Genomic DNA, 131,128 nt, shown 5'->3' with positions numbered 1-131,128 from the left:
GTTACAGACTCCACTAACCCAGAAATAGTACCTTGGGTTAAGAACTTTGCTTCAGGATGAGAACAGAAATCGCATGGTGGCGGCTCAGCGGCAGCGGGAGGCCCTGTTAGCTAAAGTGGTACCGCAGGTTAAAAACTGTTTCAGGTTAAGAACAGACCTCCAGAACGAATTAAGTTCTTAACCTGAGTTACCACTGTAACTGGATTTGGGCCAATATGTACTGTAGACTCAGTACATATATTTTAAGGACACACTGGTAATCACTCCAGTGATTTCTTTTGTTTGAGATGCTGACGTAAATGATATGTTGTTTTTTTAGTTGCAATTGGTGCTTGGAAGAGTTTCAACTACTGATCTTCAGCTTTCCAAATGTAATTACATTTAATTGCTGCCTTCTAAACATTCTTTCACCCTTCACTTTTAGGAGGGAAAAATCCCAAGCGCTAGTCTCTGAATTTTTCTCTTTACTTATTTTATTCTTTGCCAAATAGTTGCTTTCTGGCAAGTAAATCTTCCACATGCCCTGCACCTGTTAACACTACCCCTGTGCCCACCTCCTCTTGCCAAAGAATTAAACATAATTGTTTCTGGTTGGGAAGAGGGGCCTTTATTCTTCACTCTGCCCTTTAGGCGAGGACAAAATGTTGTGAGGAAGCGTTGTTCTTTACTTCCAGCTTTGTCCGGAAGACATACACCAGGAGGAAAGGGAACCTCTGAGAGAATAGGCTCTTAAGAGAAAGGCTGGCATTCTTGATTCCTTCCCCAAGTCTGAGAAAGGCAATGAAATCTACTAGTTAGAGTGGGGGGGGGGGAGTTTGGAAATGCCCATTTCACAGAAGAAAAATCGGCAATCCTCATAATGACGCCCCCTCCAGACAAAAGGTAGAACACCTGCACACACCTGTAAACAAATAAAACACAAAAGCAGGCGACGGTCTGCAAAGACCCGGCAACTTCCAACAAACCAAATCCCAAGAAAAAATAAAACCATTGAGAACTGGGAGCGGCAGGGAGCTGGGAGCAGCAAGGGTGTTGTTTGAGAGTGCTGTGGTGCCCACGGGCACCATGTTGGGAACTGCAGAGTTAGCCTGATTCTCCTGTGTTTTGTCACTGGTTCCAGAACAGGGAACCGAGAGCCAACTGGGTTAGAGAGGGCAGCGCTGTGAGCCTGTCAATGCCTCACTTTCTCTCAGAGGGGTAGAAATTAGCTTTTCAATATGCTGGGTAAGGTAGGTGGGCAGCCCTTGCGAACAGCAGGAGAGCTTAGAGCGCCTGAAACACGCCTTCGCAGATTCTTGAGCAATCAAGCTGTTTTCAAGATGTTGATGTGAAAACCCTGAGAAGAAACAGAATGGACATCTGCTTCCTGTTCCCCAGGGATGAGAGACATCCCTCGATTAAGAGTTATCTCATTCACCAGTTTGTGCCTCTTTCACTTGCTTGTAATAAAGACTTATGGGCACACCTGGGTGTACATCTTTTATTTACTGAACTTCAGGATTGCCGTCTCTGCACCGTTTGAGTCTTGGGGCTCTCCTATTCCATAAACTTTGGGTCTGTTCTCTACTGTTATATACAGTGCAAGGTTTCTCTGGAGTTATCCGCCCTCTCTCAGACAGGTATTTCCATGAATTCGTAATGGGTAGCCCTCCAGATTTTGTGGACTACAGCTCCTCACATTCCTGACCATTAGCCACGCAGCTTGTGGCTGATGGGAGTTGGAGTTCAACATCTGGAGGGCACCAAGTTGGCTACCCTTATATGAACATGCAAAAAGGGTTTTCTTCGCAGGGGCTGATATGCCTTTCCATGCTTCGTTGTTCTTAATTATATGCAATTAGATTTTAATAATCGGCCAAGATGTACGCATGCACACCCTTCAGCTAGGCTGCAGCTACAAAAGCAATACTGATGAAGGGACTGATGAAGTCTGATGAAGGGACGTCCTAAGGAAAAGCCGGACATTCCAGGATAAAATCAGAAACTGGGACTGCTTCTGTGAATCCTGGACTGTCCCCACATACCTAAAAGCCCACCTTCTTGGTGGTTCTGCCACCCTCAGAAGCTCAGTCTGGTGGGCCTGGAGAGGGCCTTCTCTGTGGCAGCCCCTGATTTGTGGAACTCCCTCCCCACAGAGGTGCAGCCATCTGGCAACTTCTTTATACAGTTTGGGGCAAATGCTGAAGATACATTTCTTTACCCTGGCCTTTGATACATGAGGCGTACATTTTCAGGTCCCACCCTATGTTTTGTGGTTGTATTTTTAAATAATAAATCTTTAAAGGTAAAGGGACCCCTGACCATTAGGTCCAGTCGTGGCCGACTCTGGGGTTGTGGCGCTCATCTCGCTTTATTGGCATGACTAAGCCGCTTCTGTTGAACCAGAGCAGCGCACGGAAACGCCGTTTATCTTCCCGCCGGAGCGGTACCTATTTATCTACTTGCACTTTGACGTGCTTTCAAACTGCTAGAGCAGGGACCAAGCAACGGGAGCTCACCCTGTCGCAGGGATTCGAACTGCTGACCTTCTGATCGGCAAGTCCTAGGCTCTGTGGTTTAACCCACAGCGCTGTTAATGTTGTGTTTTAACCTCCCGAGGGACCTGAGGATGAAGGGTGGGTAAGAAATTAAAATTATAATTAATAGCAGTAGTCATAACAATCACAGTAAACTAAACAGATGTAACAAGAATAAAATGGTCAAATTAAAATATGATTAGAACACACAGACCAACAATAGCAGATTAGCGCCAATATCATCACCCAACTCCAGGAGGTTAATAATAATCATCTTAAGAAATTTATTACTTATACCCCGCCCATCTGGGTTGCCCCAATCACTCTGGGCAGGCTTCCAACAGAATATAAAAACACAATGAAACACCAGACATTAAAAGCTTCCCAAATCTTGGGGGCAAGTGCAATAAAGACCCTGCTTTGTGCACGTGACGTCTTCACATGGAACAGGGTGAAGGGATGTTCAAAGGAAATCTGTGGATTTTGTCTTTTGGTCTGGGGAATCCCGGCTGTCATCGCTTTCCTTAAATCAACCTGCCTGACTACAGTGAGCAAGCAAGGCTGCCTACCGGCTAATTAAACAATTAAACGCACTCAAGGAGCGCTTGTGTTGGTCTGATTGCTTGATTAAAAAATAATTTCTTCATTAGCCTGGGGAAACACCGTGCTAATTCCAAGAAGAACCACAAACTGCTTCCACACCCTTAGGAGACTCTCTCCCTCTCTCTCTTTGGTGGTGGGCAGCTTTCAACCTCTTGCCCTTTCCCAAAATACGGCTACCACCTCCCACCCTCCCAAATTCCCCACGGCAGCCAGAAATCCAACAGGAGCAGCTTTCTCCAGCCAGATGGAAAAGAAGGACCACAAATTAAATATCTCGCCCCAGGAGGTATTAAAGCTTTGTAAACGAGTCCTTTGCATCTGTAAAAAGAAGAAGAGAGAAATATGCACAACCCACAGACTTAACACATAGAATAAGAGAACAAGAAGAACATACGTTCAAAGAAGATTGGATAAGGTTTATTGAATGTATGGGAAATAATTGTCTATAGCTGAAAACGTTGGCAGCATTAATAGATAAATTCAACAGTGTAAATCAGTTTTGATGGATGCAATGATGGAATATTGAAGGGTATAGTTTTTGTAAATTACGCAGGGATTTATGATAATTAACCATGGAAAGAGAAGAAGGGAAGTCATTGATGTCTTAAGGAAAATGAGTATCTTAAATTGTAAATCAGAAAACTTAGTAAAATTTATATACAAAAAAGAGGAAGGGGGTCGGGGCATTTTGGCTCCCGGTGCTTATTGCTCTGGACCGCTTTGCAGAGGAGCGCCGAGATGATCTGGGAATCCTAGTTCCCCAAATCCACTGCGCTCCTTGGAAATCGAAAGCGCCCACGAGGGCGCAATGCGCCTTCCCGGAGCTGCAGCCAAGCGATTCCTCCCTGAGCCTGCTCCGTCCCAGAAAGCAAGCCAGGAGCCCCGGCCCCGGCCAGCTGCCTCTTCAAATTGAAATGGTTAACCACCATAGAGAAAGCCTCCTCTTTCTCCTTTCCATTCCCTGCCTGCAAGCGGCGGAAGAGGGGGACCGTGCAGAGGAGGGAACTTCCTCTGACTCGCTCCCTCCCAGTCACCCTGAGCCCTGGTGGCTGGTGAGCGGAGACAGGGTTACTGCAGTGCACAGGGAGCTCGGGGCGGGGGGCTCCCCTGGCCTTATGGGGAGGGGGGGTCCCCGTGGGGGGCAAGATCTCCCCAGAGCTGCAGACCTCTGAGGCAGCGGCAGCTGCGATGGTGAGTTTTAGGGCGTCTTGCAAGAGCTGGGAAATGGGTGCATTTCTGTTTTTTGATTTTTTATTTTGCAAACAAAAGAGACGGGCTTTGGCGTTGGCGGTTGTGTGGACAGGCCAAATGCAGGGATTTTGTTTTTTTTTTTGCAAAGGATCAAAACATAAGTCATTATTTAGTGGGCTGGCACCGGGAGATCGGCAGCGTTGTACTTCAGATCACTTCGATCTCCTTGTCGTAGCCTGGGGAGGGGAGTTAGCGACGCGATCCGAGCCCTTGGGTTCCAGCGCGGTTTACTCCAAAGTACGCGTGCATAGGATTGCAGCCTAAAGAGGGATTTTCGTATTTGCTCGGCAAGGCACATTTAAGCAGATGAAGAAGCGTTCCTGATCTGCGTTGTTGATTCTACCCATGAGAACAAGGGGAAGTGCTATTTATTCTGCATTAAGCTTTGTGAAATACAGCGGGTGATGAGTGTTTGTGTGTGTGTGTGTCTTCTGAAGCAGTTGTGGACAGAGAACCACAGTGGGGGTTGCTAAAACCTGGGTTGTCTCATGCCAAAAAAAGGGACAACCTTTTCTGCTCCTTAGCTGTGAATCATCATCTATTAACCCCCTAACTCTGTATAGACCACTGATCCTCCTTGTACAATTCTTCTGTTGCTTTCCCCAACAAATAATAATAATAATAATGATAGTTATAATTATTTATATCCTGCCATTTCCCCTGGCAGGGACTCTGCGTGGGCTACAGATAAAATAAGAACAGCTAAAAACATACGGAAAAAAACATGGAAAACAATTAAACATTAGTATAATTAAAACTCTCTTTCTCTCTAAGATATTTTAAATGCATACAGACAGTTGCAACAAAAACAGCATGGCACCGGCCCACTTATTAAAAGCAGTTGGTTCCCAAACACTTGTTGGAGCAAGAAAGTCTTCACCTGCTGACAGAAGGACAAGGAGGAAGCCAGTCTAACTTCTCTAGGAAGAGAGTTCCAAAGTCTGGAAGCAGCCACCAAGAAGGCCCTGCTGCCTTTGAGCGTGACAGAACCGAGAGATGGGTCTCCCCTGAAGATCTCAGAACTCGGCCAGGTTTGTGTGGACAGTAGTTTTCATTAACAAGTTTTGCATTAACGTAAGATCAGCAGTAAAAACGCATTTCAGAGTATATACAGGGATAGCCCATGTGGTCCGCCAGAATTAGTTCAGCAATGTCCAGAGGGCCACAGGTTCCTTGTTTGTTTGTTTTTTAATTAAAAAAATATGAAAGGGAGCTCTTTGGACATTTGCGAAGCCCATCGCACAACTCTTTAGCTGAGATAAACCTGTGCAGCACAATCCTAAACTTTGTTTACGCAGAAGGAAGTGCCACCATGTCCAAGGGGACTTATTCCTGAGTAAGGGGCGAGATCTGCCAGAACGAGCGGTTAAGATGCAGCTGATCTCTGGCTCAGCCAGCTGCCCACTGCTCAGTGGCAAAGCGAGTGTTCTGCATGCAGGCATGGTCCCAGGCTCAATGGCTGGCATTGCCAGTTGCAAGACATCTTGTGTGTGGGGATGGGGAATCTAGCAGGGCTGGGCAAGACCTTGGCTTGGGGCCCTGCAGAACTGCCTGGGCCAGAATAAACCATGCGCTCCACTTGTGCTAATGAACTAAGAGTCTGACTCAAAAAGAATTGCATCTCTGTGAGGGGGAATGGGGGTCCCCTCTCAATTCTCAGCACCCTTAACAAATGACAGTTCCCAGGATTCGGGGTGTGGGCGTGGGGACTGTTTAAAGTGGTATAAAGGTAAAGGGACCCCTGCCCATTAGGTCCAATCGTGACCGACTGGGGTTGTGGCGCTCATCTCGCTTTATTGGCCGAGGGAGCCGGCGTACAGCTTCCAGGTTATGTGGCCAGCATGACTAAGCCGCTTCTGTTGAACCATACCAGCGCACAGAAACGCTGTTTACCTTCCTGCCAGAGCGGTACCTATTTATCTCCTTGCACTTTGACGTGCTTTCAAACTGCTAGGTTGGCAGGAGCAGGGACCGCACAACGGGAGCTCACCCTGTCACGGGGATTCGAACCGCTGACCTTCTGATCGGCAAGTCCTAGGCTCTGTGGTTTAACCCACAGTGGTATAGCAGTGCTTTAAATGTACTGTGCGGATGTGGCCTTCACCTTCAGTGTTAAAGTGTCTGTTTGTACGTACTTCATACTTGCAAACCATTTGGAATCTGCCCACTTCCCTGCTTTAAATTGATAATTATTATTTTCTCTTTTCCCCACTTCCCCCCCTTTGCGAATTGTGGCAAGTCCCCATCACGAGGGCAGCGTAAATTAAGAGCACATGGCGCTAAGGAACCAGGGAGTGAGGACTTTGTATCTGGACTTGGCCCTCTCTCAAGTGGGCGTTTGCTGCCAGTTCCCAGCTGCCAAGGCTGAGTTTCCTAGTAGCCTCTAGAGACAAAGGCAGAAACAGGACCTGTCCCTCGCACGTGTGTCTTTACTAAGGTGCTAGAGCTGTTTGGGTCCTTGGTGGCTTCCCTGTTTTGCACAGACCCTCTGCTGTGCTGGGTCCCTTCGCTTGTCGGCGTCTTTGTGATAAGGGCTTGAAACTGGGGCAACAAATCTCAAAGAAATTGTCCCAAGTAAAAACAGCAATATCTGCTTGGCTGTGCCGTTGTTCCTGGGTTAGACTGATGGGGCAAAGAATCACATGAGTGTTAGGTTAGCTGTCCATGTTTGCTTTACATTCTGGATAGATATCTATATTTATAAATATAAAAACAAGCTTTTTGCATTCTGCTGTGCTATAGTGGAACCAACTGGAGGTGTGAATGCTATATTGTGTGCATTGCTGTTTTGTATATTTTTGAACCACCCTGAGTGAGCCATTGCCACAGCTGCGACTCTCCCGCTTTTTGGTTAGCAACTGGAGAGCCAGGAATCTCTTGGACCTAGGAATGTTCAGTCCATGGTGCCCCCTCTCTATGGGCTGGGCTGGCAGAGAACAGGATGCTGGGTAGTGGGTGTCACCTATGGAGCTAATGTTCCCCAGTCTCTTTCTTTTTTGGGCGATGCATGTAGCTTTTTGTTTTTAAAGACGTGCCCGTAGATGCCAAAATCATGCCACTAGCTATGCTGGCAACATGTTACCTGCAGGATCAGTCTTGAGAGGATTTCTGGTGGGAGTGTGCAATTACGTTGTGTTTTTGGGGAGAGTGCAGCTACGTCCTGCTTATGGGGAGAGTGCAATTATGTCCTGCTTATGGGGAGAGTGCAATTACGTCCTGTTTATGGGGAGAGTGCAACTACGTCCTGCTTATGGGCATAGCTCATCATGGCTACCAGCCCTTAATAACCTTCTTGGTGAATTTGTCTAATCCCCTTTAAAAGCCATCTCAAGTTGGCCATCAATGCTTCCTGCAGGAGCGAGTTCCAAACACTCTTGTTTGCTTGCAGCTCTCTGTGATCAGGGGATGATTGGCACCAAGGAGCGAGCTGCCTTTCACTGGTATTGATCTCCTATTACGTAGAGGAACCGCCGAATTCCCCAGCACACGGCCTGAATGCGACTGATATGGCTTAGTGCTGTTGACCCTGATAGAAAGGAGATTTCTCAACATCTCGGGTAAGGCGCATGGACTTAGCCTGTTGTTTTTCACTCTTGGGTCTGCAGGTCCCCTAGAAAATGCTCCTGCCGCAGCATCCCACATGGATGGAACAAAGGAGGCAAGCGATCCTGACGGACCTGGAACTTTGGAGGAAGGGGAGACCCTGAGAATCACCCATGCAGGTGGGAAAGATGAAAGTGGAATGGCTTGTCTTGAAAAGAGGGGATATAAGGTCCATACCACCATCCCTCTCATGCCATTCATCTGGGATTGGAGGGCTCAAGACCCACCTCTCTCTCCCATCCATATCCATTGCAACACATATTTCCCCCTCTCCTTCCAAAGGTTTAGATTTCCCCAGCCACACCCCACTTTTCTTCCCAGGTTGTTTCTTGAATTCTAGGATTTCGCTCTTATGAAATCTTCCATTCCTCAAAAGTCAACAAATTGTGACTTCCTACAACTCCCACTTCCATCAGGCTCTCTAACCTCACCTATAGATCAAGGATGGGGAGTCTGTAGCCCTCCAGATTTTGTTGGACTCCAAATGCCATCAGCCCCGGCCAGCAGGGCCAATGGTCAGGGATGGCGGGGGTTGTAGAATCTGCGTTCTGTGTTCATTTAAGAGCAACAGCATTTAGATACCGCTCATGATTCAAGAACGTTTCAAGTCCTTTACAACCAAAAGACATATTAATTAAAGGCAACGTATTAAATGGCGACGAATAACTTGATGAATTAAACAGCAACATCCATCATTAACTCAAGTGCATGAAGCACTGACGGGATCCAAAAGACCAGCCAGTTGTTGAGTTTGTGTGTGTCTAGGAAACTGCATAGGGACGTGGGTGGTGCTGTGGGTTAAACCACAGAGCCTAGGACTTGCCCATCAGAAGGTCGGCAGTTCGAATCCCCGCGACGGGGTGAGCTCCCATTGCTCTGGCCCTGCTCCTGCCAACCTAGCAGTTTGAAAGCATGTCAAAGTGAAAGTAGATCAATAGGTACCGCTCTGGCGGGAAGGTAAACGGCGTTTCCGTGCATTGCTCTGGTTCACCAGAAGTGGCTTAGTCATGCTGGCCACATGACCCGGAAGCTGTACGCCGGCTCCCTCGGCCAATAAAGAGAGATGAGTGCCGCAACCCCAGAGTCGGCCATGACTGGACCTAATGTTCAGGGGTCCCTTTACCTTTACCTAGGAAGCTGCATGGGGGCAGCAAGTCTGTGTGGGAGGTATTAATTAGCATGCAACAAGTAGAAGATAAAACAAAAGCTTCCCGATTTAATAACTTGTCTGGTCTGGGGAGGAAAATACTCTTCCTAGCTTCCAAATGGGTGATTAGTTAAACCAGGGGTCTGCAACCTGCGGCTCCGGAGCCGCATGTGGCTCTTTTACACCTTTGCCGCAGCTCCGGGGCAGATACTAGCGAGGGGAGGAGGCGCATTGTGCGCCCCGACACTCCCCACTGTGGCGGGCGCTGTACTGGCTGTGACGTTGCATGGGGCGGTGCGTGCGTTAGTCACACACCGTCCCGACGTCACCTTCCCAGTTTTGCAGCTCCCAGGTTTTTTTTTCTTCAGAAACGGGTCCAAGTGGCTCTTTTTGTCTTAAAGGTTGCAGACCCCTGAGTTAAACACTCGAGCTGATCCAGAACCAAGTCCATGGGGTCTCCCCAAAACAGAACGGTACTGGGAAACAAGCTCAGTTCCAGGGTGGCTAGAAATGGGAAAGATGGGCTTACAAGGACGTGGGTGGCACTGTGGTCTAAGCCACTGAGGCTTACCGATCAGAAGGTCGGTGGTTCAAATCCCCATGACGGAGTGAGCTCCCGTTGCTCTGTCCCAGCTCCTGCCAACCTAGCAGTTCGAAAGCACATCAAAGTGCAAGTAGATAAATAGGTACCGCTGCAGTGGGAAGGTAAACGGCATTTCCATGCACTCTGGTTTCCATCACAGGGTCCCGTTGTGCCAGAAGTGGTTTAGTCCTGCTGGCCACATGACCTGGAAAGCTGTCTGTGGACAAACGCAAGCTCCCTCGGCCTGAAAGCAAGATGAGCTCTACAACCCCCTTAGTCACCTTTGATTGGACTTACCCGTCCAGGGGCCCTTTAGCTTTACCTTTTTTACCTTTACCTTTAGATGGGCCTGTACTCTGAGGCTGTTTTGTATGTTGAAGGGAATCCTGTGTGGATGGCGTCCCAAACCTTTGCATAGCTGAGCTCTGGCAGATTAAAGTTTCTGCCTGTTTCAGGTTATTTGAGACCTCCCCATTTCTGATTCCTTTTTCCTTCTTTGCCTCTTTGCCAGGCGATGCTGCGAAGATGGAACCCTTGAAGGAGGTGGAGGAGGAGGAGGAAGAAGAAGAAGAGGGCATTTTATGTATGGAGCCCGGACGCCGCATCGGGGATGACGACTCGCTGGCTGCGGCCCCTCCGCAACGCGGGAAGGGGGAGCGCCCGTACCCCTGCGGCGAGTGCGGGAAAGCGTTCAGCCAGTGGTCGAAGCTGGTGCGCCACCGGCGCATCCACACGGGCGAGCGCCCCAACACGTGCGCCGACTGCGGCAAGTCCTTCACCCAGAGCTCCCACCTGGTGCAGCACCGGCGGACACACACGGGCGAGAAGCCCTACGTCTGCGGCGACTGCGGCAAGGCCTTTTCCTGGAGCTCCAACCTGGCCCAGCACCAGCGGACCCACACCGGGGAGAAGCCCTACGTGTGCCGAGAGTGCGGCAAGGCCTTCTCCCAGAGCACCAACCTCATCAAACACCAGCGCAGCCACACGGGGGAGAAGCCCTACCGCTGCCCGGAGTGCCCGAAAAGCTTCTACCGCTCCTCGGACCTCATCCAACACCAGATCACGCACACGGGCGAACGCCCCTTCAAGTGCGACGAGTGTGGCAAGGGCTTCACCCAGAGTGCCAACCTGGTCAAGCACCGCAAGATCCACGCCGGGGAGAAGCCCTTCCGCTGCAATGACTGCGGCAAGACTTTCATCCAGAGCTCGGAGCTCATCCAGCACCAGCGGACGCACTCGGGCGAGAAGCCTTACCAGTGCCAGGAGTGCGGCAAGCGCTTCGGCCACGGCGCCACCCTGGTCAAGCACCAGCGCCTGCACATGGGGGTGGAGCCGTACCGCTGCGCCGACTGTGGCAAGACCTTTGGGCTCAGCTCGGCGCTGGAGCGGCACCGGCGCTGCCACAGCGAGAGCCGCCCCTACGCCTGCGGGGAGTGCGGGCAGAGCTTCTCGCTGGCCTCCAACCTCACGCTGCATTCGCGCATCCACCGGGGGGAGAAGCCCTACCGCTGCGCCGACTGCGGCAAGTGCTTTGGCATGAGCTCCACCCTCATCCGCCACCAGCGCATCCACACGGGCGAGAAGCCCTACGCCTGCCCTGACTGTGGCAAGGCCTTCGTCCGCAGCTCTCACCTCACGCAGCACCGGCGGACGCACACGGGCGAGCGGCCCTACCACTGCGAGGAGTGCGGGCGGCGCTTCTCCCAGAGCTCCAACCTCATCACCCACCAGCGCATCCACATGGAGGAGCGGCCCCACGTCTGCCACGGCTGCGGGCGGCGCTTCGCCCAGGAAGAGGAGCTGCAGTGCCACCAGCAGCAGCAGGACGGGAAATGCAGCAGCAAAGGAGGTGCCAGAGAGCCAGAGGGCCTGGGGGAAACCTGTGGGGAAAGCCATGCACCGGCATCGCACCCGGAGAGCGGTGCCACTTGCGCCATGTGCGGGCCAGAGTGCAAAGATGCAGCCGGACTCATGCAGCACCAGAAAGGCCACGTCCCCCTCGTCTGCAACATATGCGGGGAGAGCTTCCAAGATGGTGCCAAGTTAGCGCAGCACCAGGAAAGCCACACGTCTTACATCTGTACCGAATGTGGGAGGAGCTTCGGGGACTCCGCTGCCTTAGCCTGCCATCAGGAGAACCATGAATCTTGGATATGTGGCATCTGCGGGCAGAACTGCAAGGACCGCTTGGCCCTGGTGCAGCACCAAGAAGCACACTCGCTGCACATCTGCGGGGCGTGCGGAGAGAGCTTTGTCGACAGCCAGGCACTCGAGGAGCACGAGGAGAGCGGGAGGTGCAAGGAGGACTCCGAGTTCCTGCTTGGCCCAGGATCCCCGAAGACGCCGGTGCGTGGGGATTCCAGGGAGAGCTTTGCTGTCGGGACGGCTCTCGTGCCGCGTAAGGAGGGGGAAGCGTCGTGGGGCTGTCTGGAGCGTGGGGAAGGCTGCAAGGATAGTTCGGCCTTGGAGTACCACCAGCAGAGCCACCGGCAGAGGCCTCACACCTGCTCCAAGTGTGGACAGGCCTTTGCCGATGGCGCAGCCCTCTCCCGCCATCAAATGACCCACATGGAAGCGGATTTGTACAAATGTCCCCAGTGCGAGCAGAGCTTTGAGGGCCTTTTGGCCCTCACTCGGCACCGGGGGGAACACGTCTGCGAGAAGTGTCTGGAGTGTGGCCAGGCCTTTGAGGACCGTGAAGGCCTCTTGCTCCACCAGAAGAGCTTGGGGGACGAAATGCACGGACGTCTTGAATCCAGAGAACCTCCTCGGGCCGACTCAGATCTTGTAACTCAACTGAGCGATCCCATGGAGGAGCCTGCTGACACAGGTTTTACCACAGCCCAGAAAATATTCTCTGGTGACCAGCCCTCCAACGAAAAAGTGGTGTCCAGCCGCCATGAGAGTGTCCCACTGAACGAACAGCCCTTTAGCGACCCCTTGAGGCCTACTTTGCACCAGAGAATCCACCCAAAAGCTCAGACTCTGGACGGTGTCACACCTGAGAGCATCCCTGAAGAAGGGCTGGGCCTCCAGGACAGCTCAGCTCTCGCCTCACAAACCCCACCCGAAGAAGAGGCTGGTCTGGGCCCCCTGGGTGACAGCTCCCTTAAAGTCAGCTTGGTTGCCGCTCCGCTGCAGAAGAGAGCTTCTCCCGCCGACAGGCCTCCTCCGGTCTCCACCGAAATGGCTGCCCTCATCCGCCGCCCGAGCACCAAGCCCTACAAGTGCCATGACTGCGAGCAGAGCTTTGCGGACGCCGGCGGCTTGTCGTGCCACCAGGCCGGCCACACGAAGGGGCGGCTGCTGAAGTGTCCCGAGTGTGGGAAGGGCTTCCCGGAGAGGCTGGCTCTGATCCGGCACCAGATGGAACACACGGTGCAGAAAGGCAGGGTCGCGCGGCAGCTGCCGCCGCCGAGAAACAATCGCAGCAAGGAGAGGGACCCCGGGAGCCCCCTGGAATTCGGGGAGAGCTTCACGGAGATCTCGGCTGTCCTTTTGCAGAGGGAAAACCACGTCTCTGAAAGGGGCGCATCGCTGCGGCCGAAGGATCGTGGTGGGGACGGGAAGCAGAGTTTAGGCGACCCTTTGCAGACCACGGAGCCCTACTTCCACCTTGATTTGGGGAAAGCCTCGGGTGCCGGGGGAGTGCTGGGCCAGCGCCATGGGCAGCAGGAGAAGGGCAGATACTTTGGGCACTCTGAGCCTGGGAAGATCTCCCGGAACAGCTCGATATTGCTGCAGCACCTCCAGAGCCACACGGCAGAGCAGCCCTGAAGCGCTGGGGGATTGTCTTGGTGGGATTTGGTCAGTACCAGGCAGGTGTGACCTGCGATGCTCTGTCTTCTGTCGATGGTCAAAGCTGAGGGTGGGGTGTACATAGGGGTAAACTGGGGCAACTCAGTCTGCCCAGGGTTGGAGACATGCCCTCGATGGAGAGAAGATACTACGGACATTATTATTATTATTAGGGTGGGGGTCTGTGCAGATGCGCAGAATCGAAACGGGAGGTGCTGCAGCAAACAATGCAAGTTGGGGAAACCCTCGAGGTTCTTTACCAGCAAAATACACAGTGGCTCTTCCTTTTCAGGTATTTTTCCCTTCGTTCCTCCCTGGTTTTCCCTCTGAATCAGATGAGCTCAAGTCTCTTTGAAGGGTAGCTAAGCTTGTGGTCCTCCGGATGTTGCTGGACTACAGCTCCCATCATTCCTGACCATGCCTGCTGGGGCTGATGGGAATTGAAGTCCTAGCAACACCTTGATAGCTTCAGCTTAGTCCCCCCCCCTTTAAAACATGGAAATAGCCAGGAGCTGACAGCAGGTGGCCTTGTACAAAAAGTGGAACGGTTTCTCTCTCTCTCTGTGTTTCTGTATCTGGTGGGAGGGCTAGTTTCCAAAGTCCATCTTTCTCCCCCTGCAATTTTTTATTTTTGGTATTTCCTATAAGAGCTATTCCAATGCAGACAGATTTTGTGAAATAAAGTGAGATAGGAGGGTTTTTTTTTTAATCACCTGAAAATACAACATACTGGAATGGCTCATTGGGGTACGTTCTGTATCTCCTCCTGCTTGCCACATGTGGTCGGTTCTCTGTTCTGACCACACTTAGCAGGATGCTGAGGGTGGTTTTAGGTCTTTGAATGTGAGTTTGCTTCCTCCTTCCATGACATGCTTGCTTCCCGGTACACAGCATCAAGTAAACCAAGATATTTCACTGTCAGCCTGTCTCCTCCTGCCCACCAGCTTTTCTCCAACCTCACATTTCCACTGTTCCATCCCGTCTGCTTTCAGGTGAAAACACTGATGATCAGAAATGGATTTTTGTGTACATGTATCTCTGACTTCTACTGGGTGTATTTCTTTTTCTGTGGGTAGAGGGGGTTCCTAGTTAGATTTAAAAACATAAAAATACCCCCCATCCCTGTACATTTTAGGTTTGCTTAGTCATTCAGTGCCAACGTCTACCTCACCAATCCACGTTGAGGTCTTTGCTCATAGAAAGTGCTGTAGAGTTGATAAAGTAATAATCCTCAAAGACAAACACAATCTGTGGAACTCCCTGACACAGGAAATATATGGCAGCAGACTCTTAATTTCCCCCATCTAGACGAAAACACATTTTCTGAATCTCTGAATGCTGTTCTTTTCTTACCTGTTTGCAATCCTATAATAATTAATAGTAATAATTTATTATTTATACCCCACCCATCTGTCTGGGTTTCTAGACTTCCTTTACACAGGAACAGGGCCCATTTAATTCAGTGGGGCTGACTTCTGAGTAGGAATGTGCTGTTAGGTTTTTCCTAATACATTTCAAGCAAGCAAGCAAGCAAACAAACAGATCTCCCTTATCCTAGCACAGCTTTGATTTTAAACTTCTTCCCCAGTGCTGGCATCTACCTCACCCATTGAAGTGAGCTGAGGCGCGATCCTTGACAAAGCAGAAAAAGTGGCTGCTTGCGTCAGGTGGAACTCCTGGCCACATGATACCCATAGTAAGATGGAGAGCTTAGTAGCATGGACAAGGAGACCAGCCATGACATGGGTAGATTCCAGCACAGTGTACAAGACCCACCTTGGAAAATGTAGAGCAAGGGTGGGGAAGCTTTGGTTATCCAGATGTTGTTGGGACTACGATTCCCATGGACTATTGGCCATTCATACTGCGGCTGATGGGAGACGTAGTTCAGCAATATCTGGAGGACCAGAGGTTCCCCACCGCTGCTACATAGAACTAGCCAGTTTACACATTCATTGTGACTGAAGCTCCTCTAAACCGCCCACAGCAATAGTTCACAGTGTTGTCCTCGTCCTCCAACCCACAATGTACTTCAGCTGAACCTACGCAGGCTCCTGGCCTGTTCACTCTACGGTTAAATGGGGCTACTCTAGATCAGCAGGGGTGCAATCCTGATGCATCCTTTGCTGCTTCGTTCTTGCTATTTTCTGAACTTCCAATGAAGACGGGCGCCATTTGAACTGTTGTTTGTACGTGTGGGCTGCTTCTTGTTGTAGCCCTGCAGAGATCTCCTGCAATGGGCGTGCCATGTGGCTGCACCAGGGACCTGCACGATTGTACAGGCAGGCTTAGTAGCTGCCGAAGGTGGACCGGTTCCAAAGGCATCTCTGAAGCAGCATGCAAACCTTGGTTTCTCGTGCAGAGCCCAGATGCAGAACAGAAGACTGTGTGTCCCAGAATCCTTTGTGCCCTGCGCAGGCTGGTCAAATGTACCTTTGGCTGCCCCTGGTTTGGATGAGAGACCACCGGAAGCTTTCTGCATCTCCTGAGCGGGATATAATTGAGTGTTAATTCAATCAATGCTTTTCCTTGTGTTTCCCTCCACCCTTTCCTTTGGCCTCATCATCTTCCTTTCCTCCCCAGCCTTATTTGCTGGGGCTGTCCTGTTTGTTTCCAGCAGCACAATCCTAGGCCTGTCTACTCAGAAGTAAGCCCCGCTTTGTTCAGTGGGGGGTTTACTCCTAAGTAAGTGTGTGCTGGATTGTAGCCTTAAGCACTCATCTTTTGTAACTCAGGGCGAACATCTCATCTCCCCGCCCCCCACCGAAAATGTCTCCTGTAGCATCCAAATGATAACTCTCTAGGAATCTCTCCATATATTTATGTCTGCGACTGTTAGTTTTGAAGGGGTTGTGGTAGCAAAGATTCCTTACCTCTTCCCTGACCTGTCCAAGGATGGTTCCCCCCCCCTTGATGGATTCAATTCTGTGGTTTGTCACTGAATTTTCTCTGTAATTCTAGGAATGTATCAACCCTGAGACTAATACAAACTCAAAATTGGTTTATTCAGATTGTTTTTGTGTTGGCGTAATTATTACTTCCTCCGGTTTTGCATATAAAAGTGAAGGGGGCACAGATTAAAAACAAACATACCAGGGCTGCTGTTTTTGTTGTTGATTAACTGATATATTTGGGGCTGCCGTTTTTAGCTGATTAATTGACATAAAGCTATTTTGAAAGGCAAAAGAGCTGCCCTCTGTTCTGATTTTAAAATAGCAGCATAGTCAGCAGCCACGCCACCTTTCTGTGATCACACACACCAGTCATGCATATTTCGCATAAACGGAAAAATGCCAATGTGCATGTGTACAGCTCTTCCATGCAAGGGCAAATCCTGGCCTAATCCTGATTCTACACAAACAGGGACCCTTCTTACGTGTGCCAAACATGTGGCAGGGGGTTGCACTGTTAAGAGTGTTTGACTAGGACCTGGGAGAGCAGGGTTCAGATTCCCCATTTCAGTCATGTAGCTCGCTGGGTGACCTTGGTTCAGTCACCATCTCTTAGCCTAACCTACCTCACAGGGTTGTTGTGAGGGTGAAATCAGGAGGAGGACCATGTACACCACCTTGAGATCATAGGAAGAAAAAAGTGGTATATAAATGCCATAATTAAAAATTAATCGTTGCCGGGTACACGGGTTACAGGTGGTGGGGAATTGGCTCACAAAGTTCTGCAGCACCCATGTCTTCTTTAATTGCAAGGGGGCCCCCATGAAAGATGGAACGCCTCTTCCAAGATGAAACCTTCTGCAATGAATGTGCATCTCTTTATTAAAAGAGAAAAAAGCTATTTTTCCTCTCCCATGCAAATAGATGTATGCTGGTTTACAGCCCAGGCCTATGCATGTTTACTCAGAAGCAAGAGTCACTATGTTCAATGAGGCATATTCCTAGGTCTGCTTTCAAAGGTTTGTAACTATAACCAATTAATCTGCTCACAGGCCAGTTCCATGCATTCCAAAATCTTTACTAGGCCCAACAAAAATGTGAAATTGTGCACAAGCTTTTCAGTTCCACAGAGCTGTTCATCAGGCTGGAACAGGGGAGGGAACAGAGCTGGACCAAACCTGATATCAAATTATGGCAGCAAAGAAAGATCCTTTGCAACCCCAACTTTATCCCCCCCTTTTATTGTATTGCCATACAAACGCTAAATGTCAATGCAAATATCATACAATGCAACACACAGAATCATAGAATTGCAGAGTTGGAAGGGACCCTGAGGGTCATTTAGTCCAACAGCCTGTAACGCAGGAATCTCAACTAATTAATACATAGAAAATCATAGAATTGTAGAGTTGGAACTGAAGTATATGTGAGTTCAAGCTGCTCCTTCGCTTGGCAGGCACGTGCAACATGGCTGGTCTTCCCACATGCCTGGCACTGGGCATTGCGGAAATGGCATGATGGCTGTTCATGCAGGCCCCCGCAACTGGCGCAAGGCACCCCTGCACCTCTCTGTTGGCCAAAATGCTTGGACGAGCCAGTGCGCAGTCTCGGGGCCTCCTCGTCTTCCTCGCTGTCAAGAATCTTTGAGTGCACAGCCTCGGCCTTCTGGGCCAAGAGTGGGCTGTGTCCTTGGCGAACCCCTCTCCCCATCTTGTTGGCTGTCTCTGCCATGAGGAGGAGCAACCTGGAAGGTCAGGTCCTTCATGGCTAAAAGGCGCCGCTGTAGCTCCTTGTCCCTCAGGCCACACACAAGACGGTCATGGAGCATTAGGTGCAGATCACTGAAGTTGTAGTGGTAGGTGGCCTGCCGCAAGGCCACAACAAAGGCCCCTATGGATTCACACGGGGCCCGGGCCCGTCTGTAGAAGGCATGCCGGCAGGCGATCTCCGACAGCTGAGGAGCGAAGTGTGTCCTCAGCTTCTCCATTATTGCGTCAAATGGAGTCTTGGTCAGCTGGGCTGGGGCTAACAGACCCTGGGTGATCTCGAACGTGGCAGGTCCACACACACTGAGCAGTGTGGCCTGCTTCAGTTCAGGGTCGGCCACTTGGTTGGCTGGGAGGAAAAACTCGATTCGTGTGGTGTAGTAGTCCCATTTCCTTGGGACTGTCCCATTTTGATGTGGCTCTGGGTGGCCATGAGGTCTGCTCTGTGTGCGCGGCCTTGCGGCTGCGGTTGGCCAGTGATTCCTGGTGGATGAGGCGACAAGTCTTCGGCGGTGATTCAGCTGAGGTGACAGATCCCCGGCAGTTCGGCGGTGATTCAGCTTAAAGGCTTTATGGAGATCTCAGGAACAGACTGGGGAAAACAGGGAATAATAATAATAATAATGTTTAGTCGTTTAGTCGTGTCTGACTCTTCGTGACCCCCTGGACCAGAGCATGCCAGGCACTCCTGTCTTCCACTGCCTCCCGCAGTTTGGTCAAACTCATGCTGGTAGCTTTGAGAACACTGTCCAACCAAATAACAACAACAACAATAATGTATTACTTATACCCCAGGCCTCCCCAGCCACTCTGGGCAGCTCCCAACAGAATATTTAAAACACGATAAAACATCAAACATTAAAAACTTCCCTAAACAGGGCTGCCTTCAGGTGTCTGAAAAGGCTCTGATTTATATACACTTCAGCCAGTAGGCTTGGCTGCCTTGCACCATGCAGAGAATAGCAAGGCGGTTCAGGATGCTCAAGCTCAGAGCAGGAGGTGCTCAGGGATGTACAGGACAGGAATATTCCTGTGTTTTCTCCATACAAACCTGTTACAATCTAGGTTCTGTAGCACCCTGCTTGTGGTTAACACTTAGCTGGAATGAAATATTCAACGCAGCAACAGAGAAATTAAAATAATAATTTATTTGTCAGACAAATAAATGAGAGGCACAGTGGTTACCAAGCTCTGGCCTGGCCTCCTGCCATTATGGCCAGCACTTATATTTCCTTAATCCACCCCCCTTTGCTCCTCCTGTGGCTGCCTGGTTGAAATTTCTATTGGTTGTTTGCTATAACCAATCTTAAAAGATACACCCATATTCTCCTGTCCTTGTATGGAACACAAAGAGCTATATATTGTTACATCTATAAATGACAAATAAGTATTAATATATCTTACATGTGTCTCAACAAGGAATCTTAATTACCAGCTCACCTCTTGCCTTCCTTGCCCTCCAAAACAGATGGTTAATAATTTTAAATTTTTATCTTGAACAGATGTCAGAGACCTTGGGTTCATATTCTCATGCATCATCAATGAAATATCTCCTTTTGGAGGTCTTTAAACAAAGGCCCGACAGCCATCCGTCATGAGCGCCCGATTGGCGTCTCGTTTCTGGCAGGGGGCTAGGCTGGCTGACTTAATTTCAGGATAAATCTAGCATTTCTTAAATCCTTTGCATAATTACATTTAAGCCAGCATATTTAAACTTCCTCAAAGTAAAAAGGAAGGAACAGTTTACAGCCTCAAAATAAAAGAGGAAAAAAGCCTTTTCCCCTGTTTACACTTCCCCCCCTTCTCCAGCCAGTCGCTTTGTTTTCCATGTGCTCTTGGCCTTTTGACCTTAGGCTCAAGTTTAATGGAGGCACATGGTTTTATTTTACTATTTACCAAACTCTTAATCATGTAGGGTCTGTGTCAGCCTGTAATTCCAGCTTTTACGACTTTGAGAATTGTTTTCTGCTATAAATTGAAAGGGGGGGGGGCTTGTCTAGGAGGAAAACATTGCCAAGGCTCTCTGAACAGCTGGTCTGCCTGGCATGAAACTTTTGAAAGTCTAAGCCCATTTACCTGATCAAGATATAAGCCAATATATGCCTTGATTAAAAATGCAGTCTATATTCAGATGCCACAATCCCCCCTTTCAAGCTCAAGGACCTTGCTACCAAGCGTCCTTGATAGCTTGATCTTCCTGAGTTAAAGCTCTGTATAGGGCCATGATATGAGGTAGAGTTTCATTCGAAATCATCTTGCTAATTGTACTTCTAAAACATGAGATGATACATGGCATCATACATAAAACCATTACTACTACCGTCAAGAAAAACAAGCAAGACAATAGTATCCCTTTGAGTCCTGTGACATTGGGTAACCATCCCATATCCCATCCTTCCCATGTTTGTACTGGGACATGTGCTATATTCTCCATCTTTGTGGCCAACACACGGATTGCCTCACCATTATCAGAAATGTTAAAGCAACAGGCATTCCCTGTCAAGTTCAAGACTCCACACAGGCCTCCCTGCCTGGCAAGTACATAATCCATTCCCATTTTCAGCTGCAAAATGGGGCTCTACTTTCATCCAACTGTTGTGCAATAAGTCTCAAACTCTGGGCCGTTGCATTGGTTACAAGTTCCACTACTGCTTGCAATCGAATTATTCTGTTTAGATTATAAATAGGATCCCGTGCCCCTTGTATGAGCTCACCAGGATTCCAGGAGGCAGGATCATAATAGGCTATAATGCGCTCTGGTGGCCAATCATCAGTATCGCTCCAACTTTGGGTACTTCCTCCTGCTATATGAGAAATATACTAGTGGGCAAAATCCACATTGGTGGTAATACCCATCCCAGGAAACAAGTCCCACTTCATTTGGAAGGGAGTTTCTTGTATGCCCATTCTCCACATATCCACCACAACCATCGGGTCTGAGGGTTTTGGTATGTGGAGTGCATAAGGCGAAATATCAAAAGAGGTAGAGAGTTCACAGTGCGGTATGTTAGATTGCCTTTTTCTGTCACAGTTATGTTCCATACCACTTTCCATGCATGAATAAAAGGAGGTGCACAGGGCAAGGTATTCCGAGTTCGATAGGTAGTATCGTGTGCCCAGGTATTCTTAATATAATCCCAAGTATAGTGACAATGAGAAGAGCCTATCATGGTAGAATCAGCTGCATCTGATGATTTATGTACACAGAATTCCCCTTGTACAGGTATAACTCGTAATGGTTTAGTTGAGTTCCATCCGGGGAAATTCTGTATTTCTATTTGGTGTGGTATTTCGCTTACCATACCAATGGCATCTAATGGTATCGGTAATAAGGGCATACCTCCCTCTGAATCATCTGGCCCAAGAGAGCAAACAAGGCAATTGGTCCTATTTGCAACACTGGCTACCATTTCAGCTAAACCTACCCACATATTGTGGTCATAGCGGAATCCATATTTAGCAAATTTGGTCAGATTCAAGGACCCTTCCCCTTCCCAAGGGATCAGGATTAATAATAAAATCATGTTGATGTCTAGCATATGCATTCCTTCCACAAAAGATTACCTTATTGTGATAGCATAAATATTAGTCCCAATATAATTCCCCCAGTGACAGGAATGGGGAACCACCAAGACCAAAACATATATCCCAAGGATCCCCAATGTGTAATATCCCTGATAATTGTTCCACAAGGGGGCAGTCAATCAATTGTATAAGAGAATCTTCCCTCTCACAGTCGCTGGTTCAGACGCTCCTCAAGCTTCAGGCGTGCGCAGGTCAGCCAGCTTCCAGGTTTGTGGCTGCAGCAGGCCGGTCGTCTAATGTTGCCCGTGACCTAGCCCGTTCCCCGTAGGGCTAGATACAGGGGTTTTTGGAGAGAGTCAGTTTTAAAGGATTAGAGGGGTCACCTTTGCACGTCCAACTGCCTTCGGACTTCTTCAAACGGGAGTGATGAATCCAGGGGGTCACCTCAGCTACCTTCACCGCTGTTGGAGTAGAGAGCAAGACGGTGTAAGGTCCACGCCACTTAGGTGCAAGTGGATCACGTTTCCACTCTTTCACCCATATGCTATGCCAGCCTGGAGCTGATGAATCGGCTTGGCAATGCTGCACGGCGTGCGCTCGAGGGCCCACCTGTTAAGATAAAAAAAACAAACAAACACGGGAGAGAGACAAAAACACGGGAGAGAGATTGCACTTATCCCTGTGTCACATGGTCTCCTATTTGTTTGAGGTCAGTTGGAATATCCTGAACAAAGGAGGGCGGCCTCCCATACAGGAGCTCAAAAGGTGACAACTTAAGTCTTTTTGTGGGTGTGCACCGAACACGAAACAGTGTTATGGGTAACACGTCTACCCTCCTGAGACTTTAGACATATTAGTGGGCTTCTGGCATGCCCTGCAGATACCTTGCACAAGCGTCTGGCGATAGGTGGTAAGCCTGGCCAGGTGAATTGCATTGTTTGGATCCCAATTAGGATCTTCCAAGGGAAAGTTTTCCTGGAGATGACGGTCAATATTATAAATATTTCCCACTCTGGCCTGCTCACGCAAATATATCTGTGCCTTTTCAATTATGTCTCTCCTTTCCTCAGTGGTGAAGAGAGTATTCAGGAGCTGGCGACAACCTGTCCAAGTAGGACTATTAGTATTTACTATTGAAGTCACCAAGTCCATCATAGCCTGAGGTTCTTCTGTGAAAGATGGGGTGTTTTCCAATTCATCAGATCCGTAGTTGTGAATGGAATATACTGGAGGATCGAAGTTCGAGGTGGCCGTGGTCCGGGTTGCCCGTTAACCAGCACAGGCTCCTCAAGTGCATCAAATACTCTTCTAAGAGTGGCTATTACGTGACCTTTTTCTTCGCTTTGCTCTAGGGGCCTCAAATCATAGGGGATGATATTTGTACCAAGGCGTTCTTTTAGCAGCTTTATACGCCTGGCTGTATTGCTTGCTGACCGATAAAGGTCTCCCTGTAACTTCTGTAATAATTCTCTAGGACTTAGATGTACAGGGGTTTGGGGTAGGCAATCAGTTGTTCCACTAAAGGAGACTGTAGATGGAGTTCCACTGGGACTCACAGGTGGAATAACCACTTCTGCTTGGGCTTCATTATAGGACTCCAATGCCTCCTGAAGATATTTATCATAATCTATCAAGGAATCAAGTTCTGTGACTCCAGCCCCATTATTCATTCCACTTTCTTGCCTTGGGGTTACAACTGGTGGAGGGTTTGAATTAGGCTCCCTTCGATGTGGAGCATAGGGTGGAAGCACCTCTTCCTCTGGTCCCTCAAAAATGGGTTTGAGTTTATTTGGCAAGATTCCTTTCCTAGCTTTGGCTTTTACAGCCAATAATTTGCATCGTTGAACTTTGCATTCCCTTATCCATGGAGGATTTTTATTTAATGTGCTCAGCCAAGAATCTATATATGAAAATTGTTCTGGGCACCCTCCAGTTTCTTTGGCGATGTTAGACCAAAGTTTGCTTACTAAATTTATATCAAAGGTTCCTTGAGATGGCCATTCAGTATTTTCTTTTGGCCACTCTAGTTCACATAACGTTCTCAAGCGTTCTGGCGTCATTTTGACTCCATATGCCCCTGAGAAGGCTTTCTTAAAATTATTTAACATACATTCAAAAGGTGTATTTCCCCCCTTTGAACCCCCAACTCCCATTGTATGGCCCTGTGAAGTATCCACTCAGTCACTCACACACACACCTTACTGGGAAACGAAGTAGTACTCACTCCACACTTAGGTCAGCTACACATTGTACTTTCTCACACATGCAATGCGCCAGATACTTCACCACACACTACCTCCCATTCTTCCCTTTTCCCCCACCAGACCACCATCTGATATACCCAGCCACCTAGCGTACTCAGTTCCCCTTTACTGAGACGCAGAAGTTTGATCAGGACTTCTCTTCCTCCCAATTAATTGGAGGGCCAAACCCCTTAGTGCACTTACCCTTAGCTGGTTCCCTGTTTATTTCTCTGGTCCCCCCGGTCCGTCGCCGTCAGTGGGCAGGGTATCAGACAGACGAGACTGCTGCGTTCCCCTGGAAAAAAATTTTCCAGTGCGCGCTGGGTAGGCACAGTTGTCCTCTCTCTTGTACCCCGTCCAGTGAGGCGAAGGGGCTGCGTTCCAGCAGACCACTTATCCGAGTCGCAGGCACCATAAAATGTAGCACCCTGCTTGTGGTTAACACTTAGCTGGAATGAAATATTCAACGCAGCAACAGAGAAATTAAAATAATAATTTATTTGTCAGACAAATAAATGAGAGGCACAGTGGTTACCAAGCTCTGGCCTGGCCTCCTGCCATTATGGCCAGCACTTATATTTCCTTAATCCACCCCCCTTTGCTCCTCCTGTGGCTGCCTGGTTGAAATTTCTATTGGTTGTTTGCTATAACCAATCTTAAAAGATACACCCATATTCTCCTGTCCTTGTATGGAACACAAAGAGCTATATATTGTTACATCTATAAATGACAAATAAGTATTAATATATCTTACATGTGTCTCAACAAGGAATCTTAATTACCAGCTCACCTCTTGCCTTCCTTGCCCTCCAAAACAGATGGTTAATAATTTTAAATTTTTATCTTGAACAGATGTCAGAGACCTTGGGTTCATATTCTCATGCATCATCAATGAAATATCTCCTTTTGGAGGTCTTTAAACAAAGGCCCGACAGCCATCCGTCATGAGCGCCCGATTGGCGTCTCGTTTCTGGCAGGGGGCTAGGCTGGCTGACTTAATTTCAGGATAAATCTAGCATTTCTTAAATCCTTTGCATAATTACATTTAAGCCAGCATATTTAAACTTCCTCAAAGTAAAAAGGAAGGAACAGTTTACAGCCTCAAAATAAAAGAGGAAAAAAGCCTTTTCCCCTGTTTACACTTCCCCCCCTTCTCCAGCCAGTCGCTTTGTTTTCCATGTGCTCTTGGCCTTTTGACCTTAGGCTCAAGTTTAATGGAGGCACATGGTTTTATTTTACTATTTACCAAACTCTTAATCATGTAGGGTCTGTGTCAGCCTGTAATTCCAGCTTTTACGACTTTGAGAATTGTTTTCTGCTATAAATTGAAAGGGGGGGGGGCCTTGTCTAGGAGGAAAACATTGCCAAGGCTCTCTGAACAGCTGGTCTGCCTGGCATGAAACTTTTGAAAGTCTAAGCCCATTTACCTGATCAAGATATAAGCCAATATATGCCTTGATTAAAAATGCAGTCTATATTCAGATGCCACAGTTCCGCAATACAAAGCTGTGAAGGCATGAAGCCACAGGAAACCTAGGATACCTGGTGCTCTGCAAGGGACCATGCTGCGACTTCCAGCCTACTGATTCCCCAGCAAGGGATTCCGGGAATTGTAATTTTGTGAGAAGTCTGCAGCCAAACCATTGGTCAGTGCTGTCTATTCTGATGGGCTGTAACTCTTCAGGGTTGCAGCGCTGCTGCATAAAGGAAGCAAGCAGCTATGGTGGGTTTTGGTTTTTTTAAAATAAAAAATAAAAGGTTTCAGAAATCTTCATTATTTCAGTCTCATCTTTTGCAATGGCTAAAAAGGACTTCCTGCTGCATAGGAAAATTAAAATTAAAAAATGCAATTAATTGGAACCCATTCTTACAAATACTGTAATAGGTTAAGATCTGGTGAAGTACAATAACAACTTATAGTTTGGGGTCCCCCCCTCCCCTCCTTATTTTCCCTTCTACACTGGTGCTGTTTCTCTTTTTCTTTTTCTCTCTTTTATTTACATCTCACCATGTTTAGTGCCCATATAATTATGTACTTTTTGAACATTCAATAATAAATTTATTTTTAATAAATGTAACGAATGATAAAATAGCTTGTTTCTTTAAGGGGGAAGGTTAAAAAGGAAACTACAACTCCCAGAATGCTCTTTTTACCATTTCGTTTCCCAGGCTCCCTTGCAAAGGAAACGGACTCCACAGAAGAAGCTGGCTATTTCCATCTCGGTTTGGGTGCTGATGGTTTTGGATCTCTTACTTTGAAAAAAATAAAAATAAAAAACCACTTCTCCGCCACTTTCCCTTTTCTTTTTCGCTGCATTTATTCCGAAAGATTGGATGGATTTGAAACCGAGTTGGGTAAGTGCTATCGTGGGAATTCGTGAACGGCGAAGATTTTAGCGAAAGGTTAATTTGGTTTTTTTCCCATTAAAAAAAATAACGGGTCTGTGTTGTTTATATGAATCACAATCCCGTTATGGTTAATGAGTCTTTTATTTTATCCATACGACCTTAATTGCAAATAAAATAAGGCATGGGTAGCAAAATACCTCGGGGAGGAGTTAAATCGTTCTGGAAGCTCGCCTCCAAAATGGTTTTCACCATATTTGGGGAGGTTTTTCCAAATGTTGGATTTCGGATTGGTTTAATGCAAAAAATAATAATAATGCCAGAATTACTTTGGGTCTGTGGTTTAGGGAGTCCGTTGTGTATGAGTGTTTTGCTGTTTCGTTATAGATGGTCTCTTGTGTGCTATGGATTTCCATTTTTGGGTGACAAGGCTTTTGACGTGTGCATTCCATCTATTGAGTACACTTCCTTTTTTGCATTCCTTTTTTAAAAAAATGAACTTTATTAAACAATAAGATATCTTAAAATACACACAAAACGAGCATAACAGTACAAACATTCTAATGCTATGGAAGGACGCAAGCTAGGCTGCCCCAAGCTGCATTCATCTGTACAAGCTAACTTGAGAACAAAGGGAGGCGTTGGGCCACATCCCCAACATACCTTTCAAGCCCAGATATACCAATTTAAGTAGTCATGGCTTTCCCCCAAAGACTCCTGGGAGCTGTAGTTTGTTAAGGTGCTGAAAGTTGATAGGAGGCCTCTGTTCCCCTCCCAAAGCTGCAATTTCCAGAGCTCCAGCGGAGACTGGATTGATTGTTAAACTGCCCTGGGTGGGAATTGTAGCTCAGCCGCGGGTATAGGGATCTCCAGATAACGCTCAGCTTCGCTAACTATCTACAGCTCCCAGAATGTCAATTCAGTAGTTGCTGTTGGGATTGGAGAAAGGGAGGTAGCCATTGCTAAACTGAATGGGCTTGTTTAGACGTAGGATACCTCTGAATAATAATAATGATGATAATGATGGTGATGATAATGATAATAATAATAATAATAATTCATTTATACCCCGCCCATCTGGCTGGGTTTCCCTAGCCACTCTGGGCAGCTCCCAACAGAATAAAAAAAACACACAATAAAAAATCAAACATTAAAAACTTCCCTAAACAAGGCTGCCTTCAGATGTCTTCTAAAAGTCAGATAGTTGTTTATTTCCTTGACATCTGATGGGAGGGCATTCCACAGGATGGGCGCCACTACCGAGAAGGCCCTCTGCCTGGTTCCCTGTAACCTCACCTCTGAATATGAGTTGCCGGGAGGCAAATGGTGGTGTGTTTGTGTTTGTGCGTTTGCATGTGTCATTGCCCATGTCTTGCTTCTGGGCTTCCCAGTAAGATCTTGTCCAGTGTGGGGAACTGGGTGCAAGACTACGCGCGTGCTTTGTTTGATCCTGCAAGGTTCTTTGCAAGGTCTTTGTGTGTGAGATTGAGAGAGTTCTTGCCTATTAGCAGGATAATGTGAGGAGCTGTGCATGTTGGAAGTCTGTGAGGAAACAGCGCCACTGATTCTTTCCCCCCCGCAACTCCTGACTTTGATTGCTATTGCTTATTGAAGTCACAACAACAACAGCAACTCAGAACAGGGGAAATATCAGCAGGTTTGGAGAAACACCACCCCCAAGTTTGTAAAAGTACATTAAAAAGAAGCCTAAGGTGTGGGAAATAGCTCAGTGTGCTAAATGGCCACAGAATGGCGGCTGAGATTCCAGCTCTATGATTCAATAAGAGAGGGAGAAAAACAAGTGAGGGGAAACGGAATGGAGCATAGCAAATGATGGCTTGGCTGGCTTGACTCACACACTGGAAAAGTGTTCTCCTAAACTGCAACATTTTGTTGTGGCTCCCACTGGTAATGTTACATTTTGCCCTGTTTCCCCCAAGCAAAGACAGCTGTACAGCACTTAACAGTGCAATCCTATACTTGGAAGTGAACCTTACTGATTTTATAGTTGGTCTTACTCTCAGTTAAGTGAGTATAGCAGTTTTAATTTCCTTTGCACAAGAGAAGAGAGTACTGGAGGTTTACGGTGTCTTACCTTTTGGGTGTCTGTTTTGCTTAAGGTTATGCAAACAGTGCATTTTGCAAGCAGGTTCATTAAAACAGGCACCACAGCCTCTGATCTCAGGTTCTCGAATAAAGAAAGTTTTCCTTCACCTTCAGTCAACACACAGTTCTTCCTCTGCCCACACTCAAACTGCAAAACCCCCCACATTTTTCTGCCTGCCCCTCCGAATGCTGGTGGGTGCTGCATTCCAAAGGCTGGCACCACGGAGGATAATAGATCCAGGCCGTTTGTCAAGTGCTTGATCACCCATCAAGCTCACTGGACAGAACCACAGTAATAGGTGTATTTGTACTCAAAGGTAGCTAAGCTTGTTGCAGAAAGGAGAGCCCTGCTAGATCAGAGCAGTGGTCCATCAAATCAGTTACAGTGGTGCCCCACAAGACGAATGCCTCGCAAGACGGAAAACTCGCTAGACGAAAGAGTTTTCCGTTTTGGAGGTGCTTCGCAAAACGAATTTCCTATGGGCTTGCTTCGCAAGACGACAATGTCTTGCGAGTTCCTGCTGGTTTTTTTCCCTCCCCCCCTTTTTCTAAGCCGCTTATCAGCTGATCCGATCAGCAGATAAGCCGCTAAAAGCCGCTAATAGCGCTAATCCGCTAATCCTTCAATGAGCTTGCTTCGCAAGACGAAAAAACCGCTAGACGAAGAGAATCACAGAACGGATTCTTTTCGTCTTGCGAGGCACCACTGTATCCTGTTTTTGGTGATGGTCAGATAGATGATTCCCAGAAAACCAACAAGCTGAGTGTGAGGGCATCAAACCTCAGCCTCTGATCTGGAAGCCCTTCCCCAAATTCCTGATGAGTGAGGACTCTGTACTTACCCTGTTGTGAGGGAATTTCATAGTGCAACTGCTTAGGAAGACTTTAATGTATTTTAGTACAGTGGTACCTCGGGTTACAAACTTAATTCGTTCCGGAGGTCCGTTCTTAACCTGAAACTATTCTTAACCTGAGGTACCACTTTAGCTAATGGGGCTTCCCCCTGCTACCGTGCCGCCGTCGTGCGATTTCTGTTCTCATCCTGAAACAAAGTTCTTAACCCGAGGTACTATTTCTGGGGTAGCGGAGTCTGTAACCTGAAGCGTATGTAACCTGAGGTACCACTGTATTCCTAAGCTGTGCTCATCTCTCTCTCCTCCCCCCCCTCAGCCTCCCTCCAGGACGAATTGGGATTGTAACTGAGGATGAGGAGAACCATCCCCAGCAAGAAATGGATCGCCGTCAGCAGAGGTTTCAGGGATCACGCTCTCTGTCCCCAGAAGAATCTTGCTTTTCGAGAGTGTCCTCCAAGGAGGAGCTCCGGGAGAGGAACAGCCAAGCCAAGTGGGAGAACCTGCCGTGGCTGGAAGGCAGCTTGGACGATCGTGGAGACCGTGATCAGGAGGAAGCCTCTGAGAGCAGCTCCGTGGTCTTCGTGGAGGAGCAAGGAGATGTTGGGTGTGTGTCTGACTTAGAGGATGTCGAGGAGCCCTCTGCCCAGGTTGAGGAAGTCATAGGGGAGATTGGGGAAGACACAGAGGTGTTTGTTTATCCAAAGGGGTCTCTGCCGGGCGATGAGTTTGCTGCAGAAGAATCTGAGCAAATAGCTTACCACAGAGAAAGTCGTGAAGAAGCCCAACTGCTCCTGTGTCCAGAGGCAGCTCTGGGAAGGGAGGATTCTGAGGAGGAAACTGGGACCGTTGGTTATGAGGGTGCATCCTCTCTTGGGGTTGAATCTGAGATGACCCTTGAAGCTGAGGGATCCAATGGGGAGGAGTCCGAAGAGATCCCTTGCTGGGGAGCAGCTCACCTGGGGGGAGTGGACCTTGCGGGGCAATCGGAGGCCGCCGTTTACCAGGAGGGTTCTCTGGCCAGGGAGGGATCCAGTGGCGAGGAGCAGGAAGAAATCCACTCTCAGCAGGGCTCTCTTTCTGGGAACGGCTCCGACGAGGAGGCGTTCAGCGGCTGGGCTGTCCCAGTGCAGGCGCTGGTAGCCGAGCAGCGGCCTTCCAAGCCTCGCCACATCTGCAGCGAGTGCGGCCGCAGCTTGGCCAGCCACTCTGCGCTCGTCCGCCACTGCCTTATCCACACCGGAGAGCTCCCGTACGCTTGCACAGAGTGCGGGCGGCGCTTCCGGCAGTCCTCGGCCCTCGTCCGCCACCTCCGGGCCCACCGGGGCGAGCGCCCGTACGTCTGCGGCGAGTGCGGCAAGGCCTTCGGAGTCCGCTCGGCCCTCGTCCGCCACCAGCGGGCCCTGCACACGAGCGAGAGGCCCTACGTGTGCGGGGAGTGCGGCAAGGCCTACGCCGACCTCTCCGTCCTGACCAAGCACCAGCTGATCCACGTCAACGGGCGGCCGTTTTCCTGCCCCGACTGCGGCCAGGCATTTGGGCATCGTACCACCTTGAACCAGCACCGGCGCATCCACACCGAGGAGCGGCCGTACCGCTGCGCCGAGTGCGGCCAGACCTTCCGGCAGAACTCTGCCCTGGCCAACCACCGCCAGGTCCACTCAGGGCAGCGTCCCTTCTCCTGCCAGTACTGCGGCAAAGCCTTCGCCGGCCGGCCCACCCTCGTCCAGCACCTCCGGACGCACACGGGGGAGAAGCCATACAGCTGCCCCGACTGCGGCCGCCAGTTCAGCACCAGCTCCAACCTCCTGCAGCACCGCAGGAACCACCTGGGCGAGCGCCCTTTCGCCTGCTCGCTGTGCGGCCGCCGTTTTGCCCGCCGGCCCGACCTGGCCCGCCACTATGTCACCCACGCCGAAGGCAGCGTGCGGCCCCACCGCTGCGGGGAGTGCGGGAAGCGCTTTGTGGACCTGGCTGACCTGGAGCAGCACGGTGCCACGCACCGCGGCGAACGGCCCTATGTCTGCAGCTTCTGCGGCAAGTCCTTCGCCGAGGCTGCCACACTGGCCCGGCACCGCCGATCGCACCTCCCCACGGCTCAGCAGGCCTACAAGTGCGAGGTGTGCGGGCAGACCTTTGGGCAGAGCTCCGACCTGCTGGCCCACGGGCGGGTGCACAGCGGCGAGCGACCCTACGCCTGCGGGGACTGCGGCAAGGCCTTCGGCCGCAGCTCCAACCTGTCGCGCCACCGGCGGGTGCACACCCACGAGCGCCCCTACGTCTGCGGCGACTGCGGGAAGAGCTACACCCAAAGCACGCACCTCATGGAGCACCAGAGGCTGCACACGGGCGAGAGGCCCTACGAGTGTGTGGACTGCGGGCGCTGCTTCGGCAAGAAGGGGCACTTGGACTCTCACCGGCGGGTGCATCGCCTGTTGCCCGGGTCTCCCAGAGGGGCTGATGGGGTGCAAGCTGATTCGGGGAGCCCGGAGGGCGTATGAAGGAATCCTGCAGGGGTGGAAAGTTGTGGGTGGGACAAGGAGTCAGAGCAAGGTGAATATCTGAGAATGGTTTATTATTCCTTAGATTTCTGTACCGCCTTTCACCTGGAGGTCATAGTTCAGTTGGTAGAGCATAAGACTCTTAATCCCAGGGTTGCGGGTTTGAGCCTTGTTTCCTGTATTGCCGGGGTTTGGATTCAGTGACACTCCCTCCTGCCCTGGTTTCCTTCCATGATTCTATGATCACAGGGCGGTTTGCAATATAAAAACACAAGAATACGAACAATAAAAAACAAACGAAGACAATAACCCCCTCACACACTGTTATTAGCCCCGCCTGAATGCCGCAGCGATCTCCTAAGGATAAAGAGCACGTGCAGAATTCCTGGAGGGGCTCCCCAAAGTGTGTGGCTGCATCACCACAACCAGCTCCTGTGTGTTTCTGGCCAGAGGCAGGCAGCTGTGAACCCTCTGTACCTTTCGGGTTAGTGATTTCGTGGGGTGGGGAAGAGTGCTTTTCAATTGCCTGATGTTAAACGTATGCTCGGTAGAGGGCGTGTTGGTCATAAAAGGTTGGGTAAAGGCTAGAATAGGGGTCAGCAAACTTTTTCAGCAGGGGGCCGGTCCACTGTCCCTCAGACCTTGTGGGGGGCTGGACTATATATATATTTTTTTTTGGGGGGGGGAAATGAACGAATTCCTATGCCCCACAAATAACCCACAGATGCATTTTAAATAAAAGCACACATTCTACTCATGTAAAAACACCAAGCAGGCCCCATAAATAACCCAGAGATGCATTTTAAAGAAAAGGACACATTCTACTCATGTAAAAACAGGCTGATTCCTGAACCGTCCGTGGGCCGGATTTAGAAGGCGATTGGGCTGGATCCGACCCCCGGGCCTTAGTTTTCCCCAACATGGCACCTTCTAGGCGTTTTGGACTACAATTCCAGTCATCCTCTGCTGTTGCCCCTGCTGGCTGTTGCTGATGGGAATTGTAGTCCCAAAACATCTGGAGGGTACCAGGGCACTTTGGGTAAAGCTGGGCTACAATGCAGGGGTTAAGGGGTGTATCCTGTCCGACTCAGAGAAGGCCCAGTGAGGTTAATGGACACTACTAACTTAAGAGTCAGTAATTTCAGTGGGTCTTCACCGTGTAGGACCAGCCTTGGTCTAAATACCCAGCACAAAAGATCTTGCCCATATCCTCCTTCCAGGTTTGGGATTTGCACACAGAAGTATTGGGCTTGTGGGCCCTAACTGCTATTGAATTCCACTACAAGGCAACCCTGCTGGGTTCAGTTCCTCTCTCCTTCCTTTCAGACATCTTCAGCTCCATTTTACCCTTTCGAACTGTAGAGAAAAACCAAAATTTCTGTCTTCCGCCACTGCCTTTTGAAATGTTTTAAGTATTATCCTCCTACCTTTGTGTCAGAATGCCAGGGACCCCCTTAGAGATCGGAATCCAAGGAGGTTAACTCTGGAAAAATGAAGTTTAGAATTGGACTGTGTGTAATGTCCTCAAGAACCCCTTCTCTACCTCGCACCCCTCGAGCTGATAACGCTTTTGCTTTGGTTCTGCAGATAACATCAAATAATCTCCTTGTTTATGTATTCAGTAAGAGGTTGAGAATGTCTGTGCAAACCCGTGTGAGAGTTATTTCTTTCTTGTTTGAAGAAAGCAGCTAAAAATATATTTGAAAAACATGAATCCTGTGTTTGGCTCTGCAATTGTGTCATGAGCCTTTAGGGCGGAGTTTTTCAACTTTTTTGAGTCCATGGCTCCCTTGACTCACTGCATTCTTTCTTTTTTTTCAAATTGATTTTCCAAAATTTTTAAACAAACAAACAAACAAACAAACAAACAAACATCTTAACTGTACTTAATCCAGTCTTCATAACATTGTTAGGTGACTTCCTCTAATCCCTCTGGCTGAGTTTCAGTATATATCTTTGTAACAGTTTCTCAAAACCAAATTTCTCATCAAATTAACTTAATCACTTAACATCGTTCTTTCTTTTTATTTAACTTTAAACATTTATTCTCAAACATCACATATTTAAATCCTAAGCCTATCTGATATTTGCAAATTTTTCCATTTAAGTTATCTTAACATATTTAACTAAATAGTCTTTAAATTTCATCCATTCCTTCTGGTACTCCTCCTCCTTCTGGTCGCGGACTCTTCCAGTCAGGTTGGCTAGCTCCAAAAAGTCTTATTATTTTCATCTGCCATTCCTCCACTGTTGGGACTTCTTGTGTTTTCCAGTTCTTAGCTAACAAAATTCTAGCTGCAGTTGTGGCATACAAAAACAATCGACCCACTGCATTCTTTCTGCGGCACCTCTGTGGGGCTCAGGAGCCGAGTTATGTCACCCCTTGCCGGCAGAGCTGGCAGCCTCGCACCCCTTTTCAAACACCCTTCCTTGTGGCGTGTTCCCTCAGCCTCCCCTCTCCTTGGGAGTCCTCTGGGCAGTCGTAGCTGCCGTCCCTGGCCTCTGAGCTGCCCCCCTTGCCCCAAGGAGAGGTGCCTCCTCAAACTGCCCCACAGGGGCATGTGAGGCAACCCCTGGCCAACCCCAGAGGTACCATTTGCCTGGGGAGCTTGTAGCCAGGGCTGCTGCATCAAACAGCCGCACAAGCCTTTGGTAGGCAGAGACATGAGAGGGCATCAGGAGGGAGGAAAGGAAAGAGGGATAGAGGCCAGTGTTGCTTGTGGCACCCCAATCATCATTCAAGGCACCCCATGGTGCCACAGCACACTGGTTGGAAACCACTGCTTTAGGGAATTAAGCAGCAACAACAAAAGCTGTTCCAAAGCTTCAGTGGGGCAAGAACGGTAGATTTTCTTGACTGTGGTAAATTAATAAATTCTAGGCTTCCTGTGAGCTCAAAGCTTCCACTTGAGGAGGATGACGTTGCTTCCATTTTTCCAGTCGGCATTTGTTGGGAGTGGCTAATTCTACTGAGTTGGGTCATTCAGTCACTCTCACTGCAGAGGCGCAATCAGTAATGCAGGCCTTCTCCAGACTATTGCGTTTAAAGCAGCAAACTGCTCTAAAGTCCTGGCTTTCCCCCAAAGTGTCCTGGGAACTGTCATTTAAGAGTGCTGTAGGTTGGTAGGAGACTCTCTGTTGCCCTCGCAGAGTTATAATTCGCAGAGCGGTTTCACAGTCCATCCCTCATCCCAGGGGAGGTGACATCTTGTGTCGCCTGAAAGACTGGTACGATTCATAGATAGGCTTTCATGGGTTCAAGGCCACTTCACCCTATGCCTGAAGGGAAATCTTAAATTGGTAGATACTGTAAGAGAGAAAACGGTAAGGTGGGAGTTGAAAATATGGTCAGTGATAATCAGTTTACATGCATATTTAAAAAACCCCCACACCTATAACCTTGAGATGATTTGTTGAGATTATAGTCACACCTGGCAGTGAGGCAGGGAACCATTAGGAAGAAACAGCCACGGATAGCACAGCTATTCTGTCATTGGAACCAGGCATAGGGCCTTCTTGGTAGTGGCGCCCCACCCTGTGGAATGCCCTCCCACCAGATGTCAAAGAAATAAACAACTATCTGACTTTTAGAGGACATCTGAAGGTAGCCCTGTTTAGGGAAGCTTTTAGTATTTGATGAATTATTGTATTTTAATATTCTGTTGGGAGCCACCCAGAGTGGCTGGGGAAACCCAGTCAGATGGCCGGGGTATTATTATTATTATTATTAAACACGTAGGCAGTTCAGTTGGGGAAGCAGAATGGCAAGATTTGCTGCCTCGCAGACCTCTGCACCGGGGCTTTCCCTGCCCTGCTGCCCCGAGTGGATCCGCATAGTCCCTGGAAAAGCTGCCAACACCTGCCGGACAGGCAGAAGTCCAACCGGTGAAGTTTTCCCCCATTACTGCACCGCCAATGGACTTAGGAGCGGCTTTTCTTCCCCACGCAGAAAACAAAGGTCCTCGTGTCGCTCCCAAAATCCGCAGCAAATAGAGCGACGCCTTTTCTGATTCCTGCCAATGCAGCTGCTTCCAGGTGCGAGGAGAGCTTTGGCTCCGCCCCCGCTATTTGGTTCCCCCAATCTCTCACCTCTCAGTGGTTCCATCTCTCTGCCGCTCTGCGATTGGCTCAATGGAGCGAGCGAGGCGGGATTTTCCTTTTTTTCTTTTTTTTGGGACGAGCCGCCGCTTAGATCTTCGCCGGCTGAGGCCACGCCCTCCCACGTTCTGATTGGCCAAGGCGGGTTCGGAGTGGTGACATCCGGGCACCCTGGGGGAGGCGAGGTAAGAAGGAGGTGTCGGCGGCCAGGGCGAGGGAGTGGCGGACCGGAGAGGGAACCGCCCAAGTCCGCCGGAGGGCTGCTGCGCCTCCCCTTGCATTCTGGCAGGTGAGCGAGCACCTTTCATTGCCCCCCTCCCTTCTTTCCGCCCCCCCTCCATTAAGAAGCACGGCGAAGGCGTTCAGGGTTCAGCCTTTCCAGAGCAAGATCCCTTCCTGCCTTTACAATGCTTCTTTCTCCCCATCAGAAGTATAAATAATAAAATTACTACTATTGTTATTCTCCTCCTCCTTTCTTCCGCTCGATACGCCTCCTCTTTCCCCTTTCCGCCCCCCGAGGACCAAAAGCCTCGAAATGCACGCCCCCCCCAACTCAGATCTCCCCTTCTCTCCGCCCTCCCCTCCACCCACTGCATGGCGGAAGACAGCCCCTCCTTTTCTATTCCGTAATATTCCCTATTCTTCCTTACTGACATCTCCAACCCCAACTTCTGCTCGCTTCTGATGGATCCTTATCGCAGCTGGTTTGCAGGGAGATATGGAGGGGCAGCCCCTTTCTCTTCCTCTCTATCCCATAATAGCCTCCATTCCCATTTACTTTCCGGTGTGTGTGGGGGTTGTGATGGGCTAAGATGCTCTCCTTGGCATCTTTCCCTTTCCCCCATTCGCAGCATTCCACCACATGTCGGGTGGGGGAATAATGTCTTTGCTCTGACCATCCCATAATGTCCCCCTTCCTCGCTTATCCCACACCCGGCTGGCATTTCCCCCCAACCTGCCCCCCTAATCGTTTTTCTCTGTCCCATGAAATTAAAAAGAATGGCAGCTGCCATTGTTTGTTTGCCTTCCACACATTATTCCCTGCTGTCTGTCTTTCAAATCACTGTACTGTTGTCTTGTCTTAATATATTTTGCCTAGGTGACAGCTATAGCAATTAAAGTCAACTTGCCCGGGGGTGGGGGAAATAAACCACATTGGGTAGCTGATATCTCTAACCTTGGCACATGACAATATATTTGAAATCTAGTTCTTTCTGTTCATCAAGGACCCTGAGTTGGAAAAATATAAAACGGTTAAATGCTGATTAAAACGTTTGGAACACATAACGTGAGCAGCATATTTTAAAAAACAAAGCCTCTCAGTATCACTAACACGCTCTGTCTGGGACTGTTTTTTAGGCTGGTCTGGAAGCTGTAACTGATATAAAATGCAGCCACTTGGCTACTTACTGGGAAATATTATTACTGTACATATTATATCACGCTTAAAGCAGTTATACTGGCTGCCCCCAAGCTACTGGGTCATGTTGGATATTTTGGTATGGACCTAGAAAGCCCTAAATATCTTGGGACCAGGATACCTTTCTCCCTGTTTTCCTACACCAGGAGTGAGGAACTGGATTAATCCCTGCACAACCTTGATGAGTGAGTGGAGGTACCCCCTGCCAAACTTCAAAGGGGTTGTGCTAATATCCGATTGTTGTGTCCTTACCTGCTGCACACCTGAAATTACTTACAATGTCAAGTGTGTGATAGGAGGGTGTGGGTGGGGTGGGGATGGCCTTGGGACCAAATTGTGACCCATTCCGGGCCTAATTAGGCTTGTGGGCTGGAGCTTCCCTACCTCTGCCCCACATGATCATTATGATCAACTGATGAGTCCCTCCTGGTTGCATCACTGCCATGGAAGTGCAGTAAACAGTCATAGCAGAAGGACTTTTCCTGTTGTGATTCCTGCGCTGTGGGACTACCATTCCCTTGACAAACGCACACATTAGTCATCTTCAGGTGTCTTTTTAAAAACGCAGATCTGTTTCTGTCTATCAAATTTATTTAGCGAAGTGATATCGTTCCCATCTTCCTGAATGACCTCAGGACTGCCAATGTCTGCTTTAAATGTTTTTAATGTCTGCGGCCTTTGCTGGTACCTTACCATTTTAACTGTGCCCTAGTCTTACAGTTTTACACACACACACGAACACCCCCCTGCCCCGTATTATAATGTTTTTGTACCCATTTGGACATTGCTGTACATGGCCTCCAGAATTGATGAGGCAGGCTGTATAGCAGTATTTCTTAATAAACAAATGTTAATCAGTAAATACTTTCACTGTGTGTCAAAAGCTGTGCAATGAAGGAGCTAAATGAGATTCTTTCTGGAAACTGCATGCCAACACCTCGAAGCCGCCCAGAGTGGGCAACCCAGTCAAATGGGGGGGCACAATTGTTGTTGTTGTTGTTGTTATTATTATTATTATTATTATTATTATTATTATTATTATTATTTTAACTGTCTGCTGTATCTCATGTGGTGGAGAAGGGGGATGGTAGATGGTGCCCCTTGCTAAGGAGGGTGGTGGTCCTTCCTTAAACACGTTTCGCCTTTTCTGACAGGAGCCCACAGACCATGGCTGAGCCACCGATCGAAGACGATGGCGAGGAAGCGTCTCGGGCCCAAGCCAAGCCGGAGCCGGCTCACCAGGCCACGGTGGCAGCCAAGAACCTGGCCATCTTGAAGGCGCGTTCCTTCGACGTCACCTTTGAGGTGGGGGACGAATATGAGGTCATCGAGACGATTGGCACCGGCGCTTACGGCGTGGTGAGCTCGGCACGCCGCAAGGACACAGGTAAGGGAGGGAGGAAAGTGCCAGGGCTGGATGGAAGCTGAGAGGATGCCGTTGTTTGGTCTCTAACTGTGCGCAGAGGTGGGGCCCCTGCAAATGGATGGGTGCAAATAAGTCTCTCCACAGGGGCTATGTTGTTCCTCCACAGTTGGAGGCGGTCTGCCTCTGAATACCAGTTAATGGGAATCACAAGTGGAAAGAATGCTCTTGTGCTCAGGTTCTGGTTCTCTAGACACCTGGTTGTCCACTGTCTGACTGGGGTAAGCCTTTGGCCTTGCCCAGTAAGGCCGGATTGAGTCCCCCAGGTGACTATCGAGGCTTTGGGGCCTTGTCCTGATTGGCTGCTCTGCGCTGTGATGCCCCAGAGATTTCTTTTCTCTCTGGCTCGACTCATTGGAGCCTGGCTGGGAATAAAAACAGAGTTTGGGGCTGGTGGTGATGCACCCATTGATGTTAAAAACTGAACTGTAACTGTACCCTTTGTGATCATATGCCACACATCGCTTTCCTCTTGGTATGTTATCAACTCGGTAAATTGCATAGCTGTATCCTGTCGTGTGGTGTCAGACTAGGACCTGGGAGAGAGCAGGGTTGAGCCATGAAGCTCCCGGGTGACCTTGGGCCAGTCTCTGCCTCTCAGCCTGACCTTCCTCACAGGGCTGTTGTGGGGATTAAATTATTAAATGAGGATTGAAGGAGGGGGAGAACCATGTACACCACCTTGAGCTACTTTTGCAAGGGAATGTGGGATAGAAATGCAAAAAATAAATATTTCTTCATTTACCATTGTAACAGCTTGCCATGTTTAAACTAATTTTTATTTATTTTTTCTGTAAACTGTTATCAGAAATGAATTTTTAAAAATCGAAAAATCAAAGGATGTTCCCCCACAAAAGAGAGCAGTTCTCAATTCTTCACATGCCATACGTGAACAAGACAATCACATGTCAAAGTAAACTGGGCTGCCCCTTCACATCTAATTTGGCTCAGGGTGTGAAGCAGAGGGGGCTGGTTTTAAACCTTAGTGGGAGACATCAGGTGCATTGAGCCTAGCCTAGCTTTCCTCACAGGGTTGTTGCGAGGGGGAGAAATACCATAATGCACTCCAGGGGAAGGAGGGAAAGAGCAGGTGAGTGACGCGTCCGGATGTATGAGACGTATCCCTTTCTGATTTAACGCTTTGAACCTGTTTCCCCTGCTCTTCCCGTGCCAGGCCAGCAAGTGGCGATCAAGAAAATCCCCAATGCTTTTGATGTGGTGATGAACGCCAAGCGCACTTTGCGCGAACTGAAGATCCTAAAACATTTCAAGCATGACAACATCATCGCCATCAAGGACATCCTTAAGCCCTCTGTGCCTTATGCGGAATTCAAATCTGTGTAAGTGCTATTCTTTTCCTGGATAAAGGGTGGCGGCCCTTAAAAAAAATAAAATCTCAGTTTCCTCCCAGTATCCTCATTACTATGGACTAGGCTGAAATGGCAAAATTAACTGCCAAATCAAGAGGACATAATGACGAAGTGTTTAAGGAAGAATGAAGACCACTGATCTATCAAATTATCACCATAATAATAATAATAATAATAATAATAATAATAATAATAATAATAATTTTTATGTTTACACTGCCCTCCCCAGCCAGAGCTGAGCTCAGGGTGGCTAACACCAGTAAAATTACAATAAAATCATAATAGGAAAAAATAAGTCGCTTGCAGGATTTGAAATATAAGCAGTAGATTATTGAAAGATTTAATGGTAGCAGGATTTAGACAATACAAATAGATGTGCTACAAAACAGCTAATAAAAAGGAATAAAAAACAAACATCGGGAAAGAAGAGGTGGGAAGTCAAGAAGAAACTTTGTATGTTTTTTAAAAATGTTGATAAATGCTTTGAAACATTTTTGGAGACTTAATAAAAATGATATGAAAAGGAATTTTGTAAATAATGGAAGAGGTAAAGGATTTGGATTATCTTAAGAGATGTGGGAGGAAAGGATTAATAATAGGACCCACAAAGGGGAGTAAGTAAGTCCAGGAGATTCTTTGGAATCTTGTTTTTATGATTTACGTTTGATATATGTAAAATTTTAATTTGAAAAACCAAATACATAAATTTTATATTAAAAAAATGACATGAAAAGTGTGTGTGTGTGTGTGTGTGTGTGTGTGTGTGTGAGAGAGAGAGAGAGAGAGAGAGAGAGAGACAGACAGTCTGGCCAAAAGGCGCCCCCAGTGAATATTGTGGTGGAGCAATATTCAGGTTCTCTCCTTGACTGACCACGCCTGCTCTTCCCTTGGCCAGGTATGTTGTGCTGGACCTGATGGAGAGCGACCTGCACCAGATCATCCACTCCTCTCAGCCCCTCACCTTGGAGCACGTGCGCTACTTCCTCTACCAGCTCCTCCGGGGCCTCAAGTACATCCACTCGGCCAACGTCATCCACCGGGACCTGAAGCCCAGCAACCTCCTGATCAACGAGAACTGCGAGCTCAAGATCGGCGACTTCGGCATGGCCCGTGGCCTCTGCACCAAGCCCGACGAGTACAAGTACTTCATGACCGAGTACGTGGCCACGCGCTGGTACCGGGCCCCGGAGCTGATGCTCTCCCTCCACGAGTACACCGAAGCCATCGACATGTGGTCGGTCGGGTGCATCTTCGCCGAGATGCTGGGGCGGAAGCAGCTGTTCCCGGGGAAGAACTACATCCACCAGCTGCAGCTGATCATCACGGTCCTGGGAACCCCTCCGGCCAAAGTGGTCCACTCTATCGGGGCCGACCGCGTGCGCGCCTACGTCCAGAGCCTGCCATCGCGCCAGCCGGTGCCTTGGGAGAGCCTCTACCAGAACGCCGACCGCAAGGCCTTGGCCTTGCTCTCCAAGATGCTGCGCTTCGACCCCCGCGAGCGGATCTCCGTGGTGGAGGCGCTCAACTACCCTTTCCTGGCCAAGTACCACGACCCGGACGACGAGCCCGACTGCGTCCCGGCTTTCGACTTCGACTTCGACAAGCGGGTGCTCACCAAGGAGCAGATCAAGGAGGCCATTGTGGCCGAGATCAACGACTTCCATGAGCGCCGGGAAGGCATTCGGCGGCAGATCAGCTTCAAGCCGGCGCTGAAGCAGGCGGTTGTCGGCGGAGGCGGCCAGGCGTTGCTCCTCTGCTGCCGCGACGTCGACATGCCCAGCGCCGGTTCGCCTCGGGCTGGAGACGGAGACTATGCCATGGCCTCTCCCGGGCCATACTTGCTGACGGAGACGATTGACCTCACCTCTCCGCCGGTGCCGTCAGCCGTTGTGCAGCCAGAGGTGAAGGCTGAAGAGGGCGCTCCAGCCGCCATTCCGCCTAAGCGGGAAGGCGCTATCTCAGACGACACCAAGGCTGCCCTCCGGGCGGCCATTTTGTCATCGACTCTCCGGCACAAGGCCAGAGGTAAGGGTTTGGAGCAAAGGAAGCTGACGTATATCAAGCCACGCCATTGGTCCATCTAGGTCAAGATTAGCTCTACTGATTGGCAGCGGCTTTGCAGGGTTTCTGGCGGGACATTTGCAGCCCTGCCTGGAGATGCTGGGAATTGAACCTTCAAACCTCTGCATGCAAGGCTTTATCTCGGTGCTACGTCCATTTCCCAAGCTTTTCAAGGCAGCAGTTTGCTGCAAGGTAGCAGTGAGAGGGGATGATAATAATAATAATAATAATAATTTATTTATACCTGCCTGGTTTCTCCAGTCACTCTGGGTGGCTCCCAGCAGATTAAAAACAAAATAAAACATCAAACATTAAAAACTTCTCAATATAGGGCTGCCTTCAGATGTCTTTTAAAGATAAGATAGCTAGCTGCTTATTTCCTTCACATCTGAAGGGAGGGCATTCCATAGGGCGGGCGCCACTACCGAGAAGGCCCTCTGCCTGGTTCCCTTTAACCTTACTTCTCGCAATGAGGGAACCGCCAGAAGGCCCTCGGCGCTAGATCTCTGTGTCCGGGCTGAACGATGGGGGTGGAGACGCTCCTTCAGGTATACTGGGCCGAGGCTGTTTAGGGTTTCGCCACTCTAATTGGGGCTGATGGAACTTGTAGTTCAACAATACCCGAAGACTACACAGTCCCCATCCCTGATCTCATCTGTCATCCACCCTGTTTCCACCAGGCCTAACCAGATGTTTCTGGGGAAACCCCAAGATGAAAACCAGATCTTCACATTTGTGGGGGAAATGTTCCCCTATGAGAGCAGAGTCTTCCCAATTGTTTTGGGAGGCAGAGAAAGGGAGGGGCTGATGGGCAGCAGGACCCTCTAAGCCACTTTCCCCCTGCTTAACACTCTCCAGATGTTGTGGACTGCAGCTCCTGTCATGAAGGGACGGGTAGGCTTGGTGACCTGTGGGATATTTCCAAAGATGAGCCCTGTATGAAGTGATTCCTGCAGAGCTGGACTATTGGTGGAATTCACAAATTTAGTCATTTTCCACAAGCATAAGCTTCCTAGCATGGAAAGTTAGCTCAGCTGGTTACGGTGTGGTGCTGATAATGGCAAGGTTGTGGTTTCAATTCCAATTCAATCCACCTGCATATTCTTGCATTGCAGGGGGTTGGACTAGATGACCCTCAGGATCCCTTCCAAATCTGGAATTCTATGATACACAGGTGAAACTGAATCGCTGAGCATAGACGTAGCGGCTGCATAATGCAGGGCAACAGTAAAGGCTGGGTGTTTATCCACTTCCCGCAATCTCTCCCTTTCTTCTGCAGATACGCCCTCTACGGTGCCCGAAACGCCTGATATCCGCAGACCGGTCACGGCAAAGGAGCGCCAGCGTGAACGTGAGGAGAAGCGTAAGCGGCGCCAGGAGCGAGCCAAGGAGCGTGAGAAGCAGAAGAAGGAGAAGGAGCGGGAGCGGAAGGGAATGCTGACCGAGAACGACCGGAACCTTCTGGAAAGGTGGACCAAGATGGTGGACCGTAACCAGAACAAGCTGCTCCAGAACGGGTCTGCTGTCCCGCTTCAGGCGAACGCAGCCGCCCACATCCTGCCTCAGGCCCCTCCTGCCAACCCCTTGCCGCCTCAGCCGCCCCCTGCCAGCCACGTCCCCACGACCCCTTCCGGCGGCGCGCCTGCTGACTTCCTCGCCTTCCCGGACAAGAGGGTGCCTGGCTTGTGTGGGCCCAAGCTGACTCTCGTGCCTGTGGGGGCGGAGCTGGCCCCTGTCCAGGGCTCCGGCGCCAACGTCGTCCACTTCTTCCCAGCGCAGCCGGCCCCCTTCTTGGTCACTGCCCCGGCGTGTCCAAAAGCCGCCCCCTCAAAACCAGAGTGCCTCCTAGGCGTCAAGTACACCTCCGGGCAGATCTTCCAGGGCCCTTATGGCGTGGCGGCCCTCAACGCCTGGAGCGGCGTCTCCCAGGCACCTGAAAACTGGGCTGTGGCCGGGCAGCTGCCGGTGACTCAGCCGGAGGTGGCGCCCCCTAGCGGTACTCTTCCGGAACAAGCTGTGAGCTACGGACCCAGGGCCGGTGCGGAGCAGCCCCTGTTTCTGGCAGAGGTGGGGGGCAAGCCTGAGCTGCCGCCGCAGGGTTTGGTTGGGGACGAAGCCGGGGGACCTGCCCAGCCCCACATGGCTCCGGGACTGCCGTCGGAGCCTCCGGATATCAACGTGGTGACACAGCAGTTGTCTAAATCCCAGGTGATGCCTTTTTCTGTATGCTGAAGGGGATGCTCTTGCTAGTTGCTCTCTAGAGAAATGGGGGGGGGGGTATCCTTTTTGTTTTTGGTGTTTGGAGAAACTGGGGGTCACTTGGCAACGAGGTCATGGCCACCTGACTTTTTTCCAGGCGGCCCCTCAAGAGCTCATTTGATCCATGCCAGTCGCCCTCTTGCTGCTGCACTAACTAAATTCTCTCTCTCTCTCTTGTTTATTACTTTATTATTATTAAATTTTCTGTGTTGCAATTTAGAACATTCATTTAAACAACCTTAAAATACCAATGACTTCCCTTCTTCTCTTTCCATGGTTCATTTTGCATAGCATAAATCCCTGTGTATTTTATATAAACAAAACCATTCAGAATTTCATTATTGCTCCCATCAAAACTTATTAACACTGTTGAATTTATCTTCATGCTGCCAACGTTTTGCACTAACGAAATTCTCTGTAGCCTAGATCCATAGAACACTGGTGTTGACTAAATTAATACTATTTAGTATTAATAGTATTTAATCGCCGCAGCCAATTTTCCCTGTTTGATTTTATTTCAATGGATCTTAAGCACAACTAAATTATCTGGATTTGGACCCCGGTTTGTATGGTTGTTTTTATGCATTCTGTGTTTTTTATATTGTAGCTTTATGTTGTGTACTGTCCTGAGATTTACAGATGTAGGGCCGTATACATATGTGATAAAAATAAACTAAAAATATTGTTGGCTCTATGTAGCCTGGCAGAGGGGACTGTGGATGGTATTCAGCTAAAGTTTACTCCGAGCAGACCCATTTGAAATTAGTGGACTTAACTTAGTCATGCTAGTCTTTAATTTCAGTGGGTGTACTCTGCATAGAACTTAAAATTGACTGCTACTGTGTATATTGTCCACTGATCTCTGCTGGTTCCTGATGACGACCTGCGATAAGCTGATCTCTGCACAAGGAATGAATCCACTGTTTTCTTGATTCCAGGTGGAAGACCTCTTGCCCCCTGTTTTCTCTGGCACCCCAAAAGGCAGTGGGGCTGGCTATGGGGTTGGATTTGACCTGGAAGAATTTCTGAACCAATCTTTTGACATGGTTGGGGAGAACAGAGAGAGGTAAGAGTTGCTTGCCTGGGCTTGTAAGTGGAACAGAGCTATGGGCCATTTGCTCACAGATGTTCACTAGCAGGCTCACAACCTATTCCTTCAAGACCTTGGAGCTGTGGGGGTGTGGCCACAGATTGGTCAGCTACCATTGGCTTACCTGCTCTGACATCACTGAGGGCCAGGCAGCTGAGAGCTAAAGCGAAGGGACCTTTAGCTTTGGAATTCTAAGATGGATAACTCTGTGGTTTAAATTAAAGCTTAGAAGTCTTGTCACTTGGAATGATACATTATTAGTCACTTCAGACTTTTTCCCTAGCTACAGACAGTGCGTATTGCTTACACATTCCAGTACTCCAGACTTCCTCTGCATATAGAAATAATAATAATAATGATAATAATAATAATAAATAAATAAATAAATAATAAAATTTTATTTATACCCTGCCCCCCCAGCCAAGGCCTCTCTCAGCATCCCCTTCTCTGACCAAAATCAGTGCAACTTGTCTCATTTGGATTCGTAGCATAGTAACCTGAAATATATGGATTTTGCTCAGTATCCTGCCCCTGTGTTCTTTCCTTGCCAGCAGTTAACAAAGTGCGACTTCTCTAGAGGAATAAAAGAAGTGCTATTGCTCACTAGAGCCTTCCTGCTGATGGGATTCCCCTCCTGCAAAAGCTAGTACAGGCCCTGGGATCTGCCCTGTATCTTCAGCTGTGAAGACAAATTCGTTCTGCTTCTCTGCAGTCTCCTCCTCCCCTCTCAGCCCCAGCCAGTATGGCCCAGTGATCAGGGATGATGGGGGCTTTAGTCAAATGACACCTGCAGAACTGCAAATTCCCCTTCCCTCCTATAGAGGGTGCTCCAACGCATATAGAAATTCCAAACTTTTAAAGAGGCAATAAAAGGAAAAGGGGTGGTGCCCTGACTATTCAGGTGCTCTAAATTGGCAGGCCCCAAGCTTTTTACTCCATGGACCACTTGAAAATTGCTGAGGGTCTTGGTGGACCTATTAACAATTTTTCTGCCGGTTGTAGCAATTGCAATGCACCATGCTAGTTAGTGTATGATTTTTAAAAATTGTGTATTTACATGCAGATCAAAGTTTGGGAAGCCCTGATCTTAATTTAGCCTCTGGATGTTTTTGGACTACAGATCCCATCGTCCTTTACCAGTGGTCAGGGGCGATGGGAGTTGTAGTCCGGCAACATTTTTCTTTTGCAGGCGCAAGGTTGAAGAACATTGTCCTAGAGCAGGATCTCCCAGACATGGGTCTCCAGCTGTTTTTGGACTCCCCGACCACTGTTTTTTCCAGTTAGGGATGGAGACCCAGGTTTGAGAAACCCTGTCCTACGGCATCTCCCATGCGCCAAAAAGGGTTGTGCTCCAGGCACCCCAAAGAGGGCGCTACACTGCTCAGGGCTACACTGTTTTGTATCCCCTCCTTCCTGCATGAATAGCCCTCTGCATTATGCAAAATGGTACACTTTTGGTCAGCTGCCTTGTCTTGTCCTTCGCCCATTGTCTTGTCCTTCACCTGTTCCCCTCTTTCCTCCTCCTGCCTTAGTCAAGGGGACTCTGCCCCGCTCTCGGCCTCCCTCCTCGCCGACTGGCTGGAAGTCCACCGCATGAACCCCGCCGACATGGAATCCCTCCAGCAGGAACTGCAGCTGGGCTCTCCCATGATCCTCTCTGACATTCCAGACCTGCAGGACGCCTGAAAAAGTTGCCTCTCCCTTCTGCTGTCTTCCTCCTGTTCCGTTTCGGCCGGGTGCGATAAAGTCTGAGCCCCGCTTGGGTCTTCTTCACGGCCTTCTTGGCGACTCTGGCTGGGAACGTCACCGCAGTGCCTGCTTTTTTCCTTCCTTCCTTTTTTTTTCAAAGCACCAGCTGGGTTGAGCTGGTGTTTGGACTTTCTACAAAAAAGGTCTGAGGGTGGCCTAGGCAACAGCCCTGCCCCTCCTGTTCGGGTGTGTTGCAGGACGCAGGAATGAAAGCTGTTCAGGTAACAACCTCAGCCGACAACACTAAAAGGTGGATCCATTTCCTGTTGTCTTTGGGACGGGCTGAGGGAACGCCTTCCTGACCCCTCACTGTGTTTTCCTTTTGCCTCATGGCCTGAGAACCGGACACCTCTCTCCTCACACCGTTTGAGGGGCGAGCATCCATGTAAGCGCGTTTTCTTTTTTCCAAGTTTACTGACGACGGGAGAGAGTGCCAAATGTGCAGCGCAGCCATAGCACGCTTTGCCTTTTATAAAAAGTGTGTTGAAAGTGTTGGATCGTATGAGAGGATTGCCCTGCTGCGGGGAAAAGTGGGTGGGAATAAGGAGGTAAGATGGGCCCTATTGGATCAGCCTAGCATCCTGTTCCCATAGCGGCCAATCAGATGCCTACAGGAAGCCCGCAACAGCGATTCTCAGCATTCGAGGGCCTGTTGCCTCTCGCAGCAGAGGAATAAGCTAGCTAGCCCATGTGGTTGGCAGTCACTGACAGCCTTACCTTCCATAAATTATTGCCTCATCCTCTTTGAAAGCCATCTAAGTTGGTGGCAGCCACCTTACAGAAGGAGCTGTCTTAATATTGACAAGGGGGCTTGTCTAGCTTGGCGCTGTGCATTCTGACCTTGGGGTGCATCTCCCAAGATCTTGGGGGGAAGTTTTCTGCAGGGTTCCTTTTAACTGGAAATGGCAGGGATTGGACCCTGAACCGCCCTCAGTAGATATGCAGAAATTATGGGCCCTTCTGGTGTTCATAGAATCATAGAGTTGGAAGAGACCACAAGGGCCATCGAGTCCAACCCCCTGCCAAGCAGGAAACTAAATAAGGAAGGCAATAAGGAAGTGTTGCTGGACTACAACTCCCATCGTCTCTGGCCTTTGGCTGACGGGGAGTTGCAATTCCCTGCCATTCCTCCGCATTGGGACCTCTTTCCTGGCTCTGTCTAAAACGCCTGCCTTCCTGCAAGCGTGACCCATCAGGTGAAGGTGTGTCTTGGGAGCCAGTGCGGTGTAGTGGTTAAGAGTGGTAGACTCGTAATCTGGTGAACCGGGTTCGCTTCCCCGCTCCTCCACATGCAGCTGCTGGGTGACCTTGGGCCAGTCACACTTCTCTGAAGTCTCTCAGCCTCACTCACCTCACAGAGTGTTTGTTGTGGGGGAGGAAGGGAAAGGAGAATGTTAGCCGCTTTGAGACTCCTTAGGGTAGTGATAAAGTGGGATATCAAATCCAAACTCTTCTTCTGTGGCTGCCATGTGGAAGATGGCTCAGGACAACCCCCCCCCTCGGTGCCCGCCTCTCCATGCAGAAGCTGTGGATCCCCTTCTGGAGGGGTGAGTTGGAAGCCTAGGGAGTTGCCTTGCCTTGTATTGAGTATCGGTCCCTTTAGCCCAGTATTGTCCACACTTACTGGCAGAGGCTGTCCAGGGTTTCAAGTGGAGTGGTTGTCTCCAGCTGGATTTGAAATCAGATCTGAACCTGGGACCTTCTGCATGCACAACTGAGCTAATGGGAGTTCCTGCACCCTCTGCTAACTTGCCTGGCCGGCTGCTCTTGACCTGTGTGTGAGTCTCATATGAAGATGGTTTCAGGTGGCTTCCATTTGGCTGCAGCAGGCAGGCCTAGTCACCAAGAAGGCCTCTGAAGCTGCCATCTTGCCAGCCCACCAGCCATTTCTTCCCATGAAACCTTGGCGCCAAATTCGCTACGGAGGAGCCAGACTTTTCCCTTCCTCAGGAGCTGCTCTGCCGTGTTGAGAGTCTCCAGTCCCGGAGGATGCAGTGTGGCCGAAAACGTAGGGTGGTGATGGCTCTGTTTTCACCAAGATGAGGGTGCCCCAGATTTCCAGGAGTGCCTTAACCAGCCGTCTTCCCCTGTGTGCAGCAGGCCTTGAGGCCTCGTTTACGTAAGCTGAGCTCTAGATGATGTTACTTGTTTTCAACACGCCTGTCTAGATGAGAATTCTACATTGGGGTGGCGGTGGCAGAGATCTCTCTTCTGCCCCCCACCCAATGGAACCGTGAACATTGCATAGCAAAGGTGACCTTCCTGCTTGGTTCATTGTGGCCCACTAGGAAAACTCTGCAGCCCAGGACTGCATTGGAACATTAAACTGGGGCCTTGTTTACTTGAACTGAGATTATTTTGGGTTCAGCTATTCCTGTGGCATCAAGAGTAACCAATGATGTCCTCTTTCTTTCTTTCTTTCTTTCTTTCTTTCTTTCTTTCTTTCTTTCTTTCTTTCTTTCTCCTAGTCTGTCAAGGGTAACCTCGCCCCCAGTTGCATTTTCCTACAAAGGGGGTGGGGGGTGGGATTTTGGCCAGATCGCAGGGTTGATTTTCGGATGCTTTCTGTGCTAGGTTAGCTGGGTGGAGATAGAAAACACACCTCTGAAGATTCAGAGGTCAGAGTTGAAATGGATTCTTGTGTGTGTCTGTTGTGTGTACATTGTCTTTAGTCTGAGTCTTGAGTGCTGCTGGCTGTGTGTGGTGGATTTTCTCCAAAGCGATGGTGCCATCTCGTGATGATTTTTGTCATTAAACTTTCTATTAAAATTGTGATTTATAAAAAGCCGGAGTGGTGCAGTGTTCGTATTGTGTCTTTCCTTGTTTCCTGTAGGATTACTAGCGTGTAAGAAGGGCCCTGTTGGATGAGGCCATTGGCCGATCTCGTTCAGCTTCCTCGAATCATAGAGTTGCAAGGCACCCTGAGGAGCATCTAGTCCAACCCCCTGCAATATGCAGCTGCCCCATGCGGGGATTAAACCTGCAACCTTGTCATTATCGGCACCATGCTCTAAGTCCAGGCATGTCCAAAGTCTGTTTCAGAGGCGTAATCCTGAGTGGCACTGACTGGCAGCTCCAGGATTTCAGCCGGGATCCTCTCCCAGTGTCATCGCAGTCGGCGAGTGAGGAAATCAGGCATGTCCAAAGTCCATTTTGGGGGCCTAATCCGGCCTAAAGCCTGCCGGTCGGTTTAATCTGGCCCCTGTGGCAGTTTATTTCCTGGGGTAAAATCCTAAAAAAGCCTCAACAACTCCAACCCTAAAAAAAGGTCAACAACTTCTTCAATCCTAAAAGAAGGTTAGCAACTTTGGTCAGATACAAATCAATATGGCTAACCTGATCCAAAACACCCACCCACTCCACTCTCACACACACATGAAAACAAAGATCACCACAGCCAATCACAAACAAACAACCACACCCTAGGCCAATCTCTCTCACAACCAAAGGAACGCAAGTGAATAGCACAGAACCTGCATAAGCGACGTTGACACAAAACCCCACATATATTAAGTAAAATAGAAACATTGCCACCCGACCCCACCCCCATCTCCCCCCTCCCCCCTTCTTCCTAATGTCTCAACAAATGAAGCTGATCTGTAAAAAATGTTACTTGGAGAAAAAAGAGAGAGACGTTGCACATACTTTTGTAAACTAAGAAAATCTTTGATAAAAATACATTTAGAAAAACCAACAACTTTGGTCGGCCCCCATGGCCCTTCACTTCATCAAATCTGGCCCTCTTTGGAAAAAGTTTGGACACCATGACCAATGGTGCTATCCAGCTGATGCCTGTTCTCACAGGGGCCAGCCAGATGGTTGTAACAGGACCCGAGCGCAACACCAGCTCTCCCCTGATCTGATTCCCAGCAACTGGTTTTCAGAGGCATCATGCCCCCCATGTGGGCTTGCATGCTTTGCACCATAATTCCCCCTGTTGCCTAAACTGAGCATTTAGGCTCGTATTCAGTGCATCTCTACGTAAGCATCCCATCTACGCAAGGATTCCTGCTTGCACAATTTTTCTGTTCCCAGATCTGCTCTGCGGGGGGTTTGAAGAAATCCCCACGCTAGATTTAGGGGACTTGCAAGGGAAGGGAGTGGTGGAAAAATCCTATTATAGAATCCTAGAGCTGGAAGGGGCGACCCAAAGGCTCATCTAATCCACAAGCAGAAATCCATGGACTGACTAAATGCTTTCTTGGCTCCTTAGTAAACATTCCCAGTCAAGCCCAGGGATGGAGAACCTGTGACCTTCCAGCTGTTACTGGACTCCAGCTCCCATGAGCATCAGCCAACATAGCCTGTGATCAGGAATGATGGGAATTGTAGTCCATCAGTATCTGGAGGGCCACAACCACCCCCCTCTGTTCTAGCCTATAGTCTCTGTGACAAGACAACATGGCTATTGAAGTCTTCCCTGGTGCTCCTTTTCTGGCATGGCAAAGATCGACCTATATTTTGATTCAGACGCCAGCACTGGCTGTGGTTGGTTACTGCAGTGTAGGAACCTAGCAACAGGGGAGGATCAAAACAGTTCACATCAATCTACCAGCTGCGTAGATTATAGGTGGGTGGAAATTTTTGCATATCAGCAGGGAGATGCCTCACCAGGTGGAGCTGGTAAAAATCTCACCTGAGCTCAATGAGGCCTAAATGTGACAGCTGCTGTTTTACTGAAACTGGAGACCTGTGTGGACAAGCCCCTTTGGGAGGGATGCATATGGCGGAAATGGTGCAAAGTTTATAGGCCTGAAGTCAGACTTTTAAAATGTTCCTATTCTGCAAACGGGGATGACGAAAGCGCAGAGCGGCTGGTGGCTTCGCCAGGTCTTCTCACCTGAGCTCCATTGGGACTGACATCTTTAAACTCTTGTGCTTCCCCCCCACCAATACAGCAAAATTCTGCCTTCTCAGATACCCAGGCATAAGCCCTCAGTTGTGCAGCCCTAAATGCCAAAAAGATTGCAAGTGAAAATGACATGTTTGAAATGCAATCGGATTCTGAAATGGGAGTCCTGAAATATCTTAAAAGACTGGTCCCTTCCTTACCCTCCCAGGTGTTAAGATCAGCAGAGGGGTGGGAATGGACCAGGAGAAGACATTTTCTGTGGAATTCTTTCCCTACAAAGGTGTATCTGGCTTCTTCCCCACACATCTTTTGGCCAGTGCTGAAAAGGCATCTCTTTGGCATCTGATATGTGTGTTTTCAAGACCCACCCAATTCCTGTGACAGCAATCTGTTTCAGCTGTGCTTAATTTTTAATTCCAAATTGTAACCTGCTGTGGCACTTTCTGGTGAAGGCTAGTTAATAAACGCGATGACAATACTTTGATTAACACGGCAGGAAATGGATCTAGGAAGCCTTTGATTAACTTGCCAAATTCCGAGGAATCCACCAGTTTGGATTCGTGTTCAAACTCAGTGTGCCAGGAGGCAGGGTAGACAGAAAGATAAAACAGGCAGGAAAAACCTGCTTTGTCTTGTGTGTGGCTCATCTTAACACGCCAGCAATATGCTGCTTGTATGAGTGCTCATTCCATCTCAGGTGCTGTGAAAAGGAGGTAATTCTTCACAGCGGAAAGAGATCTGGGGTGTGGAAGACAAGAAGCAGAGGAACCTGTAAACCTGTTCTTCCCAAATATAAAGCAAAAACAGCTTTGGTGCAGGACATTGTTTTTGAGGCTCAGGATTTTTCTCCATGCCACCACCCTTTTGGCTCTGATACTGGCTTTCTTGACCACCTTCAAGTCTTGGTCCTTCCTTGAAACACATCTAGTCTGTTGTGGGGCCCTGCCACTTTGATGCTCTGCAGTCGGGGCCGGCCCTAACATTAGGCAGAGAGACGGCGGCTCCTTCAGGTGGCAGATATTGAGGGGTAGAGACTGGACATAGCTCAAGATGAGCCCCACATGGCTGGTCCTTGAGGGTATATGAGGCACTGCCCCCCCCCAACTCAACAGGGAGGAGTGTGGGGTGAAAAGTGGTTGGCTCCACCTCTCATTGGCTTTGGCTGCACCTACAGTTGGCATCCCTGCATTCCACCCTACCAGCCCCAATGGGCACCAGCCATCGCTGTGGGCACTCTCACCTTTTCTTGAGAAGCAAATGGGAAAAAATGTACTGGGATTTATTTGGGGGGAGGGGCGGGGAGTGGAGAGGAACAATGATAAATCCATGTTCTTAGTAGCTTAATGTAACTTCAAGTGATTTATTTAGCCAGGACTTTCTTATTACTCTACTGGTGCAGGAAAATATATTTATTTGCAATAATGAGAACCAGATTGCTTGGTTCTGCCAGAACCCCTGTGAAAATTATAGTTAACACTCATGACCCAGCCATCAACAGAGATTAAATCCTTTGCTGGTATTTTGGGTCTTGCCTTCCTGTTCCCACCAGGCTTTTGCTGTCCAGATCCTTTCAAGAGAAACTAGTGGGTTCATCCGAAAAGCAATATGAAGTCTCCACCCCACAAGAATCTCAACTAGATCATACATGACAGGTGTTCAAAAACCTCCAAGGAAGGAAAGTCCACCACGTCTCATAGGAGTCTGTTCTACTGTCAAACAGCTCTTACCGACAGAAAGTTCTTCCTGAAGTTTATTCAGTGTGGTGTAGTGGTTAAGTGCGGTGGACTCATAATCTGGTGAACCGGGTTCACATCCCCGCTCCTCCACATGCAGCTACTGGGTGACCTTGGGCTAGTCACACTTCTCTGAAGTTTCTCAGCCTCACTCACCTCACAGAGTGTTTGTTGTGGGGGAGGAAGGGAAAGAAGATTGTTAACCGCTTTGAGACTCCTTAGGGTAGTGATAACGCGGGATATCAAATCCAAATTCTTCTTCTCCTTCTTCTTGCAACTTGAAGCCATTGGTTCGAGTCCTGGCCTCCAGAGCAGGAGAAAGCAAACGTGCTCCATCTTCCATGTGACAGTTCTTGAGATATTTGAAGATGGCTATTCTCTCTCCTCTCAACTCTCCTTTTTTTCCAGGCTAAACAGGCCCAGCTCCCTCAACCGTTCCTCATACTAAGGCTAGGCTTCCAGACCCTTGATCGTCTTGGTCGCCCTCCTCTGCACACGTTCCAGCTTGTCCATATGAGTGGGTTGATTTGTCTTTCAAGGGCTCCACCTTGCAGACGATAATGTTATGTTTTTCCAAGGAGCACGTGGACAGTTACCCAACTGCAGTCTGGGGAGTGCCAGATATTGCACAACTGAAGTGAGGAATTTGGGGCAGGAGGTGGTGAAGTGGAGTCATTTGGCGACTCTTCCATCTGCTGTAACACACTGGACTTCTCTTTCTGCTGTCCTGGGTCATGGGGGGAGAGAATGGGTTGAGTCAGCACCGCACAGAGATAGAGAGTCCTTTGCTCCACTTCCTGTGGGGCTAAATGACTAATGTTTGTCTTTAGATGAATGGAACCTTTCAAAATCTGTAATGCCAGAGAGGATTAGCAATATACCCTCAGCCATAAAAGAGATGTGAAGCGTGCGCCATTCATAACAGAGTCCTCCCACTCTGGGGTGAGGCATGATGAGTCATTTGAAAATTTAAAGGCAGAGTATCTTTTTTTCCCTTGCCTAGTATTAGGGTTGACACCATTATCTCCACTGCTCTGTTCTTTCCAGATAATTAAAAAATGGGGTTTTTTTTACACTAATTCTGGATCTCTAGGGTATGGGGATCATATAGCCAAACATTTAGTCAGGCCTAGAATTGCTGCGAAGTTGGTATCTAAAACTAGCATTCCAGACTTCAATCTCACAGACTCCAAAGATGACCATACTTTGTCCCGAAACTTCTGTGACAAAGAGCTTGAACAAAGAGGAATGTTGTTCAAATATGCTTTTATTCCTCCTCCAAATAATTTTCATGGGTTTTTGTGTAAATACAAGAACAACATATACCCACAGTAACTTGTCTGGTGGTACATTAAGTTTAATATGCAGTAGACAAGCAAGGTGTTTATTTATGTATTATCAATTCAAGTATCCTCTCCGCAGAGATTCCTGTGTTGTCGGTGGAATAAAAGCATCTTCTGTCTCATTTATAAAGGAAAAGAATGGAAGCCAAGTCTTGCCAAAAGAGTCTATTCTTGAAGTGCCTTTAAATTACCCTTCTGTGGCAAGTAAGGCATCTTGATAGAGCCATATTCCAAATATTATTTACCCAGATTTCAATGGGGATTTCTGTAGGTTGTTTTTTTAATTAAAAAATTATTTATACTTTTCAAGTTTATACATTTCACTAATTTTATACACTTCATTAATTTTACAATCATTTTGACATTTCAAAACTTGATTTCCTTCCCCCTCTTTCTGTGGTTCCTTGAATTTATTTTTTTTAATATCTTCTGCATATCCAAATTAACCTATTTTGCTCATTTATTCATCTTCTTTATATACTCTTATAAAACTGCAGGTTGTTTCCAGTATTGGGCTATTGTTAATCGGGCTGCTGATAATAATAAAAATACTAAATCTCTGATACAAATTCAAGTTGGGAAATTTACTTAGTACGTTATAAGGGAATGTGTGCATCACCCCTGACCACTGGTCCTGCTAACTAGGGATGGGAGTTTGTAGTCCAAAAACACCTGGAGACCCAACCTGCCCTGGTGCTAGAGGCACAGACTGAATACCTTTCTGTTTTCTCTCCAACCCACCAGACTCCCTATTTCTTTCCCCACTGTCTCCTCTTCCTCATATGACCCTGCCTCTTCCCAGATGATGATGATGGTGATGATGATGATGATGATGATGATGATGATGATAATAATAATAATAATAATAGTATAAAACTTTATTATTTATACCCCGCCCACTCTCGGAAGCTCCCAACAGAATATTAAACAGAATAAAACATCAAACATTAAAAACTTCCCAATACAGAATAATGAGGAAATCCCAACGAAAGAACAATGGCAAGATAAATTGATGAGCTATGCAGTTGGCTAAATTGACATACAAACTGTGGGATAAGGACCACTGTGGCTTTAAGGAAGAATGGGAACTTTTAACAAATTATTTAAAGAGACAGCAAAATGAATTAGACTCCTTGGCAGGTTTTGAATAAACATACACAAATTTATTGGTTGATAACATGATAGATAGATAAGGCAAGGATAAGTATAATTTTATAACATGCAGGGAATAATATGTGCAGAGAAATCAGAGAGAGGAGCTGAGGGAAGTCCCTGGTGGGGGGGGGGAGGGATGGAAGGGGGGAGGGGAAACATGTATGTGATTATATGGTTTGTTGTTATGTTGAAATTGCTTAATAAAAATATTTTTTTAAAAAAACTTCCCAATACAGGACTGCCCTCAGGTGTCTTCTAAAAGTCAGACAGTTGTTTATTTCCTTGACATCTGACGGGAGGGTGTTCCACAGGGAGGGCGCCACTACCAAAAAGGCCCTCTGCCTGGTTCCCCTTAGCTTTAGTTCTCGCAGGGAGGGAACTGCCAGAAGACCCTTGGCGCTGGATCTCAGTGTCTGGGCTGGATGATGGGGGTGGAGATGCTCCTTCAGGTATACAGAGAGCCGAAAGCAGCATGTTCACTGCCCTGCTCTCAGAGGGTACCAACAAGTTTGAGGTTGTTCAACAAGAGAGCTCAGTTTATAGAGCATGAGACTCTTAATCTTAGGTTCATGGGTTCGAGCCCCACGCTGGGCAAAAAGATTCTGGCATTACAGGGGGTTGGAATAGATGACCCTCGTGGTCCCTTCCAGCTCAAGGATTCTAGTCTCCTCTCTCAGGACTTCCGGAGGCTTTCTCTCTCACCTGGAACCGGTTTGATGCCCTCTGGCCTCCAGATGTTTCCTGGGGCGCGGCGGGCGGGGAATCCCTCGCTTGGCGCGGCTGTGATGCATCTGGATGTTGGCACCGAAGGGGCGGGCGCAAGGAAGGAGTGGCGGGGCGGCTCCTTGACCCAAAGGAGAGAGATTTTAAAGACGGGGATCGAAGAAACGACAGAGGCGGCAAATCAGGACGTCGGACGGAGTGGAAGACCTTTAAACCGTTTTAAGAATCGCCCAGAAATCTGTACTGATTCACGTACCGTCTGTGAAAGAGAGAGGCGAGAGTAGACGGCGGGGTGGAAGCGAGGAGAATCAGGGGAAATCCGACGAAGGAACCGAGGGAAACAGAAAAAAGACGAGAGAGAAAGAGAAAGGGAAGGAAGGAAGGAAGTAGAAAAAGGTAATTTCTAGCCTTTTTTTTTTTTTTAGGAATAACAGTGCTGCGCATACAGTAAAGAGCAAATAGATAAAAAGGGGAGAATTGAAAAATAGAAAAGTCAGAAGAAAAGGAGGAGGAGGGTGGCGGCGGTGTCCTGCACACAGTAGAAGAAAATAACTTTAAAACAGGAAAGCAAGGAGAGAGAAAGATAAATACATTTTCCAGGGCTGTGTAGGAAAGGCCTGAGATCCCCATGGCGGCCCCGACGGGAGTGGAGCACTTTGCCGAGGACCTGATCTGCTCCATCTGCCTGGAGCTCTTCCGGGACCCCGTGATGCTGGAATGCGGGCACAACTATTGCCAGCCTTGCATCGCCCGCTACTGGGCAGAGGTGCCCGGCGGAGGCAGCGGCAGCAGTAGCAGCAGCAGCAGCAGCGACGGGGAGGACGCGCCTCTGCCCACGTGCCCGGAGTGCCGCCGGGAGATCCCGGGGGGGAAATTCACGGCCAACCGCGTCCTGGGCCAGCTGGCGCGGAAGACTCTGGAGACTCTGTCCGCCCGGGCGAGCGACGAAGACGCCGAGCCCGACGACGAAGTGCAGGGAGAGCTGCTCTTCTGCGCCGACGACGGCTGCCTGGTGAGGGCGCTGCAGCCGGATCACTGGGGGCACCAGTGCATCCCTTTGGACGGGGCTGTGGAGCGCTACAAGGTCGGTAGGCGGCGCTCAAGCATCCTATAGTGCTAGATTGTAGAATCCTAGAGTTGGGTTCCAAGGGTCATCTAGTCCAACCCCCTGCAATGAAGGAATCTCAGATAAAGCATCCAGGGCGGATCAGACTTCCCCCATCCTAGTGCCCTCCAGCTGCCTTTGAATACTCAAATGTGGAAGAACTGTGGACTGGGTTCAGTTACTAAGCCTGAAAACAAATCCCTAGCTTCCAAACCCCCAGCCTAGGCTTTTATTTAACGGAGTCTTTGGGAGATATTGGGGTTTAAAGGGGGGGGGGGAATGGGCTGGATCTGGCACTCCTCTGCTTTTAGGCAATGATGCCTATTACTTAACTGGCTTCCAAAAAACGGCAAGACAGCAGGGCTGAACTGGGTGGCTGTGGTGCTTCTGTTTATTCCACTGAGCGGGACCTGGGATTTCTGCCCCAAACGTCTACCCTGTTGCACAACGTCTACCTTTTGTTGCTGCCTGCAGTAGCCTGTTGTGCCACTAGGGGGTGCCATGCCACTTCGCTACTTGTACTGCTTAGGACCGTCCAGTTTTCGGCGTCAGTCAATGCAACCGGAATTATGCTTCGCCAGACGTTATAGCTTAATTTTTGCAGCTCAACAAAGCACATTCTCCGGATGTTACATAGCTGGCCCCTGCTTGTAGAAACAGTGAGTTTAAAAGAAAGAAAGAAGAATAAGCTTCACGAAGCTTTTAAGCAATGAGTTCCTTACCTTTTGGTCTGATGTGTTGCAATCTCTGTGGGGCTGTTCCGCATGATTAATCTGAATGTGCAATTTATTCTATGATACCTATGATACCTGTGGGTCTCAGAGTGGAGGAATGGCTCACACATCACCTGACCATTACTCATTTTTGAGAAAAAAAAGGATGCCTGTTACTTGAGCCTTGAGCTCAGTTTCGCAACTCTAGGCAAACAGTCTTTCCTAGATGTGATTCAGAGTTGCACATGATCATCTCAAAGCCGCTTTAGCTGTATGTTTCCAAACATCTCCCCTAGCTGCGATGCCCTAGAGTCAGCTGCGTTTCACCCAGTGGATCCCTTTAGTTTCAGGTCTGCAGGGCCTCTCAGGTACCTTGCCACTCTTTGGACTGCTTCCCTGACTTTCTTCTTCTTCTTCTTCTTCTTCTTCTTCTTCTTCTTCTTCAAAAAGTTTTTATTGTTAAAATGATTCAGCATTAATACACACATATTGTGAGTATACAAACATACATTTCATACAATCCTTAAAAATGTTCAAACATACCTACACTCAATCGCACATATAATTCCTTTTCCCATCACCATCCACCCCTCCTCACCCCACCTTTGTGTTAGACTTCCAATCTACTCAATTGCAATTTCTTTCCACTTCTATTACTTTCTTTCACACACCTTTAACCTAATTTCATGCTTCTTTTTCTATTACACATTGTTATCCATCCTATTTGGTATTCCAGTATTTAAAATGGAACTTGTTTATTCTAATAGGAGTTCTGATTTTTCAATATGGTTTTGCAAGTATCCTTTAAACACCTTCCAGTCCCTGTCTATCTTCTCTTTTGAGATCCTTCCAATTTCTCCCATTGTTTTGGATATATTGTAGTACTCCCTGACTTTCTTTGTTGGTGAGCTGGTTTGCATTAACTCTGAGCCCTGGCACCTCTGGGGTGTGCATTGCCTTCTTGCTCAAGCTGTTGCAAGCGTTGATCACTTGTAGAGCCATGAAAATCAGGCGAGACTTCGCTATGTGCTGGGCAGCTGTAACTCAGGGTGATGACTTCGTTAAACACGCAGTTTAATAAATACAAGCTGCTAATCCAGGCTTAACTCAAAAAATGGCAGCGTCTGGTGAAAAGGAACATGCCAAATTTGGAAAGGGATGTGGGAAAAGAAAGGATTGCAGGCAATTTATTTTGAAGAGGGTGTCGTTCATGTTGCTCAAACCACTTCTAATTTAGTGTTGCCGTACGTCTGGAATCTCCCGGACAAAGATTTGTAAGCAGCATCCGGGTGGAAATCGCTGAATTGTCTGGGAAAAACCCTGGCGTATGGCAGCCCATGTCGGCAGTGTAGATTTTGGCGAATTGCAATAAAATTAAAGCTCAAAACATTGGCCAAAAACAAAACAAACAAACAAAAACCTCTTTCACTTTTTGAAATATTGCCAGGTAGAAAGTCATGCCCTATTAATAACAACAAACTGGGTGTGTTTATTTGAGAGGTGGAGCCCAGCATAAATTTTATTTCTCCTCTAAAGGCAGGTAAAGTGGGTTAATGTTGCCTTTTGGTTTTCCAGAAACTCCCCCCCCCCCCAATTCCAAGCAAGCAAAAAATAAAACAAAACCCCCTAACCAGGCTATTGATCGCTGTGGCTAGTTGGCAACCCTACATGAGCAGCAGTTGCCAATGTATTCACATTGCCCTTTTGTGTTCATTCTTTGCCATGTCTGTTTCCATTCAGGAGGTCCTAACAGCTGCTCAGGCGGTGCTGGAATCCAGAGCCCAGGCGGCGAAATCGCTGCAAGAGCAGAGTGCCCAGAAATTTCCGGAAATCTCTGTGAGTCCAAGCCTCTTTGATGCTTCCGCCCTTGTTTCATGGAGCCAAGCTGCATGTTACTTTCAGCACACACAATTTTGCCTTTTAATGTGCATTTAATGCTTGGTTTGAAGTGTAAGAAAACAGTAGAATCTAGTAAGAAGCATGTCCGAGAGGATGACATTAGATAAGACGGAACCTTAAAGTGCAATCGCATGTAATTTGGGTTATAAATATTGACGTCAGGTGAGCAGGAAGTCACTAGTTTTGTTGAATTGGAATATAATTGTTGAGTAACAATTTTCTATATGGAAAAAAAGAATAAAATATTCTTCTGAAGGAGCATCTCCACCCCCATCATTCAGCCCGGATGCTGAGGTTCAGCTCCAAGGGCCTTCTGGCAGTTCCCTCACTGCGAGAAGCGAAGTTACAGGGAACCAGGCAGAGGGCCTTCTCGGTAGTGGCGCCCACCCTGCATATCTGTCAAGTGTCCCTTATTTGAAGGGACAGTCCCTTATTCCAGCGCCATGTCCTGCTGCTGTCACTTATTGATGGATGTCCCTTAAATGATGTCCCTTAAATTTCAAAGGAAGCAGCTCCTCCCTCCCGGCTAGGGAGGAGGAAGGCTCCAACTGTGTTGCTTGGCTGTGTTGCTCACCCAATAAGAAGTCTAAGAACGACTGGGGGGTGGAGCTTGCATGCCTTGTGTGTGGCTAGTTAATGCAAGCTGAGGGGTTTTTTGAATGCTGAATGCCATTTTGTTGCACGTGCTGCTGCAAACTTTGCAGTGCAAAGTCAGGCCGGGGAGCCATCTTAAGTTGAGGCTGCATAGGCCTTGTGGTGCATGTGATTCAGATTCTATTCAGTTGAACCTCTGGTTACAAAGTTGGTTGGACAGTTTTCTTGAAGCTACCAGCATGAGTTTGACCAGACTGCAGGAGGACAGGAAGACTGGAGTGCCTGGAACAGGTTGAGCTGCAGGTCCCTTATTTTGGCTTCTGGTCCCTTATTTTCAAGACTGCTGGTCCCTTATTTTCAAATCTGTAAGTTGACAGCTATGCCACCCTGTGGAACGACCTCCCATCAGATGTCAAGGAAATAAACGACTATCTGACTTTTAGAAGACACCTGAAGGCAGCCCTGTATTGGGAAGTTTTTAATAACTGATGTTTTATTGTGTTTTTGAAATTCTGTTGGGAGCCCCCCAGAGTGGCTGGGGGGAATAATAATAATAATAATAATAATAATAATAATAATAATAATAATTTATTATTTATACCCCACCCATCTGGCTGAGTTTCCACAGCCACTCTAGGCGGCTTCCAATCGAGTGTTAAAAACAATACAGCATTAAATATTAAAAACTTCCCTAAACAGGGCTGCCTTCAGATGTCTTTTAAAGATAAGATAGCTGCTTATTTCCTTCACATCTGAAGGGAGGGCGTTCCACAGGGTGGGCGCCACTACTGAGAAGGCCCTCTTTATGGTTCCCTGTAACCTCACTTCTTGCAATGAGGGAACTGCCAGAAGGCCCTCGGCACTGGATCTCAGTATAAGTAATAAATAATAATAATAATAATAATAATAATAATAATAATAATAATAGTAAATAAAAAATTCATGTATTGTTGCTGCTACTTCTAAATGAAGGAAAAAACAGCCAGTTCAGTCTGGGAGGGTAACACTGGGCTGCTGGCTTCCTCCCACAAACAGTCCCTTTTCTCTAAGCACACTGGGGCTGCCAGAACAGAGCCGGTGTCCATCGCTCACACATCCTCCTTTCCCCACCATTGCTGTTCCTTCCCAAGGCCCAGCGCCTCCGCCTGGAGCAGCACCTCTCGGCCCAGTTCACCGAGCTCCACCAGTGGCTCCAGGAGAAGGAGGCAGCGATGAGGAGGGAGATCCGGCGTGAGGAAGAGCTCCTTCTCAGCGAGCTGGAAAGGAACCAGCGCAATGGGCAGGAGCAAGTTCGTGCAGCTGAGGAACAAATGGCCAAGATCCAGGCACGGCTGGAGGAGCAGCTGGACCCCGAAACCTTCCTGAAGGTCAGTGCGTCTCTGAAAAATCTATGGGGAGGGCATCATTTCTGGATTGCAGGCAGCTTTGGTCTCCCAGAAGGGATGCGGGTGGCGCTGTGGGTTAAACCACAGAGCCTAGGACTTGCCAATCAGAAGGTCGGCGGTTCGAATCCCCGCGACGGGGTGAGCTCCAGTTGCTCAGTTCCTGCTCCTGCCAACCTAGCAGTTCGAAAGCACGTCAAAGTGCAAGTAGATAAATAGGTACTGCTCCGGCGAGAAGGTAAATGGCATTTCCGTGTGCTGCTCTGGTTCGCCAGAAGTGGCTTAGTCATGCTGGCCACATGACCCGGAAGCTGTACGCCGGCTCCCTCGGCCAATAAAGCGAGATGAGCACCGCAACCCCAGAGTTGGCCACGACTGGACCTAATGGTCAGGGGTCTCTTTACCTTTTTATGGTCTCCCAGAGGTACTTGAGATCCTGCACAAATCATGTAAACGAAATATGCTTGTGTCCATTTGCTTTTTATGACTGAGCAGAAGGTATGACAAATCTGTACCTGTTTAGAAAGGGGACGTAGGGGGACTGCCACCTGCAAAGGATGCGTATTAAGAGGTGGAAAGTGGAGCCAATGAAATCTGTCCATCAGGCGCGCCGAGTTCCACCCAGCATTGTGGGTGCTTGGAACGTGTGTGTGATGTCACACGCATGCGTGATGTCATATGTTGGCGCCGAAGCAGAAGGGCCCAATGGAGCCCCCTGTCACAGCGGAAGGGCCCGACTGAATGCCCCGCCACCACATCTTCTTGGTAGTTGTGCCCGCCCTGTGGAATGCCCTCCCATCAGATGTCAAGGGATTAAACAACTATTTGACTTTTAGAAGACATCCGAAGGCAGCCCTGCTTAGGGAAGCTTTTAATGTTTGAAGTTTTATTGCTTTGTTGTTGTTATTATTGTTAATATTCTATTGGGAGCTGCCCAGAGTGGCGGGGAAACCAGCCAGATGGGCAGGGAAAATAAAATAAAATAAAATAAAATAAAATATAAATATAAATAGTTATTAGTTGCCCAGCCAGGCACCCAAATTTGTGCGTGCCTTGGCACCCATGATCGCCCAGAAATGGTGACTATGCTGCCAGTGATGCGAAGTTTGGAAGAACTGCAAACCCTTTTAGAGAGGGTGGGATTAATTATGAAATTTATACACCGCCCTTCACCTTGGGGCGTTTCACAAGATAGAAATTCAGAATAAAAGCACAAATTAAAAACTTAAAACAAAGCAATTCCCCCCCCCACACATTTTAAAGGCTGTAGAATATTAATCAGCTGAAGGCCTTTGTGAAGAGAAACATTTTTGCCTGGTGCCTAAAGATGTATAATGAAGGCACCAGATGAACCTACCTGAGTTAAAGTTCCATAACAAGCTGTAAACCACCAGAGCACTGGGTTGCTGAAAAGAAAGAGAGGTTCAGCTGATGTAATTTTTAAAAGCTTTGAATGTAGGGGAAGGAACCCCCATGGAAGAAACCAGCTCCGCCACTGAAGTCAGCAAGACGGTTTCCTTTGCTGAGGAAGCCCTAGGCTACAGAAAGTCACCATGACTGCCTCAATTTATATAATCCGGATGCAGCACACAAATCCTGTCATCATTTTGGATGAGGTCATGAGAAGCCTCGTGTGACAGGCAATTGCGTTGCTAGCTTCCGTTAGACCCAAGGGTGGATCACCTTTTTCTGACCAAGGACTGCATTTCCTTCTCGTGGGCGTGGCCAGGGGGCAAAAGTGGGCGGAGCAACAAATATGAATCTTTGCCTTTGTACAGCTGGTTTCACACCCAAAAAAAGCTTGGAGAACTACTTTTGGCCCCTTGCCCCTGAGGCCTGAGGTTCCCCACTCTTCTTTAGACCTTGGCTGAGATATTACAGCCAGTTTTGCGATGGCTTGGGGTCCAAGATGGCCTCTCTCCATATGGGCTGGCCCATTTTCTGTGACCGTCATGGGGGGCCCAGCCCATGGTCCTGTCGAGAGGTATGGCCCGTGGGATGGTGTCATGAGGCAGGGCCTGCTTGGTGGTGGCTGTCCCGCTCATGGAACTCCCAGCCCGGGGGGAAAGTTGGCTGTCCTCGTCGTTTACAACTGTTAAGCGTCACTTGAAGTTGCATTTAGTCATTCATTCGAACCTTTGGTACATAGACGCAGTGAGGAGTCCATTAGCTTAAGTATTACCGTATTTACGGTGCCACTTTCGAGTTTTGATATAGGTTTTAGCTACTATTTTAGCTATGGGTGTTATCGCAATTGTCATTTGTGATGGCTGCATGACACTCGGGGCTTCTGTGGGAGGAAGGTAGGAAACCCATAAGGGTGATGAAAAATAATTTAAGATGTCCTGTTTCAAGCAGCTTCTGTGATATCCACAAAACTATATTCTAAATGGTCAGAACATCTCTAAGATTTCCCTTTTCTTTTTTGCAGGACATCAAAGCCTTCACAGAAAAGTGAGTAGACCGTATGACTGAACCTCCTGCTTCTGTTCTCAACCTTCTCAACAAACATGCATCTACTTGACTTCATCTGGGGATGCAACTGGAGATGTGCCAGCAATATTGTTAGAGGGTGGGCCAGGGTCTTTTGTGGCTCCTGGATCTTCTGCCTCTCCTCATCACTTTTAAAAACGATTTTTAAAAAAACTCTGCTTCTCGCTTTCTCTGTCTGCTGTTTGTTTTCTACGCATGATCTGTGATCCACAACTAGAGCTCATTCCCTGCTAGATCAGGAATATAACACCAGTGCCTTTTACATTGATTAATCCACACTAGCAACTACTCCCGTGTTTGAATAATGTAGTATGACTCTTATTTAGGAGCTAAATGAGCATTAGTGCAAAGAGCAGCACTTTCAGATATGGCCACTAGGTGGAGATAAAGAGCAGCTTGTGACACTCATAATCATGGATTCTACTTTATACGATCTTTTTCCTGTTCTTGCAGATATTGTCCTAGTGATGACAAAGGATCCACACTGCCTGTGGTTGCCCGTGAGTTCAGCCTGGGCCAGTTTAAGGGCCCTATTCAGTACATGGTGTGGAAGGAGATGCTGCCAGCTCTGAGACCTTGTAAGTATTGGCCACAACAGCTTGGCATAAACTGTTTCTGTGATGCTGTGGCAAAATCTGCCACTTGAGGCCAGAGCTGCTCTGCTATAATAATAATAATAATAATAATAATAATAATAATAATAATAATAAGAATCTATTTATACCCCACCCATCTGGCTGGGTTTCCCCAGCCACTCTAGGCGGCTCCCAACCAAATATTAAAAACACAATACAGCATTAAACATTAAAAACTCCCCTAAACAGGGCTGCCTTCAGATTTCTTTTAGAAGTAAGTTGCTTATTGCCTTGACATCTATTGGGAGGGTGTTCCACAGGGCGCCACTACCGAGAAGGCCCTCTGCCTGGTTCCCTGTAACCTCCTTCTTGCAGTGAGGGAACTGCCAGAAGGCCCTCGGCGCTGGACCTCAGTGTCTTAGTTCAAATGTTGTTTCATGCAGAGGAGCCAGTGTAGCATAGTGACTAGAGCAGCCCCTCCCCAAGCTGGTGCCCCTAGACTTTTTTGACTACAAGTCCCATCAACCCCAGGTAGAATGGTCAAAGGTCAGGGAGATGTAGATCAATACTGTCCGGAGAGCACCAGCTGGGGAAGGTTGGGTTTGGTATTGGATTGGGACCAGGGATGCCCAGCATCAAATTTATATTTGGCCCCGAAATATACTACGCAGACTCCAGCCAGGCTCTGTTTCTGAGCATAACCTACCTCACAAGGTTGTGAGGACAAACAACAACAACAATTTATTATTTATGCCCCGCCCATCTGGCTGGGTTTCCCCAGCCACTCTTGGAGGCTCCCAACAAAAGATTAAAATACAACAATTCACCAAATATTAAAAACTTCCCTAAACAGGGCTACCTTCAGGTGTCTTCTAAAAGTCAGATAGTTGTTTATTTCTTTAACATCTGATGGGAGGGCATTCCACAGGGCGGGTGCCACCACCGAGAAGGCCCTCTGCCTGGTTCCCTGTAACTTCGGTTCTCTCAGTGAGGGAACCTCCAGAAGGCACTCAGTGCAGGACCTATGTGTCCGGGCTGAATGATGGGGTTGGAGATGCTCCTTCAGGTATACTGGGCCGAGGCCGTTTAGGGCTTTAAAGATCAGCACCAACACTCTGAATTGTGCTTGGAAATGTACTGGGAACCAATGTAGGTCTTTCAAGACCGGTGTTATGTGGTCTTGCCGGCCACTCCCAGTCACCAGTCTGGCTGCCACGTTCTGGATTAGTTGTAGTTTCTGGGTCACCTTCAAAGGTAGCCCCACGTAGAGTGCATTGCAGTAGTCTAAGCAGGAGATAACTAGAGCATGCACCACTCTGGCGAGACAGTCTGTGGGCAGGTAGGGTCTCAGCCTGTATTCTAGACAGAGCTGGTAGACAGCTGCCCTGGACACAGAATCAACCTGTGCCTCCGTGGACAGCTGTGAGTCCAAAATGACTTCCAGGCTGCACACCTGGTCCTTCAGTGGGCTTCAGTTACCCCATTCAGGACCAGGGAGTCCTCCACACCCACCCACCCCCTGCCCCCCAGGAACAGTACTTCTGTCTTGTAAGGATTCAACCTCAATCTGTTAGCCGCCATCTATCCAAAAGTGTGTGTGTAACCTTGCATCTCTTTTGACCAATGCCCCATCTGAAGCAAACTGGGAAAGCTGAGCTGGTAGAGCATGAGACCCTTAATTTCAGGATCGTGGGTTTGAGCCCCAAAAGATTCCTATCTTGCAGGGGGCGGGACTAGATGATCCTTGGGGTCCCTTCCAATTTTACAGTTTTATGATTCTATGAAGCGCCATGCCTGCCCTTGTACCGAATGCCAGCTGACGAAAGATCTCCAGTTAACACAACTGAGTTGCAACTCGTGAAACCTGAGTTCTTTGTGTGGTTTAGGGTGGACATTAGAGAAGAGGAAGGCTTTATCTGAGGAGATAAAGAAATAAAGAACTACACAACTTTTAAGGCAGCCCTTTAAACCTTTTTAAAAAGTTTGACATTTTTAAATGTTTTTATATGTGTCAGAAGCCACCCGGAGTGTCTGGGGCCACTCAGCCTGATGGGCTGATATTATTATTATTATTATTATTATTATTATTATTATTATTATTATTGCCTTTAACCCAGGCTTCCTCAACCTCGGCCCTCCAGATGTTTTTGGCCTACAACTCCCATGATCCCTAGATAGTGGGTCCAGTGTTCAGGGAATTGTAGTCTCAAAACATCTGGAGGGCCAAGGTTGAGGAAGCCTGCTTTAACCACTATGTGGCAGGCAGAAATTTAACAGGTTATGCCTTATAAAGACTGGGACTATAATTACAGGAAAAGTTTCTCCTGTTGACATTGTGGCTAGATCTACACATATTAAAAACACACGCTGTGAAAACGCTCTGCGAGAAACCATTGTAAGGCTCACAATTGAGAATATCACTGAGTTGCGATTTTAGCTCTACAGTCCCATCCGGTGTCACAGTGTTATAACACATTTATAACGCTGTAGCTGAGTCCTCTGTCTGTCTTGTTGTGTGTGGCCCCTGATTTATCACTGGGCCCTCTACCCTACTTGCCAAAGACAATACGAATTTGCATGTGAAGCAAAGGATACGCAGATACATGTCCTCTTTGTGTGAGAAGGGTGGCGTGCCTGATGCACATGCAGTGTGCTGGGCCCAGAAACTCCTTTTGGCACCTCTGAGGTAAAAAATGGACAGTCTGTTTCGTGTAGATCTCTCCTGCATCCAACATTTCTGAATGTAATGTGAGGTGTCGGTAACCATTACGTCGGTCGTATCCCAACAGCTCCCTGTCAAATCACCTTGGATCCTGCCACCAACCACCCCAACCTTGTGCTCTCCAAGGACCTCGATAGCGTTCGTCTGGAAGACAACCCTGAGGACGAGGTCCCTGACGGGCCTGAGAGGTTCAGCAAGTGCGTGTGTGTGCTGGGCTCTCAGGGATTTACCTCAGGACGCCATTACTGGGAAGTAGAGGTGAGGAATAAAACCAGCTGGGACATTGGCGTGGCCAAGGAGTCCGTCAACAGGAAGGAAGCCAAAGTGAAAGTCAAGCCCAGCAATGGATTCTGGGCCATCTGGCTGAGGAACGGTAGTGAATACAAGGCCCTTGAGTCTCCCCCCAAGCTGCTGTCCCTCAAGGACAAGCCCCAGAAAGTCGGGGTCTACCTGGACTATGAAGCGGGGCAGGTCTCCTTCTACGATGCTGACACCATGCTCCACATCTACACCTTTTCGGACATCTTCTCCGAGCGCCTCTACCCCATGTTCAGCCCTGGAGTCAACAAGGACGGGCTCAACGGCGAAGCCCTCCACCTCCTGTCCCCGCGGGCATAGCAAGGGCCGTACCTGGAAGTCCCATCAAGCCCTGCCAGGACCCTGTTTGATTTGCAAACGATCTTAATTTATGTTGGGTTGCTGGATTAGAGTGGTGCCTGGCTTGGACCAGGTGGTGCCTGGCTAGGAAACCACTGGCGCCCCATGCAAAGTTGCTCTGAGCTTCCCAAGGAAAGAATGAGCACAATTCAAAGTGTTGGTGCTGACCTTTAAAGCCCTAAACGGCCTTGGTCCAGTATACCTGAAGGAGCGTCTCCACCCCTATCATCCAGCCTGGACACTGAGGCACAGCTCCGAGGGCCTTCTGGCGGTTCCCTAACTCGAGAAGCAAAGTTACAGGGAACCAAGCAGAGGGCCTTCTCAGTAGTGGCGCCCGCCCAGTGGAAGGCCCTCCCATCAGATGTCAAGGAAATAAGGACTTTTAGAAGACATCTGAAGGCAGTCCTCTTTAGGGAAGCTTTTAATGTTTGATGTTTTATTGCTTTATTATTATTATTATTATTATTATTATTATTATTATTATTATTATTATTCTGAGTGGCTGGGGAAACCCAGCCAGATGGGTGGGGTATAAAGAATAAATTATTATTATTATAAAGGTATAATAGGAACTTGCATTGTTCTGTGGTGTATCAGAACCTGGGCACTGCCTTGAAGGAAATATTGGCACAGATAAGGATAGTGATATAGGACGAGGGAGGGAGGGAGGGAGGGAGGGAGGGAGGGCAGAAAAGAGACCTGAAAGTAAATGATGAAGTTCTGGACAAGGTAAAATGACAGCTGACCTACGCACATGTTTTAGAAGCCACACATCTGCAATTTTGACTGAAGAGGTTGAGCAGCCAGAAGCTAAACGTTTCAGTTCTGAAATGGGAACCACGGACTGTCAGATTTAGAGACACCGACTGATCCTCCTACTTTAGCAAAGAGGGGGAAACTTCTACATCAGGCTTCCTCAACCTTGGCCCTCCAGATGTTTTTGGCCTACAACTCCCTTGATCCCTAGCTAGCAGGACCAGTGGTCAGGGATGATGGGAATTGTAGTCCCAAAACATCTGGAGGGCCGAGGTTGAGGAAGCCTGTTCTAAATGTACATGCAGGACACATTAAAGCCACATGACCTCAGCCTGGAGAGGACAGCACCAACATCCCATAGCTTCAGCAAACGATGCCTTTCTGAACATCTCCAAAACTGCCACCTTGACAACAGCATCATTTCATTTTTTATTTTAGCAGCAGAGGAAGGCAGAAGTTGAAACGTTTTGCCATTGGAATAAAATGTTTCCTGTTAATCGCAGTGAGCCCAGTGTGTGTGTGTTTGTGCAAAGCCAGGATTAGTCTCCTTAGCTTACTCTCTGCCAAAGGTATCAGCAACTCTGGAGCAGCGTTGGCTAACTTGCGGCCCATCCCGGTGTTTGAACTACAGCTCCCATCATCCCTGACCGTTGGCTTGTGCTGGCTGAGGCTGATGGGAGATGGAGTTCAAGAACTTCAGGAGGTACAGAGGCGGCCCTCCTTTCCGGGCTGCTCAGATTCCTTTCTCTTCTTGTAAACAGGACGAAGCGAAATGGTGTCCTCAGACAATTGCCAACAGCACAGCTTTGTCTGACAAGCATCTAAGGGAGCTAGAGGGACAGATCCCTGCAGAAACTGTACCCAAAGAGACTTGTTATACCTGGATGCTTCTGGGAAAGGGAGGGTGTGGGTCTACTGATGACACCTCAGGGGAGGAAGATGTGATGGTAGAAAGGTATCAGTCAGATCAGCCTGAAGGCTTCTCCTCAGATGATGGGTTGGGTCATGTTTTCAGAGGTGAGTGCAGGTTGTCTGTGTGTCTGAACAGGGAGGCTGTTGTTTAAGTTTTGACATCAGTGCACCTTTCTAAAGGCATTTGTGGCTCAGTTCTTCCTTGATCTGTTATATTTACATCTAGTCTTGGGAGGCATCAGTTTGGGTGTTGCTTGTTTGGATGCTTGGAAGACGTAAGAGCCGTTCTACTCCCTCCAGATTTCTGGAATAATTATGATGCATTCTGAAACAACACACATATAGCGCCCACTATAGTGCGATAGTCATTCACACAGAATTTTACAGGGAACCAACTCAAAATAAGTGAATAATGCTATATGCACAGTATCTGAGCGCAATAACGTTCAGCTTAAAAATCTTGCTTGAGGCAACCTGCTGCTGGGCAGATGTTGCTGGACTTCAGTTCTCAGTACTCCCAGCTAGCATGGCCAGCCATCAGGGATGATGGAATTTGTAATCCAACAACATCTGGAGAGCAACAGGCCCAAATGGCTTCCTTCAGCAGAACTTGCATTCTATAGTTCATTTGGAGATTAATGTTTTCCCACGAATTGGTTTGGCATTGCAGCCAGCCTTGGCAAATGCTCTACTGAGTCACCCGCTAAGGCTGTAAAGTATGCATTGATTGATCAGTCAAAACTTGATTTCAGAACTTCATTTTGAGTTTTAAAAATTGCCTCGGGGTAATTCCAGTGTAGCAAGATCACCATGTGATAGTTCAAATATTAGGCAAGTTAACAGAAGCTGGGTTTATCCACAGCTGTTAGTCTTGGTTGCAAAACATGACCTCCACATTTAGATGCAGTCTACTTCTGGAGAAGATCAGGTACTGGGGACAAACAATGCAGCTGAGCTCCTGTCTTCGTGTCCTCCCTGTGAGCTTTCCAGAAGTATCAGCCAGCTCATTTTTGTAAACAGAAAAACGGATTAGCTCTGCCTTCCCCATCCTGAAAACACCGAGTGTCACATAGGATGATCAGAGGTCTTCCACAGGTCAGTTGTTATGGGAAAGAAACATGTTAGATGCCTTTTCTTTCCAGATTAGATGCCTGGTTAGTGAACAGTTTTGTTTCCCAAGGTGCAGGTATCAGGCTTTCTTTTGAGCAGTGGCAAAATGTGTTCCTTGCATGGGGAAGATCCACAGCATATTCAATTCATGGGATCCTTCAAAGTCCCCTCTGTTGTGCATTCATGTTTATTTGTGCTCATCAGGGTACTGCCGTGGTTATATGTGATGCTGCTCTCAATACTATTTGCTTCCACAAAAGTTTTGAAGAGAACATGCTGCTTTGTTCCCAAACTTTGCTCACCCCGTAACTTCCTGCTGAAATCTTGTGTGTGTATATTTTCTTCACCTTAGCCCCACACCGCAACCCCATACATCTGACGCTAAAAGGGGGGACTTCCAAGTCAGAGTGTGTGTGTCAGATGAGTCAAAATTAAGTCCTGAAATCTCTGCCAGGGCTTATCCACTTTTCCTCTGCTCTTTCCAGGCATGGCCCACACTTTAAAGCACAGCGTCCAAACACCCTTTCCCTGCCACTCTGGTGCTTTCCCAGCAAAAACACGCTCTTTAAAATTCAACCAGCGCAAACAGCAACCCGCAGATAACCTGAATTGATGTTTGCTCTGATTGAATGCTGAAGAGCAGGGGGTTTTTTTGTGGGAAAAGCTCTGGAGCAAAAAAACCACACTGGGACACAGAACTTTGCTGGACAGAGAGGCAAAGGCAAGTGTGGGTAAGCCCTGTGCTAAGCAATGGGAAGAGAACTGTAGATCATTTGCGACTGGCTAGCTTTCCCCATCTATGTCTCCGATCTTCTGCAGCTGAGTCATTCTCTGTTGCGGTCCATGTCCAATCATTCTTCCCTGGTGAGCGAGTTCATCTTTGTCGGTTTCTCTGGGCTGCCGCACCTGCGAATGCTCCTTTTTGCGCTGGTCCTTTCCATGTACACTGTGTCGCTCGCAGGGAATTCCATCATCACCACCGTGATCAAGTTAAACCCGGCCCTCCACACCCCCATGTACTTCTTATTGACGAACCTGTCTCTGTTGGAAATATGCTACACCACAGCCATTGTCCCCAAGATGCTGGCTAACCTGTTGTCGGAGAATGGGAGGATCTCTCTCTGGGGCTGCGCTACCCAGATGTACTTTTTCACCCTCTTTGGCATCACGGAATGCTGTCTCCTTGCTGCCATGGCTTACGACCGCTATGTGGCCATTTGCAACCCGCTGCGGTACAGTGTTGTCATGAACCGAGGCGTCTGTGCCCAGCTTTCAGTGGCCTCATGGTCGGTGGGAGTGATGGTTGGACTGGGTCAAACGAACTATGTCTTTAGCCTGACCTACTGCGGGCCCAACAGGATCAACCACTTCTTCTGTGACATCCCTCCTCTCCTGACACTAGCATGTGGCGATACTTCAATGAACGTTGTTGCAGTCTATATGGTGGCTGTACTTTTCATCACGGCCCCTTTCCTTCTGATCCTCACGTCCTATGTATACATCATCACCTCTATTTTGAGGATGCCCTCAGCCGAGGGCAGGCGCAAGGCCTTCTCCACTTGCTCATCCCATCTCATCGTTGTCTCCCTGTTCTACGGTTCAGGCATCATTACGTACCTTAGGCCCAAATCCAGCTACTCGGCGTCGAGCGACAAGCTGCTGGCCCTGTTCTACACAGTTGTGACCTCCATGTTGAACCCCATAATCTACAGTTTGAGGAACAAGGAGGTCAAAGTGGCCCTGATGAAAACCATGGGTAGGAAACTATGTTGTGTGGAATGTAAAAAGTGATTGTCGCTGGGATGGTACCACCCATATAATAAACTTTTGAATAAAACTTTTCTGACAGAAAACCTGTTTTCATCTAAATTCTTACCACACTTGCTGAGGACATGTGCCTCTAAATAGCCCCAAGCTGCTTCCCTGTGTTCAGGAAACATAAATACTGCAAGGAATTGAGCTCAAATGCCGGTTAAGGCAGGGGCAGGGCAATCCAGATGCTGTGGGATGATGAATCCTATAAATCCTAACCTTCAGCTACACTGGCTGAGGTTGATCTGAGTTGGAAGTCTTACAACATCTGGAGAGCTACAGGTTCCCACCCCTATGCTAGGGGAACTGCCTCCCACAGAGATTCTGGCTCTGTGTTACTAGATGACAAATTATGGTTGGGTTGGTAGAGACGACCCAACCAGCACCCTAACCAGAATACCAAAAGGAGGTAAGCGTAGGTAATGCTCTGATCATTTAATCTGCACCACAGAATGCCCCTGTTAGGTACTTTGGGGAACAATGGAGATGGATCATGGTTTTTCAGATACAGTAATCAAGGTTCATTGGGAGAAACATGACAAAGTAGACAAATTATTAACTATAATTCTTGCCAGGCACACAGGGGCAGAAGAGGGGTCATGGTGCACTTGTGTATTGCATACCTCCAACATCTTGCTGATCAAAATCAGGACCCTCGTTTTCTGGTTCTGAGCTCTCGCAGGAAGGAGCTGATTCACATGAGAGCACGAGACCAAAACACAAGCATCCTTTGCTTGGACATGGACTGGGAAAGTGAGGACCTGTTGCCTAGAAAGTGCGAGACAAAAGGTAAATGTGGGTAAGCCCTAAGTAGAGAAGCTGGAGATGGCTGCTTCTTTATTTCTTTGGCGATCACTCGTAGCTGAGTAAGATTGTCTTCCATAAACACAGTTTTAACAGTGAGTCCGCAAGTGATAGTGGAGGCCAATTCTGGATCCACACGTCCTTCCACAGTGGGGAACGTAGGTTTCTGGATAGAAGTTGATCATGGTGAGGGTTTGCCAAGTGTGCCTTCCTCTTAGCACATTTCTCCCTTTCATCCTGAGTTTGAGCGTCTTCAGAGCCCACAACATCTTTGGTAAAGGCTGTTCTCCAGTTGGAGTGCTCACAATATTTCCCAATTGTTAGTGTTTATACTACATTTTTTTAGATTTGCCTTGAGAGAGTCTTTAAACCTCTTTTGTTGACCACCAGCATTACGCTTTCCATTTTTAAGTTCGGAATAGAGTAGTTGCTTTGGAAGACGATCACCAGGCATCCACACAACATGACCAGTCCAACAAAGTTGATGTTGAAGAATTATTGCTTCGACACTGGTGATCTTTGCTTCTTCCAGTACACTGGCGTTAGTTCGCCTATCTTCCCAAGTGATATGTAAATTTTTTTGTAGACATTCATTACCCTTAGCAATGACCTTCCATAACTGTTTCCATAACCGCTTCAACATAATCTCCTCACAGTTTTATAACTGCTCTGGGGCTCATTCAGAAGTTGACTGAGCTGCATCTGTAGGCACTTGTTTGTAAGGACTCAAAATACATAGACTGGGCTTGGTTTCAGGCTCCCTAGGTGCGGCCTTTTAAGCTTGTGAGAGAAGTAGCTGAACTGTGGGGAGCGTAAGATGCACTCTTTACAGGAGGGATGCTGGCCAAACTACTTTATTTAGAACAAACTCAAACACACATGCAGGGGTGCACCTAGGAGTTGGTCAGGTCAGGGCCAGGGGGAGCACAAAAACCGTGACTCTCCACTCTGGCTCAGAATGGCTAGGAGCCTGCCTGTCTGCTCAGAAAATGGGCTGATGGAGGAGGAGGAGGGGAAGCAGCCCAGACCGTGATTACCATGGGAAAGTCACTGGTGGGGCATGAAAGGAAATGAATGAATGAATGAATTTATTAATACGGTCACAGACCAGCATCAACACACACAATATCACAGATCATAAAAAATAATAATATCAGAAATACAGAGGACAATTTGAATATAACAAGGATTTAAATATAAAAAATTAAAATTAATTATTGGCATGCCCCCCTGTAATTAACATTTAGGGGTTTGGTCATTATGGGATACCACTTGCTTCCTGCAATTAATTGCAGACACACAGAATTTGGCTACATTTAATGTAGTCTTGGGATTCTTGTCCTCTAGCAGTAGTTTTAAACTATGGTGTTCCGATTCTTTCCTGGACTTTTGCAAAACAGGTGTAATAAAAGTCAAACGTATATCCTCATAAAGATGACAACGTAGTAGTACATGTGAAGCAGTTTCAACTTCCAACGAGCCACAAGGGCAGACCCGTGCTGTGTATGGTTTACCTTCAAATCTGCCCCGAAAGGAAATGAAATGAAACCTTTTTGAGTTTCTTGTCCCCATTCTATTCCGGCTTCAGAGGCCCCAATACAGGTCCTTGTGAAGGGTACAAGGGAGCCTAGGTACGCCTCTGCACACAAGACATGATAAAAGCCTACAAAAAGAAATCTCTCTTCAACAACCTGAAGGACTAGTCTTTACAGCTCCTGAACTCCCCCCCTTTTTTGGGGGGGGGGAATGTGGACCAGAACTGCTTCTGACTTTGGTGAACTTGAATACATAAAACACAGACTGCATTCCCTTAACACAGTGTTTCCCAACCGGTGTTCCGCGGCACACTAGTGTGCCGCGAGATGTTGCCTGGTGTGCCGTGGGAGGGAGGCGGGCGAGTCGGGCGGCGAGAGGCGGGGCGGCGGCGGCGAGGAGAGGCCGCCCAGCGCGGGGCTCTCGCTGTCTGCCTGCCTGGCTGCCTGCGTGGCGCTGACGTCACGGGGCTGTAACGTGCCCCACATAGGCACACGCGGGGCGGCGAGCGAGCTCCCTCCCACATCCCATCGCTGCTCGCTTCGGCCGGCCTACTGGGCTGTCGCAGGCGGAAGGCCTGCGCATGCGCGAGGTTTTCGCGCCTTCGGGATTCCCTTCACGCCTTCCTCCTCCCGGGTCCTTGAGAGCGCGGGAAGCGGCAGCGCGAGACCGGCGTTGAGCCTGGTAGGTATTGCGCTTGCAAAGGCAGTCATTTGGGAAATGAAAACTTGCAAAGCAAGCAACCAGTTCAATCTGAAGTACGTGTATGCTTAATATCCTGTATCTGAAACCTGTTCTGCCCCCTCCCCCACACTTGGTGCCATTTTCATCTACACATGCAGCAGAGTAAGTTGACCCAGAATAGTACCAATTCAGATGGCAGATGGGAGAATGACAGTGCTGAATGCTTTCCCATGTAGAACAGTCCCTGCAAATAAAAACCTAGCATATTTGGAAGAGGGATGCTAGCCTAACCATTACCTTCTATGCTGTTACTATTTTTTTATTTTTTTTTACATAAGTAAAAAGTGACCTTTCCCCATCTGGCATGGTGGTGTGCCTCGAGATTTTTTTCATGAAACAAGTGTGCCTTTGCCCAAAAAAGGTTGGGAAACACTGCCTTAACATTACAGGGAGCAGCTTCTGGAATTAATAATTTTCCCAGGGCTGCAGCTTATTGTGCTGGGAAATCAAGCACACCTTTTTGTCTTATCATTGGTCACTGGAGACATAAAGAGATGTTTGCTGGCATTGCGGCAGAGCTCCGTCACCTGCTATTCCCTTGTGCTCCTCATGCTGGGACTTAAAGTGAAAGGCTGGGCTGCTGGAGGAACAGACTCTTCCTTGATCTCAAGGCGGATAAGAGGCATTCTTAAGTGAGACCTTTGGAGGAATGAATATGCGCCAGTCATTGCAAGTGTGTATTAGCTATTGGCTTAATGGGGCTGTTATGATGAAGCTCAAGGATGCAGGAAGCGGGGAACACTTGCCTATTGCTCCACTCTTTCCAGGCACAGGTCAGTGCTTAAAAGCTGCGGAGGGTTTTTTTGCTTCAGAGTTCCCCTGTGGAAACCTACTCTTCAGTGCTCAATCAGAGCAAACATCAATTTGGGTTCTCCACAGATTGCTGTCTGCTCCTACTGAGCTTTAGAGAGTCGGCTTTCACAGGCAAAGCTCTGGAATAATAATAAAAAAAGATGCTTGGACGTGGAACTTTAAAGTGGGAACCGTGACTGGAAAGAGCGGAGGAAAGGTGAGTGCAGATAAGCCCTTAGCTAGTACAGAGAGGAGCAAGGCTCCTCAATGGCAAGGTTATATGGTATGGGAGTGGTACATGGAATGTTCTGGAAAGGATGTTCAGGTGAATAGAAAGATGCCTTAGATGAGAATTCTCACAGAAAAATTCAAAAATCCTGTTTAGAACAAAGGCTTTATTAGGCCAAACAATGTTATGGAATGGAAAGGAAATCTTTGAGTTCTCCAGAATGCTTCAGCTGGCTAGGTGGTAAACACTCTTGCAGATCAGGAATTGGTTAAATATAAGAAAGCAAAGGATTAAACGGACACTTCTCCTACTGGAGAGTTTCAGAAAGTGGAGTCCCCCAAGGTTCAGTATTGGGACCTGTGCTTTTAATCTTGTTCCTAAGTGATGAGGTACCAGGTGTGAGAATTGAGGTGGCCAAGTTAGTTAATGATACTAATTGTTCAGTGCCATTAAAAAAAAAAGTGATTGCAAAGAGCTCCGAAGGACCTACTCAAACCGAGTGAAATAAAATGGGAAATACAATTACAGTGGTACCTCGGGTTAAGTACTTAATTCATTCCGGAGGTCCGTTCTTAACCTCAAACTGTTCTTAATCTGAAGCACCACTTTAGCTTATTGGGCCTCCTGCTGCTGCCACGCCGCTGGAGCACAATTTCTGTTCTCATCCTGAAGCAAAGTTCTTAACCCAAGGTACTATTTCTGGGTTAGCGGAGTCTGTAACCTGAAGCGTATGTAACCTGAAATGTATGTAACCCAAGGTACCACTGTAAATGTAAACAAGTGATGCATGTTGGTGCAAAATAAAAAATGAATAAATCTTAACCTCACATATTTACACATGGGGTCACAACTTCCAGTGGCTGACCAGGAAAGAGACCTTGGGGTTGTAAATTGATGGCTCAGTAAAGATGCTGACCCAGTGTCCAAACCCCATTGAGGTAAATGTGAATATTGGATCGTTTGCCCCAGTGTGGATCCCTTCACATTCTCTTACATTGAATTGTATTTTCCCATTTAATTTCTCACAATCCTGATTTGGAGAGATCCTCTTGGAGCTCATCTCAATCCCTACTATGTCTGCAGCATTCAACATGTTTCATGTGTCTCTTATGCTTCCAAACTCTTCCAGGAAAGCTCCTTTCTGAATGGTGAAATAGGGAATGGCACCCTAGTGACAGAATTTATCCTAACCGGACTTTCTGATCTCCCAGCTGTCCGCTTCTCCCTCTTTGCTGCCTTTTTGCTCATCTACCTGGTGACCCTGATAGGAAATGGTGCTATCTTGCTTGCCATAGCAGCTGACTCTCATTTGCACAACCCCATGTATTTCTTCCTCAGCAACCTTTCCCTGCTGGACATCTGCTGCCCCACAGCGACAGTGCCCAAGATGCTGGAGAGCCTCTTATCAGCGAGCAATACCATTTCCTTTGCTGGCTGTGTGCTGCAACTCTACTTCCTGATAGCCTTGGCAGGGACAGAGGTCTTCCTCTTGGCTGTCATGGCCTATGACCGCTATGTGGCCATATGCAACCCTTTGCGATACACGGTCATCATGAGCAAGAAGCTTTGTCTTCAGATGGCTGCTGGTACATGGGTCACAGGGTTCCTCAACTCCCTTCTACACACGGTGTTGACTTTCACTCTACCTTTCTGCAGATCCAATAGAGTCAATCAATACTACTGTGACATCCCTCCAGTCTTGGCCTTATCATGTGCTTCCACCTATGTGGCTGAGATGGTTGTCTTCATTGTTGGTGGGATTTTGGGTGTGGGGGCTTTTATGGTGACGCTGGTCTCCTACATCCATATCATCTCCACCATCCTTAGGATACGTTCTGCTGAGGGGAAACGCAAGGCCTTCTCCACTTGTGCCTCTCATCTTATGGTAGTGGGCCTCTTCTATGGCACAATCCTCTTCACTTACTTAAGGCCTTCTTCCAGCCACCATCCAGACCAGGACAGGCTGGTGAGCATGCTCTATGGGGTAATTACGCCCATGTTGAACCCCTTGATCTACAGTCTCAGAAATAAGGAGGTGAAAGGGGCTTTGAAGAGGGCAATAGTTCATAAATGCTTAAAGAGCAAATGTGTGGCTTAGTTATTTGTATTTCTCAGTTAAGTTGGAATGAGCGCATAAGTAATTCTGAGCCAAGGAAAAGTAGTACAGTATATCCAATTTTTGAAAGGGAAAACACAGGTAACCCTTTGCCTCAGTTTCCTGAGATTTTTTTGAATACCAAAAAGAAAAAAATTGTAAAACTCTCTCCCCCATCAGTCTCTCTAGACACCAGGAATAAGTAACTTTGAATTGGTTGAACATTTTGCTTGATGTAATAGGGAGACTTTTATTCTTGGTTCTCCTTGTGGCTCTGGTCATTTCAGTTAAAGGTCTATGTTTCTGCATATCTTGTGAGTCAAAGGATGTGGCGTGCCACACTGGTGTGGCAGTAGAGGATGACAAGTGTGGCAAGAATATCCAAGGACACTGAGTATTATGTTTTGGGTTCATGTTCATGGTCTTATGTAGCTGCATTGCTTAATACTTTCTGGATGTCCCATGAGCATATTATGAAGTACCGTATTTTTCGCTCTATAACACGCACCCGACCATAACACGCATGTAGTTTTTAGAGGAGGAAAATCCGTAGGCGTGCCACCCGTAGGCATTCCCTCCATAACACACACAGACATTTCCCCTTACTTTCTAGGAGGAAAAAAGTGAGTGTTATGGTGCAAAAAATACGGTAGTTGTGTTCTATGTTATAAATCAAGCACTGCTGGGAGGTTTTCCTTTCCCTTTTCCAATGTATTTCTCATCAATAAACAATCCAGTGTGGTGTGAGGTAATTTTTATTCTGAAAGTGTGGCCCAGAGAAAAGAAGTTTGAGAAACCGAAACCGACACAGGGGCAAATAGAGGAAAACGCCTTCACCCAGGTTTGGTTCCCCTTTATCACATACACAGCCCAACAAGAGAACAACGACAATCCGCCAACAGCATACGAATCAATCTGGCTAACATGATTCAAAAATACAAGCTCACACACAAAAACAGCTCTCACTAAAGCCAACCAAAGACAACCAAACACACCCTCAGCCACTATTTTCAAATAAATGTTTTACAAATTTTGAAATATCCAATGACTTCTCTTTGAAGACAGTTTGTAAGACATTACACAGAGCTATATTTAGCCGGTAAAGAAAATAAGGACAGAATTGTGGAATATTTAAAGCAGAATAATGTACCAAAATTTCCTAAAGAGAAAATTAATGATGTAAATGCACCAATAACAACAATGGAACTGCAACAGGTAATTAACCAAACAAAATTAGGTAAATTACCAGGGTCAGATGGTTTATCAACAAAATATTATAAAAAAACTACAAGATGGTGGCTCTTCCCACTGGAAGTTATATCCTTGAAAGTTAAATGCAAAAAATGAATGGGCAACCTATAAAGAGCTGTTAACGGAAGTAGAACAACACTTAAAAAGGAAAAAAAAATGAGGATATAAGACACTTAGTAACTGATAGGTTACAATACCACCAATTAAATGATATCTTTAACATGGATAAAAGGAATGGATTTAATAAGGAAATTTCAAGGTTTGAAAAAGATTTACTGGAAAATAATGTGAAGTTACTTTCAAAAATGTATAAGCTGTTGCTAGAATGGTATACTAAAGATGAAGAAGTTAAATCAGTAATGATACAATGGGCAAAAGATATTGGGCATAATATACAATTTTCATCTTGGGAAAAGTTATGGAGGGAAGATTTAAAATTTACAGCATGCTGTATGTTGAAGGAAAACTATATGAAAATGATGTATCATTGGTATCTAACACCTACTAAACTAACAAAAATGTATAGAAATGCTTCAAATATCTGTTGAAAATATAAGGAGGAAGAAGGCACCTTCTTCCATATGTGGTGAATGTGCAAAATAACGAAAGCATTCTGAGAAATGATATACAATGATTTGAAAAAAAATGTTTAAAATAACTTTTGTGGGAAAAAAACCAGAAGCTTTTTTTACTAGGAATTTTAGGTGCAGAAATACCAAAAGAACAGAAAAGATTATTCATGTATGCAATGACAGCAACGTGGATACTTTTGGCCCAGAGATGAAAAGAAGTTAAAGTCATGACCAGAGAAGAATGGTTGATAAAGATGATGAACTACGCCGAAATGGCGAAAATGACTGAAAAAATTAGAAACCAAGAAAACAGAAACTTTAACAAGTATGGGAAACATTTATTAGTTACCTTGAAGAACACTGTAAACAACTAAAAACTTTGGCAGGATTGTAACAACACTTGTAATCTAACAAGCACTATGGTAAAAATGGAATGCAGTTGAAAAAGATTGACAATGGAATCCATGGAGGGGGGGGAGGGAAGTGCAAGGATTCAGGAAATCCTATATGTTTATGATTATGCTTACTATTTGAATATAAATGTAAGTTGAAAAAACTGAATAAAAACATTATAAAAATAAAATAAAATATCCAATAACTTCATTTCTTCTCTTTCCATGGTTCATTTTACATATCTTACATCCCTGCAGATTTTACATTAACCATTCAAATCAATTTTCCACTATTACATCCATCAAGATTTATTTACTCTGCTGAATTTATCTTAACACTGCCAGCATTTTCAGCTGTACACACTTATTTTCCATATACTCAATAAACACGTTCCAGTCTTCTTTAAATGCATGTTCTTTTTGCTCTCTTATTCTGTAAGTAGAGTCCAAACACCTTTTCCCCCTTTGCCTCGCTGCTTTCCCCAGGTAAATCCATGAAAACCTGAATATGACTTCCCTTCCACCCTTTTCCTGGTTCCTTTGGTTTTCTACTACTCCACGTAATCCACATCTTTTTAATCATTCAATTTGTTATATGTTAAAAACTCTTATCTATTTCAACTCTGCTGGATGTACTTGAGATCTGCTAAGCTATGCATTTGTTTAAACTGGTTCTATAAGAATTGGTTCTATAAGAAACAGCAAAAAAAGCTACAGGTAAAGGAACCCTGGACAGTTAAGTCCAGTCAAAGGCATCCATGGGGTTGCGGCGCTCATCTCACTTTCAGGCTGAGGCAATTGGCGTTTGTCCATAGACAGCTTTCCAGGTCATGTGGCCAGCATGACTAAGCCTCTACTGGTGCAACAGAACACTGTGACAGAAACCAGAGCACACGGAAACACTGTTTACCTTCTCACCACGGAAGAAGAAGAAGAGTTTGGATTTGATATCCCGCTTTATCACTACCCTAAGGAGTCTCAAAGCGGCTAACAATCTCCTTTCCCTTCCTCCCCCACAACAAACACTCTGTGAGGTGAGTGAGGCTGAGAGACTTCAGAGAAGTGTGACTAGCCCAAGGTCACCCAGCAGCTGCATGTGGAGGAGTGGGGAAGCAAACCCGGCTCACCAGATTACGAGTCCACTGCTCTTAACCACTACACCACACTGGCTCTCACAGCAGTACCTATTTATCTACTTGCACTGGAGTGCTTTCGAACTGCTAGGTTGGCAGGAGCTAGGACAGAGCAATGGGAGCTCACCCCGTTACGGGGATTCAAACCACCGCTGACCTTCTGATCAGCAAGCCCAAGAGGCTCAGTGGTTTAGACCACAGCGCCACTCGCGTCCCTATAGGAAACAGTATAGACACTTGTTCAGAGGGACTCAGAATACATAGACTGGGCTTATTGTAAGACTCCCCAGATGTGGCTCTTTAAGGGAAGAGGGAAGTAGCTGAACTGTGTGGGGGGGGGGAATTGATCAGGTTGGCCCCCCTGCTAAGGGCAGAATGCCTGGACCAGAACCGTTTCAAACTTTGGTAAATTGGAAGACATAAAACATAGATTGCATTCTCTTAATATTACAGGGAGCAGCTTCTTGAATGAATATTATCCACAGGGCTGCAGTTTATTGTGCTGGGAAATCAAGGACACCTTTTTGCCTTATCATTGGTCATTGGAGACATAAAGAGATGTTTGCTGGCACTGAGGCAGAGCTCTGGCGCCTGCTATTCCCTTGTGCTCCTTATGCTGGGACTTAAAGGGAAAGGCTGGGCTGCTGGAGGAACAGACTCTTCCTTGATCTCAAGCCGGATGAGAGACATTCTTAAGTGTGAATATGCGCCAGTCATTGCAAGTGTGTATTAGCTATTAGTTTAATGGGGGTATTGTTCTGATTAAGGTCAAGGATGAAGGAAGCTGGGAACATGCAATGTTTATAAGGGTTAATTACACTCATCTTTTGCTGCACTCTTTCCAGGTACAGGTCTCCACTTAAAAGCTCCATGTCCTCCATTTTTTGCCTCAAAGTTTTTCCCACAAAAATATGCTCTTTAGCACTCAATCGGAGCAAGCATCAATTCGGGTTCTCCACAGATTGCTGTTTGCTCCTACTGAGCTTTAGAGAGTGGCTTTTCGCAGGCACTGCTCTGCAACAACAACAACAACACGGTGCTTGGACATGGAGATTTAGAATGCAGACTGTGGTTGGAAAGAGCAGAGGAAAGGTAAGTGTAGATAAGCCCTTAGCTAGTACAGATAGAAGGAGCAAGGCTCCTCAATAGAAATGATCTATGGAATGGGAGTGATATATGGAATGTTCTGGAAAGGATGTTCAGGTGAATAGGAAGATGTCTTAGATGAGCGTTCTCACAGAAAAATTCAGAAACCCACATTCGAGTAAAGACTGTATTAGGCCCAACAAAATATTAGGAAATGGTAAGCAAATGTTTGAGTTCTCCAGAAGGCTTCAGCTGGCTAGGTGGCAAACACTCTTGTGGATTAGGAATTGGCTATGTTAGAAAGAAGCAGAGGAATAAAGGGACACTTCTCCAACTGGAGAGATTTAGAAAGAGTTCCCCCAAGGTATTGGGACCTGTGCTTTTAATCTTGTTCCTAAGTGATGAGGAGTCAGGTGGCCAGATTTGTTGATGATACAAAATTGTCCAGGGCCATTAAAAGCAAAGGAGATTTCAAAGAGCCCCAAAAGGTCTTCAACATGCTTTATGTTTCTCTTATGCTTTCAAACTCTTCCAGGAAATCTCCTTTCTGAACAGAGAAATTGGGAATGGCACGCTAGTGACACAATTCATCCTTATGGGAATTTCTAATCTCCCTGCGGTTCGCTTCTCCCTGTTTGCTGCCATTTTGCTCATCTACCTGATTACACTGGTAGGAAATGGCACAATTCTTCTTGCCATAGGAATTAGCTCTCACTTGCACACCCCCATGTATTTCTTCCTCAGCCACCTTTCCTTGCTGGACATCTGCTTCCCGACAGCTACAGTGCCCAAGATGCTGGAGAACTTCTTGTTAGAGATCAATACCATTTCCTTTGCTGGCTGTGTGCTACAACTCTACTTCCTGGTGGCACTGGTAGGGACAGAGGTCTACCTCTTGTCTGCCATGGCCTATGACCGCTATGTGGCCATATGCAACCCTCTACGATACACAGTTATCATGAGTAAGAAGCTTTGTCTTCAGCTGGCAGCGGTTACCTGGGTCGCAGGGTTCCTCAACTCCCTTCTGCACACAGTAATGACGTTCACTCTACCTTTCTGCAGATCCAATAAAGTCAATCAATACTACTGTGACATCGCACCAGTGCAGGCATTATCGTGCGCTTCTACTTACACAGCTGAAATGTTGGTCCTTATTGTTGGTGGGTTTTTGGGTGTGGGGGCTTTCTTTGTGACACTGGTCTCTTACATCTACATCATCTCCACCATCCTTAGGATCCGTTCTGCTGAGGGGAAACGCAAGGCCTTCTCCACTTGTGCCTCCCATGTAATTGTCGTGCTCCTCTTCTATGGTACCATGATTTTCACTTACATTAGGCCTCTCAACAGCCGCCATCCAGACCGGGACAGGATGGTGAGCATGCTATCTGGGGTGATTACCTCCATGTTGAATCCCTTGATCTACAGCCTTAGGAATAAGGAAGTAAAGGTGACCTTGAAGAGGGTGATAGTTCATATGTGCTTAAAGAGGGAATGTGTGTCTTAGTTATTTGTATTTCTCTGTTAGATTAAAATAGACACATAAGTAATTCTGAGCCAAGGAAGTGTAGTCTACATATTTTTTGAAAGGGAAAACAAAGGTAACATTTTGTCTCAATTTTGCGGGATTTTATTGAATACATAAAATAAGAATACGTAAAAAAGAAAATGTAAAACTCTCTCCAGACATTTGGGATAAGTAACTTCAAATTGGTTGAACATTTTGCTTGATGTAATATGGAGACTTTTATTCTTGGTTCTCCTTGTGCCTCTGGTCGCTTCAGTTATAGGTTTATTTTTCCACATATCTTATGAGTCAAAGGCTGTGGCGCGCCACACTGGTATGGTAGGAGAGGATGCCAAGTGTGGCAGGAACATCCAAGGACTGTCAATATTATATTTTCGGGATAGTTCATGGTCTTATGTAGCTGCATTGTTTAATACTTTCTGGATGTCCCATGAGCATATTATGAAGTAGTTGTGTTCTATGTTATAAATCAAGCACTGCTGGGAGTTTTTCCTTTCCCTTTCCAGTGTATTTCTTATCAATGAACAATTCAGTGTGGTGCGAAGTAATTTTTATTCTGAAAGTGTGGCCCAGAGAAAAAATTATGAGAGCCAGTTTGCTAGAGTTTACATGACAGAGAAGACCCACCAGGAGGTCATAGAGCCAGGATGAAGAAGACATGATGGAAAAGGATACTGCCAAGATGGTGTATTGTTCAAGTGAGGGCTCCTGTGTGGACTGGAATCCTGATTTTAAGATTGGAGAAATGAGAATCGAAGATAAACTGACACTGACTGATTCACCTATCCCTACATCAGGGAAAAGGGGTTGCAGCATGGCCCACTTCCTGTTTTGACACTTCTTTATTGGCAGGAATGTGCTTGTTTGTTTGTACTGAGTATTAGAGATTTGTAGATTGGATTAACAGCAAGGGTTAAGGCAAGAAACCTTGTGAAACTTTGAGAACCTATTATTTCAGCTCTGTGTTTGTTCCAATTGAAAATGTAGATCTGAGGCGAAGACAGGCTACATTGCCGGGGATCGTGTAGGATCAAGGGGCTGCACGCAACCCCGCAAAAAGCGCCCCCCATTTGAGGTGGGGACCGGTCATTCTGGGATTTACTATTTTTGATGGCAAGTGGGAGAAAAGATTGCTACATATATGATTCTTGCCATGTCAGATGGAAGACTAAACATCTCTCTTCTCCCTCTCTTCCCCTCCATATGGGGGAGATTGTTTTCTGTACAGGAGCTTTCCTTTCAAGTGTTGAAATTTGATGTGGTAGAGTCTGTGAGCAGAAAGTACTAGGGATGATGAGGAGAGTGTTCTTGCTTGGCCCCATGTGTGCTGTTTGGATGTTCTAGGGACATTAAAGCCATGGACTTTGGACGAAATCATAATTATTTTTATACATCTTCTGAGGACCTTTTTGGTAGATGAGATGGAGACTACACCATTATTGTGAACAATGACCTGTGGGACTCATGAGGCAGGTGAAAACACTTGCATGGTCCCATTTTGGGATGAGAGAAATGTGTATGTCCGTTGCTATATTTTAACATCAATACCTACAAGGAGGATGATCTCCCTGTGGTTTAATAACCTCTATGGGCTTTGTCTTGGAGGTCACCAAGTACCGTCAATTATAGACATTTTAATGGTAAGCCTTCCAAAATGTAGGCCCAGCTCCACATGTGTGATTCCTCAATCTTGTTCTTAGTGCTTAGACTCAGTGATGACTTACTTTGGGATACAATAAAGTTGTTTCCGAGCATATGCAAAGTATCTCCTCCCATTGCTTGGTTAATCCTGCCATCCCCACATAACTGAATAAGCCACTGACTTCAGGTGTCACCATAATTGCTTTTGGTATTCTTATTCATTCAGCACCACCCATGTTGGGTGTTCATCTGAGGTGCCCCCCTGATATCAGAGGAATTGCAGGTGATTCCATCATCTTCATTACACTTAACGATGCTCTGTGGGACTCATTTGGGAGGGAAAAACGCTTGCATGGTCATATTTGGAAGGAGAGGAATAAAGCTTCATTTTTATATCAATATCTGCAGGGAGCATGATGTCCCTCTAGTTTTCTTAACATAATGCAATCTTAACATAATGTTAACATACTGTTGTGAGTTGGGGGGGTACCATTTTTGAAGGAGCCAGACAAGTTTCTTGGTGAGTTAATGGGCCCTGAGGCTCCAATACTTTGGCCACCTCATGAGAAGAGAAGACTCCCTGGAAAAGACCCTGATGTTGGGAAAGATGGAGGGCACAAGGAGAAGGGGACGACAGAGGACAAGATGGTTGGACAGTGTTCTCGAAGCTACCAGCATGAGTTTGACCAAACTGCTGGAGGCAGTGGAAGACAGGAGTGCCTGGCGTGCTCTGGTCCATGGGGTCATGAAGAGTCGGACACGACTAAACAAACAATTTTTTTGTGTGTGTGTCTAGTCTTGTACATACCTTGAGGTGGAGTAAAAATGAAGTAAATAAATAGGTAAATATAAATAAATAGGTAATCTCATTTCCCCCCACAGCTGAAATGTTAGAGCAATGACAAACTTATATAGATTCCACTGTCAATTATCTCTTTGGGCTTTTCTTCTAACATGTAAAGAGATGTGTTGTGTAATCCAGTATCACTGTCAATAAACTCTTGTCACACCATTGTGGTTTTTTTTTTAATAGTTGTGTTTCTTACTTCTACAAACATGAACTTCTCTTCAAGTTTCCACTCTTCATTAACCACTTTTCAGCACCTAGGGGGGGAATTCAATCACTTCATTTTCATACCCAAGAAATGCAAGTCTTTCAATGCAAATTACCAGAGTTTTCAAATATCACCTCCCCACTCAGGTATATTGCATGTACACTCGACACACCGAAAAACAAGTATTTGCAAGATTACAAATGATCCACAGAGAGTAGATTGGGAGGAGGAAACGTCACAAAGCAGTGTGCTGCTGCCAAACAATATGCCAATCTGAAACTAGCAAGATGCTCTTAGCTCGCTTTCCCTGCTGGTGTCACTCAGAACTGATTCCCTCCATACGATGATTTCTAAAACTCCTGTGGAAAACACATGTTGGTAGCAGGGATAATTAATAAAGCATTCAATATCTACTAACTCTGCCAACACTTTTTTATGTAGACAGGCCTACTTAACTGTTTAATGCAGTTGCTATAATGAGCATTATTTATGGCTTTTATGGTGTTTTAGATTTTATCGTATACATTGTTGTACACAGCCATGTTCCGTTGTACTAACTGACAATATATAAATGCTTTCCTAAATAAATGAAACAAACAAGTATTTCAGACCTAATTTGGGCCTAGTTGCAACTGAAGTTTTAAATCCACATCACTGGAATTTATCATTTTTTTTATCGCTGAGGAGAGAGAGAGAGAGAGAGAGAGAGAGAGAGAGAGAGAGAGAGAGAAAGTCCTACAGGGATGATTCCTGCCATTTCAGATGGAAGACAAAACGTCTGTTCTCTCTTGCATCTAGTTTTCTATATGGAGGAAATTGTCTCCTGTAGAGGAGAGTTCCTTCTAGAGTTGAAATCTGACATGGTGGAGGCCCCACACAGGGCAACCATGTCATTGAGCAGGAAGCACTAGGGATGGTGCATAGCGTCTCCCAAATTGGCCTTATGTGTGCTAATCCCTGTGAGAGTCCTGGGGACTTCAAATCCATTCAGTTCGGATGACATCATAATTACTCTTGGTGGCATTATTTTTACATCACCATGGATGCAGAGCATTTATCTGAGGACCTTTCTGGTAGGAGCTCTGTGGTAGCAGATGAGATGGAGACTGCACCATAGATGTTAACAATGCTCTTTGGGACTCATTAAGGAGTAGGAAAGAATTTCATGGTCCCATTTTTGGAGGAGAGAAGTGTGTATGGCCATAGTTAAATTTTAATATCAATATTTGCAGGCATCACTATGGGGCTTGGGCTTCATCCTGGAGGTCACTGAGTACCATCAATTATAGACATTTTTATGGACAGTCTTCCTTGGTTTGAGTCTTCATGCTTGCTCTTAGTGCCTGGATTGAGCCATGACTTATACTGGGATGTAAGAAAGAAGCATATGCAAAGTGCCTACTCCCATTGAATGAATGAATTTATTATTTCGGTCACAGACCAGTTCCAGCTCGCATACAAAATCTCCCATTGAATACTACCCCATTGAATACTACTGCCACCCCCACATGACTAAGGGATTCTAGGCAGGAGGTTCAGAAAATGATCTCTCTACTCAGGTCCTGCTTATTTTCTGTTACATGGAATTTGTTCTCTCGCCATTGAAAGCTAAGGTCACTTAAGCATAGTCACAGCTCCTGCCTGGCTGCTATTCTCCTGAGTTTTGTGTAAAAACCTAGAGAAGATCTGTTCCATCCTCAGGTGAAATGGAGCACATAAAACATGGGCTGGACTTCCTTAACATTCTAGGGAGTCATGTATTCAAAAAATCATAATAATGGAAATGTAGAGTTGGACAATAATTCACGGGACTGGAGCTTATTATGCTGGAAAATCACCCATCACTTTTTCTTTTGACATTGGTCATGGTAGGCAAAGAGATGCTTCTTGGCACTGCTGGTGTGCTCTGAGGCCTGCTATTCCCTTGAGCTCCTTATGTCGAGACTTAAAGGAGAAGGCTGAGCTGCCGGAGGAACACACAATCCTTCCTTGATTTCAAGGCAGATGAGAGACATTCTTAAGAACGACTGTTTGGTGAAATGGAAACGCACCAATCACTGACCGTGAGTATTAGAAGATACAAGCTTAATGGGGCCATCCTTGTGACTTAAACTCTTAAGTAAGACAGGAAAAGATATGTTTGGTACCGTAATTTTATAAGTTTGACGAAATGAGACTCATATATCAAGACAGGTGTACATGGAACGGGAGCAGTACACAGAATGTTCTAGAAGGGATGCTGAGATGAATAAAAATATGGTTTAGATGAGATGAAAATCCGTATAAGGGCAATACTATGATCAGGCCAACCAAAATGTCATGAAATGATGTGGAGGCTTTTGAGTTCTTCAGAGCTTTTCATCAGGTAATAACAACGGCAGGGAAAGGACAAATAAATCAGGCTCATGGTGGAACAATAAAGTCTGCATGTGGTGACAGGCACAAGGGAGAATGTGAGAAAATCCAGCTGTAAATAATGAATCAGCAATTGACCAGGAGGAAGAGGATCTAGCAGTGAGTACAGTGGTACCTTGGGTTACACACGCTTCAGGTTACAGACTCCACTAACCCAGAAATAGTACCTCAGGTTAAGAACTTTGCTTCAGGATGAGAACAGAAATCACGTGGCGGCGGCGCGGCAGCAGTGGGAGGCCCCATTAGCTAAAGTGGTGCTTCAGGTTAAGAACAGTTTCAGGTTAAGAACGGAATTCTGGAATGAATTAAGTACTTAACCCGAGATACCACTGTATATAAAACTATCAGTCTCCATGTTCCCTGCAGTTAGTTAACAACTCCCTGTCAAGCCCTGTGGCTACAGTACACTTGTTCCAGCTTCCACACGGGTTGCTGGCCATTGACAATATCACCACTTACATGCAACGCACAAAGAGGTTCTGACAAGTCTCAGTAATTTAAAGACCTAAAAATGACTTTGTCAGATGATCTGATCTAAGAACCATCTAATTAAGCATTGTGTTTCTCACACGGGCAAAACATTGGTCTCCGGAAAATTCAGGTACAGGGCATGAATGTGATCGCTAGGAACTAATCTTTGCTTCTCAGAGTGATAAAGTGTCTAAGCAGGGACCTCAAACTCCTGCTTAGTATGACTCAAGGCTATATGCCTAACACCTTGAAAAGCAAAGAAGCAAAGCAACACCTTGAAAAGCAAAAGTGTATGCCTGTAGCCTCCAACATGTTTACTATGTCACATTTTTGCTTTGCAACTCTTGCAGTCGAGCTCCTTGCACAGGGGAGAAATGGAGAACATCACTGTGGTGACAGAATTCATCCTAATGGGCCTTTCTGATCTCCCAGCTGTCCGCTTCTCCCTCTTTGCTGCCTTTTTGCTCATCTACCTGGTCACCCTGCTGGGGAATGGCACCATTCTTCTTGCCATAGGAGCTGACTCCCACCTGCACAACCCCATGTATTTCTTCCTCACCAATCTTTCCCTGCTGGACATCTGCTGTCCCACAGCTACGGTGCCTAAGATGCTGGAGAACCTATTGTCAGAGAAAAATACCATTTCCTTTGTTGGTTGTGTGCTGCAGCTCTACTTCCTGGTAGCCTTGGCAGGGACAGAGGTCTTTCTCTTAGCTGCCATGGCTTATGACCGCTATGTGGCCATATGCAACCCTCTGCGATACACGGTGATCATGAGCAAGAAGCTGTGTCTTCAGATGGCTGCTGGTACATGGGTCACAGGGTTCCTCAACTCCTTGCTGCACACAGTCATGACTTTCACTCTACCTTATTGTAAATCTAATAGAGTCAATCAATACTACTGTGACATCCCTCCAGTCTTGGCCTTATCATGTGCTTCCACCTATGCGGCTGAGATGGTTGTCCTCATTGTTGGTGGGATTTTTGGTGTGGGGGCTTTTCTGGTGACGCTGGTCTCCTACATCTACATAATCTCCACCATCCTTAGGATCCGTTCTTCTGAGGGGAAGCGCAAGGCCTTCTCCACTTGTGCCTCTCATCTTATGGTGGTGTGCCTCTTCTATGGGACGACCATCTTCACTTACATAAGGCCTTCCTCCAGCCACCATCCAGATCAAGACAGGCTGGTGAGCATGTTGTATGGGGTAATTACGCCCATGTTGAACCCCTTGATCTACAGCCTCAGGAACAAGGAGGTGAAAGGGGCTTTGAAGAGGGTCATTATTAATAAACCCCAATAAATTTGGAAGGGGGGAAATATATGGCTAAGATACAATTATCCTATCCTATATCATTATCTACCAAAATAACCCAATCTCTGAAAAAGAAGAGCACAATTTAATATGTTTTAAATTACGATTGATCAGCTGACAATGACCTGCTTTGAAGTTGTCACCTGACATGAGTTTGCTCCATCTTCTACGTGTCAGCCCTTTAGATATTTGAAGATAGCTATCCTCTCTGTCTCCTATGTTTAGCCTGGAAAAGAGAAGACTGAGGAGACATGATAGCTATATTTAATTATCTAAAGGGCTGTCACATGGAAGATGGAGGAAGCTTGCTTCCTCCTTCTCCAGATGGTAGGACCCAAACAAATGGATTCAAATTACAAGATAGGACTGTCAAACTAATTGTCAAGAAGATGTTCCTGATGGTAAGAGATATCAGGGTACAACTCCTATCAGTCCCATTCAGCCAGGCCAGTAGTAGAGGATGATGGGAGTTGGAGTCTAAAACATCTGGAGGGTTCAGCAGCAAGTTGTCTATCCCTGCACTGTGCAAATATTTTAATTAATATAACCTAAAGACAGGAGTGCCTGGTGTGCTCTGGTCCATGGGGTCATGAAAAGTCAGACACAACTAAACAACAACAGGGTGACCATTTGCCATGGGTGCTTTGAGATTCCCAAATTACAGGAAAGGTTGTTGAACTAGATGACCCTCAGGCTGCTATCCAACTCTGCTATATCTAAGCATGATATCACAGTTTGAGTTTCAGATTAGGTCCAGGAAAATCCACTTTCAAAGTCCCCACTCAGCCAATCACACAATTCAACTTACCTCACAGGATTATTGTGGGGGTAAAGTGTGTCTGTGTGGTTTTGTGTATATTGCCTTGAAATGGAAGGGTGCCATAAAAATGAAGTAAATAAATCATAGAAACATGGAATCACATATGTAATCTTAATTCTTCACACTGAAATGTTAGCGGAATGACAAACATAAATAGATGCCACTATTAATTATCTGTTTGGACTTTTGATCTAACATGTTGAGATGTGTTGTGTAATCCAGTTTCACTGTCAATAAAATCTGCCACACCACTTTTTTATAGTTGTGTTTCTTACTTCTGATCTGTGAACATGAACGTCTCTTCAACTTTCCCCTCTTCATTTATCACTTTTCAACTTCTAGGGGGGAAACCCACTCCATTTCCAACCCCAGGAAATGCAAGCTGGCCACAAGTTTTCTGATATAAATTACTAGAGTTTTTAATCACATCCCCACTCTTCTTAGCTCCCGTTCCCTGCTGGTGTCACTCAGAACTGACCCCTGTGACTTTTGGTTATTAGCCGTGACCCCCGCTAATTGATTTACGAACTTCGATTAGCGATTTATGGCTGCCCGGCACGCTTCCCCTCCGGCTCTTCGTCACGACTCAGCAGAGCTTCGCACAGCGGTGTAAAAACTGTCACGTTCCAGACAAACACACACAGCACCGGTTTGTCTATTTACAGCATTTATTCCAACATTTCTCAGGAATTTCCAGGACTATTTGCAGCCATGCCAGACTTGCGTCTTTTCCCCACGGAGTACAGAGTGGGACTGGCAAACTTTGCCTCAAGCTCCTCCCGAGCTTCCAAAAGTGACGTCAGAATGCTGAGGCATCATGGGAACAACTTAACCAGTTAAGTTCCAACTCCCACAACCCCCCCTTCCCAACAATTTTAAAAACACTTTAAACACTGCGCAGATTACAAGTATCTTGGAATGGAAGTCACCTTGGAGGTTGGGGACCTCTTGTTTCAAGAGGAGAAGAATGGGGTCTGAGGAAAGTTATCCAAAAATACATCCAGCCCAAGTCCTGCCCCTGCTTTGCTGTGCTCCTCCCACTGGTTTGAACAACAACAACAACAACAACAACAACAACAACAACAACACAGTGGAAAGATGTAGGTCCTGATCTTGCATGGCACCCCAAAACACCATTTTTTAGGTGCCGTGCCCAGAAAAAGCACTTTTTTTGGGGGGGGGAACCATGGTGTGGAATTCCACAAGATCACAGCAACCAAAATGGCCACCGTAGTCTCACGATAACTAACAGGAAGATGGTGTCTGTGAAGATGGTATCCCGGATTTTGTCTTCAAGGTGTTGGAGGGTATGCACGAGGTATGAGCAAAGCCCACCAAAAAGGACCTAGTCCCTTAAACTACTGAGCTTTGTGTAAACACTGGACTAGGACAGTTCCTTACTCTGGTGAACTGGCGTACATAAAATATTGGCCTGATTTCCTTAACATCTAGGGAGTGATATCTTGAATGACAATTATTCACAGCCCTGTAGTTTATTGTGCTGGGAAATCAGCCATTACTCTTGGTCTTGACATTGGCCATAGGTGGCGAACAGAGATGTTTCCTGACATTGCTTATGTGCCCTGAGGCCTGCTATTCCCTTGAGCTCCTGTTGAGGTTGAAAGGAGAAGTTTGAGCTGCCAGAGGAACGGACAATCCTTCCTTGATCTCAAGGCGGATGAGAGGCATTCTGAAGAGTGACTGTTTGGAGAAATGCTAACGCACCAGTCATTGACAGTGAGTATTATTACAGTAGATACTAGCTTAATGAGACTATCGTTGTGACAAAGATCAAGGCTTAGGGAAGACGGAAAGAGTGATGTTTCTAAATGTAGAAGTTCAAAGAAATGAGACTCATAAAATGAAGCAAGTGTACATGGAATGAGAGTGGTACACTGAATGTTCTAGAAGCAGTGCTCTTTTCTGGGTATAGTCAAAGGTACACAGTATTGGGACCTTCCTCCCCCCTCGCAATGTGTGGCACTTACTGTAACAACCTCATAGTGATTACTGGCACATTTCTTCCTAAAAAAAGGAGCGCTCTCTAGAAGGGATGCTCAGATGAACAGAAAAATAGTTTAGATGAGAGTGGTATAAATACATTTGTAAATCCATACGAGGGCAATATTTTATCAAGTCACCCACAATGTAATGAGTTCTTCAGAACTTTTCATCAGGCTAGCTAGATAGAACACAGGCAGGGAAGGGGAGGATGAATAAATCAGGCTGAGGGTGAAGCCACAAAGTCCGTCATCTCATGAGAGGCACCAGATAGAATGAGGGAGGACATTCACATGAACTGACAGATGTGGACAGGATTTTCTGAGACAATAATACTGCATGCAGATTGGACCTCCTGCTATAAAAAGAAGGCACAAATTTGCTCAGCTAGGGCTTTTGTCCCCACTCACTTTTCTTGATCACCCCCTTGCCATTCCCCTTGCTTCCCATTCCCACCCCATGGAAATCTGCTTACCAAGATAGGTGGTGTGGCATTGTGGCAGGGTCCATGAGACCCTCAGTTAGTTAACAACCCCTCCATCAAGCCCCGTAGCTACAGTACACGGGTTCCAGCTCCACACTGGGTGCTGGCCATTGACATTATCACCACTTAAACGTAATGCACAAAGAAGCTCTGACGAATCTCAGCAATTTAAAGACCTAAAAATGACTTTGTCAGATGATCTGATCTAAGAACCATCTATATACTGTATTTTATGCTGCTTTTACAATTAAGCATTTTAAATTTGTTGTAGGCTGCCCTGAGCCCGGTTTTTGAACCTTTATCACTAGGAGTGATAAAGTGTCTGAGCAGGGACCTCAAATTCCTGCTTAGTATGACTCAAAGCTATATGAAAAGCAAAGAAGGCCTTAGCTTGTGTATGCCTGTAGCCTCCAACATGTTTACTATGTCACATTTTTGCTTTGCAACTCTTGCAGGAAAGCTCCTCGCACAGGGGAGAAATGGAGAACATCACCGTGGTGACAGAATTCATCCTAATGGGCCTTTCTGATCTCCCAGCTGTCCGATTCTCCCTCTTTGCTGTCTTTTTGCTCATCTACCTGGTCACCCTGCTGGGGAACGGCACCATTCTTCTTGCCATAGAAGCTGACTCCCACCTGCACAACCCCATGTATTTCTTCCTCACTAATCTTTCCCTGCTGGACATCTGCTGCCCCACAGTTACAGTACCCAAGATGCTGGAGAACCTATTGTCAGAGAAAAATACCATTTCCTTTGCTGGCTGTGTGCTGCAAGTCTACTTCCTGATAGCCTTGGCAGGGACAGAGGTCTTCCTCTTGTCTGCCATGGCTTATGACCGCTATGTGGCCATATGCAACCCTCTGCGATACATGGTCATCATGAGCAAGAAGCTTTGTCTTCAGATGGCTGCTGGTACATGGGTCACAGGGTTCCTCCACTCCTTGCTGCACACGGTAATGACCTTCACTCTACCTTTCTGTACATCCAATAGAGTCAATCAATACTACTGTGACATCCCTCCAGTCTTGGCCTTATCATGTGCTTCCACCTATGTGGCTGAGATGGTAGTCTTCATTGTTGGTGGGATTTTGGGTGTGGGGGCTTTTATGGTGACGCTGGTCTCCTACATCCACATCATCTCCGCCATCCTTAGGATCCGTTCTTCCGATGGGAAACTCAAGGCCTTCTCCACTTGTGCCTCCCATCTAATTGTGGTGTGCCTCTTCTATGGGACAATCCTCTTCACTTACTTAAGGCCTTCCTCCAGCCACCATCCAGACCAGGACAGGATGGTGAGCATGTTGTATGGGGTGATTACCCCCATGTTGAACCCCTTGATCTACAGTCTCAGAAATAAGGAGGTGAAAGGGGCTTTGAAGAGGGTCATTGTTCATAAACGCCTCTAGAACTGGAAGCGGGGGGTGGAGTGGGTGATGGTGGTGGTGGAAGATATGGCTAAGATACAATGATCCTATACCATTTTCTACGAAAGTAACTCAAACTCTGAAAAAGAACAGAAATTGATGATCTATTTTAAATTACAATCAATCCGCACTGACCATGAGCCCCTTTGTCACCTGACATTATAATGACCCCTACACCATTGGGTAGTTCTCCATCCAGTCCTTGGGCTGAAAACAGTTCCCCCATACTTGAATTATGTGAATCAAAGAAATTGCACTGCTAGATTCCCTTTTACCATGCAGGCTTTGTCTCTCCGCCCCCCAGCAACACTGAATGGAGTCTTAACTGACTTATGTCCCGAGCACTCCAAATGGTGTCTAAGATATGTGTCCTAGACCAGAGGTCAGGTAAATGGCGACTTTTGGTAGGACCTATTCTATGGCTCTGGAACGCTTTCCCCAGGGCAGCCAACCTTGATGCCTTTTGACTCCCTTTTTATTCTGCCAGCCATTTTAGATCTCTTTTAATTTTTTATTTGGTGGTCATTCTCCCCCTGCTCTGTTCCTGTTGTATATGATTAATTATTTTACATTGCTTAATTTTCTTTTTTCTTTTGGTTACCCTTGGAGGCTGCTACATGAGGAGCAGGGTATGAATCTCTAGAATCATGTACAAGTAATTAGAGAACTTTATTTCATTTGCTCATATTCCTCTTGTACTAATCTTGAGGTCATTTGGCTGATTCTCAGCTTAGCTGGGCTCCACTGGCATTAACTCTCCAACCCCAGCTCAGCCAAAAATATGCTGATGCAGTCAGCTCATCCTGGCTCAGCAGAAGCTGGCTGAGCTGAGGCCGGTGTAGTTCCCCAAATGGAGAGTTCTTGGGGCATGGCAGAGGTGGGACCTGAGAGCGAGGGGCTTAGGCTGGATCCTAAGCTTCTTCAACTCAGTCATGTGACCTGGCAACCCAAACACCATATTAAAGCCTTGCCTGCCAGGGTTAGACAGAGCAGCAGCAGCTGTCCCATTCAGCAATGGGGTTTGTATCTGCTGTAAAATTACACTTGTTGTACTTACACCAGCTTGCTTTGTGCCAATTTCTTGTGCATCAGATCTGTATAGTGAATTATGTTACACAGAATTACATTAATACACTAGGTAAAAAGGTAAAAGGTAAAGGACCCCTGGACGGTTAAGTCCAGTCAAAGGTGACTATGGGGTTGCGGCGCTCATCTCGCTTTCAGGTTGAGGGAGCTGGCGTTTGGTCGCAGACAGCTTTCTGGGTCATGTGGCCAGCATGACTAAACCGCTTCTGGCGCAACGGAACACCATGACAGAAACCAGAGTGCATGGAAACACAATTTACCTTCCTACCACAGCAGTACCTATTTATCTACTTGCACTGGCGTGCTTTCGAACTGCTAGGTTGGCAGGAGCTGGGACAGAGCAACAGGAGCTCCCCCCATTGTGGGGATTTGAACTGCCGACCTTCTGATCCGCAAGCCCAAGAGGCTCAGTGCTTTAGATCACAGCATTACCCACGTCCTATTAATACACTATATGGGGTCCAGTGCATGGTGTAAACCCAGTTTTTAATTTTGACCCCCACTCCACATAGAGACTGGCGCGCCTGGACCGGGGAAACTGGCACGAGCGGGTCGCCGAATACTTGTTTGTGCAACACATCACCCCTCATGCGGCCACAGGGCGGAGTCCTGTTGAACTGCTTATGGGCCGCCGCCTCAGGTCACCGCTCAACCGGCTGCACCCGGACTTTGCTGTGGCCGAACCCCCAGGCTGTGCCAACACGCTATGGTCATTTGTTCCAGGAAACCAGGTCTTTGCCCGGAACTATGTGGGGGACATTCCTTGGGTGCCAGCCACAGTAGTGGGAGTCACTGGACCTCGCTCGTACCAGGTGGCACTCGAAGACGGACGCTTGTGGCGCCGGCACATAGAGCAGCTTAGGCGCAGGGTTGGGGACTTGGACACTACCGTGGTGCCCCCAACTGCGCTTGTGGCTCCAGAAGAGACACTTACAGATGGTGAGGCTCCACCTACACCTCCCTCGCAAACTGCCAGCATGGAGCCGAACCAAGCCGCTTCAGAGGGTCTGCCAGACTTACCACATACTCAGACCACTCCACTTGCGGAGGCTCCACCCACAGCAGTGGATCCAGGGGATTTGGTTTCAACGCCACCTAGGGTTGCACCACAGCCTCAGCAAGAATTGTGTGGCCCCCCGGACTTGGCTACCAGTCCCCGGTGGTCTGGCAGAGTTTCCAAGCACCCAACTTATTTAAAGGACTATGTTGTTGGACATGTATCACTGTTGGTCTAAGTATGGGAAATGTAACCGATATGTTTTTGTGCCTAATTGAACCATTACGTGTAGTGCTGTATATAAGGAAACCATTACGATTGTAACTAACACCTTCTCTCGGTGGGGAGGGGTGTTATGTACTGAAGTTCTCACCCTGGGCCAGCAGGGGGATACTGTAGATAGTTTTCACTCAGGTCCACGTTTTAGGTGGGAAACCCTGGGTTGTTGTTGCTACAATGTTGACAGCCGGGTGCCTATAAAAGCAGGCCGGCTGAGCTGTTTGCTGTTCAGTTTCTGTTCCAGCTTACAAAATAAAGAGCTGCTTTGGAGAAATCGCTGTGTAGTCTGCCATGTCTACCCACTATTCAACAGAGACAGAGACTTTTCTCCTGTATTTCTGCACTTGAAGTGAAGTATGCAACTCAATAAATGAATGTTCTCTCTCTTTTAAGCCCAAGTGCTTTCAATTTGCATGTTTATCTTGAACTAAGCTATGCGAGGCCTTATTTGGTGAACATTTGGACCAGTGAATATTTCTTTTTTTAAACGTTAGGTTTTTTTTTACTGACACCCTGCTGAGTGTCATATTTATTTTATGTTTTTTAAAAAATCAATTAATATTATTGATTAAAAAGATGCACAAACGATGGGTTGTGTGCTTTACTATTAAGCGCAAGCCCATTATTCATTAAAAGGATTTTTTTCACTTCCGGACTTCAATATATTTAAGGTTCTTGTACAAGATGATTCATCTGCTGTTGTGAATCCTCAACACTGGATAGCTGGAAGTGTTCCACTTCTGAAACACAAAAGTTGCAATTTTAGTTGACTTGAACACTCAGCTTCCACAAGTGTTCATCATTATATTATTTATTCCTTTGGAAGAGATAAAAGGGGTGGGTGGGTATTTGAAGAGACAATAGATGAGAAAAAAAAGTTACATGTGTTGTGTTTAGAAGTCCTTTACTTTAGCAGCCCATCTTCACATCCTGTGTCTACTGGTTCCATGGAAACAATAATAAAGATAATTAATAATGCTGGCCTGGCTGGTACATATTGTCTTTGGCTTGATAGGGCTTACATGAGCAGTTTTCTTTACTTTCTTTGTTAAAAGAATTCATATATACTGCCTTTCAGTTCGGAAAGAAATACCAAGGCGATTCACCAACAAAACAACAACAGCAACAAAACCAACGCAATAAAATAACATTCAAGTGTGAGTCACAACAACCAGGAACAGCAGGAATCGGTATAAGGAAACTGCCCAGGTAAACAGGTACAAATTTAAATTCTATCAGAAGCAATCCACAGCTGCAGCCTGCCTGAGGTCCTTGGGGGCATCATTCCACAAGGTAGAGGCCACCACAGGTTTAAAGCATGGTGGAGAACTTGTGCTCAATGTACCAAATGTGGTTCTTGGGACTCTCCCCAGTACACAGCCCTCACTGGCCCTGTGACACTCTCTCCTTGGGTGCTTTTGCCTGGCTGAAATGTGTCCTTGAACTGTGAAAATGGCTCTTCTTGCCTGGACGAAGAGAAGCATTTGCATGGGGTGGTGTAGAACCTTCTTTGTGTCTGAAATGCAGTCTGTGGCACAAAGGTACTCAGCTCCTCTATTGCTCCACCTGCCTTTGCTTCTGGCCCCACCCATCATTGGCACACGGCTTCTAGAATGCTGCCCAAAAGTGAATTTGGCTGTTGGGCTGAAGAAGTTTCCCCACCCTTGGTTTTAGAATCTCTGTATGTGACATATCCTTGTACTGTGGTACCTCGGGTTACATACGGTTCAGGTTACAGACTCCGCTAACCCAGAAATAGTACCTCGGGTTAAGAACTTTGCTTCAGGATGAGAACAGAAATCGTGCGGCACAGCAGCAGTGGGAGGCCCTATTAGCTAAAGTGGTGTCTCAGGTTAAGAACAGTTTAAGGTTAAGAACGGACCTCTGGAACGAATTAAGTACGTAACCAGAGGTACCACTGTACAGTTTAATGTTGTCTGGAAGGCACAAGTTCCAAATCTCTACTCTAAGATGACTATTACCACCAGTCCAGGGTCTGGGGTATATCTTCTCATGTGTACAATGCAGAGACCTTTTCCCAGCATTTGAACCCTGAATTACCAATGTTTTGTTCAACTTCCCATACTGCTGAAGTAACTTGAGAAGTACCACAATCACCCTAACAGCCTTCCCTGATTTGGTACCTTCCACATGTTTTGGACTCCAACTCCCATCAAGCCTATCCAGCATGGCCAGTGGTTAGGGATGATGGTAACTGTAGTTTTATATTGTGAATCACTCTGAGATCTATGGGTATAGGGTGGTATACAAATAATAATAATAATAATAATAATAATAATAATAATAATAATAATAATAATATAGTTCAAATCATCAGGAGGACTCCAGATTGGCAAAGATGTCCTAATTCATGCCAAGATTATGAAACACAAGTTTCTTGAAGGTCCCTTTTACTTCTTTGTTCCGTAGGCTGTATATGATAGGATTAAACATTGGCGTACATGACAGATATTGCCTTATGGAAGCCTGGGGACTGATTTTTTGTAGGTATCACATACATGATCATGATGGTCCCATAATATAAGCTCACCACTAAGAGGTGGGAAGCACATGTTGAAAAGGCCTTTTGTCTCCCTGTGGAGGAGGCAATTCTCAAAATGGCTGACAGGATGTAAACATACGAGACGATGATGAACACCAAGGGCCCTATAGTCACAATGGAGCAGGAGATAAGGACAGTCATCTCTGCCAGGATGCTTTTTCTGCAGGAGAGTTTGGTTAACTGATCCATATCACAAATAAAATGGTCAATTTCATTGGGACCACAAAAAAGCATTGTGGACACTGTCCCAAGAGCTAGGGAAGACACCGAGAAGCCAGTTAACCAGGAAGCAATTGCTAGCTAGAGGCAGACCTTGAAGTTCATGATGGTCCTGTAGCTAAGCGGTTTGCATATGGCTAAGTAGCGATCAAATGCCATGACTGCGAGGAGTAAGCATTTGTTGCAAGTCAAACCGCTGTATAGTAAGAACTGTGTGAGGCATCCATGGAGAAACAGAATTTTGAGATGCAGGTGAATTAAACTCCAGCTTCATAATGTTTTGCCAAAAGCTGGCCCTTCCAAAGGAATATGATATCTTTTAAAGAAGGGGTCAGGGGGGAGATTTTCAGCCAAAGGGCTGCATTCCACTGTGGGCAACCTTCCAGGGGCCAGATGCAAGTGATAGGCAGGTCAAGAGATGAAAGTGATCTGCGTAATGGATATGAATCTCATCTTTGTACTGTCAGTGGCATTCCAGTCACACAAGACACAAAGGTTTCTTCTATACACATGCACACCACACTTCAGCCAGCATTATCATTACACTTCAAGGTCACATTCTGGCCAGGGAAAAGTGCTTGAGAGGGTTCAAACATGGGAACCTGAGCCAAGTGGCCTGGGGAGGGATGTATGGCCTGGGGAAAGCACTGAAGGCCATATGGAGGTGCCTGAGATCCATGACTCCTCTCTTCAAGACAAATACAAGCGTTGTATCTAGTGCTGGTCCAACTCAAAGTAGAGCCATTGTGGTCAGTGGACAAGAAAAACTTTGGTTCCTTCATTTCAATGGGTCTGCTCTGAGTAGGACTTAGGTGGCCACAGTCCTAAGTAGCCAGACGTCTTAAGCTACAGTTCTGTAAATGAGTAATTTAAGAAGCACTTTATTCAAAGCATTCTGCACCTCCCTGTTTCTCAGGCTATATATAAGGGGATTGAGCAATGGGGTCAGGACTATGTAGAAGAGAGAAAAGACCTTGTTCCAATCTCGCATTGCATCTGTTCTTGGTAACAGGTAGACAATAATGATCGTGCCATAGAAGATGGACACTACCATGAGGTGAGAGGAGCAGGTAGAGAAGGCCTTTTGCTTTCCAACAGTGGACGGGATTCTCAGAATGGCTCGTATGATAGAACTGTAGGAAGCCAGAGTTAAAACAAAGGGTGGCAGGGAACAAAGGCCTGCCAGAAGAGTAGTTACCAGCTCCATCATGTGGGTGTCGCTGCAAGACAGCTTCAACAATGGGCTGTAGTCACAAAAGAAATGGTCAATTGTGTTGGGACCGCAGAAGGTTAATTGCTGGGTTAAACATATTGTTAGGTTAATAACCAGCAAACTGCTTACCCAAGCCCCTGCCACTAGCTGAACGCAAGTTTTGCCATCCATAACAATCACATAGAGCAACGGCTTGCATATTGCCACATACCTATCATAAGACATGGCAGCCAAGAGATAACACTCTGCAACTACCAGGAAACCAAAAAAATAAAACTGTGTCATGCAGCCTGCCACAGAAATGACTTTGCCCTGGTAGAGGACGAGGCCAGCTAGCATCTTGGGCATAATGTTGGAACTGTAGCAGATCTCTAAGCAAGACAGATTTCCCAAGAAGAAGTACATGGGTGTGTGAAGGTTGTGGTCCGATACCACCAGTACAACGAGGAGGATGTTGCCCACCATGGTCACAATGTAGATCACTAGGAAGATGAAGAAGAAGAGGAGATCCAGACGACCCAAATTCCCAAATCCCAGCAAGAGAAATTCAGTAATGATTGTATGGTTTCCGAAGTCTGTTGGATTCATGGTGGTAGCTTGAACCTAGAAAGATCATGTGAACATATGAATGTAACCTAGACCAGGGGCAAAGAACCTGTAACTCTCTGAATACTCCTGAACTACAACTCTTATCAGCCCTGACAATTGGCCAAGTTTTTTGAGGCTGATGGGAGTTGGAGTCCAACAGCACCTAAAAGGTGATGGACTCCCCAGCACAGCCTTAAACTATCAGTCCATCTAGCCCGGTATTATTGACTCTGACAGTGGACTTCTAAGGTCTCAGGTACATGCCTTTCCAGCTATCTTACCAGCAATCATTTGTAACTGGTGATACCAGTTATTGAACCCATAGCCTTCTGTATGCAATGCATGGATTCTACAAGGATTCTGCACACAAAAATGGTGGTCCTTGTCTATCAAATACATGACACCTTTAAGAGAATGAGTGTGGGGCTGGAGAGGAGAGAATGAATGAATGAAGCTCTCTCTTGCAAGCCTTCAGCTATACATAGGACTGTGTACCTTTCTCAACCTGTGGGTCCCCAGATGTTGTTGGATTACAACTCCCATCACCCCTAGCTAGCAAGGCCAGAGCTCAGGGATGATGGGAATTGTAGTCCAACAACATCTGGGGACCCGCAGGTTGAGAACTGCTGGTGTACATGGTTCAACACTTGCATTGCATAGGCTCTGACTGCATATCAAAGGAATGAGTAAGTGGGTTAACATAAATAGAATTATTCAAGGTCGGTGTCCTAGAGTGGGGACTGGCAACAAAATGTGCTCATGTTCAGAATCATTCCATTGGCCAACCCACCTGGTTTTCCATCCCCCACCCCTGGTCCAACAATACTCCATGGTCACAGAGCATTCACAGTCTTAATTAGACTATTTGCAATGGTCCCTACTTGGGTTTTTTCCTAAAAATAAATAAATTGTAGCTTTAGAAAAACCTTGAGGCTCCCCTGAGCCTCCTGATACCTCCCTCTTATGTGCAGATGGTATAATTTTGGCTACATAAGGACAAGTGCTCAGCAAAATGAGAGCGCTATTTGTATATATGATGAATTTTAGCATTGTTTCTGCTTTGTTTGTTTTTGTAAATAAGGAGGAAGTAGCTAGTCCTCAAGGTGCATACCTGGTAAGCTACTGAAAGGGGGCTGAGCTTCGGGGGTCAGGGTTTCGTATGAACATATGAGGCTACCTGTTACAGAATCAAACTGTTAGTCCATCTAGTATTGTCCACAGGCTCTCTGAGAACTCAGGCAAACTCCACAACATCTGCTACCTGACATCAGGTTCCAAGCAGGCAGGAGCACGTGAGAAGAGTATGAAGACTGGAGAAGAGGAGGTTAAGGGGTGATATGATAGAAATGTTCAAATATATAAAAGGATGTCACATAGAGGAGGGAGAAAGGTTGTTTTCTGCTCCAGAGAAGCGGACACGGAGCAATGGATCCAAACTACAAGAAAGAAGATTCCACCTAAACATTAGGAAGAACTTCCTGACAGTAAGAGCTGTTCGACAGTGGAATTTTCTGCCAAGGAGTGTGGTGGAGTCTCCTACTTTGGAGGTCTTTAAGCAGAGGCTTGACAACCATATGTCAGGAGTGCTCTGATGGTGTTTCCTGCTTGGCAGGGGGTTGGACTCGATGGCCCTTGTGGTCTCTTCCAACTCTATGATTCTATGATTCTATGATTCTAAGACCAGGGACATTCCTCTAGGTGAGATAGAGAGGCCTCCTGGAGAGCTACATTCATCCCCTAGGCCTGAGGTTCTCCTCCCCTGCTCCATACCTGACTGAGACACTCAACCCTCCCCATAACCTACCCATAAATTATCAAGCAGCCACAAATGCATTTGCTTAACAGAGGATGCAGAATTCAACCTTACTTGCTGTGGAAGAATGCCCAGCCCTGATCACAAGACTGGAGGCAAAAGAACCCTTAACTTGGAAGACAGGAACACCCAAAAGTCAGATCACACAATGCGGTCTGCTCTATGCCACAGTTTGTTCCATTTCATCAGGATCCTCTTTCACCCTTGACCCTTCATTCATCACATATGCCCTTCCTTTCAAGGAAAGTCTACAGCTGTGTCCTTCCCAGTCCTGGATCCCAACTCATTCTGCATTCTCTTCTCAAGCCACACAAACACCGTTCTCACAGCATTCTGAGCCACACATATGGAGCCAGTGTGGTGTAGTGCTGGGCTAGGACCTGAGAGCCCAGGGTTCAAATCCTCATTCAGCTGTTACACTCACTGGTGACCTTAGGCCAGTCACCATCTCTCGGTCTAACCTACCACACAGAATTGTTGACAGGATAATATGGAGAGAGGAAGAACCATGAACACCACCTTGAGCTCCTTGGAGAACAGGTGGGATATATATTCTCTCTCTCTCTCTCTCTCTCTCTCTCTCTCTCTCTCTCTCTCACACACACACACACACACACACACACACACACACACACAGTGCTTGTTCAACAACTGTCACTTCTGAAAGGAGGATCTTAATATGGTTGATGTTTGGATCTTGGAGTGTAGGGGGAGAAACTCACCCACATCAGAGTTGTTTTCCCATGTCTTTGCCTGATGTGCTTGACTTCAGCTCATATCTCAAGATCTTAACCATTACACAAGAAAACGAAAAGCATGTGTGGGGGGTTGGAGGTTCTTAGTTGTCTTTTCCTGCTGAGATGTACTTTGTGGAGAAGAACTGAAGATGAATAGCATCAGAAGTCAAAAAACCACAAATGCCTTAGATAGATGCAGATGGGATGAGAGGCACAGGCGGTGACGAAACAAGGCTGTGCATTTTTCAAAGCCCACCTGATGATTCACTCACAATCAGTAAATATCCATTCCTGCCTGCTTTTGTCACTGGGTTCCTGTGACATTATCTCCTTATGGAGCCATTAGCTATATCTTCCTTCAACGACTTCCTTTCTTGCGCAGTTCTGTCCCTAATTTCCAGATCCTTCACCAGCCTGATCTTTTTGTCTGCTACTATATTCTCCAGGGTGCAATTTTCATCCTTCTGGTTTTAGAAGTGTGGCTCTCGTTTACTGCCAAAGGACTTCTCCAAGCTTCGCCAATCTTCTTTAGGCTTCATTCTCCTTATTGGTCTCAGGAAAGGGAAACTATTTGTATTTCTTCCCCTCAAGCAATTCCTCCTTCTGACTCATTATTTCCCTCACTTTCCACAGGGGATACGAAAGCACACTTTAAGGGCATTTCTAGAACACAAGGAGACAAGAACTTCTTTTCGCACAAGGACTATTTGCGTGGCAAGTACCCTCCCTCCTTGTGAAATGAAGACACCAGACACATTATTTAAGGTTAATGGGCGTAAAAGGCCACAACTTTATTGATTACAGGAATTGAAAGGTATTGGCGCCCGAGGATTCCCTCTGCTCTTGCGTGGGGAGGGGGTGGGCCCACAACCCCACCTCCTCTCTAGCTCGGAAGTGGTTTTCCCCTTGTGGGAAACCTTCCCATGACAGCAGTGGCAAGAGGTGAAAAATAGGCAGAGCAACTGATGGGACTTTGAACTTTCTACAGTATGCTGCATTCCAGCAATGCAATTGTCAAAGGTTTAGAATACAAACACATCCATGCACGCAAACAACAGAGATTATCACTGTTCAATAACAAACCTGAGTCTGGAAAAAGCATTCAAAGAGGATGCAGAGTAGGGCCAACCCAAAGTGTGGCCTGGAGGAAAGTCATGGGGATAGTCCAAAGCACAACTAAGGGTACAACAATATGCCAGAGATCTGGAAGACCATGTTGCTTGAGCTCCGAACTTCAATGTCTAAAATCCCTGAGATCACGTTAAGGGTAGCCAAATTCTGTGCGATTGCCATAAAACTTAGGGAACAAGCTGTGCTATCATAATGATTAAGGCCTTAAATGATAATTTTAGGTTCTATGTTGGTGACTAAGTTTTAATTTATATATTTTTAAACTGTTGCTATATCTGTATTGTCCCTGTTATACCTAACTGCAAATTCAAATGTATCTCTCGTGTTTTATGACTTCCTTGATATTGTATGTGGGCTGGAACTGGTCTGTGACCAAAATAATAAAAATTTGTGTTGCCTGAGCAAAGTTCTGTTGAAATAAGAAGCCAGTTATATGTCTTCCTGCCTTGGGGGATCCAGTGGCCTGGAAATAAGGAGTGAGTCTAGGACCTCAGGGTGCATCACTGAGAAGCTGTTACCTGCAGCTCAGTGGCTCACCACATGAGGCAGTATCCACAGATCCCAACAGCTCCTAACCCAGTATTCCCATTGCAGTGGCCTGGCTCCTAGAAGATGAAAAGTTAAATACATAACTGGTCACCGTTTGCAGCAAGACACCAGGACACAGATATTATGTTAATGTTATTGGGCAAATTTTGGCCACAACATTATTGATTCGGACTGTGAGCAGTATTCACTTAGGCATAGAATGGACCCGACTATATGACTCCTGCCCATTGTGCAGGGAGTCCAGTAAGGGTAAACCACCGGAAGGGGGAGCCCTGTCAATGCAGACCAACTCAAGCTCCCACCAGCTGGGCAATGACGTGGCCAGGATCCCCCGGGCAACGTGGGACTTTGTCCCCCTGCCCCCGGAGGAGAGGGGGTGGCCACACAACTCCTCCCCACAGTGAAGTGGAGCGGACTTCCCAGCTGCAGTGCAGAGCCTTCCTGAACTGAGGAATCAACCAATGCCAACGGCATACCCTCTTTGAGTTCGATTTTCCCTAACATGTAGTTATGCTCTAATGCATCATAGGGAATAAATAATACAGGCAAGCCCCAATTTGCATGGGGGTTGTGTTCCTAGCCCCCCGTGCATTGGGAGAGTGCACATAAGCCCTATTCCACACACACCCCGTTCCACCTCTTGTTCTGCTCCCATTCTTCCAAGTCCAAAACGACCTGCATGTTGGTGGTTACATGTCAATTGAACGCATGCAAAATGGTCCCTGCTGTAAAGCAGAGTGGTGCAATGGCTAGAGTGTCAGACTAACACCTGGGAGACCAGGGTTCAAATCCCCAGTCAGCAATGAAGCTCACTGTGTGACTTTGGGCACTATCTCTAACTTAACCCCACAGATTTGTGGGAAATGGAAGAAACATGGGACTCAGCTACACTGGCAAAGAAACATCGCTTTGTATGCGTTGTTTATGCATTCCAACACTGTGACACCGGATGGTGTTGTGGAGTCCCTTTTTTGCTAACCTGATTTCTCATACAAAGTTTGCAACATGTTTAACTGAAATGCTTCCTTGATGTGTCCAGCCATGCATACCAAAGGGATACGAAAGGATGGATATAAATGTAATTAACAAAAACCAACCAGCAAGGAAGTATCAACCACCCACTCCTAAATCCAAGAGAAACTCATAGGACTGGTGTCAGAGGTCAGCATCACTGGGCTTCTTCTGAGACCCACACTCCAGAGGGAAGAGGCACTGCTAACCCTTGTTGCTCACTGTCACTTCCTGGTCACCATCACTCTGCAAGCAGTGACACTAGTGAAGCAATAGGGCAGCAACCTCCACTTGCCTTATGCTGCTTCTGGGTGGTTGTGTGGCTGGAGGTGAGAGGAGGCAAGTGAGTAGGCAATGAGGATATCAGTGAGTGAGAGAGGGATCCATCCAGAGCATCTTCTCCCAGGACTCCCCAAAGCCTGGAGTCATCGCTGGCAACCACGGGGAGATGGAGGAAAGGGAACAAAGAGGCATTGCAACTCACCCACCCACCCAGCATTATTATTTAACCACCCTCTATGCTGAACCTCAAGCACATGACAAAGATCTCCTTATTCCAGCAGGTGTTTTAAGGAAATGTTCAGGCACCTGTTCAGTTTTATTGGTTTATTCTGTGTGATTTATTTTATGTACACCCCTTACAGATGCTAATGATTAGGTAGCATATAAATGCCTTAAATGTTATTGCTATTCTTATCATCTCAATTTCTTACCTGTCCTTCACTATAAAGTCCCTGGGCAGGTTATAACAATGTAAAAATACAGTATCAATGGATTCCTGCTGAAGTGCAACAGATAAATGGAACTGGTTTGATACAGCTAGATTATTATCTAAGGAAGACCTTCCTTCCTTGCTATTGATTTCTTGAAAGCAGCTTTTATCTCTTTGTTCCTCAGGCTGTAAATAATTGGGTTGAATGATGGTGTCACTACTGTGTAGAGGAGAGAGAGGATCCTGTCGCTGTCTAAGGAATAGACTGATTTGGGTCGAACGTAGGTGAAAGTGACAGTTCTGTAGAAAAGAGAAACGACAATGAGGTGTGAGGAGCAGGTGGAGAAGGCTTTGCGCCTGTTCTTGGCTGAAGGCATCTTTAGGATGGTGGCGATGATGAGCATGTACGACAACAGGATGAGCAAAAATGGTACCAGGATAAAGAACACAGTTACCGTAGCAACTGCCACTTCATTCTTGAAGGTGTCGGTGGTAGCCAGTCTCAAAACGGGCAGAATGTCACAGAAAAAATGGCTGATTCTGTTAGGGCCACAATAGGGAAGAGTAAATATAGAAATGGACTGGCCCAAAGCCACCAAACTACCAATGGCCCATGAAATAGCAGCCAGCAGAGCACATTCTTTAGGGCTCATAATGCAGGAGTATTGCAGGGGTTTACAGATGGCAACGTAGCGGTCGAATGCCATGACAGAAAGAAGGCAACACTCAGTAATACCAAAGAGAATAAAGAAATACATTTGAATCCCGCAGCCTACAAAGGATATGGTCTGATTCTCTGACAGTAAATGTTCAAGCGTCTTCGGGATGATGGATGTGGTGTAGCCGATTTCCAAAAAGGACAAGTTCCGGAGGAAGAAGTACATTGGTGTGTGAAGGGTAGGCTCGGCAACCGTGATGATCAATATCAGGCTGTTCCCAATCAATGCCACCAAGTAGAACATTAGTACCAGCAAAAAAAGGAGAGCTTGCATGCTCTGGAAATCTGAGAAGCCCAAAAATACAATCTCAGTCAAACAGGACTGGTTGCCTCTTCTCATGTCATCATCCAGAGGGATTCCTGGAGACATAACAAGAGCTGCAGATAAAGAGATGAGGGTTAGAATTACGGACAACCCCTGATTTGTGTGGGATTGTGTTCGTGGCCCCTGTGTGCATTGGCGGAATGCACATAAGCCCACCCGCCCTGCTACACCCTGTTCTGCCCCCAGTTCCACCCCACTCTGCCCTCTTCTGGGTCCAGAATGTTGGAGGTCACTCGTCAATTGAATGCTTGCAAAATGGGCACCAGCCTATAATTCAAGTTGCCTTAGGTATGTCAAATAGAAGATTTACATCCTGATTTTTCTGTTTTTACTCAAAGGTAAGTCTTGCTGAGTTCAATGGAACCAATCCCTTGGAAACGTATGCAAGGGGTAACAGTTTTAGTATTTGTGAACAATGCATTTTGTGTGACTTTGCAGTCTTTCAACTAACCTATGATCAACTCTTGTTGGACATAAGAACATAAGAAGAGTCCTGCTGGATCTGACCAAAGGCCCCTCTCATCCAGCATCCGGTTCCCACAGTGACCAGCCAATGGGAAGCCTACAAGTAGGATACGAGCACGGCAGAGCTCTCCCCACTTGTGATTCGCAGCTACTGGTATTTAGAGCCATACCACCCATAAGGCCAGTGTGGAGAGCCTTATCCTCCATGAATTTGTCTGAGACCCTTTGAAAGCCACCCAGGTTACCACACCTTGTGGTAGCGATTTCCATAGCTTAGCAATGCGCTGTGTGAATAAGTATTCCCTTTTGTCCGGATCTCAGGCTTATTTGTCAGAATTGCTCCTTTCAAATTTAAATGTGGTTTCTCTTGTATTCTAGGCACCTTTAAAATAATTTGAACTATACTGATCTATCAGTGCTTGGTTCAGATGGTGAGGAAGACTCCAATGAACTCCAGGTTCACCCCTTTAGTAAGTCTGGGATCACCTAATAAATAATTGATTGAGTAAGGATCCCTGCTGGGGAGTTTTGAGGTCATGCGCTAAAATATTTCATAAACCTAAAGCGTTTTTTTACACCATCTCCTTGAGACAACAATGGAAACTTCCACTAATGTACAGTCACCTCAGGCCTGTAACATGTAACCATGTCCACAAACAAATTATGCAATAGCTACCTACAACATAACAAAAAGCCCCCCACAATACGTTGATCAATTACTTAAATTACTTAAAACAGAATTACTTAAAAACCATATAAACACTATCTCCTTCCTTTTATGAGTGAAGGAACCAGCCAGCCAGCCGACCAAACAACCACACCCTTAGGTGACCTATGGTAAATAGACCTTACATTTCTTTTAGCTTTCTGATAATTTTCAGGTAGATGACAAATGTCCACTGAATCAAAACTGGAACTTCTGCACCATTCATTGGGACGTCTCGATGGCCCTTGTGGTCTCTTCCAACTCTATGATTCTAAGTCCAAGCACTGAAGATTCTTTTGCTGCAATGCCGCTTCAGTTAGTATATATCTGGAGAAGATCTTTCTTCAGATACTTTGTTGGTTGCTGACATCATGGTACTAAGCATGGTTAGAAAAGGGGCTTTTAAATTCCTATTAGGTCCATGGGACCAGAATTCTAAAGGGACCTGGTGGATTTTCTCCTTACAAAGCCATGAGGCAAAGGCATTGTTAATTGAAGTGGGATTTGGTAAACAAATGGCAGGGGGAAGGTTGGGGAAGGAATCCACTGAGTATTTGGTTTCTGAGCAGACATCCTGTCAGCGTGATGATGAACCATACAAAATTGATGGGCAGAGTTCCACCCCCCCATGCTTGGAGCTACAGAAAGTCAATCTTTTGTATTTGAATTCTGTCAGGTCTCCTTTTCACTGCCATGTCTTCAATATTATCCGCTGCTCCCATCACTTAAATTCCAAGGTGTTTAAATAATTGATGACACAGATCTTTTATCTGGCATTTCAGGGAAATATCATTGCAAATGTAATATATGTAAACTAAACAATATAAGCGACATTATAAAAAGAACACAATTTAAAACTTTTAAACACTCAATAACCTTAAGATATCTAGCAATCAGTCCAGTGCACTCATACTGTATCATTGGAATTTGTTAGATTGGTGAGTGTGAGAGATGGGGGCCATATCAGTGGTGGCCCCAAATTGTGGAACTCTCATTCAATTAATATTGGGTTGACACCTTCAGTTATGGCATTTGATAAAGTCATGAAAATGTCTGTCTCTGTAATTTTCTGTCCTTAAAAGAGTTTAGGTCAGATGTGGGGAACCTCAGGCCCAGGGACCCTCTCTGGGCCACCGCCACCCTCCTCCAGCCCTCCCTGATTATGGTCCTACTTCATACCACAACTGTTCTTGCTTGGCTGAAATGTCTCCTTGAGCTCTGACAAAATTTATATGAAAAGGTGAAACTTCTGGGAAAAGGGGCACAACTTATTCTGAAAAGGGGATGGAACCACTTGTCTTTTAGTTTGACATAAAGTAAGTCCTTTATTCTTCTCATATTGGCCACAAGTGGTACAATATTTGCGTAATATGTTCAAACAGCCTGACCCCAAATCAGTGTTTGGGCTCCTGTACTTTCTCAACCATCTTTAAAGGCAGTACTTGTGAGGTGATCCTGTGGGTGGGTATTTCACAGATGGGAACACTGATGTGGGGATTGCAAATTCACAAATGCATGTTTCATTAGACAAGCACTGGCACAACAGAGTTAGGACACATAAGCAGGAGTCATTACTACCATATGGTACTCATAGCTGATAGGCTGCGATCATGCTTACGATTAATACTAATTGTTGGCTTACGATAAAAACTCACTTAAACTTTAACTCAGCTTCACCGTCTGATCATTTTAAATAACAGCATCATTCTAAAACAAAACATTTACCCTCAGTAGCATGGGGAGTTGAGGATGCTGTCTCAGAGTCTTCTGAGAAGGATTGCATTAGTGATTCTCTTCTCCAAGTTGATTTCTGATCTAAAATTGAACACTGGGCTATAGGGACAAAGCTCCAAAGTGATCAATTGAGCACTGTCCTTGTGGAACCAATGGAGAGTTTTAATTAACCCCTAGAGAAATTAAATTGAAGAGATGCAAATAACTTTCTTGCAATTCCAATGCGAGTCTAATGGGTCCTTCTAGGAACTCTCAGCATGCTTTGAAAAATGCAGTTTCTCGAGAGTTCTGGTTGCACAAGGATGGAAGACTGAAGAAACCCCAACTAAAGAATCATGGCAAGAAAAATTGATGGACTATGCAAAACTGGCAAAACTGACATATAAGCTACGGGACAAGGATAACTGTGACTTGGGAACCTTTCACAAAGTATCTGAAGATGCAACAAAGTGAATTGGATTCCTTGGCAGGTTTTGAATAAACATCTACATTTTTTTATTTTTACTGATAATAATCAGCTAAACAGTTTGAGGATCTATACAACTTTGTAACATGCAGAAAATAGCAATATTAGAGAAACCAAAGACTGGAACTGAGGGAAGTCGGGAGGTGGGGTGGGGGTGGGGTCCTGGGGGGGAGGGGGGAGGGAGGGAAAATGGGGGGGGGGAAATAAGGATATGTTTTTGGATAATATGTCTTGTTATAACTTTGAATATTTTTTTTTAAAAAAGAAAACAAAGAACCTATATCAAGGAAGTCGGAAGTTGATGGAACATTTTTGTGAATTTGTAATGTATTGTTCTATTGTTTTTTTGTTTGTAAGGAAGGTATTGTGCTTCTTTTGTTTTGTTTTTTCAAGCTTTTGTTGTATGTGTAAGTGTTGATTTTAAACCAATAAAGATTAACAAATAAAATTAAAAAAAATAAAAATAAAAATGCCATTTCCAGCAAGAATTCCCACATGGAAATGACAAAGGAGGAGAATGAATGTCACTGATTTAAACTAGGCAAGGGAAGAATTGGACATATTCTGTGTAGGGCAGGGGAATAGTTTTCAGATCCAAGGTTACATTCCTTCCCAAGCAACCTTCCAGGGCCTACATGCCAGTTGTGGGTAAAAGTGGGTGGAGCAATGATTGTAAATTTTACCTTTGGACAGCGCGCTGGTTACGATGAATACTCTTACATGCCTTTCTATCATCCATCCAGGGAAGCAAGGAGCTTTGTCAAAATAGAAAGACACATTCCAGCCAGGCAAGCACACCCAATGAGGGTGAAAAAAAGGGCTGGTGAGTGATGTGGTCTGGGATAGAGGATGTAGCTGCAGAGGAGGTATAGCTTGGGAAAACTCTAAGATAGAGAAGACTGGGGGATCCTATTTGGACCCTACAGCTGAGGTTTATGTGTGTAGGTGAGGGTGTGGTGGCACAAAGTTTGCATTTCATTCATTGTGCAAGTTGTAGTGTGGTTGCTTCATTTAGAAAATCTATTAAGTTAACGAATGTAAGCGAATCATCATCATCGGCTGTGTCCAATGCTAGTCAGAGTAGACCTACTGAAATTAAGGGACATAGACAACTTAGGTTCATTAATTTAAATGATGAGAAGTGACCTTCACTTGAGCGAACCAGCATGCCAAATATGAAGGTTAAACTGTGACTCTTCCAGGGCAGCTCTCCATGGTGCTGAACTTCAGTGTTTGACTTCAGTCCACTGCAGGTTGAAGTTTGTGTTGACCAACCAAATTCCCACCAATAATGTGTGTGTTGTGTGAGTGCACGCGCAAAAAACAGGGGCCTGCAGAAACCTATGTAGAAAGTAGTGCATGACGCAATTAGTAACCCAGATCCAGAGCCAGTGTTTATGACACGCCAATGGGATCTAGTGTTCTGGTTAAAATTCTTGAAGTGGTGCTAATGACATGTATTCTGTTCTTTGCTGATGTGATGTGTGCTGCATTTGCACATTAAAGCACTATCTAAATGAGAAAAATAGCAGATGTAGTGAAAGAAAGGTGCTTGCATAAAAGGGGTTATCATAAAAGAATGATGGGGGGAAATAGGAGAGGCTGAAGGCAAGGGGTGATATGGGGAGAGTTATTAGTGTGGTTTTCCTGTTTCTTTCGTGTCCACCCAGCTTCAACAATCTTCTGGCCACCTTTATCTCTCTGTCAAGGTCTCTCTCTCCACCATATACTTTTTGACAGCTGTATCTTCTGGAGTTCTACAACTGCCACATCACCATGCATCGCTGTTTATTTATGTTTTTAATGAATCATGTAAATATATGCATTTACCAAGGATGGTCACTGGAGGCAGCAAAGGTGCCTCTGGGTGCTCCATGGTGAGAGCAGGGAGCTCTAAGGGAAGAGTGTGTGTAATTTTGCCTCACCATGTAGTGTGAGCTTAAGTTGGGGAGATGACAGCAGGTTTGACTGCTACTGCTCCCTTTAAACATACAACAACAACAGCAACAACAACTTTTTATTTCTTATACCCCACCCATCTGACTGGGTTGCCCCAGCCACTCTGGGCAGCTTCCAACAAAAACACAGGAAACCACTCAACAACAACAAGAACACCAAACATTAAAAGCTACACTCTTGCATATCTGGTTGGTAGGGACTGTTATCTTTCTTGTATTACTACATTTTGGAACTACTAGTACTTATTATGGTCCACATATATTAGTTGTTTTCATTTATGCTATTGTTTTAAGAGGTTGTTTCATTCAAGTGTTTTGCACTTCTATAAAATGTGGAATAATAATATTGTTTTGTATTTTTCGATGATGCTTTTATGATCATGCAAATCATCCAGAGGTTTCTTTGAAATATAGAACGGTATATAAAGTTATCTGCCTGCCTACCTAATTAACTAAATACATACATAACAGTAAATGAGCCAGCTCTGTGTTGAGCTGTGTTGAAGGTTACTTAGTAAGCAGGGATGTAGGGAAATTGCACCCTGCCTACTAAGTAAATTGCACAGCCATGTTCTAATAAACATTGAAGCTTAGTTTATGGATACAAATTTACAGGGAGCTGCTCTCTATTGTAACCAGTTGGGCCTTTCCCTAGGCATCAGTCACATTGGCCAAATGGATCTCCCTCAGGAAGACACTGCTGTGTCTGCGTTTTATATCCCTTGGTTATGTAGTATGACCAATCATAGTATTATTTATACTGCACACTTAGGGATATTCCTACAGCAACCCCCCAACTCTAGTTTTGATACTTTCCCAATTAGTATCGGGAAGGGCTGTGGCTCATACCAAAGATCCCAGGTTCAACTTTACAATTCTATTTAGATATTACTTTTTTTAACTACAAGCTGCTTCAGGCAATGTACTTGGCTCTCACAACCTTATCCAATGTGATAGGTTTAGATGAGAGAAAACACCCAGAAGCTGAGTGAGACTTTAAAGCCAAGTCTCTCTCAGTCAAAGTCCAGCACTCAAACCACTACCCAACACTAACTCTTAGCAGAGTTCTACTAGTGAGCTTCTTCAGTGCCTCTTTAACTTCTTTATTTCTCAAGGAATATATGACAGGATTGAGCACAGGAGTCACCACTGAATAAAGGATAGCGATAACCTTGTCTTCTTCTTGGGATGCGGTTGAGGTAGGCCTGATGTATGTGTAGATGATGGTGGAAAAGTAGAAGCTGACAACAAGGAGGTGAGAAGAGCAAGTGGAGAAGGCTTTCTTCTTCCCTTCAGTAGACTGAATTCTAAAGATGGTTGTCAGAATCAACAAATATGATGTTAACGTCAGCAAACAGCTACCCATGGAGAAGACCGCATCAGCTACATAAGCCATGGCTTCATTGAGGCTGATGTCTGAGCAAGACAACATCAGCAAAGGAGGCAAGTTACAGAAGAAGTGGTTGATGATGTTGGAGTCGCAGAAGGAAAGGCGAAGCACAAGCCCCGTGTGAACGGCAGAATTGATCATCCCCGCCACCCACACTCCAGCCACCACCCCGATGTACACTTCCCTCCTCATGATGACTGTGTACTGCAAAGGATGGCAGATGGCGATGAAGCGATCAAAGGCCATAAAGGAAAGCAGCAATATCTCTGTTCCCAGAGCCCACAAGAAAAAGTAGACCTGGGCTATGCAGCCGGAAAATGAGATGGTCTTCCTGGAGGCCAAAGTAGTCTGGAGCATCTTGGGAATTGTCACCGAGATACAAAACATGTTTGCTATGGACAAATGGATGAGCAGGAAATACATGGGGGTGTGGAGTTTGCGGCAAGTGCTTAAAGTGAAGATGAAGAGGAAGTTGGCTGACAAAGCAGTTGCATAGATTAAAGTGAACCCCCAAAATATGATTTTCTGATGTTCAGGGGAGCTGGATAAGCCAAGCAAAATAAAATCTTGAACTGCTGACTGGTTATTCAGTTCCATGTGTCTGATAGTGCTGACTTGTCCAGATGAATAAATTTATTGGGACTTAACCTCAGGTCAAATTCATGAAGACAAATTCATAGAGGATGAAGCATGATCTGGAACCCCCAGGTTCAGAAACAGGACATTTTTCAGTATATTCACACATCTCCGGTGGGATCGGCAGGAAATAAGAAATAGGTCACACAAAATTACATGCCTGTCAACTGTTGCAAGGCAGTCAAAAACTGCTGACAAAGACAAATAGAAGCCTTTGAGGTGTGAATTTAGCAGTCTCTTGCAGCCTCCAGCCACTCCACACCCCTTACCCTGTTAGGCTGTAAGTCAGGGATGGGGAACCTGTGGCTCTCCACGTATTGCTGGACTACAGCTCCCATCATTGCTGATCATTGGCTACACTGGCTGGGAATGATGGGAGATGAAGTCCAACAGCACATGGAGGGCCACATATTTCCTTCCCATTCCTGCCAAAAGTTTTGCGGAAACCTATACTCCAGGCATGTCTCATAGTAAGTTGGTAAGGTGGGTGTCACATAAGTAACAGTTTAGGACAGGGTTTCCCAAACTTGGATTTCGAGCTGTTTTTGGGCTGCAGTTCCCATTATCCCTGACTAGCTAGTGATGGTGGGAGTTGTAGTCCATAAACAACTGGAGTCCCAAATTTGGGAAACCCTGGTTTAGGACTACTATTGACCCACAGCTGATTCTGAGCTCTGGCCAAGGCTATCAACTTATTTTATAGCATGTCAACAGTATCTGGTCTTTGACACCTACTTCTTCTTACTTATGAGTAAAAACACATGCCAGTTTGAATTGCATACGCTGATCATGTGGACAAAGCCTTTCCCATTATAATAAAGAAAACATCTGCACCAGAATCTTCTGCTCTAAGTTTAAAATTAGCTCACCTGGAAGCAGCAGCAGGATTCAAATGCTCCACATACCTGAAGATGTGAGGCAAAATGAAACTTGTCTCATTGATGATGATCCCCACCCCATTCTGCTAAGCCAGAGAAGAATGGAAGAATCAAATGGAGACACTAACAGCAAACATAAATAGTGAGTGAATGTGCAGTGTTGGTGCCATAGGGACAAAACCCCCAGAGGCAGTCAAATTAGGAATTAGGAATAGTCTAAGGATGTAAGGCTGCCAGCCCATTCCCCACAGTCCCACTCCCCACAGTCATCAATGTAGTCCAAAAAATATTTAAAAACATATTTCGAGGTCTCTCCAAAGTTAAGAACCTCCTCAGCTCCAGACTCCCCTTGGCCCACTCCAACTTCAATCTTCAATGACAGCAGCTTATGCTCCTGTAGGGCCTCGGGTCTCTCCATTTGTATTATTTGAGGTGCAACCGCAACCTCCTCCATTATCTTCTGTACTTGCCCAATCAGTACAGGTTCCTGAGTTGGTCCCTGAATAGTTTCTGTATCAATATTCCCTGTTTGTCCACAGTTATTAACCACAACAGTCATCAAATCCATTTTCTCATTCATCAGATCCATCTTCTCATGCATCTGTTCCAACAAGGCATTTGTCTTGCATAAAGCAAGCACCAAAACTTCCTCCCAGCTCATATTTAGTCAAGGTCAAAAAGGACTGGTCCCACGATCTTAATCTGACAGCTGTAGAGTCCTCAAGTAGACTGCAGCAACAATTTAGCAAGCTCCCTCTAGAGGAGACAATTTCTATTTGTATCCATTTTTTTAAGGCAAGTCCAACAAAAGAAAATTACTTTCATTTTTCAGATATTTTGTTTTTTTAGAATGCAAAAGGCAACACTGGAATCAGTTTATTTCTCTTCTTTAGCTATCTGTCAAAGTATTCCATTCACAGTCAATGAACCTCTCCAATAATTTCTGTCTCTGACACCCTGTTCCCAGGTTAGAGATGGTGGGAACTTATCTTTCTTCACTCCCTCTCTTGCAGGCATTAAACAAAGTCCCCCCCCCTTTCTCCTGCTTCCAAGGGGGTTTCAGTAGTTATAAATGAAGGAAATTTAAACTTTTTTAACGACTTTCCAGGCTTTAGCTTACAAGGTTTTTGCTTCAGTCTATATACAAAAAGCGGAAGGCGGACTTCCTGTTTTGAACCTTCCTGCTTCGGTGCCAAATTAAGATATTTCTTGATCCAATTTTCCGTTTCTACTCACGGGTACTTGTTTTAAATCCAATTGTCCACAGGAAAAAGTCAGCGCTCTCCGGCAATGGCTGTGCGGCTTCACTCCGTGAAAGTAGCAATCAGTTCGCAGCACCGCGCCGCTCACCCCACTTCACTCCGGAGCCTCCTGGTGCCCTGCCGAACCCCACATTCCCAGGCTTCCTGTTTTTTTTGGGGGAAATAAAGGGGGAAAAATTCCCTTTATTTCCCCCCCAAAAGCAGGTCGGGGAAACAGAACCAGGTCGAGGAACAGCGGGATGGCGGCGCTGCGCCTCCCTGCTGTCCCCCGAGCCTGTGGGGCCAGCAGGCTGCTATCCGTAGCGTGGGGAGCCTTGCTGGGAACTCCTGCAAGGCTCCCCACGCTGCGGATGTCTGCCTGGCGCGGGGGGCGCTCTGCTTCAGGCCGCCCCTCGCGCCGGACAGCAGGCTGCTATCTGCAGCGTGGGGAGCCTTGCCGGGAAGTCCGGCAAGGCTCCCCACGCTGCTGATGTCTGCCTGGCGAGGGGGGCGCTCTGCTTCAGGGCAGGCTGCTATCCACAGCCTAGACATCCCTGCCGGACCTCCCATAGGGCTGCCTAGGCTGCGGATGTGTTCCTGAAGCCTGCATTCGCCCCATAGGACGCACCCAGATTTCCCCTTCATTTTTGGAGGGGAAAAAGTGCGTCCTATAGGGCGAAAAATACGGTAGTTTGTTGTACTACGAGCTAGGAAAACTGGGTTCAAATTCCCATTCAACTATGGGTCAGATACCATCTCTCAGTCTATCCCACCATGAACTCATTGGATGGGAGACAAGAAGGGAAATAAAAAGAAATTCAACATCTCCTTAGCAAAACATAAGGTCCCTGGCTAACGGCATCTCTTTCACCCTCTCAACTATGGTCATCCTTCTTCCTTACTAATCTCTCTTTACTGTTCATCTCAGGTCTAAGTATAATGATGAAGATTTTGGGGAGGAAGATGCAACCCAGTAAGCCAGCAGTAGAGGCCAAGATGGAGAAGATCTCCACAGCCACCATGTATTTCCCTTTGGTGCTCAGATAAGTGGGGACAAAGGACAGCCAAACACTGCAGAAGACCAGCATGCTGAAGGTAATCAACTTGGCTTCATTGAAAGTATCAGGCAACTTCCTGGCAAAGAAAGCCACAGAGAAGCTCACAATGGCCAAAAGACCCATGTAGCCGAGAATAAGATGGAACATGATGTCGGAGCCTTCATTGCACTGCACTATGATCTGCCCATCCTGGGAGTGCAGGTCAAACTCTGGGAATGGGGGAGAGGATGCCAGCCACCCAAGGCAGATGCCAGCTTGAATGAGAGAACAGAAGGTGATAAGGGATCCTGCCAGCCTCTTCCCAAGCCATTTCCTCAGGCTGTTCCCAGGCTTGGTCACCATGAATGCCAAAACCACAGTGAGGGTTTTGGCTAACACACAAGCAACAGCAATGGAGAAGACGATGCCAAAGACGGTTTGCCTCAAGACACAGGTCACCTTTGTAGGCCTGCCAATGAATAAGAAGGAGCAGAGAAAGCAGAGAAGCAGAGAAGAGAGCAAGGTGCAGGTGATGCCCCAGTTGTTGGCTTTGACAATGGGAGTGTTCCAGTGCAGACCGAAGGTCCCCATCACAACAATTGTGATCAGAGAAAGCAGGAGAGCCAAGGAGGCCAGAATTGCCCCCAAGGGCTCCTCATAGGATAGGTAGCTTATTTTTTTCGGAATACATTGGTCCTGAAAGGCATTTGGGTAGTGATCATCGGGGCATTTCTCACATTGATCTGCATCTGAAAGTGAGAAGCATGCTTTTAGCATTTCTTGAAGCGATAATTATTAATATTATTGATACCGTCTATTATGTGGTACACGAAACATTTTACTGAGCTGATGAACCAAAGTCTACTTTCACAACTAAGTGATGGTTCCTCCATGAGCACCTCAGCTGTACTAATCAATCCATTCATATTTATTTGTCAGGCTTTGAGTATACTGATTAATTTCAGTCTTTCCCCCTTAAACATGCCTATCTCTCCATCCAGCCCCATGTCTTTGCATTTCAAGGCTTGCAGCCCAAGTGTTTCTTTTTTTACACTTTCCATAATTGAATTTGGGAGTGAATGAAACAGCCAGGTCTCCTGTCATTTGATCACTGGGAAAATCTATATTTGACAAGAAATAACTGTTCCCAAGGACTGAAAGTGTGTGGATACAATAGAGAAAATTGTTCACTAGTTGTGTGGCAAGTCCCCTTCCCCATGTGAAATGGAGACACTGGACACATTATTTAAGGTTAATGGGCATAAAAAGGCCACAACTTTATTGATTACAGAATTGAAAGGTATTGGCCATAGGCATTGGCTCCTATTGACTACCCAGCATGGAGACCGGGAAGGGTTATCCACAAGCTGTGGGAGTTCTGTTGAAGTACGCCAACTAGGATCCCACGCGTGTCACCGCTCGGGGGTGTGCCGGAGGCCCTTACCTCCCTAGGTTTCGGGCAAGGCAACGCCCCCCGGAGTCCTCTACCAGACTACCCTTTTCCTTGGGGGAAGGTGATGGTGCTTCCTCCCCCCCATTCATTTGCATAACAATTAACCCCTGCCAATGCCTAACCGCCAATACCACAGACGTTGTGACCTTTGCTATGAGGTAGGCAAAAAAACCAAAAGGCTGGAAGTGGGCCAAACTGGAAAAATTCCTACCAGGCCCCTTGCGGCGACCAACCGGAGTCCATAGCAAGGTCATAGCTAGCTAAGCCTAAGGGTGGGTGGGATGGGAAAACCGCTCAGCTGGAAAGGGGAAAGAGGGCGGTCCCTGGGCGTGCCTGGCCTTAAGTAGGCTAGGCCACGCCTCCCCAGCCCGCCGATTGGTGGGCCGGGTCGAAGGCACGCCCGGGGATTCCCTGGATCTCGCGGGGGCAAAAGACCAGCCCCCGCGTGTGTGGGAGGGGGTAGCCCACAACCCCCTCTCCTCCCAAGCTTGGAAATGGCTTTGTGAATCACAGAAGATGAGAATTGGTTGGCTGCAGGTTCAATGCTGACAAAAAGGGAATTTATGGAGTGCAATCCTAATTATTTCTTCCCAGATGTATGTCATCCTGATTTGAATGGTGGTTACTCCCATGTTGACGTTATTTCACACAGTATACTCTTGAATAGCTATCCACAGAGGAGGGGAGATTAAAGAAGAATAAGTATCAGTAACATAAACACATGTGCTTGGCATCCATGACAGAAAATAAGCAGACATAATAAGACTAAGACATGAATGTCTATGCTGGAGAGGAAGATGGGAATTCCAGTTGACTTGGGTTCCTTCACTTACCCTTCTGGACTGAAATCCTCCCTTTTGGGCACTGAACACAGTCATAGCAACAGATTTGCTTTCCCTGCTGTGGAAACATACTCTGTCCTGGGTGGCAGCTCTCAACACAGGTGGAAATGGGCAGTATCTAATGGTAATGACAAACAAGGGATTTTGAATGGAATAAATCTTATTGTCGTCTATGTCCGCTTTGCAGCAGACAGGTCACAGGACTGAAATTAGAGGATGGCTGTCAAGCATTTGCTCCCTGGGCAAGCATCAGGCCCCCCGGTAAAGATGCTTTGTGCTGTCACTTAACCATTTGGCCAGCCCAGCACATGTCTGAATGGCAAAGAGAAGCTAGTGCCAACCTTCTCCTTACCACCAAATGTACTTGAACTTGCAGATTAATATATACAATGCAGGTAGGTGTTACTTACATTGCTAATACATCTTAGACAGATTTTAAACTATTACAGTTTACAGACTGACAGCAGCACAAGAGAACATTCCTGCTGCTCTAACTGTTTAGACTGCTCATAACTGCCATAGCTGTAGAAATGGACATAACTATTCCCTCTTAAAATGTACAGGGTGGCTATTGGGTTTTTTATTTTCATTATGCATTATGTATGTATTCATTATGTATTTTGTGGTTTTATACGTTGATCTTATTCTGGGAACCATCCTGAGACCTCTGGGTATAGGGCGGTATATAAATTCAATCCATCAATCAACTACCTCAGGCCTATGACAGCACAGCGCTCAATAGCCTTCGGAGCATTAGCCCTTTCCTTAGCATGGATGCTTTCATCCCCAAAATAGAGTCTTACTATCACATGTGGTGGACCTGCATAATTATAAGCAAATTTTGGAATAACATATATGACGAATTTAAGAAATTTTGGGCTCCGCATGGCAGAGATTGTTGCCAACAACGCATTTTGGAGGAGCTTTAAACACTGGCAGATTCCTTACTCAGAAAGACCTTGTTCTGAACACTGAGCTCCAAATTAGCTTCAAACTAGTTTTGAATCAGCAAATTTGAACAAAAGAAACAAAAACAGTATTTCATCAGTGAATACCAGAGCTTCTCTCCTCACACTTCTCCTTTGTAGCCATCTCTGTTTTCCTGGATCGCCTGATCTTCTCAGAAAAGATAATGTTAATGGATGATGATTAAAGTAAGAAATAGTCCCACCCACCTGCTTGAACTTGGGATTCCATGCGATGGCACTTTCATCCACTGTGAACTCTTTTCCTGGGGGGGCCTGAGGGTCCACCCTCCCCACTCGGACTCTCTGGAAGGACTCATTGGGATATGTGACCAAGTTGAGGAGATCATAGCCACCTGCCTGCTGCCCCTTCTCATCCAAAGAGATTTCTTCCCCAGCACTGTTGTTGAAGTGGATGTTCTTCAGGAAGGAGTGGAGCTAGATTGCAGGAGAAAAAAAGACATAGACCTTTTAGGCTAATACACACTCTCTCTCTCCCGTTTGCAAAGTGGACCTTTGGATTCTTACTACATTTTATCATATATACTGATACTTCAGAAAAAATCCCCCATTAACATATGAAACTGCCATGTGCTGAGTCCAATCATTGGTCTCTGTAGCCCAGAACTGTGTACTCTAAATTGCCACAGTGCTATATGATATACATTAGAACACAGGTGTTAAACACAAGGCCCGCGGGCTGAATCCGGCCCGCGAGACCTCGGCATGTGGCCCGTGTAGCCGCCGCCGGCCGCCAGCCTTCACCTTTTATTATTCTTTTATTTAGACTCTAAAAGGACGGGAGAGAGAGAGAAAGCCTCCGGATACGGGATCAGCAAGCCCGCCAGGTGGTAGCGCCCGCCGGATCCCTGTCGCGGCCAATCCCAGGCAGCCCAAAACACGTGCGCCCACCCTGAGCGCACCAGGCGGCGAAGCAGCCCAGCCGTCTGTGCGCCGTCGGGAAACTCAGGGAGAAGTGGGAGGGGAAAAGGAGAAGAGGAAAACACACACACAACACACACGCCCCCGAGCCAAGCAAGCGTGATTTGCGGGGTAAAAACCCTGCCAAGCCTCTTTACTATATCTTTACGCTCCGCTTTGATCTTTTCCCGGGCGCACAGCCAGGTTAGGTGCAAAAGAAAACAGTGAGCTGCGGGAAAGCGAGGGTCTCTGCTGCTCCCACTGAACTAATCGCTCCAATTTTAATATTGGGGGGGGGGGGGTTCTAAACTCTTCACTTCTCGGAAGAGCTTCTGGAGGCTCGTTGGATTCAGCTGCGTCTTGTCAATTATTTTTATAGCCACCTCCCTTCCTGTCAGGATGTGCCTGGCCAGCTTGACCTTGGCGAAGTTTCCCTTCCCAATGGTCTTGAGGAGGCGGTAGTTGCCAATGTGAGGCTGCTCGTCAGCGCAGGAGGCGATGGAGTTGCGGCAGCGAGCGCCCAGAGAGTGGCTGGACCACGACGAGCCCTTTTCCGAGTGGCTGCTGGCCAGGGTTGAGGGCTGTGGGGACAGCGGAGGTGTCGCTGGGGCGGGTCAAGGGTGACCACCGGGCAGCGCTGGTGCGTCTCGGCATTGCGCTCATTGCCCGTCGCCAGCGCGGTGCGCAAAGACATTGTCCTCCCCCTCTTCCTCCTCCCAGAGCCGGGCCGCCGCGGGGGCGAGGGGGGCTACCTTCCTGCTGGCCTCCCCCCAAGCGGACACTCATAGAAGCCTCCAAGCACCGGGCTGGCGGAGGGAGGGACGGACAGAGGGAGGGCGCTGGAAAGGGAGATGCTATGGGTGGGGGAAGAGGGCGAAAGGCGCTCCGTGTGCCCCCGAGGAAAGGAGGCTTATTTCCCCAAGGGGGGGCTCATGTTTGGAGTGGGGTGGGGGGCAGGCTGCCGCCGCCGGTGCTGCTGGTGCCGCCACGCCGCTGCTGCAAAGGCCACTGGTCAGTTGCTGGTGCCGGGGCTGCCTCTCAGAGCCTGCACGCCCAGCCCGGCCGGCGTGTTTTCCCCGCAGGCAGGAAAGGGCAGAGGCGCTTCCTGCCACCCCCCATAAGGCTCCCGAGTGGGGAGGAGGGCTGTGGAGGGAGAGAGGTCCGCCCGGGATGCGGGCGTCCAAGGCGGGCGGGCGCAATCCAAGCCACCGGCAGGCCCCCTCCCGTCGTTGTGGCCGCCGCCAGCACAAAGCTCGGTGGCTCTGCTGCCACTGCCGCCGCCGATGCTCCTGCTCCTGCCGAGGCGGGGTTCACGTAAGGCTGCCGGGGCTCCGGGCGGGCGGAGAGGGAGCCATCGGGGCTCCCCGCCATTGGCAGGCGGGCTGGAGGCGGTCGGGGCGGGGAGGAGGGCTTGGGGAGCAATTCTAAACTCAAGGGTGAACCACGACGTTATGGGCATAGCCAGGATTTATGTTGGTGGCGGGCAGGACACCCACCTGCCATCATCCTCTGCCTGGCTCTGGGTAGCAGATTCAGAATGAAATGTCTGAACAAGAGTTGTTTAAAATTGTTTGGCAATATTTGTATGTTTTTTTAAAAAATATTACTGTACAATAATTGTACATTTGAATATCTACTTGCCATTATTCTGACTATGTTTCTGCTTTCAGAGCTAGTTATTACATTATTACAAAAAACAGTAATTATTGAATGCAGTGACAATAATTTATGATAATAAAGAGTGGACACATAGTCCTACAGATACAACTGGCCCTTTGAGGGTGACCAAACTGCTGATGCGGCCCCCGATGAATTTGAGTTTGACACCCCTGCATTAGAGGTTTCAACTCAGTTCTGATATCAGAGGACACTCCTGGCCCTTGCACAGTCCCTATTAGGAGAATCCTGGGATAGATTAATTAAACAAACTTTGAATGTGCAGCTTGCAAAGCACATGGTCTTTCACTGAGATCAAGTCCCTCCCAATGATAGAGCTCAGCAGTGAAAATCCCCAAGGCCTCTCCTCCAAGCCAAGGCTCAGCTGTGAAACATAGGAACCAGTAATGATAACTCCTGTGCTTCTAACATTGAGGAGAGTAGTTGACAGTACCTGCCAGGGCTGAACTTTTGGCTGCGTCCGTCTCTCAGCCAGTACTTTCTGTTTGGCTCTTGAGGAATACATGCTAAGGAGAGCATGTGCTACTGCATGGACGGCATTGTAGATGGTGTAGCTCTGGCTGGACATTTCCATTTCAAACACGGGTCCAGTGAGTTTCTCCAGCTTCTCCCTCCCAGTGCAGTGTTCTTTAGTTGTGTGAATTAGATTGTGATCTGGGAATGAACAGAGGAATGCACTGGCCCAGAACTGCTGGATGAAATAAAGATTTGGCTGCCATGGATTTATGGTCTGTAGAAAGTTCTGAAACCCTGGAACTGGATTTGAATGGAGTGTAAATGACAAAGTGCCATTGAAGGATTTTGAAGGGAATTTGTCTCCAGCCAGCACTGCAGTGAAATCCCATTGAGCTGTTGTAATCCACACCCTCTCCACTGGGTACATAAAGAAAACCTCACAGGAGACTAAAACCAGTCTCAAAGCCTCTAGAGACTGACTGTCTCCATAGACAAGAATCACATTCATGTGCTGCCGTGTGAGAGCAAACATGATTGGTCTCAACTTTTGTTGAAGTAGCTCATTAGGTAGAAATTTTGTCACTAGTGGCATCACCAGTGTCCAAGAAATACAAAGATTATTTTGGAAAAGCCTTGGTCTGAGAGTACGAAGGAAGGTTTCTCCACTGTCATCATCTGAAACAAGGAGGCCAATCCAGTTCCACCCAAACTTCCTGAGTAGCCAGACAATGCCATCATACTGAGCTTTTTCATTGGAGACCATTTGGAAGAAGGAAGGGAAGCGCCTTTGGTCACTCAGCCCTGGATCTAAGGAGCCATAGCTGAGCTAAAGGGAAAGGCATTATATTTTTAGGAATCTGAAAACCACCCATTTGTTCATATTAAAAAGACTTCGTTATTGTGGTAGTTAACCACCTGGTCTTACTTTTCAGAGTATACACCCCTGGCATTATTAAGTCTCAAACTAGGAGAAGTTTCTAAGCAGGAAGCTGGATGCTCCTATGATTACATGATTTGTGGCATGGCCAGGTTTGGAAGAACCAGAGCTTGGATTATTAGTATTAGGGGTTTATCCCCCCCCCCCCAAAATCCCAAAGCTACTTGAGACAGCAGTTTAGACAACACATAGCTAGGAGGCTTTAACATAATCATGTACCCATACCAAGTCTAATGTAGGAAAGAAGTGTAGAAAACATACTGTATTAGGACTGAAAGCTAATCTGCATGCTTTTTGGGGTTTTCTGTGTATGTCTGCCCTTGTGGTTGTATCTATGTATCTACACACATACCTGTGGAATCTTGTAGGTGTTTAATATATTGGCCATCTGAAGGGAGTTTTGGGAGGTGAGCCCTCCAACTACGGCGATTATTTTATCTTCCCCATTACAGTGGTAATTGGCATGATTTCGTTGTCCCGTGACAAGAAGAGCGAGAGTGTTCCAACACGTTAGCAAAGGATTAAAAGCATTCTCATAAAATGTTGATCCCAGTGTGATGTTGGAGAAGAATTTGGCATTCTTGTTGATCTCTTGCATGGCAAAGATGAAGGCAAGAACATGCTGGAAGTTTTTTGGGATCACACTGCAATGAGACAAAGAATGACTGCAACACTGGCGGAAGACAAACAACTGTGTTTCAGTTTTTATTTGAGAATCCATGTACCTTCAATGTTGCAACCCATAGGAAAGGAGCATTTTATTCAAACTAATGAAACTAGAGCAGTCTCCTTATAGATTTTGATTAGATTTATGTAAATGGTGAATTCAAAGGGATTCATTGTCGTGCTGTGGATGAATTGGTGGGTGTGGATATGGGAAACCCAGAAATAAAAAAACTGTTAAGTTCTTCTGTTAAGCCCTTTTGCCTCTCTCTTAAACACAATGTCCATGCCTACCTCTTGTTCTGCTGCTTTGTCCACCACACCTCCCTTCCATTTCTGAACCATGAAGTATTCATGGTAATGTGTTCTCAATTAAACCTGTAGAACAACCATTGAGTATACCAGTGTGCTCCAACACACAAGGGCTTTTTATCAGCCCTTGAATCACAGCGTAAGAGAGGAAGAGAGATCGGAGGGTAGGAATGGGATGGTCTCTCCTTCTCTCTCTCTCTCCCTCTCTCTCCCTGCTACATTTGGACTGCCAGTAGTGAGCTCCAGGAACAGACAGAGAAACAGCAGATGAGCAATATCTGCAGTATCCCCCCCCCCCGCTGCTTTCTGCACGCTGAGTTTTCTAAACTGCTGATTTAATGCAACTCCAAGCCATTAGCAAATGACAGAGCAGATTCCTTCTGGGGAACGCAGGGTCTGTCTCACCCAGGCTCCATTTATTTTGTCCGGATATGATGCTCCATTTGCTCTGGGTCTCTTTGCAAACCAGCTCAGCTCACTCCAATCTTTCCTTACCCTGCTGAATGCCTTTTAAAAAAGTACTTGGGAAGCAAATCCCTCCTTTTCTTTTTTTATTCAATGAATTTTGCTTCCCCAATAAGCATGAATGGGATTACAGGCATAGGATCCAACTCCTAGGTGCTGAAGGGTCTTTGCCCCCCCCCCCCAATATTGGCGAAAGCCTCTCCCCCAAAAGCATTGCTAATCAAATGGTGTGCATGCACTGCATGCACGGTGTCATGTGATCCGTTATGTGCAAAGGGGGCTTACCTGCTCCCCCCATATTTTATGCAAGTTAGCATCCCTGATTACAGGATTTGATCGCTCAAGCTTTCATTTGAAATTGCTTCCTCTCATGTAAACCTGTGTTTAGGAAAGCTGCCCTTGATTCCAAATATATGAGAGGAAGCATCCCATTGGCTTTCATAAAACTGGCTCTCACAGAAATATTATT

At 46.7% G+C, this 131,128-nt stretch overlaps 11 protein-coding genes and 1 pseudogene across 23 annotated transcripts; 8 read left to right on the top strand and 4 right to left on the bottom strand.

Moving 5' to 3' along the window:
- Nucleotides 1–4,130: 4,130 nt before the first annotated feature.
- On the top strand, nt 4,131–16,512 carry ZNF629 (zinc finger protein 629). 3 transcript variants are annotated; one of them, XM_083471381.1, is made up of 4 exons: nt 4,133–4,310; nt 5,145–5,401; nt 7,976–8,092; nt 10,215–16,512. In XM_083471381.1, exons 3-4 carry the CDS (start codon nt 8,011–8,013, stop codon nt 13,478–13,480), a joined length of 3,348 nt encoding a protein of 1,115 aa, XP_083327507.1. In that variant the 5' UTR covers nt 4,133–4,310; nt 5,145–5,401; nt 7,976–8,010; the 3' UTR covers nt 13,481–16,512. The 3 variants fall into 3 exon arrangements, 2 of the variants coding, with proteins under 2 accessions (XP_083327507.1, XP_083327508.1); XR_014518533.1 differs by lacking the exons at nt 7,976–8,092; nt 10,215–16,512 and adding an exon at nt 7,759–7,957 and having other exon boundaries at nt 4,131–4,310; XM_083471382.1 differs by lacking the exon at nt 5,145–5,401.
- Nucleotides 16,513–25,422: 8,910 nt separating this feature from the next.
- Nucleotides 25,423–33,444, top strand: LOC310691529 (uncharacterized protein). 5 transcript variants are annotated; one of them, XR_014518534.1, is made up of 3 exons: nt 25,423–26,281; nt 29,560–32,168; nt 32,220–33,444. XR_014518534.1 is itself a non-coding variant. In XM_083471383.1 (2 exons), exons 1-2 carry the CDS (start codon nt 26,068–26,070, stop codon nt 31,728–31,730), a joined length of 2,385 nt encoding a protein of 794 aa, XP_083327509.1. In that variant the 5' UTR covers nt 25,423–26,067; the 3' UTR covers nt 31,731–33,444. The 5 variants fall into 5 exon arrangements, 4 of the variants coding, with proteins under 4 accessions (XP_083327509.1, XP_083327510.1, XP_083327511.1 ...); XM_083471383.1 differs by having other exon boundaries at nt 29,560–33,444; XM_083471384.1 differs by having other exon boundaries at nt 29,549–33,444.
- A 2,550-nt stretch (nt 33,445–35,994) lies between these two features.
- MAPK7 (mitogen-activated protein kinase 7) lies at nt 35,995–71,315 on the top strand. Of its 2 annotated transcripts, none has more exons than XM_083470735.1 (8): nt 35,995–36,117; nt 38,403–38,635; nt 39,846–40,011; nt 40,937–42,066; nt 43,382–44,310; nt 45,300–45,427; nt 46,984–48,163; nt 71,303–71,315. In XM_083470735.1, exons 2-7 carry the CDS (start codon nt 38,416–38,418, stop codon nt 47,135–47,137), a joined length of 2,727 nt encoding a protein of 908 aa, XP_083326861.1. In that variant the 5' UTR covers nt 35,995–36,117; nt 38,403–38,415; the 3' UTR covers nt 47,138–48,163; nt 71,303–71,315. The 2 variants fall into 2 exon arrangements, with proteins under 2 accessions (XP_083326861.1, XP_083326862.1); XM_083470736.1 differs by lacking the exon at nt 71,303–71,315 and adding an exon at nt 48,260–49,985 and having other exon boundaries at nt 36,020–36,117.
- LOC310691153 (zinc-binding protein A33-like) lies at nt 57,620–69,712 on the top strand. The gene is made up of 6 exons (XM_083470776.1): nt 57,620–58,090; nt 60,565–60,660; nt 62,448–62,684; nt 65,131–65,153; nt 65,646–65,770; nt 68,557–69,712. Exons 1-6 carry the CDS (start codon nt 57,635–57,637, stop codon nt 69,105–69,107), a joined length of 1,488 nt encoding a protein of 495 aa, XP_083326902.1. The 5' UTR covers nt 57,620–57,634; the 3' UTR covers nt 69,108–69,712.
- LOC310692503 (uncharacterized protein) lies at nt 70,522–80,344 on the top strand. The gene is made up of 2 exons (XM_083473449.1): nt 70,522–73,704; nt 78,882–80,344. The coding sequence occupies exons 1-2, from the start codon at nt 72,768–72,770 to the stop codon at nt 79,934–79,936; spliced, it is 1,992 nt and encodes a 663-aa protein (XP_083329575.1). The 5' UTR covers nt 70,522–72,767; the 3' UTR covers nt 79,937–80,344.
- A 3,996-nt stretch (nt 80,345–84,340) lies between these two features.
- Nucleotides 84,341–85,871, top strand: LOC310692502 (olfactory receptor 5V1-like; the record flags this gene model as incomplete). Its single annotated transcript, XM_083473448.1, has 2 exons — nt 84,341–84,373; nt 84,903–85,871. The coding sequence occupies 2 exons, from the start codon at nt 84,341–84,343 to the stop codon at nt 85,869–85,871; spliced, it is 1,002 nt and encodes a 333-aa protein (XP_083329574.1).
- Nucleotides 85,872–89,634: 3,763 nt separating this feature from the next.
- LOC310692330 (olfactory receptor 5V1-like) lies at nt 89,635–93,148 on the top strand. 4 transcript variants are annotated; one of them, XM_083473077.1, is made up of 3 exons: nt 89,635–89,661; nt 90,461–90,651; nt 91,825–93,148. In XM_083473077.1, the coding sequence occupies exons 2-3, from the start codon at nt 90,628–90,630 to the stop codon at nt 92,773–92,775; spliced, it is 975 nt and encodes a 324-aa protein (XP_083329203.1). In that variant the 5' UTR covers nt 89,635–89,661; nt 90,461–90,627; the 3' UTR covers nt 92,776–93,148. The 4 variants fall into 4 exon arrangements, with proteins under 4 accessions (XP_083329203.1, XP_083329201.1, XP_083329202.1 ...); XM_083473075.1 differs by lacking the exon at nt 89,635–89,661 and adding an exon at nt 89,667–89,778; XM_083473076.1 differs by lacking the exon at nt 89,635–89,661 and adding an exon at nt 89,668–89,782.
- LOC310692332 (olfactory receptor 5V1-like) lies at nt 90,771–97,498 on the top strand (the record flags this gene model as incomplete). 2 transcript variants are annotated; one of them, XM_083473082.1, is made up of 2 exons in its annotated part: nt 90,771–91,102; nt 96,548–97,498. In XM_083473082.1, the coding sequence occupies exon 2, from the start codon at nt 96,572–96,574 to the stop codon at nt 97,496–97,498; it is 927 nt and encodes a 308-aa protein (XP_083329208.1). In that variant the 5' UTR covers nt 90,771–91,102; nt 96,548–96,571. The 2 variants fall into 2 exon arrangements, with proteins under 2 accessions (XP_083329208.1, XP_083329207.1); XM_083473081.1 differs by lacking the exon at nt 90,771–91,102 and adding an exon at nt 95,223–95,344.
- A 4,744-nt stretch (nt 97,499–102,242) lies between these two features.
- On the bottom strand, nt 102,243–103,201 carry LOC310691568 (olfactory receptor 10A7-like; annotated as a pseudogene). The gene is made up of 2 exons: nt 103,184–103,201; nt 102,243–102,870 (listed from the first exon to the last, which is right to left on the bottom strand). The product of its transcript is annotated as an olfactory receptor 10A7-like (transcript).
- A 300-nt stretch (nt 103,202–103,501) lies between these two features.
- Nucleotides 103,502–104,437, bottom strand: LOC310691567 (olfactory receptor 11A1-like; the record flags this gene model as incomplete). Its single annotated transcript, XM_083471428.1, has 1 exon — nt 103,502–104,437. The coding sequence occupies exon 1, from the start codon at nt 104,336–104,338 to the stop codon at nt 103,502–103,504; it is 837 nt and encodes a 278-aa protein (XP_083327554.1). The 5' UTR covers nt 104,339–104,437.
- Nucleotides 104,438–110,533: 6,096 nt separating this feature from the next.
- Nucleotides 110,534–111,472, bottom strand: LOC310691566 (olfactory receptor 10A4-like; the record flags this gene model as incomplete). The annotated part of the gene is made up of 1 exon (XM_083471427.1): nt 110,534–111,472. One exon carries the CDS (start codon nt 111,470–111,472, stop codon nt 110,534–110,536), a length of 939 nt encoding a protein of 312 aa, XP_083327553.1.
- A 6,353-nt stretch (nt 111,473–117,825) lies between these two features.
- On the bottom strand, nt 117,826–118,773 carry LOC310691565 (olfactory receptor 13G1-like; the record flags this gene model as incomplete). The annotated part of the gene is made up of 1 exon (XM_083471426.1): nt 117,826–118,773. The coding sequence occupies one exon, from the start codon at nt 118,771–118,773 to the stop codon at nt 117,826–117,828; it is 948 nt and encodes a 315-aa protein (XP_083327552.1).
- Between the last annotated feature and the right edge of the window lie 12,355 nt (nt 118,774–131,128).

This window comes from Podarcis liolepis (genome assembly GCF_965112155.1).
Source record: "Podarcis liolepis genome assembly, chromosome: 13".
Lineage (NCBI taxonomy): Eukaryota > Metazoa > Chordata > Lepidosauria > Squamata > Lacertidae > Podarcis > Podarcis liolepis.
The sequence above is the reverse complement of the archived record's forward strand: the minus strand, read 5'-3'. Positions and strand labels throughout refer to the sequence as shown.

Bases quoted from the DNA above. Each gene is read 5' to 3' on its own strand.
- LOC310691153 (XM_083470776.1), top strand. From the start codon at position 57,635: ATGGCGGCCCCGACGGGAGTGGAGCACTTTGCCGAGGACCTGATCTGC. The intron at 58,091-60,564 runs GTCGGTAGGCGG...GTTTCCATTCAG, and splicing joins GGGCTGTGGAGCGCTACAAG to GAGGTCCTAACAGCTGCTCA. The intron at 60,661-62,447 runs GTGAGTCCAAGC...TTCCTTCCCAAG, and splicing joins AGAAATTTCCGGAAATCTCT to GCCCAGCGCCTCCGCCTGGA.
- MAPK7 (XM_083470735.1), top strand. From the start codon at position 38,416: ATGGCTGAGCCACCGATCGAAGACGATGGCGAGGAAGCGTCTCGGGCC. The intron at 38,636-39,845 runs GTAAGGGAGGGA...TTCCCGTGCCAG, and splicing joins GGCACGCCGCAAGGACACAG to GCCAGCAAGTGGCGATCAAG. The intron at 45,428-46,983 runs GTAAGAGTTGCT...CTCCTGCCTTAG, and splicing joins GTTGGGGAGAACAGAGAGAG to TCAAGGGGACTCTGCCCCGC.
- LOC310692330 (XM_083473077.1), top strand. From the start codon at position 90,628: ATGGAAACGCACCAATCACTGACC. The intron at 90,652-91,824 runs GTGAGTATTAGA...CAACTCTTGCAG, and splicing joins AAACGCACCAATCACTGACC to TCGAGCTCCTTGCACAGGGG.
- LOC310692503 (XM_083473449.1), top strand. From the start codon at position 72,768: ATGTCCAATCATTCTTCCCTGGTGAGCGAGTTCATCTTTGTCGGTTTC. The intron at 73,705-78,881 runs GTAAAAAGTGAT...TGATTTGGAGAG, and splicing joins GAAACTATGTTGTGTGGAAT to ATCCTCTTGGAGCTCATCTC.
- ZNF629 (XM_083471382.1), top strand. From the start codon at position 8,011: ATGGATGGAACAAAGGAGGCAAGCGATCCTGACGGACCTGGAACTTTG. The intron at 8,093-10,214 runs GTGGGAAAGATG...CCTCTTTGCCAG, and splicing joins CCTGAGAATCACCCATGCAG to GCGATGCTGCGAAGATGGAA.
- LOC310691529 (XM_083471383.1), top strand. From the start codon at position 26,068: ATGCTCTTTTTACCATTTCGTTTCCCAGGCTCCCTTGCAAAGGAAACG. The intron at 26,282-29,559 runs GTAAGTGCTATC...GCCTCCCTCCAG, and splicing joins TGGATTTGAAACCGAGTTGG to GACGAATTGGGATTGTAACT.